The sequence below is a fragment of the Anopheles aquasalis genome, chromosome 3, assembly GCF_943734665.1.
Source record: "Anopheles aquasalis chromosome 3, idAnoAquaMG_Q_19, whole genome shotgun sequence".
Taxonomy (NCBI): domain Eukaryota; kingdom Metazoa; phylum Arthropoda; class Insecta; order Diptera; family Culicidae; genus Anopheles; species Anopheles aquasalis.
The window spans coordinates 34316191-34438086 of record NC_064878.1 but is presented as its reverse complement, the minus strand read 5'-3'; the positions used below and the strand labels follow the sequence as shown (position 1 = coordinate 34438086).

Sequence of the window (121896 nt, the reverse complement as noted above, 5' to 3'; positions counted from 1 at the left end):
TTTCTTTCAAAGGTTGGCTTTTCTCTTTCTGGCGCATTGGCTAGGTAGGAAATCGGCAACCCTGCTAAAATGGTTGCCAATTTATACTGGCGAAATCCCACAATGACAGTTAAGCGGAGAGTTCACGGGGGCAGTCGACCCGTTTTACCCGCCGGCTTTATAATGAATTGAATGTTCTACAATCGCTAATATACAGTAAAACATCTTTAAATATAAAAAAGATGTTCAGAAATCAACTTATCTCGTCGATTTATGTTTTTTGTGGCCAGAAACACATGTAATTGATGTAATAGCATAGTGTAATTGCAGGTGCCCGAATGTAATTGCATTGGACGTTTCGGTATAAACTTTTATGCGATTATGCCTGCCACACGAAGCGTAAACTTTTTGGCATTAAATTCTGAGTTTATACGAGAGTTTACGCTTCATGTATCGCCGGCTTAAGCATAATCTTTTTGGCATTAAGGCCGGAATACACGAAGCGTAAACTCTCGTATAAACTCAGAATGTAATGCCAAAAAGTTTACATTTGCCGTTTACACGGTGTAAAAAAGGTTATAGGTCCACGGAGCATAAATCCTAGCGTAAACGCTGTTTGCAAGCGATTTGCCCCACTACATTTCCTGTTCGTGGTTTGCATTAATAGTGAGTGATCATTACTAGCGTTTTTAATCTTTTTCTTCGGAAGAAAGATCCTATTTTTCTCACAAAAGTCGATTAAAGGTCAGTGTAATTCGGATTACACGTCTCAACCCGGTCATGTAAACATGTTCAAGTGTAAATTAATTTTATATTTACGCTTGAGTTTACGCTTCATGTATCGCCGGCTTTACACTCTGAGTTTATACTAGAGTTTACGCTTCATGTATCCCCGGCTTTATTACCGATATCATTTTCTTGGAAAAAGTCATTTAGTTTATGAGTGGGGATGATTTAAGTGAGGAGCGTCTCTTCGTTTTTTTTATACATTTCAGCTTTGGAAAAGGGGTATCACATTTTTATTGCTACTCTTCTTATTATACATAACTCATCATACAAACTCAAAATTATTCCGAGATATTTAGAATAACCCACGATTCTCACTGATGTACGAATATGAATTTGTGCGGGTTTTTGTTTACAGACGCCCCTTCACAAAAATCATCGCATCGCATAAATGATTGAACTTTTCCCAAGAAACAAATATCAGTCTTTACAAGTGATTATTTTTCTACCAAAATCAATTGTTATATTTCCATGTTCGTAATTAAGTGCTACACATGCATTAGTTTGCAACGCGTAAATGGCGCGGCAAGCCGTACAAATATGAATTTATATTCGCATCTTCATGATCCGTAATGGGACACATTTCTTGAGTAATTCTCACTAAATAGTCGTAACATAAATTTGTTTTCAATATATTTACTAAACCCTAGGCTAGATTTCATTTATTTATAATAATTGATGAAGATTATGCCCCCACTTCTATGGTTGAATAAATGTGCATTATTCATTACTTGAATTATTATTAATGTTAATTTTCCATTTAAATATATCAGTTAAATATGTTATCCTATTAAGCCTGCTCGGCTCGGATTATTTTGATAATAAACAAAAAAAACAAATATCAGAATTTACGAACAGCGGATAGCCCCAGTTGATTAGAAGAATAATCGCTAATTTATTTCCGAAAGGATGAATTAAATGATTTTGTTACATGAATGATTTGCAAACAGAAACTGCCAAATTATCTGTATGAAGTAAGGCAAATTCACTGATGGATTCCTACTCTTCGCCAATGTTGCGATATTTCATAGGATTCGGTTCAAAAGTTAGTTTCATAATTGAGGAAGGGCGGAGGGAATTTATGTACCTCAAAAACAAAATTTTGTTTGTTCCTACGCCTTCCTCCCTTTCCTCTTGCAATAATTTACGTTCTTGAGATTCATTTACTTTTTGGAGTAGTAGCTTGATTATAGGACCAATAATGTAGTTCTATCTGAAATAACAAGAATGAAAATCGTATTAGAACTATTGACTTCCATGAAAAATAAAATATGGTTGTAGTGCATTACTATGCGAAGCAGTCTTAAAAAAAACTGTGTCAATGATTGCCAATAACTTTTTTAATCTATAGAATTTGGACGTTATTTGCAATAAAACTTTAAAATTGATGTCATAATTATCTATGCTATAATTATGACTCGTACTTATATATTAATATAAACTGGCGAAATGAATGAGAAATTAGATTCATCACCAATTTTTATTATTTATTCCATTAAATGCATGTAACAGATATCCTTGAAACGTAGGCAATAATTTGTGAGCGTTGTCACTGATCATCGATATCATTGAATGTGCGTCTACCTGAAAGACTGTTTAACTGCGGTTACCGCTGTAGTAATGTTTACTTGTATTGCTAATTCCTTGTCCGACGGTAGGTACCATCGTTGATTGTGTACCACTTGGCTGCTGATGACCCGTTACTTGTCTATTCGACCGTTGTACATGGTGTTGTTGCACGCCTTGAACTGATCCTTGGGAGTAGTTGGAGGGACGTTGAATTGGTGATGGATAACGTTGCCCTTGTGCAGATGATGGACGTACGGAAGTAATGCAGTTTCCAACAGCTCCAATAATAGCAGATGCAGTATTTCCTGAGCCACATCCTCCCGAGCCAGGACCACCGCAAGTAACAATAACTTGATTTCCAACTTGGTTAGACAGCACATTACGGCTTGAATTAGGTAGTTGGGCGCTTTGCGTTTGCGGTAAAGTCTGTGGTGTAGATTGTTGCTGTGTAGGAGGACCTGGTTGCTGATGGGTTTGAGCATGTTGCTGCATTAGTTGATTCTGGAGATCCCACTACAGTTTTGGAGAATAATTTAAAATGCTATTACTCGAATTGTAAGTATAAAGCCATATGAGATGTAATTAAAGGAAGGAACAGTTTCCGCTTCAACATTTATGGTGTTGTGTTAACACGAGAAACCAAACAAAATTAATTAGAGAACATTTAAAATAATTATTTAAAAAAATATTCAATGCAATATCACAAACACAGTATAAATATATATGGGAATAAACGTAACGTAATATGTTTTTTTTTGTAGTTGCTATAGGATATGACCACGATATGCTATAGCATATTCAATTGCTATAGGATATGACCACAACGTATTTGTACGTATTACATTTGAACGAATATATTTAAGATTTTCGGATAGCACTTGCAAATAACAGAAGAACATGGATTGATAAATTAAATACTAATATGAGGAAGATATATTTAATAAAATAATTCTAAACATTTGATAGTGTATACATTACTTTTTTATATTCTACGTTTTGAAATTAAAAACATGTTTAAGAATTTTGTATTTTCTCTTAATTTTTAAATTGTTAACAAACAGCTAAGAAAGAAATTTCGAAAATATCGATATTATCTTATTTCAAATAAACTTCTGCTTCACATTATATTTTTTATCCAAATATAAGCATTTTGATTTAAAATAAACTTGTTCGTAACGAATTACCGTAAAAATCATCTTATAGAAAATAGTTGGTAGACCATGAATACTTTTATGACTAATAATATTAAAAAAAAGCAATTAATTAGAAAACACGATAATTTAGAATATCAATGTTATAAAATAGCTTTATTAAAATGAGCGTTGATTCATTTCTTTATTTTTTATCGACGACTGGATAAACAATAAACCACCAACACCGTAGCAATATTTCTTAAATGCCTATGATTTTTTGTGGAGAATTAAAATTTGTGGAAAATGAAAATTGATACAAAAACGCTTCTTTTGCATAAAAAACACACATGTAATCAATGGAATAGGAAAACACATAGACTGAAAAGAACTTGCACTGACACAATAAGAACAAAGTGCAGAATAATTTTGTTAATTTGGCGAGGCGAGAGAAATGAAGCTCAGTTCTTTTCTTAAGCATCCAAAACAATTTTCAGACAAGGGGGTATATTTTTCAGACCAGGGGGCAGTGAAGTCTACTTGGGATAAAAAGGATAGAAACTCACTGTATCCTGCTGTTGTTGCTGTTGTTGTTGAATATGCGATGGTTGCTGCGGTTGATTCGATTTCATGAAAACAGCGTTAGCATTTGATGCATTTTGTGAACTGTTTGACGGGCCACCACGGTATTGCTGCTGTCCAATTACAGGATTATTCCCAAGCAAAGGTGAGCTAAGAAACTGTGAGCCATAGTTGGGCATTTGCTGCTGCTGGGGGGGAGGAGGTCCATTCGAAGGATTTTGACCTCCATGCCCACTATACATATTGGCTGTAGCAACTGCAGTTGGTATGCCATAGGCTTGCGTTGAACCCGCGCTTGCACCGAAAAATGCATTCTGCCCACTCGCGGAGCTAGAATAAAAATTCGCAGCAGAATTTTGCAGGGGGGCCGGCGGAAACATTCCCATATACTGCCCTCCATAAGGAGGCTGCCCGACTGCTCCCCCACTTTTTGATCCAATGGTTCCTATTTGCTGAGAGGTTGATTTGACCGAAGAAGACATCAAAGAATTGTTATTCGATGATATAAGCATTGTACTGGGATTATTGAGCTGCGCGGGTTGATTTCCATATGGTGATTGAACGGATCCCAAACGAAACTGTGATGTAATGCTTTGGTATATCTCTGGAGTAGGATTTGCTGTTGGAATATTAGTTGGTGTAGCCATGTAAGCATTATATGGCCCTGATGCCCCTGATGTGCCATAGTGTCCCGGGAACTGTGAAAACTGTGATCTTCCGTTTGCTTCGAGCTGGAATGCATTGTATAATCCACCTTGTGATGTCATAGCTGCGGCTGAGTTGTAAAGCACTGCTGGCGGAGACGGTACAGCTGATACTCCATACTGTGCGGGATAGTAAGGTTGCGGTGCAGATGGAATAGTTCCACTTTGCATTGATGGTGGTGGTGATAGATCAAGATTCCCAGTTTGATGCATACCTTGTTGCGTAGGTTTTACCTTGCAAACATTTGCACTACTTGCTGCAGCTGCAGCAGCTAACACATCTACAGAGTGCTTGTTTAAAGAAGCCATTCCAGCGGAGACTGTCGGATGCTGCTGTGTACTAACAGAATGTTGATGCTGTGGTAAATGTTGATGCTGCTGCGGTGGCTGATGCTGATGTTGATGTGGTTGTGTCTGCTGCGGTTGCCTTTGCTGATTTTGTTTTTGCTGTTCTTGTTGCAACAACTGCTGATCTTGTTGTAGCTGCTGTTGCTGAAGATGCAATTGTTGGTGGTGCTGGTGCTGGTGCTGCTGCTGCTGCTGCTGATGCTGTTGTTGATGATGATGATGATGTGAATGATGTTGCTGCTGTGGCTGTTGCGGGTTTTGTTGATGCTGATGGACTTGCTGGAGTTGTAGTTGTGATTGCTGATGAAGTTGTTGTTGTGGTTGTTGCAGTTGATGTTGTGCCTGCTGTTGGTGGTGTAGCTGCTGGTTATGAAGCTGTTGGTGAGATTGCTGTTGTGGCTGCTGAGCTTGTTGAATCGTAAGATGTGTTTGCTGAATATTTTGCGAAGCAGCTTGCGTATCTAATGATTGCTGATGATTTGCAACGTAACTTTTGCTGCCCTCGTCTGTTTCAGCTGTTACGGCACCTGGAACTGTTGCAATGACTACAATCCCTCCCTCGGACACCGCATCTGTTGCTTTGTTTGCGTTTGAGTTAACGAAATGGCGACGGTCTAGCGCACCCTGATCTTGAGGAAATGTGGAGTATGGCGATTGACCTTGAGATGTACTGAGTTGGTCTGTATTGCCAATAACATTATGTTGATAATTTGTGGAATGGCCCGGATGCATTACTGTACAATAACTCGCCGTAGTATGTACTGCTGCTTCATTCCCGCCTGATCCAGAACTCGTTACTATAGAGTCATCCGCCACTACATCCCTTTGCTTTGAAATACTTGGCATTTCCCAAACCTTCTTAACGCTGGCGATTTTCATGTTCAAATCCGCTGTTGAAGGTGATACGATTTTCTGTACTGATGTAGTTGTTGCATTTGAACTTGAATTATTCGATGACAGGCAAGTAGAAGTCGACGGTGTTATCGCTGTACATTGTTTTACTACCTTATTTGAATCAATTAGCTGACTTATGTCAGATTCAAACGCAAATGACTTTATTTCTTGCTCAAAGTCCGTATCTTTTTGATATTTTGCTCCTTGGTACGAGTTCGTAGGTGTATTTAAAGATTGCAGTTGCTGGTGTGGAACTGATTGAGTCCGATTTCCTACACCTGTCGTCAACGAAACAGAGCGATGAGGCATAGTACCGACAACACTTTGCAAACTTTTTCCCGCTGTTACAACATTCTCGTTGGCTGTTCCAGATGCTGAACTTGTGACTTTAAAAGCAGCATTTTCCAGTGCAGCCTTCCCAACGACTGCAGCGCTATTAGTCATTTTGTTATTTTGCGGACGTTTCGTGGTAGTGTTATTATTGCCCACAACAGTTACAGAAGTAGCAGGGCATGCATTGTTCATAGAAGATCCAAGGGCTGCGTTGGTTGGCGAGGACACAACAGCTGATTTATAGTTCGTATTTTCAAAAATGATCGTTTTTACGGGAGGTGAACTTCCATCTAAATGATGCTTATTATTATTATCAGTCTTTACGTTCATTGATACGCTCTTATTGGAATCTTCCAATGACTGTTGTTTAGGTTGTGCCCCGCTTGCTGGGTTAGGCACCGTTTGTTTCGGCGCTTCTATATCTTCTAATTGTGCGAAGGAATTTCCTTCTTTACACAAATCTGAGTAACGACCATCTTCCGGAACAGCAATTCGATCTGTTTTTGTTGTTTTACAACCATTTTCATCATAATCACAACTGAATTCAGGAGTTGCTCTTCCTTCATCATTTTCGTTCCTTCGCATTCTACTACAGTCAGTTGTTCCTTCTTTACTAGTTTTTTCGATGCGAGATAAATGGCTGTTTAGCACATTACTAGTGGTAGAGGAAAGATTGCTTAGAGAAACTGCATGTTCAAAACAACTATTGTTTTCAACACTGTTTGCTGGATGTTTTACTTTTTGACTCAATGTTCCTTTAGAAGTAAAAACTGCCGACGACGTCAATTTGTTTTCTAATGAGTTGCGATGTTCAGACGATAAAGCATTTTTTTCAATGGGTTCTTTGGACAACACTATGTCCTGGGTATTTGTGCTGTGTTTGTCGATCATTGTTTGTTTAGGAATAGCCTCCGAAGCCATTGCAGTTTGTGGAACTGTCAGACGGGATAGCTTGTCACAATCTTCATCGGGAGTAGTTGTTATTTTATCATTCTTATCTTGCGCATCTTCTGTCGCGTCGTTACTAGATTTCGATACATTTCGTGTCCAAATTGCAGTTGTACTACTGGTTTCAGTAACTGAAACGCCTCCCTTAGGTTGATTTTCCGGATTACTTGTTAAACTGATAGTACTATCACTGCTTCGGAAAGGACTTTTAGAACTAGGTGGTCCATAGCAATCTACCTTTTTTCCAATAGGCGTTGCACCTCCTTGTCCTGTTTTTTTCCTGAATGAAACTGAAGATAACGCCGACCCAATATTAACATTTCCTCCACCTCTACCGCGTCGCGATGGTTCACCACGAGGAGTGAAACCTTCTTTGACACAAACATCCCCTTGTATAGGTTTAAAACCGGACCCAGAATTCGAACTACCATGACGATGTTGCGGCTGGTAATGGTGCTGATATTTAAGTCCAGCAGCACAATTTGCATTCTTTTTCATGTGCTGATCATCTTCAAATCCCTCCTCCGAAAAATCTGACTCACTCCAGTAATCCTGATTGTAATTACGACTGCCAATCTTTCCAGCACCTCGGGAACGATTCCAATTTGTTACTGTGTTTCCTCTATTTATTCCACCTTCCGAATGCTGGTGAAAGCTAGTAAGATTGTTTCGTGTTCCTCCGGCAATGCGAGAATCATGTCGTCGATCACGCGGTGGTTGCTGAACAGACGTTATTTTCTTTTTGATTCCAGAATGATGTTGCAAATTATTAAAATCTTCCCCTTCTTTGCCAAACGTTACGTTGTTTTTAGAAACTGATGTCTTCATTGAACAAATATCTGATCCATCGGATGTGCGATTATTATTTTGGTATTCAGAAATTTTTATGTCATTAGTAGAAGATGGAATGATCAGAGGTTCTACAAAGTTTTCCTTTGTCCTAGATTGGTCATGATTTTCATGCTTGGCTCTAGAAATATCCTCGTTATCATAACAGGGCATTTGTTTATAGTATAATCCTTTGTTAGACTCAAATACGTGCAATTCATCATCTAATAAATTTTTGTTTGACTCGCTCGAAATTTGCAGTTTTTCTTCGTCCTTCTCTAAGAACTGCATAGATGCTTTGTTTGTAACTGCATTATTTAGCACCCGATCAGTAAGAGAACTATCAATTCGGTCACATGTAGACATAGTAAGGGTTGCATCATGTTTTAACAATGATACTGCACATTCAGTCGATGGCGAAGATGCTTGAAATTGATCTTCTGCACAAATATCTTCATCCCAGGAAGGCTTTTGAACGAAACTGCCAGAATTCGCTAATGAGACTTTAGAACTAGCATATTCAAATTGTTTATGTGCGTGATGATTATCATCACTAGAGATCCTATGTTTATGCTCTCCACGTGATTTCTCCGATAACCTACGTGGTGCAAGCGGAGGCGTACTAGACCCAGTATTTAGTTGGCTAGAAGATTCTCTTTCATTGTTTACTGAAAATTCTATGTTCACAGTAGGCTTACTGTTCCGTTTCGCTGCATTAAGTGAATTGTCACGATCTTCTTTACGCTGGTCTCGATCACATGAACGATCCTCTATATCACGCTCTACCTCTTTATTCTCACGTTCGTTCTGTTGACAGCGCTTTAGTTTTCCCTGTTGATTTTCCACTTCTACACGATGAGCCGCTTTAGCAGATAAAAAGTGATTTTGTTGGTTGTGAATAAATCGAGGGTCGTATTGCTGCGAAAATGGTACTGGATCACTCTTTGCGTCATCTGCATCACGGCCAGCCACTCCTTTTCCTCCTATACGACAACTATTTTGACCATCAGGGATGTTAAGGGTATTAGATACGGATGTGTTCCTTTCAAGTTTGCGTCGTTGGAATCGTGGAGGTAAATTTGATTGAAACGACTTTGAAAATGCAGGTGCATCCCAATTCATTGCGTTTGTTCCATTTCCAACATCGCGATCTCTGTCATTTCTAGTACCCAGGTATTCATACCGATCTCTAGTTTCAACTCGTTCTCCACTTTTAGCAGTTAGTTTAGCCGGAATTGAACTCCATGGTTCAGTCGTATGGTCCGATGTACAATATGGTTTGTTTTCTTCAGCAGCATTGATAGACGTATGTGTGGCCTTGGAAGTTACTTTCGAGGGAAAAATGTCATTTCCGGATATAATACTTGCAGTAGCAACTTCCTCAGATTTTTTGCGACTTAATTTCCTTTCTAGTTCTAGCAATTTTTTCGTTGCAGCCTGTTTCCGTTCTTGCTCACGTTTTTGATCTTCTTCGCGTCGTTGTTTTAATCGTTCCTTGGCTTCTGCGACATCCAGCACTCCACCAACAATGCTAGAAGTTGTGGCGGGAGTCGTAATATGGCGAGAATGTTGTCCAATATTTCTTTGAAGCCCTTGCTCGCCTTTTTTCCCATTGATGTCATTTTCAATGTCTTTGTTGTGATTAGTGCCCTTTTCTTCTTTAATTTCAGGAATCAGTTGTGAATCATATTTGTTGTTGTCTGAATCTGTTAAAGATGTTATGTTAGGCTCCATTTCATCATCAGAAAACTCTAATTTCTGATTATAATCGAATTCATAATCTTTTGACCATCCTTCATCCTTCGAAATCGCTTCAAGCCGTTGCAGTTCTTCATCACGTATAATTGGGCGGACAACTATTGACTCTTGATCGCTTAAGCTTCCTGAAGATATTACGTTGCGTTGGTCATCTTTCATTGCAATAGTATCATTTACATCTGAAATCCCAATGCCAACACGAGGAGGAATCGCCGAGCTTAAACTCGCTATTACTCCTGTGAGATTTACACCACCTCCTCGGTGCCGCGATAATGACGGTGGTCCCGCACGTCGTCCTCCATAATGATGATCGTTTAACATCGCCTCTCCTGAATTTCCTTTTTCATGACTACCTGTCGAACCGCCTACGCCGTTTCCATGGCCAAGATTGCGAGTTCTTACTGAAGTGCTCGATGTTTTGGGAGAATAATTTGCTCCAACTGACCCTACACGTGAATTTGTATTGTTTCTTGGTTCCAAGGAAACATGATGAGGAAGTTTTCCATGTGATTGTGCAAAACTTGGCATTACACTGTTGCTGCTGCTCCGTTGAATCGAGGGTATTATCACATGAGATGGAAGTTGTGAGGATGAAGATGAAACCATTAAACCGTTGTTTGGAATACCAGTAGACGCAATATCGTTTCCCCTCATAAACGACGGAAGAAGAGCTCTGAATTGAGGTGGCATTGGGGATTCTGTTAGATTTTGCGATGGAACATTTTGGATATTGTGTCCTCTCGCATCTTTGGAGCCACTGTCCATTGAAGAAGCCATTGATGAGGAACAAGTAGCTGCACCAACTCGAGTACCGCTTGTGTGTTGATGAACCCATGTTTTTGTATCTCCTTGTGATCGCAAACTTAGTAGACCAGCACTTGAGAGTTGTTCTTGCTGCTGTTGTGTAACTTTTATCGCGTTTGCACCAGCTGATCCGGTGTCGTCTAACGACGGAAACTCGATCTTTTGGTAATTAAAAAAAAAGACATTGAAAAACGCGCGATACAATAAAATATTAAAATTATTTACCGTGTTCCATGTAGCCGCAGGAGGTATGATACTTGAATTTGATAGATATTGTGGATTATTCTGGGAGTCTGTATCGGAGATTGATTTGCAATCCGTTAAGGAGAAACTATTGTTGCTTCTGACATTAGCTTGACTAGTAATGCCGTTATTGTTATTGGTTTGCTCCAGACTCCAACTACCAGAATGGTCTGTAGGATTGCCTACTTCAGCTTTTAATGAAGGAAGATTTGCCGGTGCACGTCGGGCCGACGGAACTTTACCCAAACTTTGCATACCATGTTTACGAGGTATCGTGCTTTTCTGCGTTGATGGTTCCAAAGATTCGCCCTAAAGAATATTAACGTCATAGTTTATTCCAAAGATGTTTTTCATGCAGTACAAAGAATCATTAAACTTACCCGACTGGTAATGTAAAGCTTGTTGATATCTAATGCAGCAAATTTGGGTTTTGCAGTGCGCTCCCCTTTAGATCCTCCCAGAGAATTCATGCTGCAAAAGCTTATTCATCGACGTACTATCTTCTAGGGAGATAGCGTTACACTACTTTTTTACCAATGATGGTAATATAATACAATGTTCGATCAATTTTCCAACAATTTTCGTAATAATTCTGGAAACAAAATATTTTAAACAGGAATGAAATTTTGCCATATCGCATGTAATATATGTTGTAAATAACTTAAAACAAAAATTTTGCTTGTACAAGATAGATTGTCATACTTCTTTTTTCTTTGTTGAAATAATTGTACTGTAAACAAGCCCTGCAAGCATTGATTGTAATTTGTTTGTTATGTGAAATATTGCTTTTTCTTTAACGAAGTGTTTAGAGCAATCAAATATGGGCAAAGGCTATGTTTGTCCATCACGCAGTATACACAACAATACTGTATACTATACAGTACTATTCCAAGTTGTTGATCATTCTAAGTAAAGTTGAATAATCACCGTAAAGGGTCATGTAAACTAAAGCACCATAAAAGCATTTATGTTCAATGAAACTGAGTACATGTATGTAATATATTGATTCTGTTTGATAAGCTGTTGGTTTGAATAAGTAAACGATACGATAGGTTGTGAAACATACCTCAAAGTAGATTGGAATTGTTGGCGGCACGTTGCAAAAGTCTTTAATACCCGGTCTGTATCTCAGAATCAATTATGGACTTCAGATTAATAGCCGAAAGAACTAATTGCATTTGAACAATGAAACAAAAAATACCACATGTGCCCTGTAAATTGGAATCAAGGGCTTTAACAAAAAAGAAAGAAGAAAATTGTGCAAAACATAAAATTTCATATAAAAAAAATAAAATCAAATATAAAATTTATATTAATTAATTAATTAATTATATATATATATATATATATATATATATATATATATATATATATATATATATATATATATATATATATATATATATATATATATATATATAAATATATATAAATATATATATATATATATATATATATATATATAAATTAACATAAACTTTAAATATATATAATTCTTTCATACGTTGAACGTAGTGCATGTATGTGTGTGTGTTGTTAGTAACCGCGTTCGTGTGGCTATTACGCTTATTTATAGATATAGCTGCTATTTCCACCTCGATACATTTTATTTCCTGCACATCATCACTTTCATATGAAATCGTTAGAGCATATCTGTTTCTTTTCTGGCTAAATTTCACCATACTTTAAACCAACGCGCTTCATCCGTTTACCCCTAAATTTTACTTCCGACATATATACGGTTTAACTGAATAGAAAGATTAAATAATTCTATTCAAACACTTGCTTATCACGTAGAAAACCTCAAGGAAAATTATCAGCTCCACATTATCATTAAAAGCTTCAACTCACCTTGCTCTGTTACACGAATTTATTGCCGTAATTTTAATTTTAGTCTCCGTGTAGATTTTATTTCATTGCACTTTTCCGTACTTGAAGAGGATTTCAGCCGATGAAGGATTTCTAAAATGGCGTCACCTCGCCAGCTTTTCTTTTCGCTCGCAGTAAAACTGGTCATCTCTGTTTTGCACTATTTTGCCTTCTTTTCTGACAACTTCGCCGTGCAAAATTCACCAAAAAAGCATGAAACAGAATTCACCAAAAAAGTATGGAACACAGCAGCCAATAAGCCGGCGATAGACGAAGCGTAAACTCTAGCCAAAGTGTCTATAGGGCTAGAGTTCAAATTGTCTATAGGAAACAGGTGAAGTCATACCGAACAAAATCGCTCGCGACGATTAGAAAAATGAATGAAAAAACTGACAGTTCGTGTCTATGTTTTGATTGCGTTGGACACGCTGTATTGGCTTTGAGATGTAAGAAATCCGTAAAGAAAGTTAAAGTTTTTCCAGTTTTTCAGTGCTCTGATTGTTCTACTTTGGTGGTTTTAAGATGCCTTATAGGTTTTGCCTAGCTGTGTTTTGCAAACTCTTCCTTATCACTCTTCCTTTGGATGCGCCTTGCGATTGGCAGACGATCTGCCGAGCCAGCGTTCTTATATGATGAACAAAGCGCGCTGGAGCTGCCTTTATTCGGACAGAAGAACCCACTCCTTCTCCTTGCTGCTCCGTGTTCGGAACAAGCGAAGAGGTTTCACCTTCGCCGGATCTCTGTTCGGACACGCGACAACACCCTCCTTTGAATGCACTGAGCATATAGCGCTGATGTGATTGTCCATCACACTCCGATCGTCTCCGTCCTTTTGTCCTTTAACCAATAGTCTAAGCCGACAGTGACCGGCTATCGGTGGAAGCCGGATCCGGGCCTTTTCCACTCGTTTCAGAATCAGAGATAGCCGGCGTTTTCGGCCCCTGCTGACACGTTGTTAGCCACAGCGGGGCTGCTCGTTTGTTCTAAAATTAGAAAATGTATCATTTAAACGAGCAAAAGTAGATAATATACCTGATAAAACCATTGCACTTTTTCGGATTCAAACACACGCTGGTTTGGTGATGAACGTAAACAAGCCACGAAATGTCAAAAAAAACAAAAAAATGCAAAAAAGAAAAAAAGTGCTATGACTTCACCTGTTTCCTATAGACACTTTGGTGTAGGGAGCGAAAACACAGCGAACGAACGAACATTGCTGTCAAAGCAAAGTTGTTTCCACACAACAAGTTGCGTCTAAACGAGCGCGAATGTTCAGCGAATGGTTCGCGACGAAGTTTATTTTTACGTCATCCCCATACAAGTGCGCGAAAACTTGATCGCGAACACATGAATGCCCGTGTAGGGAGCGAATGCATCGCGAACGAACGAACACTGCTGTCAAAGCTGTCATTTCATATAAAAGTGTGACTGTTGTAGGGCTCTGAAGTGACTGTTGTAGAGCTCTGACGAAGAACACAAGTTTTCGCGAAGACTTTTGCTCAGAGTGGGCAAAAGTCGTCGCGATGCATTCGTTTGTCGTGTGGAAGCAACTACAAACGAATGCGTCGCGACAATTTTTGCTCAGTCTGAGCAAAAGTCTTCGCGAAGTCTTTTGTTCTTCGACAGACCTCCGCCAGAGGGCTTTTTTTATATGAAATGACAGCTTTGACAGCAGTGTTCGTTCGCGATGCACCCGTGTGACAGAAATCGCTCACCGCCACTCAAATTGTCCTGTTAAGAGACTAACAGGACGCTAACAGGACGCTAACAGGATAGAAATCTTGCTGCTGTTTACAGGGCTTTTGCGCATGTTTGGTGCCATTTTCCACGCATTTTTGCGATGGTGTGTGTGTCATCCTACCGTACCCCGGTGCCCAGTAGCCCCGCCCCCTAAGATATTTCGGATCAATATGAAGCACGCAAAAGCATAATTTCATTTTCACCAATTTTATTTTCACCTTTGAATCGGACACTCTGGTGCTTATTCTGTAACTTTCGATTACGATGGCCTCAGGCGTTCGATGATTCATGCGAATTTCGAAACGTTTCGAAAACAATAAACAATTCAAAATGACAGTTTGAAGTAAAAAAAACTGTTTTTTTTACTTGTTAATACTATGTTTACTAGTAAAAAAAACTGTTTTTGTTAATTAACTTGTTTTTTTCGGTATAAAAACGACTTAACCTTTGTAATAATAGTATACGATTAGCAGAAAGAAATTATTGATGCACAATCAGGACGCTATAACTGTTTTTCAGATGCTCGATGCTCGATGTAAACAGAACGCCAGCTGTCGACCACAAAAATGCACTCGACATGCAGGCGATCGTGACCACCAAATGAACACAAAATGAACCAAATGAATCGAACGCCTGAGGCCATCGTAATCGCAAGTTACAGAATAAGCACCTAAACAGAACGCCAGCTGTCGACCACAAAAATGCACTCGACATGCAGGCGATCGTGACCACCAAATGAACACAAAATGAACCAAATGAATCGAACGCCTGAGGCCATCGTAATCGCAAGTTACAGAATAAGCACCTAAACAGAACGCCAGCTGTCGACCACAAAAATGCACTCGACATGCAGGCGATCGTGAACACCAAATGAACACAAAATGAACCAAATGAATCATCGCCATCGTAATCGCAAGTTACAGAATAAGCACCTAAATTCTTGAACCTGAGAATCGTTTCACCGTCTCGAGGTGTTGTTAGCTGCCGTTGCAGCGTCGGTTTGCTTGATGGATGTGGGACGCTGCGACTGTAGTGCTCCACAATACCGTTGCGCACATGCAGTATAACAAGAATGTTAAACACATATATTTATTAGATAGGTCGTATTTAAATACAATTTTTTTCTTAAATCCAAACTTCCCAATCCGATAAAGTCGTTAGTATCGGCAGAAAGCAGTGCATCGCTGTTGCAATTGTAAATTGTATTACTAAATCTTTTCAAAATCATTATAAGCAATTGGTGAAAAATAAGAACTTATATAGAAATAATTTTAATTTTCAAAATCGATTCTTATCTCTGCGTGGAGGGAGGATTAATGTGAAAATTATTCGATTGTTCTCCAGTCGATCCAGCAGGAGATAATTGTTTTTGATGGTAGGATAGCAGTGGTGTCGTTGTCGACGATACATCTGTGTATAAGAAAAACATAAAATGAAAAAAAGTATAACGAGGAACGTTAATTGCTCCACAAATAAAATTTGTGTATGGTCGATTACCATTATTATTTCCATTATGAGCTGGGTTGGGAGTTGATGGTGGTGAAGGTGAATCTAATGAGATCACAGATGATGAAGGATCTTCTGAAATAAAAAAAAAACTTATTAACGAGGTTCCGCTCGGTAAAAGACTAAAATACCCCCCCCCCCCCCCCCCCCCCACTCACAGTGAGTTACTGAGTGACCGAAAAAATCGCTAATTTCAACATTTTTGGTAACCTAATCTTTATTGAAATATGCGGAAACGTAAATTAATGTATTGCGGAAGGGAGGAGGGGAGAAAAAGTTACACTTAGGTGCTTATTCTCCTAGTCGTTACGCCTGCATTCTCTAGACGCAATTCATTTGTTCATGTTTGTGTTCATTTTGGTGTTCATCTGCAACTACTTTCGTGTGCATTTTTGTGATCGACAGCAGGCGTTTTGTTTACATGCAGGCGATCGTGAACAGCAAAATGAACACAAAATGAACCAAATGAATCATCGCCTAGAGGCCATCGTAATCGCAAGTTACAGAATAAGCACCTAAGCACCAAAAACAAGTCTGTGGTGCTTATTCTGTAACTTGCGATTACGATGGCCTCAGGCGTTCGATGATTCATGCGAATTTCGAAACGTTTCGAAAACAATAAACAATTCAAAATGACAGTTTGAAGTAAAAAAACTGTGAATTAACTTGTTTTTTTCGGTATAAAAACAACTTAACCTTTGTAATAATAGTATACGATTAGCAGAAAGAAATTATTGATGCACAATCAGGACGCTATAACTGTTTTTCAGATGCTCGATGCTCGATGTAAACAGAACGCCAGCTGTCGACCACAAAAATGCACTCGACATGCAGGCGATCGTGAACACCAAATGAACACAAAATGAACCAAATGAATCGAACGCCTGAGGCCATCGTAATCGCAAGTTACAGAATAAGCACCTGTATGTTTGTATGTTCACGCATCAAACAAAATCTACCGGGGCGATCTCTACCAAACTTGGCACAAAGATAGCTTATCACCCCAGATGATAGGTTCGGGGGTCTTTTTTCCAGGATTCACCTCCCATCTCCCCCTTCCAAATACCAATGTATTAGAAAAATGCATAGCTCTGGTAGTTTTCAAGCAAATTTCTCCAAAACTCTCAAGCCGGGGATACATGAAGCGTAAACTCTCGTATAAACTCAGAGTGTAATGCCAAAAAGATTATACTTATGTCAAAAAGATTATAGACCGGCGGAGCGTAAATCCGAGCGTAAAAGCAAGCATAAACACAGCACCAACATGAAGCGTAGCGTTATAAAGAATTGAATGTTCTACAATCGCTAATATACAGTAAAAACATCTTAAAATATATAAAAAGATGTTCAGAAATCAACTTATCTCGTCGATTTATGTTTTTTGTGGCCAGAAACACATGTAATTGATGTAATAGCATAGTGTAATTGCAGGTGCCCGAATGTAATTGCATTTGACGTTTCGGTATAAACTTTTATGCGATTATGCCTGCCACACGAAGCGTAAACTTTTTGGCATTACATTCTGAGTTTATACGAGAGTTTACGCTTCATGTATCGCCGGCTTAAGATGTGGTCTTTGCGAAGCGAAATTGCACCTATTTGACAGATTTTGGCCATCGACACAAATCTAGAAAATTTGAGCTAAAGCGCATTAATAATATCTGTGCAATTTCCATACATTTGTGATTCCTGAATTCTTTTTCCGCACCTCTGTGCATTGTGTATAGGATCTGCGCTAGCTACACTATGTATTAAATTGTATGCTATATACACTAGTGTCTTACCAGTTTCTTTTGTTCGAACAGGTGTATTAGATCCAGCCGAATGGTGACCAATCATTGATGAGTTTGATGAGGAAGACGTAGGATTATTGGAACTAATGATCGATCGGCAGTTGGTTTTACGATTTGAACGTCCTTCATCTTCCGAATCACTAAGTGTTAAGTCAACCTGAGCATGAGAATTAATGAGTAAGTAAATAATTTGCTGTTCGGTAACAATTAACAAAATTGAATTACTGTTTCACTAGTAGTAGTTGAAGTTGGTTCATTGACTACGGATACAGAAGATTGTGTGATGATACTGGTTTTTGGTGGATCGTTTGTTATTAATTCTGTGAGAAGTACAGAAATGTAATCAAAATTAACTGTAGAACTAAGCACTTTAACAGCAAGTTACCTATATCATCAGATATAACTTCCACCTTCTGTACAGTTTTCCCCGCGGTATTGTCAAACGTATCACTTTGTTTTAGATGTGTGCTCCATGATCCATCCTTGTGTAGTTGTATTTCGTTATCGTCATATGATAACTTTGTGGATGCCAACACATCTTGAAAGTAACTGTAATAAAACACATGTTAAAAAGTTGTCTCTGTACATAGTATAGAGAAAATACCCATCAATAACTAAATTGTCATAAATTGCCGGTTTGTCACACACTGGACAATTCCAGGTTGGTTTCCGTTCATTCATTTGAAGATACAGTGATGCATCAAAGCATTGCAGGTGAGAACAGGTAGAAGCACTAGAAGCATAATTTAAAAAAAAGTGTTTCAAATTCAGTCTTAGGCGGATTCTGTAAATTGCATCCTACCGGCACGGTGTGCTCATACGCATTTTTCCAAGAGGGCATATCAATGATACTTTGAGCATAGTAGTAGCGATTTCAGAGTCAGCATCCTCATTGAGTTTTTCTTTGACTGTAAATTACGGTACAACACACATTACTCAAAGTTCAAAAGTACAGCGATCAGGAAATTGATGAGTTCTTTATACTTAATGCTCTGGTAAAATCTGCAGCTTTAATTCCTTTGGATTTCATTCGTTGAAGAAGTTGGGGCGAAGATAATTTCCGTACAAGATAGCAGCTCACAGTATAGCCTCGATTGTATTCCGTGCACCATGATACGGTTATATGATTCGAAACTATAGGAGATAACTTGATATTCGATGTAATATTGACAGGCCTGGGTGGTCTTTTTGGTTCGACGCCTGGTTTGTTGGTTGGAATGGGATTCTATTGAAAAAAAAATATTCTCATTAGTCAGATATTTTTTATGTCGAAGTCCGCAAAATGCGAAGGATCTTACAGGCAAAGGGCAAAGTTTATTATTGACTTTCACCACTATGTTAGGTGGAAAATAGTCTTCCTGTTCGCAAGATGTTTCCAGCAGGCAAAACCGCAATTGAACTTGAATAGTGTGCTCAATCCTGTTGGAGTTGCGTATGTCGCGATTAAGTGCTATGTCCGTAGATTGTTGAGGAGTAAGACTGAAATAATACGATGCCTCCTGGACACGTTGAGACGGGTTATTAATGCTAGAAGCTAAAGTAGTTGGTTTCAACAACGTTGCAAGGACATCGAAGAAGGCCAATTTTTTTAGGCGAACGTCCGGGTGTATTGGAAAGCCTGTTGTAGCTTCGGGATAGCCAGGTAAGCCGATTCCATTGGCGTGCACTGGGCGATTTTCGCTCTGCACAGCGTTTGCATATTGTTGCTGATACATCGCTTGTCCTGTTCGAGCAGAGTTGACGCTTTGGATATGATTATTGTTGTGATGCGGTTGTGAATTCGCAACTTTACTAGTGGCCCCGCTCATGTGCTGCCCTCCTGCCGATATGAACGATTGTACGGCTATGGCAAGTCTAGGCTCTGTGCTAATTGAATCCTGGAATGACTGCTCACCAACGCTAAAGGGAATCGCTGAAGGTATTCCTGAAGTTTCCTGCTGGCTGTACGAGAATTCAATTATCCTTCGTAATTTTAGTAAAATGCTCTTTGCTTATCTTACGCTTTGCGATGAAGGTCGCGAACTTTGTGTTTTAGAACAGATATGTTTTGACGAACAAGGGTAAGAACTCGTTCCACCAGATCACTTTTACGCCCACTACGACTTATGTTATGTTCACCAAGTATATGTTGTAAATCTGATACTCTTAGCTGATACACCAATTCCTAAATAGAATATGTTGAGGGAACGATTTACGAAATAAACATTTGTGAAAAATAGGAATCTGTGATGATCTTCCACCAGCTACGCGTACCTTCAATTCAGAAAATTCTGCGGCTTGCCGCGTTTTTCTCATCTTCCGCTTTCGGTCCAAAAGCACTCTGCTGCGGAGATGTAATGTTCATATGAATTATGGGATGTTGCAGGTTTTCGTAAGCCGTGTGATTGAACAAAATCCCCAAAAGTTTCTCAAATTGTCAGACAACTACGCAGCTTCACTTTGGAAAAACAGGAAATTGTTGCAAAAAATGTCATGTAAAAGCACCGATGAGACTCCGTCAAAACTGAACGTGCGAAAGAGTCGGAAGCAGCGAAAGAGATGGCCTATCCCGGTCAGCAAATATCGCTGCTCGGATGAAAAATCCATCGTGCTTCTTAACGCGTCCTCGAAAAAAAATTGACGTTTTTTAGTCTTGATAGAACTCCCCGTGCGTGAGCGCCGCTAGTGGCTCGCCTTCGGTTTTTGATCTCCGTTTTGCGGTTAGCAACGCGTTCCGTGTTACTAAATTGTTATAAAAAGTGGGAAATTCTTCACGTTTTCACCTTTTCCGTGCTCAAAAGCCATCTTGTGGCTGTCATTTATACTTTCGTTTTTTTAGTCGATGTTGACGAACCGGAGAGGGTTGCGAAGGTAGCAAAAATGAAGTTTCTCTTAGATAAGCTAAAATTTAGTTTCATAATAAATAATCGAATCACATTTAGCCTCCATAATATATCATCTAATTTGGCACTAAAGGTCAGATATTTCATATATTTCATAGATATACTTAGCTTAATCAACTTTAACCAGGAAGATACCAAAGCAATAAGTTTTTTTTAACACATTAAACGGAACGCAGGTAAATTTTGCAGTTGTTCTGGAAATTATATGGTGAGTGTACGAGGGCTAGTAAAACATAATCTATTTAGTCAAAGTGAAACTCTAATCCAGCGCTAATTTGATTAGCAAGAAGCCGCATTTTTTTGTGTTGTGTTGGATTGTGTGGAATGTATATCATCGCCACTCAGGCTACTTTTTAAGTGTACTTTACACAGATTCCATACCTTCGGTCAACATGAAAACCGGCAAGTCGCAATGGAAACTCCAATTTACCAGTTTCTTGCTACTTGGGGCCATGACGTGGTCCCTTCATCCTACCCTTGGAAATGAAGAATCTTCTTCCAGCTTAAACGACGCACTAGTAAGTTCACAATAGAAAGCGGCATGGAATGTTGGAAATTGTATATTTTAAACAAAACAAATATCATTCATACAGTCTGCTGATCTTGCTGAGCAATATATGACGCCTACAGTAGATCCATCAAGGATGCATTTTGCAGAACACTTCGATGACTTATTCGAACACGGCAACATCGAAAAGCGCTGGATCAAATCAAAAGCTAGCAAAGAGGATGTTGCTGAAGATGTTGCAAAGTATGACGGTGAATGGAAGATTGAACAACCAATTCGAGTCATTTTATCCGGTGACTATGGACTGGTACTTAAATCGAAAGCTAAGCATGCAGCTATTGCTTCCCACCTACTGTTAAATAGACCGTTTGTTTTCAAAGACAAGCCATTGGTTTTACAGTATGAAGTCACACTCCAAGAGGGACAAGAGTGTGGAGGGTCCTACATTAAGTTACTTTCTGATGGAGATAATTTAAAACAGGTGAGCAATAATCTTGGTATTACATCATTTCTGCTGAAGATTATCTACAATATATTCCATATACACATTACCGGTTTCAGTTTAACGATAAAACCCCCTACACAATTATGTTCGGGCCTGACAAGTGTGGTAATGATGTGAAGTTACACTTCATTTTTCGTCATGTAAATCCAATTAATGGAAGTATTGAGGAAAAACATTGCAACAAGCAAAAGTAAGTGTGCAGATAATTATTGTTTTATTTGTTTTTATCTTTTTCATCTTTCTATTGGTAGAGAGAGACTAGATGACCTATTCAAAGACCGACGACCGCATTTGTATCAACTAATTATCCGTCCGGATAACACATACACTATACGCATCGACCACAAAACAATTAACGAAGGTGATTTGTTGTCGAATGTGACGCCTCCGGTCAATCCACCAGCAGAAATTGATGATCCAAACGATCTCAAACCTGAAAACTGGGATGACCGTGAAATGATTCCTGACCCAGAATCAAAGAAACCCCAAGATTGGGATGAAAACGAACCAGCACAGATTCCGGATCCTAAAGCAACGAAGCCGCTTGATTGGTTAGATGATTTGGAAGAAATGGTACCAGACGATACTGCGATAAAACCAGACGATTGGGATAACGATATGGATGGGGAGTGGGAACCGCCACTCATTCCGAATCCGCTATGTGCAAAAGCAGTTGGCTGTGGTTTGTGGAAAGCGCCAATGATTTCCAACCCAAATTACAAGGGCAAATGGCGACCACCGCTAATTGCAAACATTAACTATCAAGGCAAATGGGCTCCTAGAAAAATATCCAACCCAGATTACTTTGAAGATTTGAACCCCTTCCGAATGACAGCAATAGTAAGTTCCAAAAACACGTGTCTGCCGCAAAACAACCTATGCATCATTTCAATGATTTGGAACAACCCGCGTACTTTTTCTTTCATTTCCATGCGTAAATTCGTTTTATAGGTTGCAGTAGGAATTGAAATATGGTCCATGTCTAACGAAATACTTTTCGACAATATTGTAATCACGGATGATGAATCAGTAGCCAACGAATGGGCATCGCAGACGTTTGATCTCAAATTAAAAACTCTAGATCGTCAAGCGGTAAGTTGTATTATTTATTATTTAGTTGTACTATTTATGGAAATTTAGTGCATTGGATATAGTTAAAAAAAAATTAACTACCACAGACCAAAATGTATTGTAAAAAATATATTATTGAACCACAGGACAAAAGCCCCTTTCTCAACTATAAAACGTAATCAAAATAATATCATTGGATTTTACACAGCAAACTCTTTGGAATCGGGCTTTAAGATATATGAACTATAAACCGGCATACTGGGGAGCCTACTTTATATACTGTTCGATACCGATGATAGCATACATATGGTTTCTCTGGACACGACGAGACAAAAAGGTTTTATTTCCATACAATTTTGTTATTTTTTCATTTGCTAGAAATGTCACCGGGAATCAGTGTGAACTAGAAAAAAGAAAAAGCTTATACTATTGTTTATTAAATTGAAAAAAAAACATTTGTAGCGATTGTCAATACCCAGTTTATTGCTAGTATGTGTCTGATGCACAGTATTGCTTCCATTAAAAAATTCTACAGGAGTCATTCTTGACACGTTTTCTGAAGTACTGCAGCGCTAATCCATGGATGTGGGCAGTATTGATCGTTTTCGTATGCTTGCCAATGGCAGTTGTAATGTATTTTATATGCTTTGCAAAGGTAACCCACTGAGATGCTAGTATTGCCGTGTTCCTCTTCAGAAATTTCTTTTATCGTCTTCTTTTATATATTTGGATATCAGAACGATGCGAAAACGGTGTCTGGCCTCACGAAAAAAACGGATGACTATACTGCGACGTATGACAAAAATGCGAGCACTGAGTTGGATGGAGAACGGTCAAACAAAAACGATCTGAATGTAACAAAAAATCAGCATCATGATAGTAATGCCCAAGAAGAAGATGACGGATTAGATGATGAGAAAATCAGCGGAGAAGATGAGCGCGAGCCTGAACAATGGAATGATGAAGTGAATGATGGAATGGTGAATTTTGATGATATCAAAAATGTTGAAGCTGAAGAGGGCCTGAAAAAACGTAAAGCCAGAAGAGATTAAAATCGATGTAATTATAATTATTTTAAAAGAAATAAGCTGCATCAATACATTTAAATAAAAAAGCGACAGAATACAGAAATTACAACACATAAATTTTACTTTTGATTTGCTTATTGATTTTATTGCAGTGTATCTTTATGTGTTTGAGCTCCGTTGGGTTATTTCTAATTCAAAACAACCAATACAAACAGTTCTTTTATTTCATATGTATAAGATCCGCGATTCGTCGTTTGGAATAACAAACACAGTGCAGGTCAAAACGTAGGAGAAATAGTGATTGTTACATACTTCGGGGTCTATACTGACAATGATGTGAAATTTCAAACAGGCAAGTAAATTCAACAGCTTACGTAATGCAATGCATCCAATGACTTGCCATGGCCGACTGTGAATTCACATTTGCGGTGACAATTTTGAACGAAATGCGTTATGCGTTTACGCTAAGCATGCATACGAAAAATAACAATTTTATTTGGTACAATATTAGCATTCTTTTCCAGCGCAAGGGAGAATAGAGCTATCGATGCATGAATAATCAATAAGTATTGAACAATAATAGAAAATAATCATACAACGAAATGTCATCCACCAAATGTGTATTCTTGTATCTCCAACTTAACAAGATGCTATTGTTTCACTATTTGAAACGCGAATTATTGTTATCCATATAAATATGGTTTTAGTAATAGCTATTTTTTGTGAAATGATCAAATGTGTTGATGTGAAATGATCAGAATGATCAGATGCAAAAAGATTCACGAATAATATTAACAACTTTTAAACAGTGTTTCCATATTACGCCGTCTTTTAGATCCGCCAGCTCTTTTAGCTGAATATGTTGACGGACGCTTTTTTCCTACACTACTGATACTTTGCGAATTATTGTCATTAACAGTGTCAGTGCTTGATTGATTTTGCAGTTTCCGTTTTTTTGCATCTTTATACCTCATATTTTTGCTTGCCTTGCGACGCGCAGCTCTGAGGGGTTGATTGATTTTTTCTCTGGCTATCTGAACTTTCCTCTTTATCCTTTTTGCTATAACAGATTGTTCAAGCGCTGAACGAATTTTATCATATGTTGATGATCCTAGACGGATTCTAATTTCCTTGCATAGTTTTAATGCCACCTTATTTACCGCTGATTTAGCAATGACGTCCTGTTGGTCGGTAGGTTCCGTTGATCTATTTTTCAGAATCGATAGTTCTCTCACAGCTGGCATGAGTAGTGACGGAGCTAGTCGTTCCAATGTGTTTTGCTCGATAATGGATACTACAGAAGTCATCCAGTGAAGTGCATGTTTCCGCTGGAAATACAGAAAAATGTCATTTCGTATACCGCACTCAGGTGTATTCGTAATTGTAGAAGTAGAATTAGAGATGCTATGATTTAGATTCTTACCAGTGTATAGCATTTGGGAGATTTTACGATTTCAGTCTGTATTACGTATCGCACACGTCGAATGAGCCAGTACAAATTTATTTTGTTAGCAGCATTTAACGGTACCAAACGCAGAATGTTTGCCACGAGAAACAGTATCTGAGTGATAAATCGAACTGTTTCATCTTCATGGCTGTCGTACAGGGCACTACTTGGTGTTAGCTGTGCGCATAGATCCAACGCAAGTGACTTACAGTCACGCAATGGTGCGTAATAGAAAAATTGTCTTCCGGGGGCTGTATGAGCAGTGGACGTACTCTTTAACGAAGTTACATGGTTAATTTCCAATCCCTCGAATTCTGCTTGAATTTTTTCATGAATCGCGTTGAAATCGAGGGAATTGATTATCCGATAAAGCAATCGTAATGCCCCAAGACGTACCCAATGATGACCACTTGCTAGCAAAGCCTGTGAAACATAAGCCAGCGAATCAATCATGTCCCAGTATAGTCTCTCTGTTAATAGTGCTGGATCCAATCGTAAAAGCTCATCGAACACATGCAGTGTCTGTATGATAAGATGATCGCCTCTAGTGTCTGCATTCAGTAATGTCGTAAAAGGTGTAACAATGGGTTTGACAAATTTCCCTGGCTCAACATTATCAGTTGTTCTATTGCTATCAAATTGCGGCATTAGGTTTGCCAGTAATAAAGGGTATGCAGTAGGGAGCCAACTATTGATAAAGGACTGTGTTGGTTCTGATCGAACTATTCGCAAAAGAAGTTGCCCCGCCAGTTCACGATGCTTATTCAAATGATCAGCAAGCATTTCGTGCAGTATCACAACGAGATTACTCTTACGTTTCACCGGCAATCGCTCAAGTAATTTTTCAATACATTCGGCTACAAGCGCTCGGTTATCTTTGTCACTTTCATTTGATAAACGAACACCTAAGGCGAAGAAAAGTACAATGTGTTGGTTTTCTATTGCTTCCTGCAAGAATAAAAACAAACACAACAAGAGTATAACAATGAATGAGTAATAACAAGTAACACTATAATGTAAGTAACATACCTTGGGAAGCCTCTGGAATAGTTCTTTCAACAACTGCCCCGCCGATTGACGACCAGTTGGCATGACATATTGTAGTTGGTCCGTCAGAAAAAGTAGATGTGTTTGAACTTTTTTACCAACAGGATAACACATGATATACTCTACTGCGATTTGACGGCACTCGGATCTAGAAGTAAGAGAAAGTATAACACAATAATAAAGAACATGTAAAGGGAACCCTTTGAAATATACCTTTCACTGGCGCTTTCGGAGCGAATGCAAATTTCAAATATTTTTTCCATTAAACAATGCAGTTCAGGAAAATTTTCTCTTCTCGCTATGAGTGACCGCACCAATACGAAAGCCATCATTTGGCGACCACCGCCTACAGAGATGTCTTGTTCAATGTATAGTATCAGCAGCCGTAGCTGTTCATCAGTAAATAGGTATGAACCTTTGAAGTATTTGAGTAGCGCAACTATCGCTTTAAAGCTGGCTCGTACTATAGAAAAGTTAGAAGCATTCACATCGATTGCGACAGTATTGTAACGATGAAGAAGGGCAAAAATGTATTGTACGATCGACTCCATTGTTGTTCGTTCCTCCATATACGGTATTAGCCATTGGGTACTCCAAAGTGCACTTAGACAGTTCAATGAGAGGCAGATGATTTTCGTGTCCTTACTATCCAATGACTGAACCAACATTGGAATAATCGGATTCATGCTTTGTTTAAACGTATGTCCTTGCTCATGATCATGGCGTGTTTCGACGTGCTTGCGTTCGATAAAATTTAAAAGTAATTGCATACCACATTCAAGAAACAAGTTATCATTTTTTTGGTCTCCGGAACAATCTTCTAGGTTGATTGATGTAGAACCGTATCGTTTCGGTTCGGACGGTATTAGGTAGGTGGTCCCCGTTTCGAGAATACCGGCTGGCAATTGTTCCGAATTTTCAGAAGTTTTGGTTGCTAAGATGTTATGATGATTGCTATCGTTCGAAGAAGAAGCAATGCATTGAGCAAAAATGTCTCCCGACAACATTCCATGAATGAAAACTAGAAGTGCTTCCGCTTGAATTGTTTCATTCGAAATTATACCAATCGAAATACGACGAAATGCATCTTGTATTTTTTTTACAGTTTGATACGTGCGGTAGTGTAGAAGCACGCCACAGAAAGGGGTAAACAAGTCTATGAGCATCTCTTCTCGTGCATACTGCCCTAAAATTAAAAGTGTTTGGTAGGGTTTGCGTGACGATTTCGACTCTGGTGCAGATACTCTTTTTAATGTACCACTTTCAATCGTTGTTCCACGCACTATTCCGATCAACTGCCCGAATATGTCTTCAATGCAAATATGTAGCACCGTTTGTAGTATATCATGCATGACATTTTCGTTGGCCAAATGCTTTTGGGCCCGTTCTATGAGCGTGTGGACGGTGAATGTAAGGACGTGCCGCTGGAAGCCACGTGTGAGCATTACCAACAGATTTTGGAGTATGAAACTGAAATACATCGGCCCAAGCTCAATGGTAATGTGCGCAAGAGTGTTGCGTGCCTGCGCTCGGACTGACTTTAAGCGTGATTTTAGAAAGGTAATTACTTTGATGATCAATTTTGGTAGATTTATCTCTATCTGCTCAGGAGGCAGTTTCATGAAAAGTTTTACTATTGCCATCGCAATCGGTAACTTCAGTATTTCTTCTTTTTGTTTAGCAAAACGCGCTTTTTTGTCTAATTGAAATTTACCGATTTTACCTCCATTGATTGATTGTAAATATTCTGTGGCAAAATTGAATGAAGACAAGAGGTTTGGCACAACGTTCTGCGTTATATCATCGACAATTTCAGTGGTTGTCTTGAACAAATCGTTTTGTTGCTGATGCAACACTACATCATTTTCCACATGTTCTTCTTCGTTGTTCAAATCTTTTTTTAACTCGCCTGTTTCATCTAAATGTACGGCATTTGAAACGATGGATATCAAATTATGACCAGTGATGTCGGCGTTCATTTCCAACTTTCTGTTCATTAGGGCATTCGTGATCGCCAAAGATGTTTCATGGCTATCCGTTGCTAATTCTGATAGATTAAAATGGAAAGCGTCCATGATGCCAATTACTATTTTCAATAACTGTTTCTGATAGTCCCAGCAATATTTCAATCGTCTCAGGTATTGCAGTAATACGGCTTTGTAGCTTCGCCAAGGTAGCATTCGGCACATTTGGACGATAGAGTGAGTAGCCTCATCGATTATACTTGTTTGCGTTCGATAATTTTCATTACATACGTAGTGAGAAACGATGGGGAGCAAAAACTGGATAACTGTGCGTGGAGATAACTTGCTGCTGGTATCATCATTTTCGTTCAAAATCAAAAGCTTATTAGCTAATCTCTTTAATGCTTTGCAATGCTGATGAGTCTGCAAATGGGTAATATTATCAAAGAAATCCATCTCTTTGCCCATTCCTGGCGCCTGACCGGTGAAATGCCACAATTCTCTAAAAACACGACACTCTTGATGTATCGATATTCTCCCCAATTTACGTGAAAGTTCACCTAGCAGTAGAATTGCATCATTGCGTATATCGTCGAATCGCCTAACCTTTAGTCCATCCAAAACCGATTTGAGAACTATTTTCTCTATACAATAGTGTCTATCAGTGGGACTAATCTCGTGGCCTGCATCCGCACACAGATATTTCAATATTTTGCAAACATTATCAAAAGCGATTTGTCGAGCTGAAAGCTCCTTTTCAAACCGCAAAACGTGACAACTTTGTGACAAATAAACGATGCATATTCGGCCTGTTATTTGTTGAAGGTCGTCAGAAGTTTCAATCAACAGCCCATCAATTGCGCGGAAGGCACCTGCTCGAGTCGAGTGGTCCGGCTGATCAATCCACCGGTTATCCATTGCATTCATTTGGCGCACTATAATTGCTATAAATTGCAACTCTCGTGAATTCAATGTTGCTAACGCGTCAAATATGTCGAACAGCATCTTCCGGGATCCTGCAGAAGATAAAACAATCCATAAACATTGAATTAGTCGAAAAAACACCTGTACATACCCAAATCCTTCACCATTTCCAACATGTATGCCAACTGCTTTACGTAGCGCTCAGGTTCAGTAATCTGGACTAGCAGACTCATGACGATGATATGTAAACGGCGTATGAATTCCCTTGTTTCGTGTTGAGTTATAGTAGCTTCATCGTGAATGCCGCTTACCGTTTTTATAAGTATTGGAAACAGCGAACTAAGCAACAAATTACGATCGTCTTCAACCGGTTCTCCGTTTTCATCACTACCAATCAAATTAGAATCGACCAGATTCTGCAATATAACAAGTAAGTGAAACGAAATAGTACCCTTTTGTCGCAACGACGAGCGAATGAATTCTAGCAAATCTTTCACATAGGGTTGAAGCAACCTGCTTCTGCCGGTTGATTTATCAGCTGCACTAACATATTCCTTACAAAAGTTGTCTTCAGCATCCAACATCATAGCTAGTGCAGTAAATATATCTTGGCAAACTTTGCTGCTGGTTTTTGATCCTTTCAGAAGCGCAATCATTGCGGATAGTGGCGTAATTGATTTCTCTGCTGCAGGCCGAAATTCACATAGAGGTTTCTCTAGAACGGTATATAACCTTTCGCTTCGACTACACGAGAAAAGTAGTTTTAAGAGTGGTGTTGCACTATGGATACTATCCTTAGGCAGATTTTCCAAGTTCGGCCACACATGTACATGCAGGATTGCTTCGATCTCCTCTTTCGTCCACTGATATTGTTGACCGTAGTGGTCAATCAAATCAACCAGGTCCAACAATGCGCGCGATTTGTATTTTTTGTAGATTATATGATCCATTTGGATCACCAAGGCATCAAATGCAATTTTCAAGTGCATTAACCTTACAGAGAATTGAGCTCCCGGCAACAGCCCCGCTTCCATTTGCAGCGTTGCCAGTAAGCTGAGAAGTGTGTTGACTTTGTAAGAGTTCGTAATCGGGATTGCATGGGAAGTATCGCATCTATTTTCACGCATTAAACATTGTACCGTTTCGAGAGGTGTCGATTTTAGTAGCTTTAAGTATGGTTCAAACCAACGTTGCAATAACCATTCAAGCTCAGTTTCACGCAAACGCCCGATAAATGTAAGAATTGCAGACTTATGTTGGCCACTATGGACATCATCTCTACAACTTAGATTATGTATCATTTTTCTATCTAAGACATTCAAGATTAACTGTACTACATCCGGTCGATGCTGTTCTGCAATGTTAACGGGTGTGCTACTCGCTGCCGTTTCTTTATCCGACGGCTCGAACGTCGATAGCAATGCATTACTGAGTGTTTTATCGTTTGTTAAACGGGTAATGAAGTCTTTATAAAGCATTAAATGCGATTTACCATGCGCAAAGATACCATTTAGCGCGGCTTGTTGAAGTTCTTCGTTCCTACTACTGATAAAGTTTTTATAAACAACGTACAGTTGTTCTATCTTATCTTGTATCAATTCTTTGTTTAGTTCGCTACACATATTGAGATAACATAGCAGGATCTGCTGTCTATGCGGGCTGCTTTTACGACGCTTGGCTTCCACTACAACATTTGTCGTGTCTTCGTTATCATCCATGCTGGTCGAATTGAGAAAAGAGAAGAAACTATCCACGATGCGATCTCCGTGCTTACGACAAAAGACTGTACAGCTTCGTAGCATGTTGAGAAGCTGAATGAGCACATTGTTGTAGTCAATGTTTTTCTTTTTTATCAAGAAGGGCATCACTCTGGCAAGAATGATATTGGATGTATCATCGGGATCCTCCCAATTTTGCCAAGGCCGTTCGTATGGAATTTTCCTCTCAGCCATTGTTAGCATAGCTTCAAAAACTCGCCAAAATAATTCATATTCATTGTTTGTCATATTGTCTACATAATTTCGAATGATGCTTGAGGCTGGTTCCCACAGTAATTTAAAGTTGACCGAATATATTGACATCATATAGCGTAGCGTAATTTCGGTCCATTCTTTACTTTGGCCTACAATTGACGATTTCTTGAAGAACTGACTGTTGTACGCCAAATCCTGGAACAGTAGTACTTGCTCACGGTAGGTATGTACTAGCGATTCGATGCTTTCAATCCTCGCAATTGTTTTGTACAATGGTCCCAAACCAGCACTCAGCTCAGGCAAATGATCAAATTTTGCTAATATATCTGCAGACAAATGTCTGATCGTTACGTCAAATGATGAGAGAAGGGGACTTAAACAGTTTTGCAATCTTCTAAACTCCTGATATGTTGCCATAGATTGCCAACGATCCATAGTGAAAACCACAAGTAGATGCACACTGTTAAGTAGCAGGCAGTCGTTTAAGGTTATGATGCCCAGTAGACTCTCTAAAACACAAAATATGCTTCTTTTATCGGTTTTGTTCAGGTGCACAATTGTTTCTAACATTACCGTAATTAGTTGAACAATTTTGGCCAATTTCTTTTTTTCTGGTATGTTGGATACTGCTGTTTCGGCAACATGCACTAGCGATAACACAAACTTGATTAAATTTTTCGCGATTTCTGCTTTCGCTTTGAAGCATGTCAGATGTGGCAGTACGATCAACGCACAAAGGTACAATTCAAACTGCTCTAGTACATTCTCTACTTCTAGCACATCAGCAGCGAGCATAGAGTCTATATAAAATTGAACTTTTCCGTTGGACATAACTTGTACTGGGTAGGGTTTCCATTTAGATAACTGCAGGCCGTTGACGCTTTGTGGAACTTTCTGTAGCAGCAGATCAGCCAGAAACAGAAGACGAGCATCGTCGAAATCATCGTCAAGCTTTTTCACAAAACATGGCCAAATAAGCGTTTCAAATACAGGACAATGTACAGTTGATGAGATGAATCTTTCATACAGGGAACGCTTGTCGAGCATCAACATGTTTCTCGTCAAGCGGCTAGCTTCCAAGTGCGACAGCTGAATGTTCTTCGATCGAAGCAAAATTATGATGTGGCTGACGATTGTTTCGGAAAACCCGTCGCAGTTACTAGGCGAGAAAGCAAGTAATCGTATCAGCTGCGACACAACTGTTGGGGCACTATTTCCGAGAAGCTTGCCATCTTTATACTCCAGTACTATTCCAGCCAACTGCAATATTCGTGTTAAATATGTTATGATATTAGGATCGGTGCTGGTGCTTGTGACTTCAATTTGCTGAATACTGAGCAGGTTTATGCAATGTTCGATAGTGTTTCGAACGGTGTCCCAAAATATGACTATATCTCCAGGATGAATGTACTCAACAATATCTGTAATAGTTTGAGTCAGAATTTCCTGCAAATGGTCACTATCGTCCTGATTTAGTTGCTGCAGTATATCGAAGTACTGCTGCATCGTTTGTTTAGCTGTTGTGTGGAATTGGTTCTGCACTCCGTTCAATATTTCAAACAGTACATGACCGCATACGGATGTTCTAGCGTCGTTCTGCATCTGGAATTTTAACAGCATATCAATCAACGTTCGCTTCTCCTTAAGATCTCGTGCAAGATATCCGAGGCATTCGGTTGCAAAGTTCACGGCATGATGAACGGAATCAGATTCGTTAAGTAGTGGCACTAGCAGATCAAAAATATTTGTAAAATGGTTTCGTAGAAAGCCCCTTAGTGCTTTAAATAGATGTGCCAGACAAATCAGTGTCCACTCTACGCGATCGGCGCTGGAAGAGTGAAGAAACGGGACCAGTACATTGAACACGGATGCAAAGTAATTATGAAATTCTTTCCGCAAATCTTTCGCCACTGCTACCACCAACTCCAGTAACGGCTGCACAGCCGCATCTGATGTTTTTCGCAAACAGTTCAGAAGATGGGCCATGATATCATTTTTGTTGAAGAGTAGCAAGGACAGCGTGTTCGAATCTTTAAATAGACGTTGATATTCGGCGTATTCGTTTGTTAAATTTAAGACCGACCATGTCTTAAGCGCCGCGTAGAAAAAAGTACCACTTTGCTCTGAGAGTCTATCTTCGGAAGTTTCTTCCAAGCGATACAATGCGCTGCGGCGAATGTCGACTTCTTTGATTCGATCACGGAAGGATTTAAAATGAAAATTATTGGATGATTTGTGCTTCACGGGTCTGTTCTTCATCGTGATCAGTTAAACTCAGTCAAAGTTCAATTTGTAAACTCCAACTTAGCTCTATTGAAGCACGTGCTGCTCTCGTTCTGGTCAGCGGCTTTTAGACCTTTTAGCGATTTTTTTAACTGTTTTCCAAGCTGCTCCAAGTCTTTCGTACAGTCTCAGCCTACTTTTCCAAGGAGCACACCGGTGGGTTTGTACTTATTGTACACGAAACAGTAAAATAATTTTCCGCAATTTTTGTAGTCAGTTTCGCACAAAATACAGAACACGCTTCGGATTCCAACCTCAAAACAGAAACCAAAACACGCGTTAATTCAGCTCCGGCAAACTGGATGCATATATTTCCATCAACAATTTTGTTGGTAACCCCGTTGACGCAGCGCATTTTCTCGCTCCTGCTCCCAAGACAGACTTTTTGGTGCTTATTCTGTAACTTTCGATTACGATGGCCTCAGGCGTTCGATTCATTTGGTTCATTTTGTGTTCATTTGGTGTTCACGATCGCCTGCATGTCGAGTGCATTTTTGTGGTCGACAGCTGGCGTTCTGTTTACATCGAGCATCGAGCATCTGAAAAACAGTTATAGCGTCCTGATTGTGCATCAATAATTTCTTTCTGCTAATCGTATACTATTATTACAAAGGTTAAGTCGTTTTTATACCGAAAAAAACAAGTTAATTAACAGTTTTTTTACTTCAAACTGTCATTTTGAATTGTTTATTGTTTTCGAAACGTTTCGAAATTCGCATGAATCATCGAACGCCTGAGGCCATCCCTGTTGACAGACTTTTTGTCAAGCAGTCGATTTTTTTCTTTCGAGTACACGCTATCTCTTTCACTCCTACGGTTTGTTTTGATGCTGTCTCACCATTCACTCGATCGCTCACGAGCGCTGCGTGTTCGGACACGGCCCCGTGCGCGTGTGTTTGTGTAAGGGCACGGCGATCGAAAGAGGAAGGTGAAAATTTCTGCTAAGGCCTGGATCCAACATGGCGTCAGTTGAAAACGATACGCAAGAGGCAAGATATGCAGCGATCGTGCATCCGAAAATTTTGAAGAAAAAAGCTAGTCTTGCTGTGAATTTGTATCATTCGTTTGTGCTACGGAGCATCTAAACCCGTGGACATTGTTTGTGGGCATGTGCGACAACGGAAAATGGTAAGAAATTGAAAAATATTTTGTTGATCAAGGTGCTTATTCTGTAACTTTCGATTACGATGGCCTCAGGCGTTCGATTCATTTGGTTCATTTTGTGTTCATTTGGTGTTCACGATCGCCTGCATGTCGAGTGCATTTTTGTGGTCGACAGCTGGCGTTCTGTTTACATCGAGCATCGAGCATCTGAAAAACAGTTTTAGCGTCCTGATTGTGCATCAATAATTTCTTTCTGCTAATCGTATACTATTATTACAAAGGTTAAGTCATTTTTATACCGAAAAAAACAAGTTAATTAACAGTTTTTTTACTTCAAACTGTCATTTTGAATTGTTTATTGTTTTCGAAACGTTTCGAAATTCGCATGAATCATTGAACGCCTGAGGCCATCGTAATCGAAAGTTACAGAATAAGCACCCAAATCTGATCATGATCAATCATGTTGTCTTTTTTCGGCAGCATCCTGGCATCAATCAGCGTGGGACAGGCAGCGAAGCAGAGGAGTGTTGTGCGAAGTGTTGTGTTTTGTGATGTGTTTTGCGAGGCAGAGTGTCCGATTCAAAGGTGGAAATAAAATTGGTGAAAATGAAATTATGCTTTTGCGTGCTTCATATTGATCCGAAATATCATAGGGGGCGGGGCTACTGGGCACAGGGGTACGGTAGGATGACACACACACCATCGCAAAAATGCGTGGAAAATGGCACCAATACATGCGCAAAAGCCCTGTAAACAGCAGCAAGATTTCTACCCTGTTAGCGCCCTGTTAGCGCCCTGTTAGACTCTTAACAGGGCAATTTGAGTGGCGGTGAGCGATTTCTGTCACACGGGCCTGTAAACAGCAGCAAGATTTCTACCCTGTTAGCGCCCTGTTAGCGCCCTGTTAGTCTCTTAACAGGGCAATTTGAGTGGCGGTGAGCGATTTCTGTCACACGGGTGTAGAAACGGTCTGAGACGTTGTACCATTATCGTACGACAATTAGATGCATTTATTTAATGCATGCAAAAAATGCAAAAAAATGCATAAAATCGCGGTGCCGAGTCCGGATTCGATCCAAGTCCGGCGCGCTTTTAAGCGGCGACGACGAAAGCGGCTAAAAGTATTTCCATCTCATCGACCATCTCTTTCGCGCTCATACGCAAAGGTTCTCGCTGAGGCTTTTGAATAGTGCTGTTTCATCGGAAGTCGCGCTCACTCCTACAGTGAGCATACGAAAAAGTGAGTGCCCTGGTTTGTTGGGTAATTTCTACATTTTTAGTAGCCAAATCTCCATTATAATATGCGCAAACGTAAATTAATGTATTAGTGAAGGGGGAGGGGTGAAAAAAATACATTTAATCAGTTAAAAAGCGGTTTTTTCGGTCACTCAGTAACTCACCGTGAGTGGGGGGGCCTATTTTAATCTTTTACCCCAGTATTTTCCAACGATTCCGCTCACTGGGTTACAAATCGAATGTAATCATAACGTGTATTTTTTATTCACAAATATGGGATTGTCAATTTAGTAATATTGTTCAAAGGTTGCCCATAATTAGACTATACAAATCATTCTGCTTAATATTGCAGGGTTTCTAGATAGATGCAAAAAGTGAAACCTATCAATTAGTGTATGGTTTTGTAGTAGGTCTTGCTTTTTTATTCGATACAAATGAATCCGACGATACACATTACTGCGATAGAAAACGACGATCGTCGGAAGTCAACTTTCTACATATCACTGAAAGCTGATAGCATCAGTTCTGCGAGAATAGATACAAAGCTTCCTTTCATAAAAAATATGCAACTATGCTCCTCTGTGGCTGAATTGAATGAACGTTCAATGGAGACTGTTTGCATAGATCAGCCAAGCCAAGATGACTCCATCCGCACCTCTAGAATGAAGCGATATGGCGTTGTACTCAATGCGAATTCTAATAACCTAACAGATCGTGAAAATACCACTGCATGGAGGAGCAATATTGAAACACCTATAGCAAAGGAAAAAGTAATGTCAGATCCAACAAGCTCTAAGGCTATTTTCGATTCGTCGAAGGTTCCAATCACTTTGTTGCCAACCGTTGGAACGGGAACTGTCCATAGTAACTCTTCTACTTTATCTTCGGAATGCACATTGCAGTCTTCTGGAACAACAAAAAAGTCAATTAACTTCATTCGACGATCTTCATCAATTAAACTATATAGACACAATTCTTTAATGAAAACAATTACCCCAAAATGTGCCATAAGTAGCTTTGATGTATGTCAAGCAAATGTGCCAGTGAAAGCACTAGATACCAAGCAACTTTCCAAATTCCTGTCGGATAGAACTGCGAATGATTCTATTCTGCGTGCCATACTCAGCCGAGACGAAAATGAAATCCAATTGAAAACCTCACCAAATGCAGGTAATAATTAAACATATCAACATATGAATTGTGAAGGTTTTTTTCATTTAAGAGTCACGTTCATGACAAGGTCGTCCAATAAAATCGTATACTGTGTTCATTGTATTCCTTATTACGTGTTTTCTAGATGGATCAGACGAAGTGCTTTGTCTTCAAAGTTCAGCTCTTACACTACCAGCAAGAGACAAAAAAAGAGTATGTTCATCATCATTATCAAACTTTTTTTTAAAGCGGTAAGTACCTCGGTTTTTTTCATATGTCTGGTGAAACCAACTATAATGGAATAGAGATTTGAGATTTATAATGGAATAGAGATTTGAAATCTTATTTGAGAGAAACAAAATTATGCTATAGTTTGGTATTCAGATATATAAAGGTATATTTAGTTGAAAGTATATGTACTTTTTTTTGGTAACTTCTATATAACTATTTATTATTTTGGTAAACGATTGTGATTCGTTTCAGCTCGTTTCGATCAACCCCTTTAAAGCGAACCAAATCTGTTACGAAAGTAAATGTATCTACGTGCGAAACAGACGACCTACGCCTTTCACGATCTCATGAAAATTTGCTTTCCAATCATGTATCTTTATCGTCAATTGACTATCCAAATAGGGGTACAATTAGTATTCTTCCTGTTCATGCATCGCTCCTTGGACACCGCCATGGCTTCCAAATTTATAGTGATTCATGCGGTGTTAAACATTACACGTGCAAGTCACGCCAAGAACGGGATCTGTGGTTACACGGTTTACGTAAAATGCTTATTCCTAACAATATCAATACACTGCGAAAGGATAATTCCCTTAAAATATGGATTTATGAAGCCAAGTCACTGCCGTCCAAAAAACGTTATTTTTGTGAGATATATCTGGACAATGTTTTGTATGGGCGCACTTCTTCCAAACTCAACAAAGATATATTATTTTGGGGTGAATGTTTGGAATTTCTTGATATACCTAAACCAAAAATTATCAAGATAAATGTGTATTGCGAAGCTGATAAAAAAAAGCGGCGCGACAATTTTTTACTGATTGGATCGGTTAGTATTCGTATTCAAGATGTAATGCCGCATGGTTTATGCGAAGATTGGTATCCCATTCTGGCGGAAAAGATGGAGGGTATACGCAAACGCTCTTCTAAACAATCTCAATCCACTATAAGAATAAAGTGCCGATTCCAATCGCTTACCATACTGCCAATAAATGAATATCAAGAATTTTTAACATATCTCAAAGAAAACTATGTAAAACTATGCGAATTAATTGAACCTGTTATAGGAGTTAAAGCTAAAGAAGAGATTGGGCAAGCTTTGGTGTTGGTGATGCACTCACAAAACATGGTACCTACTTTCCTTGCTGACGTAGTCGCTTTGGATTTGTTACGAGTCGATGATCAACGGCTTACGTTTCGTGGAAACTCTCTAGCAACTAAAAGCATGGAAGCATTCTTGAAACTGTGTGGAGAACAATATTTACAAGATACTTTATTTGCACCGATTGTAAAAATCATTGACTCTGGACGAGACTGTGAAGTAGATCCCATGAAGACCGATGGGATGCTATTAAAACAACAGCAGGAATTGCGTAGCACTGTTGAAATGATATGGAAAGCCATTTTAAGCAGTATTGATTTTTTTCCATTGGAATTGCGAGTTTGTTTTTCGACCTTTCGCGATCGTTTAAAAACATTAGGACGAGAAGATATTGCAGATAATTTAATTAGTGCTTCATTATTTCTGCGATTCCTTTGTCCAGCCATTCTTTCGCCAAGTCTGTTCAACATAACGAATGGTATGTATGGTCGATATTACTACACTCCTTCCAGTTAGTATAAGACCACCTGCGTTTTTAGTGGTTTCTCTCTACTGATAACTGTAATAATTTCAACCCGTATCATTATTGATTGGTATTGGTGAGATATGTTTACAGTGAAATTTTCGTATTTTTACGTGCATATACTACACAGATACACGCATTTTGTTGTTTTCGACCCGTCTAGTTAGTATAAGACCATTTCAATTTTTCTTCAAAACCAATTTTATATTTGATTGTAAAAAATAGCCGCAGTTTGCAAATAATACAACTAATAAAGAGTTACTTTCCCGCTACGATTTGCAACCAGCAGAATGCGATTTGGCCTACTTTTCACCCTTTTTTCAGCGCCTACTGCTTTAAGCCTTCCCTTGCCTTAATAATTGCACTTTTGAGCTCATCAATTGAGGAAAACTGCTTCCCTTAGCGTAAATCTTATCTACAAGGATTCCCCAGATGTTTTCACCATGATTTAAATATGGCGAACGAGTAGACCAATTTCAATTTTAAGGTCCTTCATCCTCAGTGTCGCGTGTGAATGGCGGCACTATTCGGTTGAAATATATTTCTTTCGACCGGTTGGTGATCAAAGATGGGACTGAACAGCCTTCCAGAACCTTAATACAATCTTTGCACTTCATTTTGAACGACGTGAGAGCCAGCTTGAGCTTTCCAGCAGAGTAAAGTCCTAACCAAACCATACAGGAGCCTCCACCAAAGTTGCGGGTGGAGAAAAATATGCTCGTCTTTCCTTAACCCTCGGTTGGACACTCGGGTACCCGGGTACCCATTTCAAGTTTCAACGAATAAATGAATGCCTTCCCGTCAATATTTTTTTACGAAACTCCGGATCCCCAAAGTACAACTCGTTTCAAGTCGAATTGGCGTTGAAATTGTTTTGATAACTCATATTTAAAGGTAATTATGGCCCGATGAAATTAACAGCCGCCCAGTGGCACCTGGGTACCCGGGTACCCCATACGTTGGCTATGCACATGGGCTATGTTTATAAACACAAAACAACTCTTTTTATCAACATTTATCCATGTTGACGTGTTTATCAATTGTTAATTAGGTAAACTACAATATTTTGATGAACATTTCATTACGTTTGAGCTTTTCAACGAGCAATAGGTAAGAAATAATCAACATATTTTGAAACTTTTTATGTGCAATTTAAATTATATATTATTTCTCAAACGGATTAAAAATGGTTCGTATAGTGTAATCTTCTTAACATATGAGTGAATTATACACTAATCTTCATCAAAAAGGGTTTAGGCGGCATTTTAGTAGACCACAGAGACAAATATACATGGTGCGTTCAGAAAATGATGAGACTGGATTTTTCCTGACGAAACGTTTTGAGATAAGGTATTGAACTTTTTACGCCAACGTAGATATAGGATTTAGCTATTCAACGCACTTTATTTCATTCGGCTATTACAAATTGAAAGAAAATGGGACGATTTTTCGTGAACCATGTTTTTATTTGATGTAACACCGTAGAATGTCTCCTTTCTATGGACCATTGGTCTGGCGCGGATCACCCGGACCTTCTTCCTGGCGCGGATCATCCGGACCTACAGAAAAACATTCCGTTGGTGCCAGTAATTCATCAAGTCCTCATACATTTCTGTTTGCGTGCTCTGTGCCAGGAAGAGGTTCGCGATGGGCTGTACCAGTGGTCCATAGAAAGGAGACATTCTACGGTGTTACATCAAATAAAAACATGGTTCATGAAAAATCGTCCCATTTTCTTTCAGTTTGTCATAGCCGAATGAAATAAAGTGCGTTGAATAGCTAAATCCTATATCTACGTTGGCGTAAAAAGTTCAATACCTTATCTCAAAACGTTTCGTCAGGAAAAATCCAGTCTCATCATTTTCTGAACGCACCATGTATATTTGTCTCTGTGGTCTACTAAAATGCCGCCTAAACCCTTTTTGATGAAGATTAGTGTATTATTCACTCATATGTTAAGAAAATTACAATATAAGAACCATTTTTAATCCGTTTGAGAAATAATATATAATTTAAATTGCACATAAAAGGTTTCAAAATATGTTGATTATTTTTCTCCTATTGCTCGTTGAAAAGCTCAAACGTAATGAAATGTTCATCAAAATATTGTAGTTTACCTAATTAACAATTGATAAACACGTCAACATGGATAAATGTTGATAAAAAGAGTTGTTTTGTGTTTATAAACATAGCCCATGTGCATAGCCAACGTATGGGGTACCCGGGTACCCGGGTGCCACGGGGCGGCTGTTAATTTCATCGGGCCATAATTACCTTTAAATATGAGTTATCAAAACAATTTCAACGCCAATTCGACTTGAAATGAGATGTACTTTGGGGATCCGGAGTTTCGTAAAAAAATATTGACGGGAAGGCATTCATTTATTCGTTGAAACTTGAAATGGGTACCCGGGTACCCGGGTGTCCAACCGAGGGTTAAGGAAAGACGAGCATATTTTTCTCCACCCGCAACTTTGGTGGAGGCTCCTGTATGGTTTGGTGAGGACTTTACGCTGCTGGAAAGCTCAAGCTGGCTCTCACGTCGTTCAAAATGAAGTGCAAAGATTGTATTAAGGTTCTGGAAGGCTGTTCAGTCCCATCTTTGATCACCAACCGGTCGAAAGAAATATATTTCAACCGAATAGTGCCGCCATTCACACGCGACACTGAGGATGAAGGACCTTAAAATTGAAATTGGTCTACTCGTTCGCCATATTTAAATCATGGTGAAAACATCTGGGGAATCCTTGTAGATAAGATTTACGCTAAGGGAAGCAGTTTTCCTCAATTGATGAGCTCAAAAGTGCAATTATTAAGGCAAGGGAAGGCTTAAAGCAGTAGGCGCTGAAAAAAGGGTGAAAAGTAGGCCAAATCGCATTCTGCTGGTTGCAAATCGTAGCGGGAAAGTAACTCTTTATTAGTTGTATTATTTGCAAACTGCGGCTATTTTTTACAATCAAATATAAAATTGGTTTTGAAGAAAAATTGAAATGGTCTTATACTAACTAGACAGGTCGAAAACAACAAAATGCGTGTATCTGTGTAGTACATGCACGTAAAAATACGAAAATTTCACTGTAAACATATCTCACCAATACCAATCAATAATGATACGGGTTGAAATTATTACTGGAAGGAGTGTATTACTTAATACATAGAATTAGAGATTTTGTAGATAAACAAGTTTTCTTATTTGTGTTTCTTTCTCAGAGATGCCTTCAGCCCTTTCCACAAGAAATTTGACGTTGGTTGCAAAAACTTTGCAAACGCTAGCCAATTTTACACGCTTTCAGGGAAAGGAATATTTCATGGAATTCTTAAACAGTTTTGTAGAGGAAGAAGCTCCACGAATGAAACAATTTTTATCTGACATTTCGAGTCTTCAAGTGAATCCTGAGAATAAGAGCACTCTCGATTGGTCACAGCACATCGATCAAGGCAAACATTTGGCTATTCTTCATAGTTTACTGCCAGAAACACTAGCAAAACTAACTAAAGATAAATGTGAAGAATTGTCTCCTCTTGCAACCATTCTGAAGGCATTATCAAGTGTCACGGAATCTGAAAAAATATTAAGTCATTCAGAGAGACTTAATAAACATGAACATTCTTTGATTAGCACAGCAAATGGGTTTGATCAACAAATGTTTGAAAAAAAAATACAAAAGCAGGAGAGTTCAATGTTGCATAACAGAATGAAATTAATGCTACATAATTCATATGACAGTCTTCATTGTGTAAATCCTCCTATCGGCAAAGACCGAGCCGAGAATTATCAAGTACAAAACCTAGATATCCTGGAAAAGAAACATCAAGAAGAGAGACAAGCAAATGTTAATATAAATCAGAACAAACGTGCTTCCACTCTGCCACGCAAAATAAATGGTCATTCTGCTAACTCATTTCTAAAACGAGAAGAACTAGAGCATTACAACTCATATCCAGAACATACAAATGAAATCATCACATTAGATAAACATTTTAAAAGTGGATTATCTTTAGATGATACATTGAGTCGCAAATTTTCAGCTACAACTTCACTGACGGGAGAACCCTTGAACATTATAGAAAATAAAGTTGGTTGTGCGTCCCTTTGGAACGCGGCTGCCAAGTCACAAGCAATGGAAGACAATGAATCGAATCCTTCTAACATGCCAATGTGCCTGGAGGATCTGCAAGATTTATTTAATTATGCTGATGAACAGCACGTTCTTGAAAATAATAGTGCCACTTGGAATGGCTCCAACAGCGACTATAAAGGGTCAACTGCAAATGACATTAATATCAAACATGGAGCATGCGATAAAGCGGGTTCAGAAAATATCCCTTTTAATAATGTATTTTCGGAATGTTACGCAGCGCAATTGAATTATAAGCAACTAACAAGAAATGCGAACAATGTTCGTAAAATTTCCACATTTTTTTCCTCAGACTGTACTATAAACGAACCCAAATTTAATGAAAAAAATAACAACTCTTTAAAAATTTACACGGATTCATACCGAACAGATCAATCGATTGAAGAGCCTGCTAACATGCTGCATTCGCATATCTTTAAAGAAAAACGAAAGAAATGGAATTTTTATCCAGGAGTGCGAGTAGACAAATCCGTTGATATTAACGAAATAAGTAGAAACCAAGAAAATGGAGGGCATAGAGATGTCATCCCAATAGCATGTCAATTTGCGGGGAGTGAGGGTATCAATAATTTCAGCATGAAAGTCGATAATGAGTTGAACTGTACGTATAATGCTGCAATAGGAACAATTTCTGTTAGAAATATCGAGCCTAGTGATTCTAGATCTATGCTTAAACAAGCGACGGTTTATTCAAATGGAATTAGAAGATGTGATATACCAACAACAAACCCGATGATGCAGGTAAGATGATCACTATTTGAACAAACAAAAAAGTAAAGAAACCACAAGCGCTTCTACAGTTCAAAGTTCAGCTTAGCCTGCCTATATGTAGGAAAGCTTTGCAATCAGATAATAACGGTAGTAGCTGTAGCTTGAGCGCTTTTTTTTCTTTTTAAAACATGCTTAATATGTTTTATTGTAATTATTGAACATGTTTATGTTTTATTTTTTTCAGTACAAACAAGATGAATGTTTAGAAATGCGAAACAATAACTATGATGAACAGGAGTATCTGCGACACACATCGCATAGTTCTGTACGATCATTGTCAGAATGCTTTAGCGATACTGAATATCGCTATAACTCCTCTCTGGGAGTTCATCAATATATTAAGTGTTCGAGACAAAGCAATAATAGGAATAATAATAGCAAACCTATAGAGGAACATACAATAAGTAATCATATGATATCAAATAACATCCAATCGGTTGAACAATGTGAGCGAGAGATTAAACGTTTACATGCGGCGTTAGATGCGACATTAGAAACGTCTGAATTCAAACATGAACTTCGGACCGATTTGACAAATATCACGAATGGCAATAACACCATTGTAGGTGGGATTATTAAAAGGCGAGTTATTATAATTATTAAGGCCTGGTGTTTCACTTGTGCCTAATGAGTAATCTTTATTTTTATTTTATAGGTTGCTGATCATGGAGGAGGAGCTACGTAGGGAACAACAAACAATGTATCTGGCTTTATCGCAAAAACAACGTGTGATAGAAGCTCAGTGCGAACAGATTGCAGCTTTAGATGCTGCTAATAATAGACTTCTAACAGCTCTCTCTAGTATACAAAAGAAATATCGAACCGATAGTACGCAGACCGGAAAGTATTTAATACCTCATAATAACTTCAGCGAAACAAATTAGCGAAACAAATTACATTTATTTTAACAATAAAATGTGTATCAATGAAACTATCATTCGTCGAAGAGTTTGTTCACATCATTTGCTGCAACGGTAATCGCGACAATCCATCTTACGGCTGAACTTCAGCATCTCATATGGTCAGTGTGGCATGCGTGATCAACAGCCATTATAAATCAATTTATAGTGTATGTGCAATGTTTCTTTTAATAATGTTTGAGTTTGAAGTTGTCGCAGCTCATTCGGAAAATGCGCACTGGAGCAGATAATGCTGAGCAAGTGCAACAAGCAAGAACGAATGATAAGAAAGGATGCGGATTTAATGCAAGAAAGTTTCAGCATTTAACTTTACCATAGAAAAACGGTTTTTTCTCTTAAAATTCGCCAACCATATCGACCCCATTCGGATTCACTAAGCCATAATTCCGAAGCACTCTCCAAACACGACATGATTGCCGCTCCTCTCCAGCTAGTTATTTCTGAATCTATGTCTTTAGGACTAATGACGATACATTGTTCCGAACGATATGCAGCTGGTATTTTTTCCGTTAGCTTCTTCTGGAGCCATCTACTTAGTCCAGGAAATTTCATTCCACCTCCAACTATAAGAATGCATCCATACATCTTTCGTTTTAGTTCTTCGTTGGCTGGAAAGATGAATTTAAATATAGTAAATTATTTCATGATTTCAACTTGTCAATAATATTTAATAATACAGCTCAGTTGCGTTAGGAGCTATTTTTCAATTGTATGAAATTGTTGAGAAAATAATTACTACAAGCAATAGTGCCAAAGCAAATATTTTACAATGGAATCTACACGAAAAAAAAATAGAAAAGATGCGAAGAAGTAACAAAAAACAACCCCAATTCTACATTTTTTCCAATAAATAAAACTGATATATGCTACAATGGTCAACGATGATGATGACGACTTTAGGTAGTTATGATGGTGAGGTAATCGCTGATGCCTTAGGAGAAATCTATTATTAAACGCATCACTCGTCAGCGATCGCCTCACCATCATAAGCACCTTAATACTAAAAGGAGATGAGAAACTTACGACAACGTTCTACACATTGCACGATTGCCTGTTCAAGGCCAACCAATTGACCATTGGGTTGAAGCCAATAGTCCCAGTCATTATTTCTATGGTCTTGCTCTAAACCATCAGTACCTATTTCATCTTCAGGATTTTCTGCAGCACCTTCGAGGGAGGCGTGTTCTAATGTTTCTTTATTGCGACGCTAAGAAAATAAAGAAAAATTATAAAACTTGCAACTGCCAATGTGTTTTAACATACCCCAGTTTCTCGAAGATATTCAGCATCAAAACAATCCTCCGGGTGTGATAACGAAGAGGACTTTTGCGTTTTTGGCATGGTCTTATTTGCGCCTGTTACAGTAAGCAATTCGATGCAAAACAAACTTAATGGTGCGATATTGAATTCATCATGAGAACGGAATGTATAAATTTGTTTCTCCGTGCTTGGCTGCTGAACTACGAAACGTTCTTCAATATTTGTGATTGTGTCTTCAAAAAAGTGACCGTGATTTTCCTTTAACTTCTGAAGCAGCCAAGTATCCAAGAGATTTTGCTCGTCGTACTCGTGATAAGGAAAGTTACATTTTTTCAATAACCAGTATAAAACATGTGATACATCACCCCCTCCATAATCGAATCGAACGCGTGTTTGGGGTTGCGATATTCCATCCTCTACGCAAGACACGGATGTTTTTTGATGCCCCACATCTACGACACAGGCATATCCCAGGCCGGCACCAAAAGTTGCAGAAACATGATCTTGAACAATGAAACATGATCCAAAACCAATCCGTTTCAACAATAATGTCATATACTCTCCAAGGTGAATGCGGTTATATATATCTGGAACGACGAGAACTGCTTTATAGTGCGAAATATCTTTCGATAAAATATTCATCATTCTGAAAAGCACAAATTCCCAGATAGTTTGCAAATCTGTTAGTACCGAAAAAAGCGAACCACCTATGTTACTGTGAATATTGAATTCTCCCCGTCGAATAGGAAAGTGCAAATTGTACTGAGCTTTTCTATGATTCAGTTTAAGCACATCCTCGCCAATAACCACATCCTCAATCATATCACTGTCCCAGTCGTTCAATGTATTTGCTATGATCTCCGGTTTGGAGAGTCTATTGAATTCGGCTGCACTTTGTTGAGGTATTTCGTAGCCTTGATTTCCGGAGCATGGGTGTAAACCAACGGACATGGCCCGTGAAAGCTGCATTCTACATATTTCTAATTCATGCATTGATTCTTCATTAAGTTCTTTTAACGAGGGTAGGAATAGGTCTTGATGTATAGCGCCGCCGGGTTTTCGACGTCTGGCAATAACGTGCAACATCCGACGCGGATTTGGATCCGATGAACGACCCATTCGCAAATACATTGATCCTGGTTGAATCACAATTATGTTTTGGGCTAAGTTGCTCTATGATAAAATGATTAATAATGATTAAAATGATAGCAATAATTGGTTACAAACGCGAATATTAATTAATAATACCTGTATAGAGTCTCCGGTTATAGGCATGCTTAGGCGTTCGATACGAATAAAGGCTATCGGCACCAAGATGTGTCAATTAACCAGGTGAAGTCATCCCGAACAAAACCGCTCGCGAAGATTAGAAAAATGAATGAAAAAAACTGACAGGCCGTGTAGGATTATGAAAGATTGTTTTGGTTGAAATCAGAGATGCTGTTTTCGATTTGAGGAGTAAGAAATCTGTTTCGAAGGTTCAAGTTTTCCAAGTTTTTAAGAATTCTGATTCTAAAAGTGTAAAAGGTCAAGTTTCCAATCCCTTCGCGAGACAGCACTGATGATTTGGGCGTTACCGGCGGATGATGCTCGCTGGAAGCGGTGCCCTACGGATCGGCGGCCAACAGCCCCACGGATCCCCGTAAGTGATCGATCAGTCGCTCGTTTGGTGAAAACAATGAGTATGAATTAGGTGCTTAGGTGCTTATTCTGTAACTTTCGATTACGATGGCCTCAGGCGTTCGATGATTCATGCGAATTTCGAAACGTTTCGAAAACAATAAACAATTCAAAATGACAGTTTGAAGTAAAAAAACTGTTAATTAACTTGTTTTTTTCGGTATAAAAACGACTTAACCTTTGTAATAATAGTATACGATTAGCAGAAAGAAATTATTGATGCACAATCAGGACGCTATAACTGTTTTTCAGATGCTCGATGCTCGATGTAAACAGAACGCCAGCTGTCGACCACAAAAATGCACTCGACATGCAGGCGATCGTGAACACCAAATGAACACAAAATGAACCAAATGAATCGAACGCCTGAGGCCATCGTAATCGAAAGTTACAGAATAAGCACCTTATTCTGTAACTTGCGATTACGATGGCGATGATTCATTTGGTTCATTTTGTATTCATTTTGGTGTTCACGATCGCCTGCATGTCGAGTGCATTTTTGTGGTCGACAGCTGGCGTTCTGTTTAGGTGCTTATTCTGTAACTTTCGATTACGATGGCCTCTAGGCGATGAGTCATTTGGTTCATTTTGTGTTCATTTTTGTGTTCACGATCGCCTGCATGTCGAGTGCATTTTTGTGGTCGACAGCTGGCGTTCTGTTTACATCGAGCATCGAGCATCTGAAAAACAGTTATAGCGTCCTGATTGTGCATCAATAATTTCTTTCTGCTAATCGTATACTATTATTACAAAGGTTAAGTCGTTTTTATACCGAAAAAAACAAGTTAATTAACAGTTTTTTTTACTCCAAACTGTCATTTTGAATTGTTTATTGTTTTCGAAACGTTTCGAAATTCGCATGAATCATCGAACGCCTGAGGCCATCGTAATCGCAAGTTACAGAATAAGCACCTAAGCACCTACATCTGACAAAATCATTGAACATTTCCGGATATCCTTCGTATCACCAAACGCTTTCTGTCGATTTGGTAAATATGTATTTGACAGCTACTGAAGTCCAATATGGCGGCGAGTGAAGTGCTATGACTTCCTGTTATAGGGCATGACTTCCTGTTATATGACCTGTTATAGGGCACGATTATAGAAAACGAGTCGGGTAGTTTTTGGGCGAGTCGACTCGTCGATGCAAAGTTCTGTATCGCCGAAAACGAGCGCGAGACGAGCCATCTCGTCGCTGTCGAGGACCCGAAGGCCCTCGTCCGAGCTGTCAAAGTGGACGAGTTTGTTTTGATTTGGAGCAGGCCAAAAGTTTGTAATATCATTGAAATAATCCACTATTTTCGCTTATGATAATCAGTAATTTGTCACATCTTCACTTTTAAGCACTTTAATGCAATTTTAACAAGGATTTTATTGAAACAAAAGCCGGATTGAACTCGGCTCAAAATCAGGAAATCTGTCAAAATCTAATGGTGGTTACCCGTGTGACAGAAATCGCTCACCGCCACTCAAATTGCCCTGTTAAGAGACTAACAGGGCGCTAACAGGGTAGAAATCTTGCTGCTGTTTACAGGGCTTTTGCGCATGTATTGGTGCCATTTTCCACGCATTTTTGCGATGGTGTGTGTGTCATCCTACCGTACCCCTGTGCCCAGTAGCCCCGCCCCCTATGATATTTCGGATCAATATGAAGCACGCAAAAGCATAATTTCATTTTCACCAATTTTATTTCCACCTTTGAATCGGACACTCTGCCTCGCAAAACACTTCGCACAACACTCCTCTGCTTCGCTGCCTGTCCGACGCTGATTGATGCCAGGACGCTGCCGAAAAAAGACAACATGATTGATCATGATCAGATTTGATCAACAAAATATTTTTCAATTTCCTACCATTTTCCGTTGTCGCGCATGCCCACAAACAATGTCCACGGGTTTAGAAGCTCCGTAGCACAAACGAATGATACAAATTCACAGCAAAACTAGCTTTTTTCTTCAAAATTTTCGGATGCACGAGCGCAGCACATCCTGCCTCTTGCGCCTCGTTTTCAACTGACGCCATGTTGGATCCAGGCCTTAGCAGAAATTTTCACCTTCCTCTTTCGTTCGCCGTGTCCTTTACGCAGCGCTCGTGAGTGATCGAGTGGTGAGACAGCATCAAAACAATCCGTGGGAGTGAAAGAGATAGCATGTACTCGAAAGAAAAAAATCGACTGCTTGACAAAAAGTCTGTCATGGGGGTATTGAATGCACCACTCGCATTGTATAATACGGTTTTAAGCGCACTCGTCTGCGCGAGACGAGCGACGAGTAGCGGACGAGTTGAGTCGGGTCGTAATCCATAATCGGGCCCATAGTTAAAACACTTTGGCCCACATCAAAGTGTTTTAACTATAACAGGTGAAGTCATAGCACTTCACTCGCCGCCATATTGGACTTCAGCAGCTGTCAAATACATGTTTACCAAATCGACAGAAAGCGTTTGGTGATACGAAGGATATCCGGAAATGTTCAATGATTTTGTCATATGTAGTATCGCTTTTGCTCGTTTAAATAATTCATACTCACTGTTTTCACCAAACGAGCGAGTGATCGATCACTTACGGGGATCCGTGGGGCTGTTGGCCGCGGATCCGTGGGGCTCCGCTTCCAGCGAGCATCATCCGCAGAGAGCCTTTAAAGCTCTGGCAGACTGGTTGCGGTACGTGCGGTACTTGCGGCAGTTGCACGTTCAGACTGGTCACCACCGCATCAAGCAAAGCAAACAAAGGTGTTATGTTACAGTGTCTTTCCTTCGCTTCTTTTGCTGATCTTACGGGGTTAAAATAATAAAAAATCGTTTTCTTCTGACAGAATATAGCCTCTAGGCAATGAAATGAGTAAATAGTTTAAGGAAAAACTGATATTACATTTGTTTTCTTGGAATTTGTAACACATTTTTCACTTTTCATGCTGCACAGTTTGTTCAATCATTGTTGAAATAACAAGTAATAACAAAAAAATATTCTCCAAGCCTGTGAAGCGAGAAACGCAACATTAATATATTAAGGTGCTTATTCTGTAACTTTCGATTACGATGGCCTCAGGCGTTCGATTCATTTGGTTCATTTTGTGTTCATTTGGTGTTCACGATCGCCTGCATGTCGAGTGCATTTTTGTGGTCGACAACTGGCGTTCTGTTTACATCGAGCATCGAGCATCTGAAAAACAGTTTTAGCGTCCTGATTGTGCATCAATAATTTCTTTCTGCTAATCGTATACTATTATTACAAAGGTTAAGTCGTTTTTATACCGAAAAAAACAAGTTAATTAACAGTTTTTTTACTTCAAACTGTCATTTTGAATTGTTTATTGTTTTCGAAACGTTTCGAAATTCGCATGAATCATTGAACGCCTGAGGCCATCGTAATCGAAAGTTACAGAATAAGCACCTAAATATGACCAACAAACCAATATATCGCTTTTGCATCGATCGAATGTCTTAAGCCTGAACCACACTGGTTGCGGTACGTGCGGTACGTGCGGTACGTGCGGCACTTGCGGCAGATGCACGTTCAGACTGGTCACCACCGCATCAAGCAAACCTAGCAAAGGTGTTATGGATACAGTGTATTTCCTTCGCTTCTTTTGCTGCTCTTACTCGGTTAAAATAACAAAAAACCTTTTCTTCTGAAGGCATATAGCCTCTAGGCAATGAAATGAGTAAATAGTTTAAGGAAAAACTGATATTAAATTTGTTTTGTAGGACATTTAACACATTTTTCACTTTTAATGCTGCTCAGTTTGTTCAATCATTGTTGAAATAACAAGTAATAATAAAAAAAATGATCTAAAAGCCTGTGAAGCGAGAAACGCAACTTATATAGGTATATCATGGGTGTAAATATGACCACCAAACCAATATATCGATCGATGTCTCATCTTAAAATAATTTCTTTCATTTTTCAGCCAAAAAACGCTTAATATTCCTTCAATTTATGTATAATTTAATTGAAAACCAGAAAAGTAACCGAAATAGTTACACCATTATTCAACTATTACACCACAACTTTGTTTTGAAAGTTACTCCACACACCTTTTGGATGCGGCACTTGCGGCAGTTGCGGCGGAGTTGTGATTTTGTACAGATTCGCCGCACGTACCGCAAGTGCCGCTCGTGCCGCTCGTGCCGCACGTGCCGCAACACAAGCACATCTGAACAACCGCGTTGGATACCGTGTTTGACAAGCCGAAAGGCGTCCGCAACTGCCGCAAGTGCCGCACGTACCGCACGTACCGCAACCAGTGTGGTTCAGGCTTTAACTTAAAATAATTACTTTCATTTTTCAGCCAAAAAATGCTTAATATTCCTTCAATTTATGTATAGTTTCATTGAAAACCACAAAAGTAACCGAAATAGTTACACCATTATTCAAATATTACACCATAACTTCGTTTTGATAGCTACTCCACACACCATTTGAATGCGGCACGAGCGGCAGTTGCGGCACTGTTGTGATTTTGTACAGATTCGCCGCAGTTACCGCAAGTGCCGCTCGTGCCGCAACACAAGCACATCTGAACAATCGCGTTGGATATCGTGTTTGACAAGCCGAAAGGCGTCCGCAACTGCCGCATGTACCGCACGTACCGCACGTACCGCAACCAGTCTGCCAGAGCCTTAAGGTATTTCCGTCATTATCATACAACTGAGCATATGTACAATAAATACTTTAATTTAATCAGTTTGCTTGCAACGGTTCAAAGTAAAAGTGCATCGAAACTATCGCATGATTGTGTAGTTAAAATTGATTGAACTATTCAAGTCATGTTTTGTCAGCTGTTGCGCAAAAATTGTAACCGGCTTCTGGTTCGAAAATTGCATTCCCGCAATGGAAGCAATTCGGGTCGTCCTACGTGGTCATGTTCGGTGATAAGGTATAGAGAGGTGTTCGTTGATAAGCTTTCGAATAAAACGTCTTGATCTGATGCCTCTTTTTACTTGTAGGTTGCTAGGTGGCAGTATCTGTGCTGGTGGTATTGGCCTCATAGCATATTATAAACTGGATAACAACAATGTTCATATGGCAGGTTCCTCTTTGAACAAATTCTCTTATGTGTCACAATACATGGCAGAGCCAATCACCGATCGGAGTATTTTGAATACGCATCGTAATGAAATGAAATATCGCATGGAAGAATTAGTCATGAAAATCCAGCATGATTTCTGTCGCGCACTGGAGGCTGAAGAATCATTTGGAAAACAGTTCGTTGTAGATCGATGGGAACGTAAGGAAGGAGGTGGCGGCATTACTTGCGTATTGCAAGACGGCGACATTTTCGAAAAAGCCGGGGTAAATATTTCCGTGGTACACGGTAACCTACCTAAAGGGGCCGTTCAGCAGATGCGATCTCGTGGCAAGCAATTGGCTGAAGGGGAGTTGCCTTTCTTTGCTATCGGAGTAAGCTCCGTAATCCATCCTCGTAATCCTATGGTTCCAACTATACACTTCAACTATCGCTATTTCGAAGTGACTGATTCTAAGGGGCAGAAACAATGGTGGTTTGGTGGTGGCACTGATCTTACACCCTACTATCTGAACGAGACCGATGCAAAACATTTTCATAAAACATTGAAAGAGGTATGTGATCTGTACGATCCATCGTACTATCCAAAATATAAAGAGTGGTGCGACAAATACTTCTTCATTCCCCATCGAAATGAAAGCCGAGGCGTGGGCGGTATCTTCTTTGATGATTTAGATGCTCCAAACGCTGACAAAGTTTTTGATTTTGTATCTTCTTGTGCTCATTCGGTCATACCCTCATATCTGCCGTTAGTTCGACGGCATAAGAATGACGCATATGGAGATCAACAAAGGCAGTGGCAGCTTTTGCGCCGTGGTCGATATGTAGAGTTTAATCTAATTTACGATCGCGGAACAAAATTCGGCCTTCATACTCCAGGGGCGCGGTTTGAAAGCATTCTCATGTCTTTACCACTAACTGCGGTAAGTAAACATAATGGAAACAGAGATTGTGGTTGTTTATCGAGACTTAATTTTTTTGTGCTTTCTATTGATTTAAGAGATGGGAATACATGAACATACCTGAGGAAGGAACAGAAGAGGCAGCTTTAACCAAAGTGCTTCAAAGCCCAAAAAATTGGGTCAGTATATAAATACATTTGTTCTTTTCAAGTCAATAACGTGTTGTAAATTCAATAAAGGTTTGAGTATCATTTATAACATGTATTTTTCTTTTTCTACGACACTGATACATTTGAAATAAGCTAAGGCCAGATACACACGCTCGATATGCAAAACGGAAGATTCGCGCACGGTAGATCCATCATATTTCTGTTTTCGTAGGTTCAAAATTTTAAGACGCAAATGAAAGCATGGTGAATCCTACCGTAGATTTTTAGTTATAATTGAAAAAGTTCACCTAAATTCCTCGCTTTAATTTACTTTTTTATCTACTTCACTGTTTAAAAAAAGGTTCCATTCGAGGTTTCGGTCTCCGAGGAATTTTCCAAATTATTTTACTTTTAATTTGATTTTATTAGTATCTTAAAAATCATTTCTTCACGGAGCGAGTGAAACCAAAGCATTCAAAATAACTCCGCAGATTTCGTATGCTTTTGAGATATAAGTACAGCAAGCATATGACTACTGAGTGCGTTTATTCCGTTAAATGGTGTATGAGAATATATGTATAAAAATGACTATATATGTAAGTTTTCTAGTTAACACAATTATCTAGGAGTTGCGCAAAAGAAGATGACGAGGAAGAATTCATATCATGGGCCATATTAACCAGATAGTTCAGCTTGAACATACAATAAAACGAGAAACTATAAGCAAACAAATGTTGACCTACATCAGTCCCTAATTTATCGTGCAATTCCTTGTCTTTGTAACTATGGAAACTAAATGGAAAACAATAGAACTGTTTATTGTTTCCTAGAAGAAAAAACAAAAACCAATCACATTTTGGATTTATGGAAATTAGAATTGATTAAGATATCTGAAAAAAAGTATAAGCAATCTCATCTTCATATCTATATCATTATATTTCGCTGGCTATATAAGATATCGCTTTCGATATGAGATAACATTTCATGCCTGTTGCTGCGATTTCTCCATCTGCACTCTAATCCTCCTCTTCATCATCTTCATCTTCAGCCTCAGCTAGCCATGTAAGCCACTGATTGACTTGAAATAATGCTTTTCCTTTCCCAGGATAGATGTCGTTTACATCTTCTTTGTACTGCAAAAAAGCATCTTCCTCGATTACACTCAACTCGTACATCTCTTGGAACCATCTTAGTAAAACACCTAAAAATGACGAGAAAAAATCAATAAGAACTTTTAGATTTCACGAGATTTAACGGTCGTTTGTTTGCTCAATCCAATGTCACTTGTCCACAAGATGTTACCTTTCGGATATCCAATATTGAACCAATAAACTTGGATTGCATAGATTGCAGTTAGTTGTCGATCATAGTACCCATTCAAGAAAGCATTTAACACAGGGCAGTACTTGGCTAATATTTCCTTCTCTTTCTCTACACGCTTCTTATCTTCCGTTAGTTTATCAGTTTCCTGTGATGAAACGAAAGTCAAAACCATTTAAGCTTGAAAAAATACCATTCCGACAGTAATAATTGACATACCTGGCCAATGTATTTCAAAAGCACTGTCATGACTGCTGTGATAAACCCTGAGTCTGCATAACAACCAGGCTCGACATTTTCTTTGATCCATTTATAGAACTGTTGAGGATTGGAGTCTGCTTGAATTTGCTTCCAAAGTTCAGATTGCACGCGAAGTAACGGATATAAGAAGCTTAGATTACGATCCTCTAATATTTCTGCCATGCGGTCCTTACTACGGTCGCTTTCCGGCAGGCTAGACATGAGGTCCACATCACTATTGCGGAATAACTCCAAAAGAGCAGTGCGACCAAGCTGTTTATGCAATTGTTGCAATACCAGCAAGAAAAGCGGATAATGTTGTCCATTATCCACATAGCTGGCAATGTTTCTCAACTGGCATAGATCAACAGCTACGCCTCGAGCCAACAGTGACGCTACGATGGTGGTAATTTTTGGGATTGTTTTCTCCTTTTCGCTCATTCCGTTGATGATAGCTCGGAACGATTCTAACGAGGCAGCGCTAGATAATTTCGCTTCATTTTTTAACGAATGGAGGAACTCGACCGTTTTCGCCTGATAAGCATCACTACGGTCTAGTACTTCGTTCAATATTTTAATAACGGCATCGCGCATACACTTTTCTGGTATCTTTAGATCGGAAAATTCACGTATCAACTTTTTCATTAATGTTAGATTCTGTTCTTTAGCGTAGTCTAGTGTGGAAGAAGCTATATGTTCCATTTCATATCTAATAATTGCCGATGCAGGAATTTCACCATTGGCGGAGCAGGTTTCTTCTTTTTTTATATCGGTGACAACCTTCCGGATTGGTTCGTTATCAATTTCTATATTTGATATTAAATCAAGGTCCGTCTTTTTTTCATTTTCAACATATTCTGTAGCGTCCATACTCATGGCCGTACTTGTTTCGTTATTTTCGATTTCCTTTTCTGAGTGTGCACAACATTCTGTAGTACTGTTGATGACGTCAGTGGTAGCATTCGATCCATTTCGAGCATTGTTGGTTCGTTCATTGATAAATCCAGATATGGCGTCGATGCAGGAAGACTCTAGATGTTTCGTCTTATCTACAACCTCCACCAAAACTTTTTTTACCAATGTTTTAGTTTCTTCTGCATCGGAACTACGAACTTCCTCCTGTGTTTTACCAAATTGATGTAGCAGTTTTTCTTCCTCAATCTGTTGCTCTATATTTGCAACCATAACATCATTGACAAACGTTACTACACGTTTCATGTACTCTTCTTTGCCTGGTCCTTTCTCTCGTTTGATTTTCTTCTCCGCCTTATTCTCAGATGAACTTGATTTACTAACGATTACTTGTTCTTTCATGGGTTTTGCCTGCGTTGCTAAAGGATTGGGAGATGTATGTAATGCGATGCTGTCTTGGCTCAGCGGTCGAGTCGTATCCTCTTCCAGAAGGACTGTTTGTTGATGGTTATAATTTTTAATTATGTAGGCATTCTTATTTCCATCCATACTGGAGTCTAGGGATTCTTTTATTTTTGTTGTCACACCCCTGTTGCCATGGCCATGATTTTGACAACATTGTTGCTGGTTATTGTAGTGATTTGGCAATTGATGTTGGAGAGAATTGCTTTGTTGTTTATGTTGAATTATTCCGCGAGGACCTCCTGGGTGAGTTACACTGTTGCAGTGATTAGGTATAGATGGATTGTTTTTGACTCCATCAATTGATTCTCCAGAAATAAAAATACTATCGTCAATCATTGTACTTGGCGCCCCTCCAGAAGCACCTAATGAGTTCCTTTGTGGACCAATAAAGTTCATTAGACCTGTGCCACTACCAATCAAATTACCGTTGGTTGCAGAAGGTCCACTGTTTTGACCTGCATTGCGCTGTTCGCTCAGTAAAGTGCGGCCCATATGTGGCGAAGGATACTCGCTTAGAGACTGAGTATTGAAGTTTAACTTGTTGACCGAACCACCGACAGTATTTCCTCCCACAGAAGAGGATATTGGCAGATGCGTCTTTACGTTCATATTCGCCTTGAAAAGGAGGCTATTAGGTGTTGGCCGCATCTGGAGCTCTTCGACTGAGTTCTGCGGGGGAGTCATCAGATTCCGTTTGAATCGCGGAGCCAGATCCTTATTGTTCATCATGTTCATGTTTCCATAGGGTGAATTTGCACTTGGCCCATTGTTTAAACTACCGTTACCACCGTTTCCACTCGCGCCTTGATGATGGTGGTGGTTATGTTTATTATAGCGATTATTGTTGTAGTTGTTCTGATTATTGCGATTATTGTGAATCCGATAGTTGCTTCCACCACCACCGTTATCTCGATGATCACGACTTGCGTAACCATTTGAAGAATGATTATAACTGTGAAAAAGTGATAGCAATCATTATATAATATATAAATACAAGCATAGATGTGTATACCCCGTTGAAATAGACATTAACAGGAGCGAATTCGAGTCGAGTTAGGAAAGCAGGAATTCGCTCCTGTTAATGTTTAACAGGAGAGAATTTGTATGACGCGCGCTCCTGTAAAGCATTAACAGGAGCGGGTAAATGTTCTGTGTCAACGGGGTAATCAATCTCCATATTCGTCATCTATTTATAAATGTAACCAACTATATGACACGCGAATTTACCTGGAAGGTAGCAACGTTGAAGGACTGGATACACTCATCAAATTGAATCCTTCGTTCATGTGCTGTAGATTCAGTGAAAATTTGCTGATCCAATCGCGCTGCTCGCTACGATCGTTATTGCGATAATCTCGGTCCCGGTTTCGCAGGTGATTTAACGACGGTGGAAGAACGTCATCATCATGGTTCAACTCCTGTATGGGTGCTGGCCCCTCTACTAGAGCCACTTTCCGAGGGGTCCAGTTGTTTTTGCGCAATTCAATAAGATCACGCAGCATAAACCTGATGCGTGGTGGAAACTTTGACGAATTTGAATACTGTTCCATCCGATCGAAGTATTGATCCATCAGCTGTTTTCCCAGCTCTGTATCCAAATTTTTTCCGCATGTACGAATAAGTTGGGCCAAACATTCCATGTCCTCACAATTTTTTTCCGTCGTCGAGCTGGACTTGTTTGTGAACAAGGAGCGGAGCATTTTGTGCAGATGTGGCTCGGCCAACATATCCAACTTGTACAACTCGCCGATAAACTTAACATTGCCCAATATTTTCTGTTTTGCAACATTTTTCTTTTCCTCCAAATCATCGGTAAGAGTGCTTTCCGAGTTAATGATCTTCTCACTATACTGTACGCGATTTTCAAACTTATCGCGACAGACGTTGAGCAAAATTTGTAAAAATGTCCCCGATTTGTTCTTATCGATATCGGTTTCTAGTTCTTTTTCGATGCGTTTGCACAGTTGTGCGTACATAGACGAGTATTTCGGTTCATCCAAGGCTTTATCGAAAATCAGTAGGATAACTCCATTGAGAATTTTTGACGAGTTAAGGTCTAATTTCAGCAGCTCGTCGCTAAGCTTCTGGAATTTTTCTGGTGTAAGTTTATTTAGAATACCGCGAACCTGCGAACAAGAGCATCGCATCATGAGTCAAGACAAAATTTTTAGCCAGCCATTTAACTACAATGCAATATGGTGTATACGGTGGTAGACATTCGTATAGCCGCACCTAGAGGCTCAGGAGTAAAACGGCAATCAATTACAAACGGATGCATTTTTTGACGGTATCAAACTTTTATTGTGTTACTACACATGTGACTAGTATACATGTAAAATTTGGTTTAGATACGTGGGTAATTGTGAGTGCTATGTGTCAAAATGTGAGTAATCGTTAGATTGCAGCTGTTTTAAAATGGACATTCGTATAGCCGCAGTGAAAGAAAAAACATACTCCGCAAAATTCGTTAACACGTATTTAATGGTTGTATTTTTCGTTCAATAGTAGAACTATTCTAGATTATTTTAAGCTTTAGAAATGCTCTTTTTGATAACACCCTGGCTTTTAATTTTTTTTTAAATAATGCGCCCAGGGTAACTGACAAATAAATAAAAAATGACAAAAAATCAAGCTATTTTTGATAAACTGCAAATCTAATCGCTCTGTTGTTTCAATTATCGGTAGGTATAAGAAATCCATCCATAATTTCCTACGGAAAATATCCAAAAGGATGGTTAAGGTGCTTATTCTGTAACTTTCGATTACGATGGCCTCAGGCGATCGATTCATTTGGTTCATTTTGTGTTCATTTGGTGTTCACGATCGCCTGCATGTCGAGTGCATTTTTGTGGTCGACAGCTGGCGTTCCGTTTACATCGAGCATCGAGCATCTGAAAAACAGTTATAGCGTCCTGATTGTGCATCAATAATTTCTTTCTGCTAATCGTATACTATTATTACAAAGGTTAAGTCATTTTAATACCGAAAAAAACAAGTTAATTAACAGTTTTTTTACTTCAAACTGTCATTTTGAATTGTTTATTGTTTTCGAAACGTTTCGAAATTCGCATGAATCATTGAACGCCTGAGGCCATCGTAATCGAAAGTTACAGAATAAGCACCTAAGCCTCTATCGAAAACGATGAAAATAGTTTCCTAAGGGACAAAAAGTCAGTTTTAGCATGAATCAGCCAGAAATTGGCAACCTTTTGGGCAATTTAAAGGAACTATGGATGGACCAGTAATAACCAGACGTATTTTATACATAACGGATCATAAACAAATCATAAAATTGGGAGAAAATTCAAAGCAAAGCTAAAGTTGATTAATGCCCAAAACGAGCACCGGCTCATTTACCCTAAATTTGGTAACGTAGGTAAAATAAAAGCAAAATGAAGTTCTTTTCAAAGCGAATAAGTAATTTCTTGATAATTTGGATAGATAGAGCCGATATTAGCAGGATTTGAACCATGAGTGACCCACCATACCACATCGAAAGTCAAAGCAAAAAAATCGTTGGTGACGGTTTGATGTTTGCTGTAACTTTCTTATCACGTACAGCTTTCCATTTTTTAAATTTCAACTCAAATGTATTCAGGGATGTAAACAGAGCCTTTGCAAGACATTTTTATTCATCTATCGGGGATTGAAGCCTTTTATTACAGGACAATAACATATCAATTAATTTTCACCAACAATTGAATGCATGGTTTGGAGACAAAAATATCACTTTATCCAAGTGTGTAGTATGCATTTCTTATTGCCATTACATAAAAAAGCGTTTTGGTTTTTATTTGGATTGATTTCTTAAAAAAATCGGTATAATAAAAATATTTCAAGTTTAAGTCAGGTCATTGACGACTGTTACACTTAAATTGAATAGCAAACCCATTAAATCTTATCGGAACCCATGGCAAATTATAGTTTTGGATTTGTTAGAAATGTAGGCAGTAATAAAAAATACCAACTTGCAGATTGCTCCGTAAAAACTATTTGAAAAATATGTTTTTCATAAGGTGCGGCTATACGAATGTCCATGTGAAATTTGAAAATTTTCTCACATTTTCTCGAAAACAAGTCCTACTCGTTTTTCGTCAATATGTGTTGTAAACAACGATAAAATAAACCTTTTGTATTATTCCAAATGAAAAAAGATCGGCTAGTTTGAGAGAAACGAGAAAAAAACTCGAAAAAACTACCTGCGGCTATACGAATGTCTATCACTGTAGCAGCGGAAACATGCATAAGCCCCGTGGACAATTCCCATACAAAATCGGGCATTTTTTTGGAATTTGCCCGCCGGGAGTGTTATGGTATGATACTTACTTTTCGGAAAATCGAATCAATTCTGGCTTCTTCTGTGAGTCCATGATGCGGTCTCAGAGATGGAGGGACCCAGCGTCGGCTAGCGGGGGGGATTAAATTTTCCCTCCCCGTGGCGCGAGACTCTGTCCCCGTTTGCCTGAGATCTTCCGTTTTGAAGGTTGGCGAAGCACCAGTAGTGGGATATACACTCCGCAACCCAACCACCGGTGGCGGAACCACACTTTTTTCTATTTTTCCCGGAATGGTGAACGAAGAAAATCTACTATCGCTGCAACCGCGGTTAGGCGGTGTAAATGTTTTAAGGTTGTATTCACCCGTGAGTGCGTTTGACACCGATAACTAACACGATTATCACAAGTCAAAAATTACACGCGCTTGCAATGCGTTTGCTGAACTGCTATCTGAAATTGATAAAATGATCAGGTAAATAAATAATCTTTAAAGCGCGGCACACAACTCTCTCTCTCTCTCTCTCTCTCTCTCTCTCTCTCTCTCTCTCTCTCTCTCTCTCTCTCTCTCCCCCTCCCTCTCACCCACACACACACGCACCACTAATGCGCTCTTTCCTAGCCCCTATGAGCCCAGTATAAGCGGCAACATTCCACACCTTCTGCCAGGCAGGTGCTCTACACTTCGCACCTACAGTACATTTAAATCCCACTTGGCAAGTGAATGTAGTATATACATTTACTTACCAACAAATCTATACGATATGGAGACATCCAAACCAAAAATCCTTGGAAAATCATATTGATTGGGGATTCATTGATATATATTAGATTGGGTAATAAGTCTTTTCGTATGTTGGCAATAGATGTGTTTCGAGCCGTCTATCTCGACCGTTATAAATCACATTATGTCATATCATACCACATTATTTTAAGGGACATTTGATGTATCTTTTAATCAAAACAAAACAGAATTTGGAGCCGTGGGCAAAAAGTTATAGCTGTTCAAAGATGTGTGAAAAAGTGAAGGAATTTGCAATATTGTGAAATTTTCTATAAAAAAGGGAAAAATGCCACGCAAGCCACAAATGAAATTTGTGAAGTTTACGGTGACGATGCTGAATCAGTTCGTGTAGCATAACGATGGTTCGCTCGATTCCGTTCTGAAAATTTTGATGTGAAAGATGCATCTCGTTCTGGTCGACCTGTCGTTGCTAAAGTCAATGAAATTATTGAAAGGATAGACCAGAATCGTCACATAAGCAGCCGTGACATCGCCGAGGAACTAAATATTCACCATAAAACGGTTTTGAGCCATTTAAAAACGGATGGCTACAAAAAAAAGCTCGATGTATGGATACCGCATGAATTGTCTGTGAAAAATTTATTGGACCGAATTACCATCTGCGATTCTTTGCTGAAACGGAATGAAATCGAACCGTTTCTGGAACGAATGGTAACAGGAGATGAAAAGTGGATCAAATACGACAATAACGTGCGAAAGGTGCGATCATGGTGCAAGAATGGAGAAGCTACACAAACAGCCCCAAAGCCAGGAATTACGCCGCGGAAGGTTATGCTGTGCGTTTGGTGGGATTGGAGTGGAATCATTCATTATGAGCTTCTCTAGCCTGGTCAAACTCTTGATTCTAGACTTTACTGTCACCAATTGATGAGATTGAAGCAAGCACTCGAGGAAAAACGGCCACAATTGGTCAACAGAAAGGGCATCGTCTTCCACCATGACAACGCTAGACAACACACATCTTTGATGACTCGGCAAAAACTGGGAGAGCTTGACTGGGAAGTTTTGATGCATCCTCCATATAGCCTAAGGGCGCGATTTAGGAAAACGAGTCGGGTAGTTTTTGGGCGAGTCGACTCGTCGATGCAAAGTTCTGTATCGCCGAAAACGAGCGCGAGACGAGCCAGCTCGTCGCTGTCGAGGACCCGAAGGCCCTCGTCCGAGCTGTCAAAGTGGACGAGTTTGTTTTGATTTGGAGCAGGCCAAAAGTTTGTAATATCATTGAAATAATCCACTATTTTCGCTTATGATAATCAGTAATTTGTCACATCTTCACTTTTAAGCACTTTAATGCAATTTTAACAAGGATTTTATTGAAACAAAAGCCGGATTGAACTCGGCTCAAAATCAGGAAATCTGTCAAAATCTAATGGTGGTTATTGAATGCACCACTCGCATTGTATAATACGGTTTCAAAGCGCACTCGTCTGCGCGAGACGAGCGACGAGTAGCGGACGAGTTGAGTCGGGTCGTAATCCATAATCGGGCCCATAGTTAAAACACTTTGGCCCACATCAAAGTGTTTTAACTATAACAGGTGAAGTCATAGCACTTCACTCGCCGCCATATTGGACTTCAGCAGCTGTCAAATACATGTTTACCAAATCGACAGAAAGCGTTTGGTGATACGAAGGATATCCGGAAATGTTCAATGATTTTGTCATATGTAGTATCGCTTTTGCTCGTTTAAATAATTCATACTCATTGTTTTCACCAAACGAGCGACTGATCGATCACTTACGGGGATCCGTGGGGCTGTTGGCCGCCGATCCGTAGGGCACCGCTTCCAGCGAGCATCATCCGCCGGTAGCGCCCAAATCATCAGTGCTGTCTCGCGAAGGGATTGGAAACTTGACCTTTTACACTTTTAGAATCAGAATTCTTAAAAACTTGGAAAACTTGAACCTTCGAAACAGATTTCTTACTCCTCAAATCGAAAACAGCATCTCTGATTTCAACCAAAACAATCTTTCATAATCCTACACGGCCTGTCAGTTTTTTTCATTCATTTTTCTAATCTTCGCGAGCGGTTTTGTTCGGGATGACTTCACCTGGTTAATTGACACATCTTGGCCTACATACAATATTTCTAGATTCTGGGCAATGTGAGCGCAGGGTCAAATATTTTTCTCCGAACAATGGATTGCTGATGATTATTAAACGAATCTTAATGAATATTTAAAGATATTCGAGGTTTGGTCCATGAGCTTGGTCCGCGAATTATCCTACATCAATTTTTTTAATGCAAAATTTGCCCATGTAGAATAACTAGTAACATTGGGTCGATGTGGAAGCGTGGTGTCTCGAGCTTTCGGGTGGCATCTTTTAAGCTTATTTCAGCCCGTCACTGCACAACACTACTACATAGGTATTTGTAGCTTACCACGAACTCTATTATATACTTGATCTACGTTTCAGTTTTCGTTTGCCACATTTTGTAATGGTTTTGTACTCTTTGAATACAATCGAATAAACAAATAAATCGAATCAATCAATAGATTACGGTGCAATAATGCAAAAATGGCATAACAGAGCCTTCTTGCTTGATGCAGCATATATACGCACACGCAAATACACACACACACACATGTATATATATATATATATATATATATATATATATATATATATATATATATATATATATATATATATATATATATATATATATATATATATATATATATATATATATATATATATATATATATATATATATATATATATATATATGTGTGTGTGTGTGTGTGTGTGTGCGAGCACAAGTTTTCATACAATTAATCTAATCGATATTTCTTCGTATAAAAATACTTTAGCTTTAAACGGTGTAACCAATACCACCATAACATCTGACATGATGTTGGACTTTCTTCTTTAATGATGTTACAAGGAATTCCAGGTAAAAAAAAACTTCACCTTCGTTAGCGACCCCATGAGTGGAACCTGGACCAGTGAATCAGCAGGGAAGCAATAATTCATGTGCTCCATTAAAAGGTTGTATGCGAATTATAGGTAAATGTAATCATCACAAAAAAATGATATTGTAATTAGATTATAACGTGTAAGATCTACATAACTTATCTACAACCAATTACCATCAAAATCCAAATGTGAAAATCTTGAGCACCTATCAAATACAACAATTCTGCAACTGATATAATATCAATATGATATTCTAACAAATATAATTATTCTCAAAGCTTCTTTTTACTTACAATAGCTGGGTGTCGTATGTCGCAAAAGCACTTTGCCTCACAAAATGACGATCTATAATTGAACAGACGCGACGTGAACAACGAAGTGCACGAATCAGTCGCACAAATGTGAATCGCAAATTATAAGATTTCGGAATTCAATACTTTCAAGTCCACAGAACTAAGATGTTTATTAGCTAAGATTTCAATTGAATTTCTCTTCCAATAAAGAACAACTGCCCTAGACCAGTCAAAATCCCAACTCACGGACTAAAACTGATGCGATTCAACAGTTCGACGCCAAATCAGAAGAAACTAGCGAACAGGCATTTGTTAAATTCTGGAGGAATTGATTGAACCGAGATTGAAACTGATTTCAATTTGAAACTTGCTTCAATTTGTTGTGTGTGTACTTTCCACCCAGTGTACAGAGGCATATGTTGTGAAATCTGGGAGTAAAAATGGTGGGTAAAAGACTTAAATTCCCCCCCCCCCACCCCCCTCTTCCATCACGGTGAGTTACTGAGTAACTGAAAAAAGGTACCCTGTTGACAGACTTTTTGTCAAGCAGCCGATTTTTTTCTTTCGAGTACATGCTATCTCATTCACTCCTACGGTTTGTTTTGATGTTGTCTCACCATTCACTCGATCGCTCACGAGTACTGCGTGTTCGGATACGGCCCCGTGCGCGTGTGTTTGTGTAAGGGCACGGCGAACGAAAGAGGAAAGTGAAAATTTCTGCTAAGGCCTGGATCCAACATGGCGTCAGTTGAAAACGACGCGCAAGAGGCAGGATGTGCTGCGCTCGTGCATCCGAAAATTTTGAAGAAAAAAGCTAGTTTTGCTGTGAATTTGTATCATTCGTTTGTGCTACGGAGCATCTAAACCCGTGGACATTGTTTGTGGGCATGCGCGACAACGGAAAATGGTAAGAAATTGAAAATATTTTGTTGATCAAATCTGATCATGATCAATCATGTTGTCTTTTTTCGGCAGCATCCTGGGATCAATCAGCGTCGGACAGGCAGCGAAGCAGAGGAATGTTGTGCGAAGTGTTGTGTTTTGTGATGTGTTTTGCGAGGCAGAGTGTCCGATTCAAAGGTGAAAATAAAATTGGTGAAAATGAAATTATGCTTTTGCGTGCTTCATATTGATCCGCAATATCTTAGGGGGCGGGGCTACTGGGCACAGGGGTACGGTAGGATGACTGTAAACAGCAGCAAGATTTCTACCCTGTTAGCGCCCTGTTAGCGCCCTGTTAGTCTCTTAACAGGGCAATTTGAGTGGCGGTGAGCGATTTCTGTCACACGGGTAAGAGACTAAAATAGGCCCCCCCACTCACGGTGAGCTACTGAGTGACCGAAAAAATAGCTAATTCCTAAGCCGGGGATACATGAAGCGTAAACTCTCGTATAAACTCAGAGTGTAATGCCAAAAAGTTTACATTTGCCGGTTACACGGTGTAAAAAAGATTATAGGTCAACGGAGCATAAATCCTAGCGTAAACGCTGTTTGCAAGCGATTTGCCTCACTATATTTCCTGTTTGTGGTATGCATTAATAGTGAGTGATCATTACTAGCGTTTTTAATCTTTTTCTTCGGAAAAAAGATCCTATTTTTCTCGCAAAGGTCGATTAAAGGTCAGTGTAATTCGGATTACGCATCTCAACCCGGTCATGTAAACATGTTCAAGTGTAAATTAATTTTATATTTACGCTTGAGTTTACGCTTCATGTATCGCCGGCTCTACATTTTTGGTAACCAAATCTTTATTAGGTAAAAGACTAAAATAGGCCCCCCACTCACGGTGAGCTACTGAGAGGCCGAAAAAAACGCTTTTTAACTGATTAAATGTAATTTTTTACCCCTCCCCCCTTCCCTAATAGATTAAGGTGCTTATTCTGTACCTTGCGATTACGATGGCCTCTAGGCGATGAGTCATTTGGTTCATTTTGTGTTCATTTTTGTGTTCACGATCGCCTGCATGTCGAGTGCATTTTTGTGGTCGACAGCTGGCGTTCTGTTTACATCGAGCATCGAGCATCTGAAAAACAGTTATAGCGTCCTGATTGTGCATCAATAATTTCTTTCTGCTAATTGTATACTATTATTACAAAGGTTAAGTCGTTTTTGATACAGAAAAATCTAGTTAATTTACAGTTTTTTTTACTTCAAACTGTCATTTTGAATTGCTTATTGTTTTCGAAACGTTTCGAAATTCCCATGAATCATCGAACGCCTGAGGCCATCGTAATCGCAAGTTACAGAATAAGCACCTAATTTACGTTTCCGCATATTTTAATGAAGGTTTTGTTGCTAAAAATGTTGAAATTAGCGGTTTTTTCGGTCACTCAGTAGCTCACCGTGAGTCGGGACCTATTTTAGTCTTTTACCCGGAAAATAGCTAATTTCAACATTTTTGGGGTAAAAGACTAAAATAGGTCCCCCCACTCACGGTGAGCTACTGAGTGACCAAAAAAATCGCTAATATCTACATTTTTGAAAGCCAAATCTCCATTATAATATACGGAAACGTAAATTAATGTATTAGGGAAGGGGGGAGGGGTGAAAAAAATGCATTTAATCAGTTAAAAGCGGTTTTTTCGATCATTCAGTAGCTCACCGTGAGCGAGGGAGGCCTATTTTAGTCTTTTACCATTTTTGGTAACCAAATCGGTAAAAGACTAAAATAGGCCCCCCTACTCACGGTGAGCTACTGAGTGACTGAAAAAATAGCTAATTTCAACATTTTTGATAACCAAATCTTTATAAAAATATGCGGAAACGTAAATGAATGTATTAGGGAAGGGGGGAGGGGTGAAAAAATACATTTAATCAGTTAAAAAGCGGTTTATTCGGTCACTCAGTAGCTCACCGTGAGTGGGGGGGGCTATTTTAGTCTTTGGTAAAAGACACCCCCCACTCACGGTGAGCTACTAAGTGATCGAAAAAATAGTTTATTTCTACATTTTTGGTAACTAAATCTTTATTGAAATATGCGGAAACGTAAATTAATGTATTAAAAAAGGGGGGAGGGTGAAAAAGTTACACTTGATCAGTTAAAAAGTGGTTTTTTCGGTCACTCAGTAACTCACCGTGAGTGGGGGGGCTATTTTAGTCTTTTACCACCAAATCTTTATTAAAATATGCGGAAACGTAAATTAATGTATTGAGGAAGGGGGGGAGGGGTGAAAAGGATACATTTAATCAGTTAAATGGTTTTTTCGGTCACTCAGTTGCTCACCGTTAGTGGGGGCCTATTTTAGTCTTTTACCAAAAGCGATTTGTTGAATCACTCAGTAACTGATCATGAGTGGGGACCTATTTCAGTCTTTTACCCTACGCCACTCAGATCGGATCGGCTGCCAACAGAATATGAGAATGCTAGAAGCTATATAATAACAGCTGTACTTGAAGAAATCGGTTTGTTTTTCGAGCGCCGAGCGTTTGAATTCGTATTACGTTTTACTACACAAGTGTAATAAAGCCAATTGAGAACGAAGATTGAGGTTGGTTTTCGGAGCGAAAGTTGCGCATTGAGATAACTTACCCTTGGGTCATCGGTAGCTGTTTAAAAAATACAAGAATATTTTCAAAATGGCTACCAAATTAAGAGAAAGTTGATGGCGTCGGCTAACGTGAGTGTCTCTTTGTAAGAATACGTGAAATGAAATTGGAAGTGGGACGCGAAGATGCAAGCAGACGCTTTCTTAGGACAAGTGTTGGTAGTTATATGTTTTGATTATATTATTATATAATTGTATTTTTCATTGTACGTAAAAGCGTTCGTGATCTTGGTTGTCTTCGATTAGAAAAAGTGAATTACCGTTGATGATTTGTACGAATCCTACAAGAATCAAACATGCCAACAAAATAAGGCTTAAAATAGCCGATTTTCTATACCAAACGAAACCCATGATTCTTATGTGTGTATGTGTGTGTTTTGTATGCCAGTGTGCGGAATATGTAAATATACTAAATTGTTTTTTCATATGTATTCGTGCAACTTTCCGGTCGCTTTGTTTCATACGAAATCATTGGCACCTATACACTGTTACATTTATTTGCCACTTGCCACTTGGTGGTACAGGATATGTGTATTTGTCCGATAGCAGTACTGCCAAAGATCTGCCGCGACTTGCTTTCCTACTTGTTACTATACAATTTGTGCGGAACCTGCGCGCGCTGCGAAATAAAAAGTGTTCTTAGATGTAGCGTGAAAAGTGTAATGTGTTGAAAAAGAGACTATATTTACGTGCTATTTCAGTAAGCCTCTGGGATAGAAGATTTTAAAACGCTATTGTTAAGCTATTGCTTCAGCTGCTACAAATCAATTGCTGTTGCAATTTTGGCATGTTAAGAGTAGCTTGCGCTTAGTGTTTATACTTACGCTCGTGAGTACAGTATTTTCTTATTTATCAGTACTCGTTGATGATGCCCTCTCAAGAAAAATGGAATAATTGACTTGTGCTCGCCGTTCCGTAACTGTGTTAGTGCTATGCTTTGGACTAGTGTAGGTGATATCAGACGACGCGGTTTCGTGAAGAATGAAATATCAAACCAAAATTATGGCCAAGCCGCTTGTGAGAAACTAAATCAAATTGATGCTCTAGTCCTGTTTCAGGTAAAAGAATTCCCTGAAGCAGCACCGGTGAAACTAATGGCATTTTTTTTTAAACTTCATTTAAATGTTACTGTAGCACATGTTTAAACATTTGAAAGGAAGACTTGGAATAGCTGTAAATAATTGTGTATATTGTTTATTGAATCATAAACGTTGTACAACTGTCAAGTTCTAATTTAAGGTGTATATATATATATATATATATATATATATATATATATATATATATATATATATATATATATATATATATATATATATATATATATATATATATATATATATATATATATATATATATATATATATATATATATATATATATATATATATATATATATATAGTGGTTGAGAGAGAGAGAGAGAGAGAGAGAGAGAGAGAGAGAGAGAGAGAGGGGGGGGGGGGGTTAGGGAAATAAATGAAAATAGCGGATGTGAATATTGATAACTTATTCATTACCAAATCCTTTTTCTAGGGTGGATATTCGGTTTGCAGTGAACATTCTTAGAAAGTGAGGTTGTAAAATACAATGATGGAACAATTATAATGGTGTACTATCAAAAATAACTTGTTCACAAAAGACTCCATTGAGTCTTTCAGAAACTGTTCCAGAACATTTAAATGAAATGAGTGTGTCCTAAAAATACTTTAAAAACGGCCAAGTGAGAACATATCCCTTAACCCTTTTAAACTTTTGTACATTGGAGTCGTTGGTATCTATCAAAGATCATTTTGACATCCAGCTTAAGGTAGTGTCTCCTTTCTGGACTTATCCGCACAAGTATGATAGGTAAGCCTACTTACTTTGCAATCCGTGTGTTACAACGGATAACATTTTCACTACATCTATAATGTGCAAATATTTTAAGGATCTAATTGAACCTCTTCTCTCTTTTTCTCTAATTAATATACATTCCGTACAGGATTAAGTCGACGTGGTGTTAATGCAGGACCTTCTTTGAGCTTGCCATCTACTCTGGAAGACTCGACAAGCAATTGGAAAGGGACTTCTGCTAGCACTGCTGATCCTTCCCAAGGAGGTCCTGGTGGGCCAGGTGCTCCGGGAGGCCCTGTTTCTGCGTCGGCTGGTCCTAACGGCCCTGGAGGGTCAGGAGCACAGGGTGGTGGTGTAAATAATTTTGGTGCACCTGGTGGTCCCAACAACTTCGTTGGTCCAGTCTTTCCTGCTTCTGGCCAAGGATCCCCTGCCGGAGGATCGACTGGCAACAGCTATCCAAATGTTCCACCTGGGACTGGTTCCAACACTCCTCAATATACAGCTTCACCAGCTCCATCTGGATCATCAACGCCTGGACCTGGCCCTCCTCAAAGTGTAGGTTCAAGTTTTCCTCCTCCTAATTCCAGTGGACCATACAATGGACCTGTTGGTGGTGGAGTACCTGTAGCTGTCGGACCGTTCAGTTCACCGTCCTCGAATGGTCCACAATTTGGAAGACCCAGTAGTTCGGGATCAGCATTTGGTACCGGTCCCCACTTTACATCCCCCAGTGGGCCTGGATCTTTCGGAACTCCGCAATTTAGTCTACCACCTGGATCACCATTTGGACATGGGCCAAATGGACCTAATATAGGAGGTCCAATGGGACAAGGACATTTAATAAGCGGACCTCAAGCCACCGATCGCATGGACCAAAGGTGCGCATTTATAGATATAATACATGTATTTGGACACTGGCTAAGTCTTGTAATTTTAATAATTTTTTTTTAGTCAATTGAATGTACCCAGGAGGCATGCCTATTTCGGACAACCAGACTATAGAATATATGAGTTAAACAAACGGTTGCAACAAAGAACTGAAGTAATTATTATTTATATTATTTATACGCTAGTATGTACTTTCAATCATTATTTGTTTTGTTTCGTTCCATCGTTTAAGGAAAGTGATAATTGTTGGTGGGACTCTTTTGCAAACGAGTTTTTCGAAGATGATGCAACGTTAACGTTAACCTTTTGTTTGGAAGACGGACCAAAAAGATATAGTGAGTAACAACTTACCAATAGTCAAGTTTCTAGTTATACCTTCAAATAATGTAATTGTTGTAACACACAGTTATGAATGATATTAACGTCTATAACGTTTTTTAGCAATAGGACGCACTCTGATTCCACGATATTTTCGAAGTATTTTTGAGGGTGGCGTAACAGAGTTGTACTTCAATTTACGACACTCAAAAGAGTCCTTCCACAACACTTCTATCACATTGGACTGCGATCAATGCACCATGGAAACAATTCATGGTAAACCAATGTACACTAAGGTAAAGTATGATTAATGATTTATTTTATCGATACGGTAGCAAATATAAATATTGATCAAGTTTGCTAGAACAATATAAAGAATGTATAATTCTGTTACAAGTACGAATAAATTAACACCAAAATGAGTAAATTTCTTTAAATACTATTGTTCAATTGAATTATTAACTTTTACATTAATTTAATCAGTCTAAGACTAAGGTCATTTCGAGCTCGAAAGACGTTTTTTAACCCAGTTTGCATACTGTCGACATGATTGCATGAATTGCTGCTGCCTTAAACTCGTAATATTTAAAGCATATAAGCGCGTGTTAATATACAAAACCAATACTAAACCTTTTGATTTTCATACCTATGGCGACCGTCATCATATAAGTTAAAACAAAGATAGTTTTTTTTCTCTCGAACGATATAAAACTTTTTTGGCAAATATTTTAAAATCTTTAAGACCATTTCTTCTAATATGTTTAAGTTTATATCAATTAATAGATTTTTAAAAATTATTTAAAAAATGTTATAATATTATCGTTAACATATTTATTTACATTTACATAATGAGTAATATTTGTATTATTCAAATCTTTTTTAAACAGGTGCTTACAGAAGGACGGCTTATATTGGAATTCACATTCGACGACTTAATGAGAATTAAATCATGGCACATGGCCGTCCGGACGCACCGCGAACTCATTCCACGTTCAGTCATCGCATTACACAGTCCCCAGCCAGATCCAGCAATGCTGGAGCAACTGTCAAAGAACATAACGAGACAAGGCATAACTAATTCAACCCTAAATTATCTGCGCGTGAGTGGTGATGCTTTTAATTAAAACTTCTTTGCAATAATGTTACGGTGATCTTAAAAACATCGAACATCTGCTCAATTGAAACAAAAATTAATAAGTTCAATTTATAAATTTTTGCAACGCATCTTAACTCATCCAATAAACATATTTATTTCGTTTCATGCTATACTTGTTGCTGAAATAAACAGTTGTGCGTCATATTGGAACCTATGCAGGAATTAATGTCAAGGCATAAAGCTTATGCTTTGAGCCCTAGAGATTGCCTGAAAACGACATTGTTCCAAAAGTGGCAGCGGATGGTCGCACCGCCTGGTAAGAAAGGAGGTACTTTTTGTCCATAGTTGAGCAAGGTCCAGCTCGGCCATTGTTCAATGGAATGTATATCGTTTGACTTATACAGTTTTCCAGTAAAGTTTAGCATAGCTTAATAAATATCATTTTGTTCGTGTTAGTAATGTTCTTGAAAAATGATTGAGTTTTGAATATACATACTTCCATACGTATAAAAGATTATCAGTAACTATGTTGCTTAGCCTATTTGGCACGAAATAAGATCCACAGTACGAATTGGTTGAAATTTATGATAGTATAGTTGAAAATTGTCTTTGCAGTTGATACAATCCTTTCAAATATTGTGGACAATGTATATTTCTCTGTTCTCACCTCAATTCATCAATCAATTTGTTTTAATGTTGAATTCATATAGATGCCCAAAGACCGACAAATAAACGACGGAAACGTAAAGGATCTAGTTCGGGTGCAGGAGCAGGTAATGCAGGACCACAAATGCCGAACAAAAAACGATCTCCTGGTCCAAACTTTTCGCTGGCGTCTCAGGTAGTGAGTTGATTTTCTTAAGCTAAATGGTTCCAATAGTAATTTTTAACATGCATTAATTATTCCATATTTCTGATCGATGAAAATCGATCGTTATTGTCATTAAATTTCATACCTGCTGCTAAAAGAAAAAGGTATTCTGAACGAAGTCTAATAATATTTTTTTCTTTTCCATTGATACTTATTCATATCGTCTCGGAAACAAGGATGTAATGGTTGTTGGTGAACCATCGCTGATGGGTGGAGAGTTTGGAGATGAAGACGAGCGACTTATTACACGTTTGGAAAATACGCAGTACGACGCAGCCAACTCACTGGACCACGATGGTCACAATACTTTTGGAGGTCATAACGAAAGCTCTATGACTGGTGGAGCGAACTCATGGCAAGTTGATCGCGGGGGTGGTCCTTCTAATAACTCTGGTTCAACTAGTCAGGATGCAGAAAAAAAAAGTCCTTCCGTTTCACAATGACAGACATAAATTCAACGCACTCAATAAGTTTTCATTGTACTACATTTGTTTGAATAAGCAATACCTGTGTAAGTGCGTTGATAAAGGCTATAGTCCTAAAATACTGTACGGAAACTGTATTTTGTGTATGTAATGAAGCATTACCTAACTTTTTTTTTGTTTTTTATTTTAATTTGTGACCCTTGTTACCAAGTGTCTACTGCAAGATCCAGCCCGAATAATCGTGATCAGATTGCATACCAACAGATCCGCAGTTGTATCATATTCTAATCTTACGTCGAATGGTGTCTATGTACTACAAAGCATAATATCTAGAAACGGATGGAATGAATTCATCAACACGGGGGCGCGCACATTCACACACACACGTGTGTGTGTGTGTGTGTTACAACATAACGTGTTTTTGTATTGCAAATGTTGTTGCGATGCATTACAATTCGCTTACTGATGATTGATGATAATCATTACTATTTAAATGAATAAAATAAAAATATTTTCTGGAAAATATTGTGTTAAAATCAAATTTATACAGAAACAATACAGTTTTTTTTACATTATTCGACGATCACTCTAGAGTGGGTACCACTTTATCCAGCTCCACCTCGCTGTCAAATATACAAAAAAGCACACCATTTTCAGTTTATTTCAGTTGAACTGATTGCATAAGACTATTAATTTTTTTAAACCAAAAAGACATCTCAAACTATCAAATCCATCGGGGAAGCATTGTTAATTGAAGTATTGTTAAAAAAATCCGATACATCATATATGGAAAAGGTGTAGTATTTGTTTACCGTAAAACAGAAGACGTTTGTCATATGTTTGCATTTTGTGAGTAATAAAATGATTAACTACTTCATAGCGAGTTAGGTTTAACAGAGCCGAGTAGATGCTCTGTGTCAATAAGGGGCATATTGTAAATTATTAAACATCTCCTCGTTTCGAAATAAAACCTAAATTCAAATATATTTACTGCACTATTCATGTTTATATAATATTTCACATTTGTTTGATCTTAGTTTTTATTCAAAAGGAATTAAAACAAATACCTTTTTTAAATTTCCCATATTTTAACATTTATTTTTCACATTTTTTATCATTTGCAACAGTTCTGCATCGATATTTATTACTTAAAGAGTGAGGTGTATTTGATTGACTTTGAATCGATAAAAAAATACTAAAGTTAAATATTGTAAAAATTTGATTAAAAAAACTTTCGCAGTTACGCAAGGTATTTTGTCCAAGAGTTTTCGAACAAGGACATGATTGAAGAATCTTCCTAGGAATTACCAAAAGAAATAATATTTCATGGATTGATTGTAAAATATTGTATTGTATGTAAAACATGAGGAAATATGTGAATTAAGGTATCTAGACGAGATTAAGTTTGTCGAATATATTTATTATTAACATCTGGGTCGACGAATGAATAAAGGTTAATGGATTCTTTAGGTAAATATCAACAATATTTGTTACTCGCAATGATTTGAAATCTAAATGATGGGTAAAACAAATTGATATTTGCGTGTGTACATTATTCCAATTTTAAATGGTTTTTTTATTAATCACATAAGAACATGCATAAATAATAATTTATTATTTATTAAGCCGGGGATACATGAAGCGTAAACTCAAGCGTAAATATAAAATTAACTTGAACATGTTTACATGACCGGGTTGAGACGTGTAATCCGAATTAAGCCGGCGATACATGAAGCGTAAACTCTCGTATAAACTCAGAATGTAATGCCAAAAAGTTTACGCTTCGTGTGGCAGGCATAATCGCATAAAAGTTTATACCGAAACGTCAAATGCAATTACATTCGGGCACCTGCAATTACACTATGCTATTACATCAATTACATGCGTTTCTGGGCACAAAAAACATAAATCGACGAGATAAGTTGATTTCTGAACATCTTTTTATATATTTTCAGATGTTTTTACTGTATATTAGCGATTGTAGAACATTCAATTCATCATAACGCTACGCTTCATGTTGGTGCTGTGTTTACGCTTGCTTTTACGCTCGGATTTACGCTCCGCGGGCCTATAATCTTTTTGACATAAGTATAATCTTTTTGGCATTACACTCTGAGTTTATACGAGAGTTTATGCTTCATATATCCCCGGCTTTAAGCACTTTAATGCAATTTTAACAAGGATTTTATTGAAACCAAAAGGGATTGAAATTTCAAGCCGGATTGAACTCGGCTCAAAATCAGGAAATCTGTCAAAATCTAATGGTGGTTATTGAATGCACCACTCGCATTGTATAATACGGTTTTTAAGCGCACTCGTCTGCGCGAGACGAGCGACGAGTAGCGGACGAGTTGAGTCGGGTCGTAATCCATAATCGGGCCCATAGTTAAAACACTTTGGCCCACATCAAAGTGATTTAACTATAACAGGTGAAGTCATAGCACTTCACTCGCCGCCATATTGGACTTCAGCAGCTGTCAAATACATGTTTACCAAATCGACAGAAAGCGTTTGGTGATACGAAGGATATCCGGAAATGTTCAATGATTTTGTCATATGTAGTATCGCTTTTGCTCGTTTAAATAATTCATACTCATTGTTTTCACCAAACGAGCGACTGATCGATCACTTACGGGGATCCGTGGGGCACCGCTTCCAGCGAGCATCATCCGCCGGTAGCGCCCAAATCATCAGTGCTGTCTCGCGAAGGGATTGGAAACTTGAACTTTTACACTTTTAGAATGAGAATTCTTAAAAACTTGAAAAACTTGAACCTTCGAAACGGATTTCTTACTCCTCAAAGCGAAAACAGCATCTTTGATTGCAACCAAAAGCCTTCACCATATGTCATAGTTTCTCATTCATTTTCTTTAATCTTTGCGAGGGATTTTGTTCGGGATGACTTCACCTGGTTCCTATATACACTTTGGCTATGTGTGCTTGATGAATGAGCTGTCAAATACTGTCGAATTCTCATCAAACGTGGCGTGAAATGAGTCGCACCAATCTCATGATGAATAATAAGTTCTATGTTCAAAGCATTTTGCTACTGTTTTTGCTTAGTATAGTGCAAATCAATGGCTATTTTATCACTGTCGATCCGCATACTGAGGAGTGTTTCTTCGACCGGGCTGAAGCTGGAACCAAGCTTGGTAAGTGTACGAAAATATGCATTCCTAATCCGTTTTGCGTGGGCATAACAAACGCTTCACTTGTAGGGCTTATGTTTGAAACGGTAGAAGGTGGATTTTTAGATATTGAAGTACGTATCAGTGGGCCCGATCAAAAAGTGATATACCAGGGAGAAAAGGAATCTTCTGGAAAATACACATTCTCCGCATATGAGACCGGTGTCTATCATTACTGTTTTAGCAACAAAATGTCCACGCTTACGCCAAAGGAAAGTTAAACAGTATGCAATGACTTTTTTTACAATTACAATGTTGATAATATGATCAGATATCTATCAGGTGGTAATGTTTTCCATGGAAATTGGCGAAGCCCCGAAGGGAACAGTAGGAGCAGTAAACGAAGGTGAGGCTGGCCATACAAAACTGGAGGACATGATTCGCGAATTATCTGGAACGCTGACCAGTATCAAACACGAACAGGATTACATGCATGTGAGTTATCCTGGGTTCTTCTGTGCTTATGATGTCAGCGATCGCCTGACCAGTATAAGCAACTTCGGTGCTTATTCCAAATTGTCTATAGGAAACAGGTGAAGTCATAGCAATTTGACATAAAGCATCAAACGTCAAATAACTGACAGCTGTTTACGTTCATCACCAAACCAGCGTGCGTTTGATTCGGGAAAAGTTCAATAGGCAGGAATACACGAAGCGTAAACTCTCGTATAAACTCAGAATGTAATGCAAAAAAGTTTACGCTTCGTGTGGCAGGCATAATCGCATAAAAGTTTATACCGAAATGTCAACTGCAATTACATTCGTGCACCTGCAATTACACTATGCTATTACATCAATTACATGTGTTTCTGGCCACAAAAAACATAAATCGACGAGATAAGTTGATTTCTGAACATCTTTTTATATATTTTCAGATGTTTTTACTGTATATTAGCGATTGTAGAACATTCAATTCATCATAACGCTACGCTTCATGTTGGTGCTGTGTTTACGCTTGCTTTTACGCTCGGATTTACGCTCCGCCGGCCTATAATCTTTTTGACATAAGTATAATCTTTTTGGCATTACACTCTCAGTTTATACGAGAGTTTACGCTTCGTGTATTCCTACCTTGAGAAGTAAGAAATCCGTAAAGGTAGGAATACACGAAGCGTAAACTCTCGTATAAACTAAGAGTGTAATGCCAAAAAGATTATACTTATGTCAAAAAGATTATAGGCCCGCGGAGCGTAAATCCGAGTGTAAAAGCAAGCGTAAACTCAACACCAACATGAAGCGTAGCGTTATGATGAATTGAATGTTCTACAATCGCTAATATACAGTAAAAACATCTTAAAATATATAAAAAGATGTTCAGAAATCAACTTATCTCGTCGATTCATATTTTTTGTGGCCAAAAACACATGTAGTGGATGTAATAGCATAGTGTAATTGCAGGTGCTCGAATGTAATTGCAGTTGACGTTTCGGTATAAACTTTTATGCGATTATGCCTGCCACACGAAGCGTAAACTTTTTGGCATTACATTCTGAGTTTATACGAGAGTTTACGCTTCATGTATCGCCGGCTTTACGCTCGGATTTACACTCCGCGGGCCTATAATCTTTTTGACATAAGTATAATCTTTTTGGCATTACACTCTGAGTTTATACGAGAGTTTACGCTTCGTGTATTCCTACCTAATGGTTTTATCAGGCATATTATGTACTTTTGCCTGTTTAAATGACACATTTCTTAATTTTAGATCAAACGAGCAGTTCCTTGAACTTTCTTTACGGATTTCTTACATCTCAAAGCCAATACAGCGTGTCCAACGCAATCAAAACATAGACACGAACTGTCAGTTTTTTCATTCATTTTTCTAATCGTCGCGAGCGATTTTGTTCGGTATGACTTTACCTGTTTCCTATAGACACTTTGGCTTAGGTGCTTATTCTGTAACTTTCGATTACGATGGCCTCAGGCGTTCGATGATTCATGCGAATTTCGAAACGTTTCGAAAACAATAAACAATTCAAAATGACAGTTTGAAGTAAAAAAACTGTTAATTAACTTGTTTTTTTCGGTATAAAAACGACTTAACCTTTGTAATAATAGTATACGATTAGCAGAAAGAAATTATTGATGCACAATCAGGACGCTATAACTGTTTTTCAGATGCTCGATGCTCGATGTAAACAGAACGCCAGCTGTCGACCACAAAAATGCACTCGACATGCAGGCGATCGTGAACACCAAATGAACACAAAATGAACCAAATGAATCGAACGCCTGAGGCCATCGTAATCGAAAGTTACAGAATAAGCACCTTATTCTCCAATTCTCTACGCCTCCTAGTCGTGACACCTCTAGGGTTCGTCGATTGTTTGCTCGATTTTCGAAACTTCTTAAACCGTTCAGATCGATGATCGATGTAAACAAAACGCCTGCTGTCGATCACAAAAATGCTCACGCAAGTAGTCGTAGATGAACACCAAAATGAACACAAACATGAACCAAATGAATTACGCCTAGAAAATGCAGGCGTAGACTGGGAGAATGGGCACCCTAGGTGCTTATTCTGTACCAGGCGATTTCGATGGCCTCTAGGCGATGATTCATTTGGTTCATTTTGTGTTCATTGTGGTGTTCACGATCTCCTACTGTCGAGTGCATTTTTGTGATCGACAGCTGGCGTTTTGTTTACATCGAGCATCGACTTCGAACGGTTTGATCTGAAACGGCCTGATTATGCATTAATAATTTCTTCCTGCTTATCGTATACTATTATTACAAAGGTTAACTCGTTTTTGATACAGAAAAATTCAAGTTAATTCACAGTTTTTTTACTTCAAACTGTCATTTTGAATTGTTTATTGTTTACGAAACGTTTCGAAACAACGAGTTGAAGTTTCGAAATTCGCATGAATCATCGAACGCCTAGAGGCCATCGAAATCGCCTGGTACAGAATAAGCACCTTAGTCTAACAAACAAGAAAATGACTATTTTACTCACAAAACAGGTACGAGATCGGATTCATCGATCGATCAACGAAAGCACCAATGCTCGTGTGGTGATGTGGTCTTTCTTCGAGGCAATCGTTCTTATAGTTATGACTGTTGGTCAGGTTTACTATCTTAAGCGGTTCTTTGAGGTAAAACGTGTGGTTTGAATTGGATATGAAATAAATTCGTAATGCGTTATAAGCATACTCTGGAAAAAATGTACATCTGCACTCGGAGGATTTATTGTGTTTCTCTTTTCCACAGGACCATGATTTAAAATCCTAAATTAAGGTATTAGGAAGGCGAAGGGGGGAGGGGGAAGCACTTCTAAAATTATGACGAAATCTTTAATGTTGAAATTCACCCCCTCCTTCCTTAATAGCTTAATTTATGCTTTAAAACTGTGTCCCTATGAAAAAGATAATTTTGACAAATCTTCCCGGGGGGAGGGGGGCGGATCTAACTCGAGTACTTTTCGAGAGACGCCGGATCACAGAACTTGCCTATCGAGCGCATGGCAAGCTGTCACATAAGTCGTGTGATGGACTGTTGGATTATAGTGCTACATCATCTGAAATTGGTGAAATAGAACTTTGCTGCTCTAGAAAAGTGGATTTCATTGGAAGGGCAACACTGAAGTAAGCCTTTACTTTAAGGAGCTCTGGTTTTTTAGGCTTGGAACATTCCTAATCCAAAATCATTCATGTTTTTGATTGGCATTTGTTTGCCTGGGATCGTGATCTTCGCTGTTAACGTTGTGTGGTGATATACGTCAGCTATCGTAAGTAAAGAAAACTGAAGAAATTAGCCGTTTTTGATAGGGTTTCAGTTTTGTTATCGTTAGTTGTAAAGGCAGGAATACACGAAGCGTAAACTCTCGTATAAACTCAGAATGTAATGCCAAAAGGTAGGAATACACGAAGCGTAAACTCTCGTATAAACTGAGAGTGTAATGCCAAAAAGATTATACTTATGTCAAAAAGATTATATGCCGGCGGAGCGTAAATCCGAGCGTAAAAGCAAGCGTAAACACAGCACCAACATGAAGCGTAGCGTTATGATGAATTGAATGTTCTACAATCGCTAATATACAGTAAAAACATCTGAAAATATATAAAAAGATGTTCAGAAATCAACTTATCTCGTCGATTTATGTTTTTTGTGCCCAGAAACGCATGTAATTGATGTAATAGCATAGTGTAATTGCAGGTGCCCGAATGTAATTGCATTTGACGTTTCGGTATAAACTTTTATGCGATTATGCCTGCCACACGAAGCGTAAACTATTTGGCATTACATTCTAAGTTTACGCTAGAGTTTACGCTTCATGTATCCCCGGCTTTACGCTTCGTCTGTCGCCCGCTTAAAGTTCTGTTAAACAATCATTCTAGGTGATTAGGTGTTTTTCTTAAAGAATTATGGTGAATAAGATAGACGGATTTGAACGAGAAACTGCGGCGGATAAGAAGCGTCGTAAGACAACATCTACTGATTTGTCTGAAGGATCTGCATCTTTAGTCACAGTGGGCAAAGATGATGTATACATGGTAAGCAAACAACCCTCGAACATCCTCAAATAATGAGATAAAAATATCTAATTTTTTTTTTGCTAACCGCGTAGAATACGATTGCTTTTGAAAAGCAGGAAGCAAATAATCGTTCGTCCGTGAACGACATGCATATTTTCAATGCTGTAAGTGCCGAACTGAAGGATCTTTTCTCGGAGGTTGCCGGACTGAAAATGGAAAAAACTGAAGAAACCACTTCTCAAATAAGAGAAAAACGTGTCAATGGGTCGCTTGCATTGGTGTTACTAAAAAAATTAAACCGACTGGATAAAGTTCGCATTCGAGATGGGCGGACTGCTTTGCACCAAGAGAAATTACGAGTGGATAGCAATCGTCTGCAGTTGCAAAATCTTCTATACGAAGAAGAACATTTAAAAAGAGAAATTCAGCAATGCTATCTCTTTAAAAGCCAGGATGAAGAGATAGATCTTGTTCCAGAGTATGAGTTTTATCAAAACGCACCAGAGGCGGTTTCTCGACCAACAAAGACTCAATATGATGATCACGCAAAGCGAATAGCTCGTCTGGAATGGGAGCTACAGCAACGCAAAGAGCTGGATTCTCATTTAAAAGAGTTGCAAACTTTGAAAGAAACCATAGAGAATGATATTGTTGCCAAATCCACACGCCTTCACTCCCTTGGTCCACGTTTGCGTGAATTAATTGTAGCCACAAGACCATTACAGGAAGCACTCCAGATGCCATTTGAAAAAGGTTGGGAAATACAGAAAACTGTCCGGCTATTGGCTCCGCCTCTATACCTATTGTATACAAATATGATCGCCTACAGTGAGACATGCGGTAATAGAATAAGTAACGGTCACATAGTGTATGTAGCACTGACTACTTGTTATCTTACTATGTATTTTAGACAATCTGCTATCAACAATGATTCATGGTGACGAAGAGGAAGCCAAGCAAATGGAGTCATTGCTTCAGTTTGAATTTAGCAGTCACCACCGAATCGACTCCTGCAACAATCGTGACCGAGCCGATTCCGATAATGATGAAAACGACCAGGATCCGGAGAGGGGAGTGAAAAAGCGCCATCGTGGCCAACCGAAAACCAACCTAGCAGAACAAAGACGAGAAAACCTATTAACTGTACACCCGTTATGTGTGACAGTAACAGTGCGTGCAAAAGCGGGGATCTTTTCTGTTTCTGAGAAACTCCCTGGACTTGCCATCACGTTTTATTATCTGCCCAATATTGATATTGTTACAATTAACTGTTCGCTCACTGATTTGACAATTGCTGGAACTGCCACAGGCGATATTCTATCGATGGATACAATACTAAGCGAGTTATTTTCCAACGATACCGGTTTAGAAAGCCCTAATCCCAAGACAAACTATCAGCTTAATGAAATAATAGAAGACGCGGATCTGTTTATTACTCTTTTGAAAGAAAGGGGATTGGGTAAACCGTATCGTTGGGCACAAGAACTCTGTGGCTTAGAATTTATATCCGCTCCAAACAACAGATCACTTACGCAATCTTCTGGAACACTCTTAAAAACAGATTATAGCAAAAAAACAATACCTTCAATTTTACGAAAAATTCGCACGCGATGGGAAGCGCGGATTCAACTTTACAAACAAATTTACGAGTTGGAAAGCAAATTGATTGATACTTCTATAAACAATGAGCATGACCATCCAATACGCATATCCAGCACCCTTCTCCAGTGGATTTCTATATCCTTCGAAGATTACCTTGCATCAGGCGTTTCTTTAAAGTTCTTGGAAGATGGAATAGCATTTGCTAGAGATTTATTCTTTAGAGCAATTGTAGTAAGAGGATCGGCGAAACTGGAAAGCTACATTTGCATTCCCTGCTGCTACCCTGAAACGTCACCAATTTGGTCTTTTTCGCTAAACTGGAACGGTAAGCACACTGCTGTTCGCGACAGTTCTGTACGGGTAAGTTTCTATACCATTTATAAATTATAGTTTGTTAATATATATTAACTTTAATTTTCAAGGAAATGGAATACTGGTGCAACAGTACATCTACTATCGACAATATGCCATTGATGTTACCGACGCAGCTAAAACGCGCCATGTCATGTTTGGATATTTATCTAGAAACCGAAGGGCCATATTACACACCTGGTGAATTTAAACATGATAAGAGCTTTCTTAAGCCCTTCCGAGGTCGACCTCGAGCGAGACCTTTCCGTATCGCACCGAATGGAAGCAATTCGTTATTTACGCAAATCTAACCATCACTTTTTTTAAATTTTTGTTTTAAGTAATAATATAGATATTGTAAAACATTGGATTACGTAATCGAATTAAGTGTTCTACGCTGTATCAGGTTTATTATTTTGCTTTGGTTGTAACGGTTAGGTTTTACATAGGGTTGCTTAGGCCAAAATGCTATCTTCAAGACTGTTTTCCACCTTCATAGACATGCCCATACCACCAAAAGCGGTTTCAATGTCGGCTGCCTTATCTGGATGGCAAACTATGGTCATATAAGTTTCTCTGTTGGAAAACAGCTTTTCAAGGTACCGCTTGCTAACACGAATTAAATCTTCTTTTGTCACTTCACGAACTTGCGAAGCCAATGTCTGATTATAATTTAAAGGTACGTTCTTGAAGCAGGAGAGGACCGATGCATCTACCACCTTTTCGATGCTGTTCTCTCGAGCAATAATTTCATAGATAAGTGAGCTTCTCGCGGATTCCAGCAAAGTATCGTCCCACTCAGGCTGGTCGCCAAATTGCTTTCGCTAAACGGATGACAAAGAAAAACCAGAATTAGTTACTTTCAGCAATGTGGACAATTAGATTCGCTTACAGTGATCACCATTGCTTCTTTGAAAGCTGCTGCAACATTCGAGGCGCGGTAGAGAGTGAAATACAACAGGCCTTCATTCGGTCTCGGTGCTATGTTGTACCCATAGGCGAATCCTTGTCCACGAATATGTCTCCATAGCGGACCTTCAAGCTGTGTAAGATACTGCAACGATAGCAACAGCGGAACCAAATCGGGATCCTTAAAATCGCTTATCGAACGGCAGGTGAGGAACAGAAACGCGCTCTCAACACTCCCGAGCGTAACAATAAGATTATTCGGTATGTTGGCAGATTGATTCTTTGAAATCAAATTCATCCAATCTGGGACAGCAAAAAATCTGCAATTAAATTTAAAATTATCACCTTCGTTGGATCATGCTCATTATAATAATGGTTTCATATATGCTACTTTAAGTTACCGTTTTGAGCACAAGGAGTTTTCAAAGGTTCCTGTATCTATCTGTAACTGTTTCCATGGTTGATTTAAATCAATCCCAAGATGTTCCATCGCCTGCCAATCAGCAGCCATGTGTAGTGAAGTATTTTGCGGAAGAGTAATTATTGCTCGCGTCTTGTTTAACTTTGCTATTACGTCCGCAGCAAATTCTGATCTTTCCATCTGGATCAGTATTCCCGTTAAGAACTTCGATTGTTTCAACAAAGAGCAAGTACGAACGTTGCTATCCTCATGATAGCGCATGGCTCTCATAATTTCTTTAGCTATCGAGTTACCCTCACGTTTCAATTGAGCAATTTCGTTGACGAGCTTTGTTGCGCACACTTTAATGCGTTCGGTAGTAAACGTGCTATGGTAAAGGAGTTCCCCTATAAGCTCAATACCTTTCACATATTTTTCGCGTACCACTTGCATGTGCAACGTTGCGTTGTTGCCGTATGAACCCACGCTGAAACGACTGGATGCCTTGAAGCCAAGCTCTATAGTAGTTTCTATGGTATTTGATTCTAGAGTGGCAACAACTTCTTCGTAGGGGATTAATTTATTGCCACGACGTACAGGCGATTCTTTCAAAAGCTCCATAAGCAGGACGAGGTACGGGCGCAGCTCAGCGGTCAATTCGCTAGTGTTTAACGACACTTTTAACTAGAATAAAGAGGTTTTCATATTAGTATCATTCATTGCTCATCCCGATAATACTCACATAACAAAAATTAGTATGCAAATCGTAAGCTTCAGCGTAAAAGGGAAGGCTGTGTAGATTGATTCCAGTGGGTGTGTTCTCGTCGCTTGTGCGAAAAACTTCAACCGGATAGAAATTGATTCTGTTCTCCGAAGGCACGGGGAAAGAAGTTATCACCTCAATTGGTGGAAGAATGTCATTGGTTGCCTTAGCATTAGCTAGAATTTTGGATTTCTCTTCAAGACCGACTTCGCCGAGTCGCTTACGCTGCTCCTCAATCCGCAACAGTTCTGCATTGGCTATACGAAGATTTTCTTTAACACTTGGTACGGCGCGTACTACTACATGGTTGGCCTGTGGTCAAAGATTAATTGATTAATTGATTAATTGATTAGCTCAATTTCGTGCTGTCAATTCATGAAGAACAATCAATCTTACGTTTACAAAATATTTATTTAACAATGACACCCAAAAGCTTTCCTCTTTTTCTTTTAATGACTTCAAATGTCGATTCACGTTTAGTCGCTCTTCAAACTGAAAGTAAACAAATAAAATATATAAAATCATTTGCACTTCTTCATCATGGCTTTTGCATCTTACATCGTCGTTATTGGTCCCGTATAACATATCTCCAATCAAATGAAAAGCAATATCGTCGTGTGGATTTGACTCAAGACTACTAAGTGCCTCCAGCCTGTAACGTTCAATTACGTTCGTCATGCGCGTCATGTCCACCTTTTCTTTACCGCTTCCGAAGGAAATGAGTAGGTCATTCAACTTCGGGAAGACCGCATATTCCTTGCCTAAAGGCACGTTTTCAAAACCAATATACAGTAAAGAGCGAGAATTTTCGACAATGCTGTAGCTGACTCGACTTGCATACGGATCTTCATTCTCAATAAAATCACGCTGTATGGGGCTTGCGGATGTATCGGTAAGATAACGTAGCAATACGGAGCAGTCAGTCAATTCATTATATTCTGTAGTAGATTTCGGCCCTAGCCAAGCAATATTTACGAGTCCACAGTCTTCTTCGTCCGCAGGGTACTCGACTGTCAAATCTTTTGATGCATTTAGAGGAGCGACCGGCGTTCGCCATGGCCTATTAAATGGAGTAAGGACTCCTTTTGAAATGATTTTTTGTTCTATTGGTTCGAGTGCAGCAAACACATTTTCGGCCCGGATTTGCCCCGTAATAATGATGTAGAGATTATCGGGTCTATAGTACGAGGTATGATATGCGCGCACCTTTTCGTTGCTAGTGCTGGTGCGTAAATTACTCATGATTCCACCAGTTTCGGCACTATATCCGCAGTTCGGATATGCCGCACGTAGCATCTCCAAGTTTGCGCGAGATTCGCCCGTGTTTTCCCTTCCTTGTATCTCACAATACACTACCCCACTATCAATACCGTCACCCGTAATGTGGTGGACTTCCGTGACGAAACCGGCATCGGTTAATGTTGGGTACAAGATGTGATCGAGGTACACTGGTAGCAACGTTAAGAAGCCTTCGTTCCCAGCAGTAGTCATCGTGTAACAAGTATGATCTCTATCTGTCCATGCATTTGTCCCAGAGGCTAAACATCGATTAGCTACCAGGTCTAAAATACCTTTGTACGGATATTTCTCCGAACCCAAGAATATAAGGTGCTCTAGTGTATGCGGCAGACCATCATCATCATAAGCTTCCGTCGCAAGCGAAAAATAACCATTCACTACAGGACCCTCGACTTCGGCGATGACCACGGTTAATCCTGTGAGATCCGAGCGGTACTTGTGGACTTGAATAACCTCGTTTGCTTTTGCTGCTACTAAACACTGGAAACCCATTATAACTTTTTACTAGATTTGCTCACAGTCTGCTCTTTTGTTTTAGAGAAAAAATAGCGATCTCAGAACAAATCAACGTACAACGTGGAATAAAAGTTGGAAACTGCAAGTATTGAGGTTGGGCCACCAATATGCTCTTGCTAACATCAAGGTATTTTAGCTAAAAATGCGGAGTCACTATTCTACGTGACGGTAAAGCGGTAAGGTGAAACGCAAGATCTGGCGGATCGACGGATGATCTCAAGAAGTCCTTTTTTTCATAGGGCCACTATTTAAATAAATTAAGCTATTAAGGAGCGGCAAGGCGAGTGAACTTCTACATTAAATTTTAGGTTATAATTTAAGAAGTGTTTCCCAATCCCCCCCCCCCCCCCTTCCACCTTTCAAAGTACCATAATGGTAGTTTTTTTTTTTAAATTGTGACCTTGTGAAAAAGAGAAACATGTGCTCTTCTACCGTTTTACCAAAGTGTATAGCCGGGGATACATGAAGCGTAAACTCTAGCGTAAACTCAGAATGTAATGCCAAAAAGTTTACGCTTCGTGTGGCAGGCATAATCGCATAAAAGTTTATACCGAAACGTCAAATGCAATTACATTCGGGCACCTGCAATTACACTATGCTATTACATCAATTACATGCGTTTCTGGGCACAAAAAACATAAATCGACGAGATAAGTTGATTTCTGAACATCTTTTTATATATTTTAAGATGTTTTTACTGTATATTAGCGATTGTAGAACATTCAATTCATCATAACGCTACGCTTCATGTTGGTGCTGTGTTTACGCTTGCTTTTACGCTCGGATTTACGCTCCGCCGGCCTATAATCTTTTTGACATAAGTATAATCTTTTTGGCATTACACTCTCAGTTTATACGAGAGTTTACGCTTCGTGTATTCCTACCTTGAGAAGTAAGAAATCCGTAATTCTCAAAGCGAATACCAACGGATTTCTTACTTGTCAGAGCGTATCCAACGCAACCAAAACATAGGCAACGACTGTCAATTTTTTTCATTAATTTTTCTAATTTTCGCGAGCGATTTTTGTTCGGTACCCGTGTGACAGAAATCGCTCACCGTCACTCAAATTGCCCTGTTAAGAGCCTAACAGGGCGCTAACAGGGTAGAAATCTTGCTGCTGTTTACAGGGCTTTTGCGCATGGATTGGTGCCATTTTCGACGCATTTTTGCGATGGTGTGTGTGCCATCCTACCGTACCCCGCTGGCAGGGACCAGCAACAAGTGCAGGGGTAAAAGGAAAACAAGCGGATGTTCCTCGGACACCCGCCTGGGCTAACCGGCGACCCGCGCCTACCTTGAGACCCACCGTGGCTGGGGAAAAGCCTGCGCCTTGGCGCAACGTTTTAGATGCTTAGGCATGGTCCGTCGTACGTTTGGGAGGAACGCTTTTAGGAGTAGCGAGAAAGTAAGGTGGTTTGAACAACGTTACTCCAAAATATAGTCGTTTCAGACCTTTGTTTTCGCGGTGCAAGTGCTTCGGCACTGCCACCCTCGCTGCGAGTCATCTCGAAAGAGGCATACAGCAGCAGGGTGGTAACGGAAAACCAAGCTAGTGGTTTAGTGGGTGAGAGTCCCACACTGTTCCCGAGGGGCTTCCTCAGGTTCGTACATTAGTATTCCACCTAGTTTGTTAAACTAAAAAAAAAAAAAAAAAAAAAAACATGCATGCAAAATTGGCGAATCGGCGAATTGATATCGAATATATGGTTTATTTCAAAATTTATGAAACATTGAAAATCGACTAATTTTAAGAAAACTTTATTGGAATTTTAGGCAAACTTGCATGCAAAATTGGCGAATCGACGAATTAATATCGAATATATGGTTTATTTCAAAGTTTATGAAAAATTGAAAATCGACGAATTTTAAGAAAACTTGTATGCAAAATTGGCGAATGGACGAATTGATATCGAATATATGGTTATTTCAAAATTTATGAAAAATTGAAAATCGACGAATTTTAAGCAAACTTGCATGCAAAATTGGCGAATGGACGAATTGATATCGAATATATATTATTTCAAAATTTATGAAAAATTGAAAATCGGATAATTTTAAGAAAACTTGCATGCAATATGCATGCAAAATTGGCGAATCGACGAATTGATATCGAATATATGGTTTATTTCAAAATTGATGAAAAATTGAAAATCGACGAATTTTAAGAAAACTTGCATGCAAAATTGGCGAATCGACGAATTGATATCGAATATATGGTTTATTTCAAAATTTATGAAAAATTGAAAATCGACGAATTTTAAGAAAACTTGCATGCAAAATTGGCGAATGGACGAATTGATATCGAATATATGGTTATTTCAAAATGTATGAAACATAGAAAATCGACTAATTTTAAGAAAACTTGCATGCAACTTGCATGCAAAATTGGCGAATCGACGAATTGATATCGAATATATGGTTTATTTCAAAATTTATGAAAAATTAAAAATCGACGAATTTTAAGAAAACTTGCATGCAAAATTGGCGAATCGACGAATTGATATCCAATATATGGTTTATTTCAAAATTTATGAAAAATTGAAAATCAACGAATTTTAGGCAAACTTGCATGCAAAATTGGTGAATCGACGAATTAATATCGAATATATGGTTTATTTCAAAATTTGTGAAAAATTTAAAATCGACCAATTTTAAGAAAACTTGCATGCAAAATTGGCGAATCGACGAATTAATATCGCATATATGGTTTATTTCAAAATTTATGAAAAATTTAAAATCGACCAATTTTAAGAAAACTTGCATGCAAAATTGGCGAATCGACGAATTGATATCGAATATATGGTTATTTCAAAATTTATGAAAAATTGAAAATCGACTAATTTTAAGAAAACTTGCATGCAACATGCATGCAAAATTGGCGAATCGACGAATTGATATCGAATATATGGTTTATTTCAAAATTTATGAAAAATTGAAAATCGACGAATTTTAAGAAAACTTGCATGCAAAATTGACGAATCGACGAATTGATATCGAATATATGGTTTATTTCAAAATTTATGAAAAATTGAAAATCGACGAATTTTAGGCAAATTTGCATGCAGAATTGGCAAATCGACGAATTGATATCGAATATATGGTTATTTCAAAATTTATGAAAAATTGAAAACGACGAATTTTAAGAAAACTTGCATGCAACATGCATGCAAAATTGGCGAATCGACGAATTGATATCGAATATATGGTTTATTTCAAAATTTATGAAAAATTTAAAATCGGCGAAGTTTAAGCAAACTTGCATGCAAAATTGGCGAATCGACGAATTAATATCGAATATATGGTTTATTTCAAAGTTCATGAAAAATTGAAAATCGACGAATTTTAAGAAAACTTGCATGCAAAATTGGCGAATGGACGAATTGATATCGAATATATGGTTATTTCAAAATTTATGAAAAATTGAAAATCGACTAATTTTTAGAAATTTTACATGCAACATGCATGCAAAATTGGCGAATCGACGAATTGATATCGAATATATGGTTTATTTCAAAATTGATGAAAAATTGAAAATCGGCGAATTTTAAGCAAACTTGCATGCAAAATTGGCGAATCGAAGAATTGATATCGAATATATGGTTTATTTCAAAATTTATGAAAAATTGAAAATCGGCGAATTTTAAGAAAACTTACATCTAACATGCATGCAAAATTGGCGAATCGGCGAATTGATATCGAATATATGGTTTATTTCAAAATTTATGAAAAATTGAAAATCGACTAATTTTTAGAAATTTTACATGCAACATGCATGCAAAATTGGCGAATCGACGAATTGATATCGAATATATGGTTTATTTCAAAATTGATGAAAAATTGAAAATCGGCGAATTTTAAGCAAACTTGCATGCAAAATTGGCGAATCGACGAATTGATATCGAATATATGGTTTATTTCAAAATTGATGAAAAATTGAAAATCGGCGAATTTTAAGCAAACTTGCATGCAAAATTGGCGAATCGACGAATTGATATCGAATATATGGTTTATTTCAAAATTTATGAAAAATTGAAAATCGGCGAATTTTAAGAAAACTTACATCTAACATGCATGCAAAATTGGCGAATCGGCGAATTGATATCGAATATATGGTTTATTTCAAAATTTATGAAAAATTGAAAATCGACTAATTTTTAGAAATTTTACATGCAACATGCATGCAAAATTGGCGAATCGACGAATTGATATCGAATATATGGTTTATTTCAAAATTGATGAAAAATTGAAAATCGGCGAATTTTAAGCAAACTTGCATGCAAAATTGGCGAATCGACGAATTGATATCGAATATATGGTTTATTTCAAAATTTATGAAAAATTGAAAATCGACGAATTTTAAGCAAACTTGCATGCAAAATTGGCGAATCGGCGAATTGATATCGAATATATGGTTTATTGCAAAATTTATGAAAAATTGAAAATCGACGAATTTTAGGAAAACTTGCATACAACTTGCATGCAAAATTGGCGAATCGACGAATTGATATCGAATGCAAGGTTCATTTCATAAAATTTGGAAAATTGAAAATCTACGAATTTTAAGAACACTTGCATGCAAAATTGGCGAATGGACGAATTGATATCGAATATATGGTTATTTCAAAATTTATGAAAAATTGAAAATCGAATAATTTTAAGATATTTTACATGCAACATGCATGCAAAATTGGCAAATCGACGAATTGATATCGAATATATGGTTTATTTCAAAATTTATGAAAAATTGAAAATCGGCGAATTTTAAGAAAACTTACATCTAACATGCATGCAAAATTGGCGAATCGGCGAATTGATATCGAATATATGGTTTATTTCAAAATTTATGAAAAATTGAAAATCGACTAATTTTTAGAAATTTTACATGCAACATGCATGCAAAATTGGCGAATCGACGAATTGATATCGAATATATGGTTTATTTCAAAATTGATGAAAAATTGAAAATCGGCGAATTTTAAGCAAACTTGCATGCAAAATTGGCGAATCGACGAATTGATATCGAATATATGGTTTATTTCAAAACTTATGAAAAATTGAAAATCGACGAATTTTAGGAAAACTTGCATACAACTTGCATGCAAAATTGGCGAATCGACGAATTGATATCGAATGCAAGGTTCATTTCATAAAATTTGGAAAATTGAAAATCTACGAATTTTAAGAACACTTGCATGCAAAATTGGCGAATGGACGAATTGATATCGAATATATGGTTATTTCAAAATTTATGAAAAATTGAAAATCGAATAATTTTAAGATATTTTACATGCAACATGCATGCAAAATTGGCAAATCGACGAATTGATATCGAATATATGGTTTATTTCAAAATTTATGAAAAATTGAAAATCGACGAATTTTAAGCAAACTTGTATGCAAAATTGGCGAATCGACGAATTGATATCGAATATATGGTTTATTTCAAAATTTATGAAAAATTGAAAATCGGCGAATTTAAGAAAACTTACATCTAACATGCATGCAAAATTGGCGAATCGGCGAATTGATATCGAATATATGGTTTATTTCAAAATTTATGAAAAATTGAAAATCGACGAATTTTAGGAAAACTTGCAAACAACTTGCATGCAAAATTGGCGAATCGACGAATTGATAACGAATATTTGGTTTATTTCAAAATTTATGAAAAATTGAAAATCGGCGAATTTAAGAAAACTTGCATGCAACATGCATGCAAAATTGGCGAATCGACGAATTGATATCGAATGCAAGGTTCATTTCATAAAATATGGAAAATTGAAAATCGACGAATTTTAAGAACACTTGCATGCAAAATTGGCGAATGGACGAATTGATATCGAATATATGGTTATTTCAAAATTTATGAAAAATTGAAAATCGACGCATTTTAAGAAAACTTACATCTAACATGCATGCAAAATTGGCGAATCGGCGAATTGATATCGAATATATGGTTTATTTCAAAATTTATTAAAAATTGAAAATCGACTAATTTTAAGAAATTTTACATGCAACATGCATGCAAAATTGGCAAATCGACGAATTGATATCGAATATATGGTTCATTTCCAAATTTATGAAAAATTGAAAATCGACTAATTTTAAGAAATTTTACATGCAACATGCATGCAAAATTGGCGAATCGACGAATTGATATCGAATATATGGTTTATTTCAAAATTTATGAAAAATTGAAAATCGACGAATTTTAGGAAAACTTGCATACAACTTGCATGCAAAATTGGCGAATCGACGAATTGATATCGAATGCAAGGTTCATTTAAAAAAATATGGAAAATTGAAAATCGACGAATTTTAAGAACACTTGCATGCAAAATTGGCGAAAGGACGAATTGATATCGAATATATGGTTATTTCAAAATTTATGAAAAATTGAAAATCGGCGAATTTTAAGAAAACTTGCATGCAACATGCATGCTAAATTGGCGAATCGACGAATTGATATCGAATATATGGTTTATTTCATAATTTATGAAAAATTGAAAATCGACGCATTTTAAGAAAACTTACATCTAACATGCATGCAAAATTGGCGAATCGGCGAATTGATATCGAATATATGGTTTATTTCAAAATTTATGAAAAATTGAAAATCGACTAATTTTAAGAAATTTTACATGCAACATGCATGCAAAATTGGCAAATCGACGAATTGATATCGAATATATGGTTTATTTCAAAATTTATGAAAAATTGAAAATCGGCGAATTTTAAGAAAACTTACATCTAACATGCATGCAAAATTGGCGAATCGGCGAATTGATATCGAATATATGGTTATTTCAAAATTTATGAAAAATTGAAAATCGACGAATTTTAGGAAAACTTGCATGCAACTTGCATGCAAAATTGGCGAATCGACGAATTGATATCGAATGCAAGGTTCATTTAAAAAAATATGGAAAATTGAAAATCGACGAATTTTAAGAACACTTGCATGCAAAATTGGCGAAAGGACGAATTGATATCGAATATATGGTTATTTCAAAATTTATGAAAAATTGAAAATCGACTAATTTTAAGAAAACTTGCATGCAACATGCATGCGAAATTGGCGAATCGACGAATTGATATCGAATATATGGTTTATTTCAAAATTTATGAAAAATTGAAAATCGACGAATTTTAAGAAAACGTACATCTAACATGCATGCAAAATTGGCGAATCGGCGAATTGATATCGAATATATGGTTATTTCAAAATTTATGAAAAATTGAAAATCGACTAATTTTAAGAAAACTTGCATGCAACATGCATGCGAAATTGGCGAATCGACGAATTGATATCGAATATATGGTTTATTTCAAAATTTATGAAAAATTGAAAATCGACGAATTTTAAGAAAACGTACATCTAACATGCATGCAAAATTGGCGAATCGGCGAATTGATATCGAATATATGGTTATTTCAAAATTTATGAAAAATTGAAAATCGACTAATTTTAAGAAAACTTGCATGCAACATGCATGCGAAATTGGCGAATCGACGAATTGATATCGAATATATGGTTTATTTCAAAATTTATGAAAAATTGAAAATCGACGAATTTTAAGAAAACGTACATCTAACATGCATGCAAAATTGGCGAATCGACGAATTGATATCGAATATATGGTTTATTTCAAAATTTATGAAAAATTGAAAATCGACGAATTTTAAGCAAACTTGCATGCAAAATTGGCGAATCGGCGAATTGATATCGAATATATGGTTTATTTCAAAATTTATGAAAAATTGAAAATCGACGAATTTTAGGAAAACTTGCATACAACTTGCATGCAAAATTGGCGAATCGACGAATTGATATCGAATGCAAGGTTCATTTCATAAAATTTGGAAAATTGAAAATCTACGAATTTTAAGAACACTTGCATGCAAAATTGGCGAATGGACGAATTGATATCGAATATATGGTTATTTCAAAATTTATGAAAAATTGAAAATCGAATAATTTTAAGATATTTTACATGCAACATGCATGCAAAATTGGCAAATCGACGAATTGATATCGAATATATGGTTTATTTCAAAATTTATGAAAAATTGAAAATCGACGAATTTTAAGCAAACTTGTATGCAAAATTGGCGAATCGACGAATTGATATCGAATATATGGTTTATTTCAAAATTTATGAAAAATTGAAAATCGGCGAATTTAAGAAAACTTACATCTAACATGCATGCAAAATTGGCGAATCGGCGAATTGATATCGAATATATGGTTTATTTCAAAATTTATGAAAAATTGAAAATCGAATAATTTTAAGATATTTTACATGCAACATGCATGCAAAATTGGCAAATCGACGAATTGATATCGAATATATGGTTTATTTCAAAATTCATGAAAAATTGAAAATCGACGAATTTTAGGAAAACTTGCAAACAACTTGCATGCAAAATTGGCGAATCGACGAATTGATAACGAATATTTGGTTTATTTCAAAATTTATGAAAAATTGAAAATCGGCGAATTTAAGAAAACTTGCATGCAACATGCATGCAAAATTGGCGAATCGACGAATTGATATCGAATGCAAGGTTCATTTCATAAAATATGGAAAATTGAAAATCGACGAATTTTAAGAACACTTGCATGCAAAATTGGCGAATGGACGAATTGATATCGAATATATGGTTATTTCAAAATTTATGAAAAATTGAAAATCGACGCATTTTAAGAAAACTTACATCTAACATGCATGCAAAATTGGCGAATCGGCGAATTGATATCGAATATATGGTTTATTTCAAAATTTATTAAAAATTGAAAATCGACTAATTTTAAGAAATTTTACATGCAACATGCATGCAAAATTGGCAAATCGACGAATTGATATCGAATATATGGTTCATTTCCAAATTTATGAAAAATTGAAAATCGACTAATTTTAAGAAATTTTACATGCAACATGCATGCAAAATTGGCAAATCGACGAATTGATATCGAATATATGGTTTATTTCAAAATTTATGAAAAATTGAAAATCGACTAATTTTTAGAAATTTTACATGCAACATGCATGCAAAATTGGCGAATCGACGAATTGATATCGAATATATGGTTTATTTCAAAATTGATGAAAAATTGAAAATCGGCGAATTTTAAGCAAACTTGCATGCAAAATTGGCGAATCGACGAATTGATATCGAATATATGGTTTATTTCAAAATTTATGAAAAATTGAAAATCGACGAATTTTAAGCAAACTTGCATGCAAAATTGGCGAATCGGCGAATTGATATCGAATATATGGTTTATTGCAAAATTTATGAAAAATTGAAAATCGACGAATTTTAAGCAAACTTGCATGCAAAATTGGCGAATGGACGAATTGATATCGAATATATATTATTTCAAAATTTATGAAAAATTGAAAATCGGATAATTTTAAGAAAACTTGCATGCAATATGCATGCAAAATTGGCGAATCGACGAATTGATATCGAATATATGGTTTATTTCAAAATTGATGAAAAATTGAAAATCGACGAATTTTAAGAAAACTTGCATGCAAAATTGGCGAATCGACGAATTGATATCGAATATATGGTTTATTTCAAAATTTATGAAAAATTGAAAATCGACGAATTTTCAGCAAACTTGCATGCAAAATTGGCGAATCGACGAATTGATATCGAATATGGTTATTTCAAAATTTATGAAAAATTGAAAATCGACTAATTTTAAGAAAACTTGCATGCAACTTGCATGCAAAATTGGCGAATCGACGAATTGATATCGAATATATGGTTTATTTCAAAATTTATGAAAAATTAAAAATCGACGAATTTTAAGAAAACTTGCATGCAAAATTGGCGAATCGACGAATTGATATCCAATATATGGTTTATTTCAAAATTTATGAAAAATTGAAAATCAACGAATTTTAGGCAAACTTGCATGCAAAATTGGTGAATCGACGAATTAATATCGAATATATGGTTTATTTCAAAATTTGTGAAAAATTTAAAATCGACCAATTTTAAGAAAACTTGCATGCAAAATTGGCGAATCGACGAATTAATATCGCATATATGGTTTATTTCAAAATTTATGAAAAATTTAAAATCGACCAATTTTAAGAAAACTTGCATGCAAAATTGGCGAATCGACGAATTGATATCGAATATATGGTTATTTCAAAATTTATGAAAAATTGAAAATCGACTAATTTTAAGAAAACTTGCATGCAACATGCATGCAAAATTGGCGAATCGACGAATTGATATCGAATATATGGTTTATTTCAAAATTTATGAAAAATTGAAAATCGACGAATTTTAAGAAAACTTGCATGCAAAATTGACGAATCGACGAATTGATATCGAATATATGGTTTATTTCAAAATTTATGAAAAATTGAAAATCGACGAATTTTAGGCAAATTTGCATGCAGAATTGGCAAATCGACGAATTGATATCGAATATATGGTTATTTCAAAATTTATGAAAAATTGAAAACGACGAATTTTAAGAAAACTTGCATGCAACATGCATGCAAAATTGGCGAATCGACGAATTGATATCGAATATATGGTTTATTTCAAAATTTATGAAAAATTTAAAATCGGCGAAGTTTAAGCAAACTTGCATGCAAAATTGGCGAATCGACGAATTAATATCGAATATATGGTTTATTTCAAAGTTCATGAAAAATTGAAAATCGACGAATTTTAAGAAAACTTGCATGCAAAATTGGCGAATGGACGAATTGATATCGAATATATGGTTATTTCAAAATTTATGAAAAATTGAAAATCGACTAATTTTTAGAAATTTTACATGCAACATGCATGCAAAATTGGCGAATCGACGAATTGATATCGAATATATGGTTTATTTCAAAATTGATGAAAAATTGAAAATCGGCGAATTTTAAGCAAACTTGCATGCAAAATTGGCGAATCGAAGAATTGATATCGAATATATGGTTTATTTCAAAATTTATGAAAAATTGAAAATCGGCGAATTTTAAGAAAACTTACATCTAACATGCATGCAAAATTGGCGAATCGGCGAATTGATATCGAATATATGGTTTATTTCAAAATTTATGAAAAATTGAAAATCGACTAATTTTTAGAAATTTTACATGCAACATGCATGCAAAATTGGCGAATCGACGAATTGATATCGAATATATGGTTTATTTCAAAATTGATGAAAAATTGAAAATCGGCGAATTTTAAGCAAACTTGCATGCAAAATTGGCGAATCGACGAATTGATATCGAATATATGGTTTATTTCAAAATTGATGAAAAATTGAAAATCGGCGAATTTTAAGCAAACTTGCATGCAAAATTGGCGAATCGACGAATTGATATCGAATATATGGTTTATTTCAAAATTTATGAAAAATTGAAAATCGGCGAATTTTAAGAAAACTTACATCTAACATGCATGCAAAATTGGCGAATCGGCGAATTGATATCGAATATATGGTTTATTTCAAAATTTATGAAAAATTGAAAATCGACTAATTTTTAGAAATTTTACATGCAACATGCATGCAAAATTGGCGAATCGACGAATTGATATCGAATATATGGTTTATTTCAAAATTGATGAAAAATTGAAAATCGGCGAATTTTAAGCAAACTTGCATGCAAAATTGGCGAATCGACGAATTGATATCGAATATATGGTTTATTTCAAAATTTATGAAAAATTGAAAATCGACGAATTTTAAGCAAACTTGCATGCAAAATTGGCGAATCGGCGAATTGATATCGAATATATGGTTTATTGCAAAATTTATGAAAAATTGAAAATCGACGAATTTTAGGAAAACTTGCATACAACTTGCATGCAAAATTGGCGAATCGACGAATTGATATCGAATGCAAGGTTCATTTCATAAAATTTGGAAAATTGAAAATCTACGAATTTTAAGAACACTTGCATGCAAAATTGGCGAATGGACGAATTGATATCGAATATATGGTTATTTCAAAATTTATGAAAAATTGAAAATCGAATAATTTTAAGATATTTTACATGCAACATGCATGCAAAATTGGCAAATCGACGAATTGATATCGAATATATGGTTTATTTCAAAATTTATGAAAAATTGAAAATCGGCGAATTTTAAGAAAACTTACATCTAACATGCATGCAAAATTGGCGAATCGGCGAATTGATATCGAATATATGGTTTATTTCAAAATTTATGAAAAATTGAAAATCGACTAATTTTTAGAAATTTTACATGCAACATGCATGCAAAATTGGCGAATCGACGAATTGATATCGAATATATGGTTTATTTCAAAATTGATGAAAAATTGAAAATCGGCGAATTTTAAGCAAACTTGCATGCAAAATTGGCGAATCGACGAATTGATTTCGAATATATGGTTTATTTCAAAACTTATGAAAAATTGAAAATCGACGAATTTTAGGAAAACTTGCATACAACTTGCATGCAAAATTGGCGAATCGACGAATTGATATCGAATGCAAGGTTCATTTCATAAAATTTGGAAAATTGAAAATCTACGAATTTTAAGAACACTTGCATGCAAAATTGGCGAATGGACGAATTGATATCGAATATATGGTTATTTCAAAATTTATGAAAAATTGAAAATCGAATAATTTTAAGAAATTTTACATGCAACATGCATGCAAAATTGGCAAATCGACGAATTGATATCGAATATATGGTTTATTTCAAAATTTATGAAAAATTGAAAATCGACGAATTTTAAGCAAACTTGTATGCAAAATTGGCGAATCGACGAATTGATATCGAATATATGGTTTATTTCAAAATTTATGAAAAATTGAAAATCGGCGAATTTAAGAAAACTTACATCTAACATGCATGCAAAATTGGCGAATCGGCGAATTGATATCGAATATATGGTTTATTTCAAAATTTATGAAAAATTGAAAATCGACGAATTTTAGGAAAACTTGCAAACAACTTGCATGCAAAATTGGCGAATCGACGAATTGATAACGAATATTTGGTTTATTTCAAAATTTATGAAAAATTGAAAATCGGCGAATTTAAGAAAACTTGCATGCAAAATTGGCGAATGGACGAATTGATATCGAATATATGGTTATTTCAAAATTTATGAAAAATTGAAAATCGACGCATTTTAAGAAAACTTACATCTAACATGCATGCAAAATTGGCGAATCGGCGAATTGATATCGAATATATGGTTTATTTCAAAATTTATTAAAAATTGAAAATCGACTAATTTTAAGAAATTTTACATGCAACATGCATGCAAAATTGGCAAATCGACGAATTGATATCGAATATATGGTTCATTTCCAAATTTATGAAAAATTGAAAATCGACTAATTTTAAGAAATTTTACATGCAACATGCATGCAAAATTGGCGAATCGACGAATTGATATCGAATATATGGTTTATTTCAAAATTTATGAAAAATTGAAAATCGACGAATTTTAGGAAAACTTGCATACAACTTGCATGCAAAATTGGCGAATCGACGAATTGATATCGAATGCAAGGTTCATTTAAAAAAATATGGAAAATTGAAAATCGACGAATTTTAAGAACACTTGCATGCAAAATTGGCGAAAGGACGAATTGATATCGAATATATGGTTATTTCAAAATTTATGAAAAATTGAAAATCGGCGAATTTTAAGAAAACTTGCATGCAACATGCATGCTAAATTGGCGAATCGACGAATTGATATCGAATATATGGTTTATTTCATAATTTATGAAAAATTGAAAATCGACGCATTTTAAGAAAACTTACATCTAACATGCATGCAAAATTGGCGAATCGGCGAATTGATATCGAATATATGGTTTATTTCAAAATTTATGAAAAATTGAAAATCGACTAATTTTAAGAAATTTTACATGCAACATGCATGCAAAATTGGCAAATCGACGAATTGATATCGAATATATGGTTTATTTCAAAATTTATGAAAAATTGAAAATCGGCGAATTTTAAGAAAACTTACATCTAACATGCATGCAAAATTGGCGAATCGGCGAATTGATATCGAATATATGGTTATTTCAAAATTTATGAAAAATTGAAAATCGACGAATTTTAGGAAAACTTGCATGCAACTTGCATGCAAAATTGGCGAATCGACGAATTGATATCGAATGCAAGGTTCATTTAAAAAAATATGGAAAATTGAAAATCGACGAATTTTAAGAACACTTGCATGCAAAATTGGCGAAAGGACGAATTGATATCGAATATATGGTTATTTCAAAATTTATGAAAAATTGAAAATCGACTAATTTTAAGAAAACTTGCATGCAACATGCATGCGAAATTGGCGAATCGACGAATTGATATCGAATATATGGTTTATTTCAAAATTTATGAAAAATTGAAAATCGACGAATTTTAAGAAAACGTACATCTAACATGCATGCAAAATTGGCGAATCGGCGAATTGATATCGAATATATGGTTATTTCAAAATTTATGAAAAATTGAAAATCGACTAATTTTAAGAAAACTTGCATGCAACATGCATGCGAAATTGGCGAATCGACGAATTGATATCGAATATATGGTTTATTTCAAAATTTATGAAAAATTGAAAATCGACGAATTTTAAGAAAACGTACATCTAACATGCATGCAAAATTGGCGAATCGGCGAATTGATATCGAATATATGGTTATTTCAAAATTTATGAAAAATTGAAAATCGACTAATTTTAAGAAAACTTGCATGCAACATGCATGCGAAATTGGCGAATCGACGAATTGATATCGAATATATGGTTTATTTCAAAATTTATGAAAAATTGAAAATCGACGAATTTTAAGAAAACGTACATCTAACATGCATGCAAAATTGGCGAATCGACGAATTGATATCGAATATATGGTTTATTTCAAAATTTATGAAAAATTGAAAATCGACGAATTTTAAGCAAACTTGCATGCAAAATTGGCGAATCGGCGAATTGATATCGAATATATGGTTTATTTCAAAATTTATGAAAAATTGAAAATCGACGAATTTTAGGAAAACTTGCATACAACTTGCATGCAAAATTGGCGAATCGACGAATTGATATCGAATGCAAGGTTCATTTCATAAAATTTGGAAAATTGAAAATCTACGAATTTTAAGAACACTTGCATGCAAAATTGGCGAATGGACGAATTGATATCGAATATATGGTTATTTCAAAATTTATGAAAAATTGAAAATCGAATAATTTTAAGATATTTTACATGCAACATGCATGCAAAATTGGCAAATCGACGAATTGATATCGAATATATGGTTTATTTCAAAATTTATGAAAAATTGAAAATCGACGAATTTTAAGCAAACTTGTATGCAAAATTGGCGAATCGACGAATTGATATCGAATATATGGTTTATTTCAAAATTTATGAAAAATTGAAAATCGGCGAATTTAAGAAAACTTACATCTAACATGCATGCAAAATTGGCGAATCGGCGAATTGATATCGAATATATGGTTTATTTCAAAATTTATGAAAAATTGAAAATCGAATAATTTTAAGATATTTTACATGCAACATGCATGCAAAATTGGCAAATCGACGAATTGATATCGAATATATGGTTTATTTCAAAATTCATGAAAAATTGAAAATCGACGAATTTTAGGAAAACTTGCAAACAACTTGCATGCAAAATTGGCGAATCGACGAATTGATAACGAATATTTGGTTTATTTCAAAATTTATGAAAAATTGAAAATCGGCGAATTTAAGAAAACTTGCATGCAACATGCATGCAAAATTGGCGAATCGACGAATTGATATCGAATGCAAGGTTCATTTCATAAAATATGGAAAATTGAAAATCGACGAATTTTAAGAACACTTGCATGCAAAATTGGCGAATGGACGAATTGATATCGAATATATGGTTATTTCAAAATTTATGAAAAATTGAAAATCGACGCATTTTAAGAAAACTTACATCTAACATGCATGCAAAATTGGCGAATCGGCGAATTGATATCGAATATATGGTTTATTTCAAAATTTATTAAAAATTGAAAATCGACTAATTTTAAGAAATTTTACATGCAACATGCATGCAAAATTGGCAAATCGACGAATTGATATCGAATATATGGTTCATTTCCAAATTTATGAAAAATTGAAAATCGACTAATTTTAAGAAATTTTACATGCAACATGCATGCAAAATTGGCGAATCGACGAATTGATATCGAATAAATGGTTTATTTCAAAATTTATGAAAAATTGAAAATCGACGAATTTTAGGAAAACTTGCATACAACTTGCATGCAAAATTGGCGAATCGACGAATTGATATCGAATGCAAGGTTCATTTAAAAAAATATGGAAAATTGAAAATCGACGAATTTTAAGAACACTTGCATGCAAAATTGGCGAATCGACGAATTGATATCGAATATATGGTTATTTCAAAATTTATGAAAAATTGAAAATCGGCGAATTTTAAGAAAACTTGCATGCAACATGCATGCTAAATTGGCGAATCGACGAATTGATATCGAATATATGGTTTATTTCATAATTTATGAAAAATTGAAAATCGACGCATTTTAAGAAAACTTACATCTAACATGCATGCAAAATTGGCGAATCGGCGAATTGATATCGAATATATGGTTTATTTCAAAATTTATGAAAAATTGAAAATCGACTAATTTTAAGAAATTTTACATGCAACATGCATGCAAAATTGGCAAATCGACGAATTGATATCGAATATATGGTTTATTTCAAAATTTATGAAAAATTGAAAATCGGCGAATTTTAAGAAAACTTACATCTAACATGCATGCAAAATTGGCGAATCGGCGAATTGATATCGAATATATGGTTATTTCAAAATTTATGAAAAATTGAAAATCGACGAATTTTAGGAAAACTTGCATGCAACTTGCATGCAAAATTGGCGAATCGACGAATTGATATCGAATGCAAGGTTCATTTAAAAAAATATGGAAAATTGAAAATCGACGAATTTTAAGAACACTTGCATGCAAAATTGGCGAAAGGACGAATTGATATCGAATATATGGTTATTTCAAAATTTATGAAAAATTGAAAATCAACTAATTTTAAGAAAACTTGCATGCAACATGCATGCGAAATTGGCGAATCGACGAATTGATATCGAATATATGGTTTATTTCAAAATTTATGAAAAATTGAAAATCGACGAATTTTAAGAAAACGTACATCTAACATGCATGCAAAATTGGCGAATCGGCGAATTGATATCGAATATATGGTTTATTTCAAAATTTATTAAAAATTGAAAATCGACTAATTTTAAGAAATTTTACATGCAACATGAATGCTAAATTGGCAAATCGACGAATTGATATCGAATATATGGTTTATTTCCAAATTTATGAAAAATTGAAAATCGACTAATTTTAAGAAATTTTACATGCAACATGCATGCAAAATTGGCGAATCGACGAATTGATATCGAATATATGGTTTATTTCAAAATTTATGAAAAATTGAAAATCGACGAATTTTAGGAAAACTTGCATACAACTTGCATGCAAAATTGGCGAATCGACGAATTGATATCGAATGCAAGGTTCATTTAAAAAAATATGGAAAATTGAAAATCGACGAATTTTAAGAACACTTGCATGCAAAATTGGCGAAAGGACGAATTGATATCGAATATATGGTTATTTCAAAATTTATGAAAAATTGAAAATCGGCGAATTTTAAGAAAACTTGCATGCAACATGCATGCTAAATTGGCGAATCGACGAATTGATATCGAATACATGGTTTATTTCATAATTTATGAAAAATTGAAAATCGACGCATTTTAAGAAAACTTACATCTAACATGCATGCAAAATTGGCGAATCGGCGAATTGATATCGAATATATGGTTTATTTCAAAATTTATAAAAAATTGAAAGTCGACTAATTTTAAGAAATTTTACATGCAACATGCATGCAAAATTGGCAAATCGACGAATTGATATCGAATATATGGTTTATTTCAAAATTTATGAAAAATTGAAAATCGGCGAATTTTAAGAAAACTTACATCTAACATGCATGCAAAATTGGCGAATCGGCGAATTGATATCGAATATATGGTTATTTCAAAATTTATGAAAAATTGAAAATCGACGAATTTTAGGAAAACTTGCATGCAACTTGCATGCAAAATTGGCGAATCGACGAATTGATATCGAATGCAAGGTTCATTTAAAAAAATATGGAAAATTGAAAATCGACGAATTTTAAGAACACTTGCATGCAAAATTGGCGAATGGACGAATTGATATCGAATATATGGTTATTTCAAAATTTATGAAACATTGAAAATTGTCTAATTTTAAGAAAACTTGCATGCAACATGCATGCGAAATTGGCGAATCGACGAATTGATATCGAATATATGGTTTATTTCAAAATTTATGAAAAATTGAAAATCGACGAATTTTAAGCAAACTTGCATGCAAAATTGGCGAATGGACGAATTGATATCGAATGCAAGGTTCATTTCATAAAATAGGAAAATTGAAAATCGACGAATTTTAAGAACACTTGCATGCAAAATTGGCGAATGGACGAATTGATATCGAATATATGGTTATTTCAAAATTTATGAAAAATTGAAAATCGGCGAATGTTAAGAAAACTTGCATGCAACATGCATGCAAAATTGGCGAATGGACGAATTGATATCGAATATATGGTTTATTTCAAAATTTATGAAAAATTGAAAATCGGCGAATTTTAAGAAAACTTACATGCAACATGCATGCAAAATTGGCGAATCGACGAATTGATATCGAATATATGGTTTATTTAAAAATTTATGAAAAATTGAAAATCGACTAATTTTAAGAAATTTTACATGCAACATGCATGCAAAATTGGCAAATCGACGAATTGATATCGAATATATGGTTTATTTCAAAATTTATGAAATATTGAAAATCGACGAATTTTAAGCAAACTTGTATGCAAAATTGGCGAATCGACGAATTGATATCGAATATATGGTTTATTTCAAAATTTATGAAAAATTGAAAATCGGCGAATTGTAAGAAAATTTGCATGCAACATGCATGCAAAATTGGCGAATCGACGAATTGATATCGAATATATGGTTATTTCAAAATGTATGAAAAATTGAAAATCGACGAATTTTAGGCAAACTTGCATGAAGAATTGGCGAATCGACGAATTGATATCGAATATATGGTTATTTCAAAATTTATGAAAAATTGAAAATCGACGAATTTTAGGAAAACTTGCATACAACTTGCATGCAAAATTGGCGAATCGACGAATTGATATCGAATGCAAGGTTCATTTCAAAAAATATGGAAAATTGAAAATCGACGAATTTTAAGAACACTTGCATGCAAAATTGGCGAATGGACGAATTGATATCGAATATATGGTTATTTCAAAATTTATGAAACATTGATAATCGACTAATTTTAAGAAAACTTGCATGCAACATGCATGCGAAATGGCGAATCGACGAATTGATATCGAATATATGGTTTATTTCAAAATTTATGAAAAATTGAAAATCGACGAATTTTAAGCAAACTTGCATGCAAAATTGGCGAATGGACGAATTGATATCGAATGCAAGGTTCATTTCATAAAATATGGAAAATTGAAAATCGACGAATTTTAAGAACACTTGCATGCAAAATTGGCGAATGGACGAATTGATATCGAATATATGGTTATTTCAAAATTTATGAAAAATTGAAAATCGACTAATTTTAAGAAAACTTGCATGCAACATGCATGCGAAATTGGCGAATCGACGAATTGATATCGAATATATGGTTTATTTCAAAATTTATGAAAAATTGAAAATCGGCGAATTTTAAGAAAACTTGCATGCAACATGCATGCAAAATTGGCGAATCGACGAATTGATATCGAATATATGGTTTATTTCAAAATTTATGAAAAATTGAAAATCGGCGAATTTTAAGAAAACTTACATCTAACATGCATGCAAAATTGGCGAATCGGCGAATTGATATCGAATATATGGTTTATTTCAAAATTTATGAAAAATTGAAAATCGACTAATTTTTAGAAATTTTACATGCAACATGCATGCAAAATTGGCGAATCGACGAATTGATATCGAATATATGGTTTATTTCAAAATTGATGAAAAATTGAAAATCGGCGAATTTTAAGCAAACTTGCATGCAAAATTGGCGAATCGACGAATTGATATCGAATATATGGTTTATTTCAAAATTTATGAAAAATTGAAAATCGACGAATTTTAAGCAAACTTGCATGCAAAATTGGCGAATCGGCGAATTGATATCGAATATATGGTTTATTTCAAAATTTATGAAAAATTGAAAATCGACGAATTTTAGGAAAACTTGCATACAACTTGCATGCAAAATTGGCGAATCGACGAATTGATATCGAATGCAAGGTTCATTTCATAAAATATGGAAAATTGAAAATCTACGAATTTTAAGAACACTTGCATGCAAAATTGGCGAATGGACGAATTGATATCGAATATATGGTTTATTTCAAAATTTATGAAAAATTGAAAATCGGCGAATTTTAAGAAAACTTGCATGCAACATGCATGCAAAATTGGCGAATCGACGAATTGATATCGAATATACTACCATGATCAAAAATAAACCGGAATTTTGTCATAAAAAGAAAAGTAATTGTTTTTTCTTCAAAATTCAAATGGTCCTCTTCAAAGTAGTCCCCATTGGATGCAATGCACTTGTGCCAGTGTTTGATCCACTCCTCAAAACTTTTCTGGAACTCGGTTTTTGTTATAGTCTTTAGTGCCTCCGGCGATTTTTGCTTTATCGTCTCCACACTCTCAAAACGAGTTCCTGGTAGTGGTTTTTAGAGTCAATTGAATAGGCTGAAGCCACATGATACGAGATCACGTTAATTGGCCGGTTGTTGAATGGTATTGGTGTTGTTTTTGACGAGAAACTCTCGAAAAATCATCGCATTATGAGATGGCGCATTATTGTCATGGAGAATCCACGAGTTGTGACCCCACCAAGGCAGGTTTTTTTTTGCGGATTGATTCAAGTGATATGTTGGTGGTCTCAGCTATCTCCCTTATCGTCAATTTGCGCTTTTCGATCAACAATTTTCGGATTTCATCGACGTTTTCGTCAGTTTTGGATGTCAATGGCCTTCCAGGACGACATCCGTCCTCAACAGCCTCACGACCACTTTTAAAGCGTTCATACCACTGGTACACCTTTGTTTTCGATAGAGTATTGTCACCATAACACTTTTGTATCATTTTTAATGTGTCGGAACACTCAATTTAATTTTTAACGTTGTTCATGTTTTGAATCCATTTTAAAAATCGCCATGACGTAAAAACTTAATGTAAACAGATCTCTACTGTAAACGTAAATGAAGAGCTGGCAAGCTGAAACTTGGCATGTACATCACTAATAGAGCCATCAACGTAATAAAAAAAACAGAATTCAAAAATGATAAGCCAGCGAGAAATAAATTCAAAATTCCGGTTTATTTTTGATCATGGTAGTATGGTTTATTTCAAAATTTATGAAAAATTGAAAATCGGCGAATTTTAAGAAAACTTACATCTAACATGCATGCAAAATTGGCGAATCGGCGAATTGATATCGAATATATGGTTTATTTCAAAATTTATGAAAAATTGAAAATCGGCGAATTTTAAGAAAACTTGCATGCAACATGCATGCAAAATTGGCGAATCGGCGAACTGATATCGAGTATATGGTTTATTTCAAAATTTATGAAAAATTGAAAATCGGCGAATTTTAAGAAAACTTGCATGCAACATGCATGCAAAATTGGCGAATCGGCGAATTGATATCGAGTATATGGTTTATTTCAAAATTTATGAAAAATTGAATATCGACGAATTTTAGGAAAACTTGCATACAACTTGCATACAAAATTGGCGAATCGACGAATTGATATCGAATGCAAGGTTCATTTCATAAAATATGAAAAATTGAAAATCGACGAATTTTAAGAACACTTGCATGCAAAATTGGCGAATGGACGAATTGATATCGAATATATGGTTATTTCAAAATTTATGAAAAATTGAAAATCGGCGAATTTTAGGAAAACTTGCATACAACTTGCATGCAAAATTGGCGAATCGACGAATTGATATCGAATGCAAGGTTCATTTCATAAATTATAAAAAATTGAAAAACGACGAATTTTAAGAAAACTTGCATACAACTTGCATGCAAAATTGGCGAATCGACGAATTGATATCGAATATATGGTTATTTCAAAATTTATGAAACATTGATAATCGGCGAATTTTAAGAAAACTTGCATGCAACATGCATGCAAAATTGGCGAATCGACGAATTGATATTGAATATATGGTTTATTTCAAAATTTATGAAAAATTGAAAATCGGCGAATTTCAAGAAAACTTGCATGCAACATGCATGCAAAATTGGCGAATTGACGAATTGATATCGAATATATGGTTTATTTCAAAATTTATGAAAAATTGAAAATCGACTAATTTTAAGAAATTTTACATGCAACGTGCATGCAAAATTGGCAAATCGGCGAATTGATATCGAATATATGGTTATTTCAAAATTTATGAAACATTGATAATCGGCGAATTTTAAGAAAACTTGCATGCAACATGCACGCAAAATTGGCGAATCGACGAATTGATATCGAATATATGGTTTATTTCAAAATTTATGAAAAATTGAAAATCGACGAATTTTAGGAAAACTTGCATACAACTTGCATGCAAAATTGGCGAATCGACGAATTGATATCGATTGCAAGGTTCATTTCATAAAATATGGAAAATTGAAAATCGACGAATTTTAAGAACACTTGCATGCAAAATTGGCGAATGGACGAATTGATATCGAATATATGGTTTATTTCAAAATTTATGAAAAATTGAAAATCGACGAATTTTAAGCAAACTTGTATGCAAAATTGGCGAATCGACGAATTGATATCGAATATATGGTTTATTTCAAAATTTATGAAAACTTGAAAATCGGCGTATTTAAGAAAACTTGCATGCAACATGCATGCAAAATTGGCGAATCGACGAATTGATATCGAATATATGGTTTATTTCAAAATTTATGAAAAATTGAAAATCGACTAATTTTAAGAAAACTTGCATGCACAATTGGCGAATGGACGAATTGATATCGAATATATGGTTTATTTCAAAATTTATGAAAACTTGAAAATCGGCGAATTTAAGAAAACTTGCATGCAACATGCATGCAAAATTGGCGAATTGACGAATTGATATCGAATATATGGTTTATTTCAAAATTTATGAAAAATTGAAAATCGACTAATTTTAAGAAATTTTACATGCAACGTGCATGCAAAATTGGCAAATCGGCGAATTGATATCGAATATATGGTTATTTCAAAATTTATGAAACATTGATAATCGGCGAATTTTAAGAAAACTTGCATGCAACATGCACGCAAAATTGGCGAATCGACGAATTGATATCGAATATATGGTTTATTTCAAAATTTATGAAAAATTGAAAATCGACGAATTTTAGGAAAACTTGCATACAACTTGCATGCAAAATTGGCGAATCGACGAATTGATATCGATTGCAAGGTTCATTTCATAAAATATGGAAAATTGAAAATCGACGAATTTTAAGAACACTTGCATGCAAAATTGGCGAATGGACGAATTGATATCGAATATATGGTTTATTTCAAAATTTATGAAAAATTGAAAATCGACGAATTTTAAGCAAACTTGTATGCAAAATTGGCGAATCGACGAATTGATATCGAATATATGGTTTATTTCAAAATTTATGAAAACTTGAAAATCGGCGAATTTTAAGCAAACTTGCATGCAAAATTGGCGAATGGACGAATTGATATCGAATGCAAGGTTCATTTCATAAAATATGGAAAATTGAAAATCGACGAATTTTAAGAACACTTGCATGCAAAATTGGCGAATGGACGAATTGATATCGAATATATGGTTATTTCAAAATTTATGAAAAATTGAAAATCGACTAATTTTAAGAAAACTTGCATGCAACATGCATGCGAAATTGGCGAATCGACGAATTGATATCGAATATATGGTTTATTTCAAAATTTATGAAAAATTGAAAATCGGCGAATTTTAAGAAAACTTGCATGCAACATGCATGCAAAATTGGCGAATCGACGAATTGATATCGAATATATGGTTTATTTCAAAATTTATGAAAAATTGAAAATCGGCGAATTTTAAGAAAACTTACATCTAACATGCATGCAAAATTGGCGAATCGGCGAATTGATATCGAATATATGGTTTATTTCAAAATTTATGAAAAATTGAAAATCGACTAATTTTTAGAAATTTTACATGCAACATGCATGCAAAATTGGCGAATCGACGAATTGATATCGAATATATGGTTTATTTCAAAATTGATGAAAAATTGAAAATCGGCGAATTTTAAGCAAACTTGCATGCAAAATTGGCGAATCGACGAATTGATATCGAATATATGGTTTATTTCAAAATTTATGAAAAATTGAAAATCGACGAATTTTAAGCAAACTTGCATGCAAAATTGGCGAATCGGCGAATTGATATCGAATATATGGTTTATTTCAAAATTTATGAAAAATTGAAAATCGACGAATTTTAGGAAAACTTGCATACAACTTGCATGCAAAATTGGCGAATCGACGAATTGATATCGAATGCAAGGTTCATTTCATAAAATATGGAAAATTGAAAATCTACGAATTTTAAGAACACTTGCATGCAAAATTGGCGAATGGACGAATTGATATCGAATATATGGTTTATTTCAAAATTTATGAAAAATTGAAAATCGGCGAATTTTAAGAAAACTTGCATGCAACATGCATGCAAAATTGGCGAATCGACGAATTGATATCGAATATATGGTTTATTTCAAAATTTATGAAAAATTGAAAATCGGCGAATTTTAAGAAAACTTGCATGCAACATGCATGCAAAATTGGCGAATCGGCGAACTGATATCGAGTATATGGTTTATTTCAAAATTTATGAAAAATTGAAAATCGGCGAATTTTAAGAAAACTTGCATGCAACATGCATGCAAAATTGGCGAATCGGCGAATTGATATCGAGTATATGGTTTATTTCAAAATTTATGAAAAATTGAATATCGACGAATTTTAGGAAAACTTGCATACAACTTGCATACAAAATTGGCGAATCGACGAATTGATATCGAATGCAAGGTTCATTTCATAAAATATGAAAAATTGAAAATCGACGAATTTTAAGAACACTTGCATGCAAAATTGGCGAATGGACGAATTGATATCGAATATATGGTTATTTCAAAATTTATGAAAAATTGAAAATCGGCGAATTTTAGGAAAACTTGCATACAACTTGCATGCAAAATTGGCGAATCGACGAATTGATATCGAATGCAAGGTTCATTTCATAAATTATGAAAAATTGAAAAACGACGAATTTTAAGAAAACTTGCATACAACTTGCATGCAAAATTGGCGAATCGACGAATTGATATCGAATATATGGTTATTTCAAAATTTATGAAACATTGATAATCGGCGAATTTTAAGAAAACTTGCATGCAACATGCATGCAAAATTGGCGAATCGACGAATTGATATTGAATATATGGTTTATTTCAAAATTTATGAAAAATTGAAAATCGGCGAATTTCAAGAAAACTTGCATGCAACATGCATGCAAAATTGGCGAATCGACGAATTGATATCGAATATATGGTTTATTTCAAAATTTATGAAAAATTGAAAATCGACTAATTTTAAGAAATTCTACATGCAACGTGCATGCAAAATTGGCAAATCGGCGAATTGATATCGAATATATGGTTATTTCAAAATTTATGAAACATTGATAATCGGCGAATTTTAAGAAAACTTGCATGCAACATGCACGCAAAATTGGCGAATCGACGAATTGATATCGAATATATGGTTTATTTCAAAATTTATGAAAAATTGAAAATCGACGAATTTTAGGAAAACTTGCATACAACATGCATGCAAAATTGGCGAATCGACGAATTGATATCGATTGCAAGGTTCATTTCATAAAATATTGAAAATTGAAAATCAACGAATTTTAAGAACACTTGCATGCAAAATTGGCGAATGGACGAATTGATATCGAATATATGGTTTATTTCAAAATTTATGAAAAATTGATAATCGGCGAATTTTAAGAAAACTTGCATGCAACATGCATGCAAAATTGGCGAATCGACGAATTGATATTGAATATATGGTTTATTTCAAAATTTATGAAAAATTGAAAATCGGCGAATTTCAAGAAAACTTGCATGCAACATGCATGCAAAATTGGCGAATCGACGAATTGATATCGAATATATGGTTTATTTCAAAATTTATGAAAAATTGAAAATCGACTAATTTTAAGAAATTCTACATGCAACGTGCATGCAAAATTGGCAAATCGGCGAATTGATATCGAATATATGGTTATTTCAAAATTTATGAAACATTGATAATCGGCGAATTTTAAGAAAACTTGCATGCAACATGCACGCAAAATTGGCGAATCGACGAATTGATATCGAATATATGGTTTATTTCAAAATTTATGAAAAATTGAAAATCGACGAATTTTAGGAAAACTTGCATACAACATGCATGCAAAATTGGCGAATCGACGAATTGATATCGATTGCAAGGTTCATTTCATAAAATATTGAAAATTGAAAATCAACGAATTTTAAGAACACTTGCATGCAAAATTGGCGAATGGACGAATTGATATCGAATATATGGTTTATTTCAAAATTTATGAAAAATTGAAAATCGACGAATTTTAAGCAAACTTGTATGCAAAATTGGCGAATCGACGAATTGATATCGAATATATGGTTTATTTCAAAATTTATGAAAACTTGAAAATCGGCGAATTTAAGAAAACTTGCATGCAACATGCATGCAAAATTGGCGAATGGACGAATTGATATCGAATATATGGTTATTTCAAAATTTATGAAAAATTGAAAATCGGCGAATTTTAGGAAAACTTGCATACAACTTGCATGCAAAATTGGCGAATCGACGAATTGATATCGAATGCAAGGTTCATTTCATAAATTATGAAAAATTGAAAAACGACGAATTTTAAGAAAACTTGCATACAACTTGCATGCAAAATTGGCGAATCGACGAATTGATATCGAATATATGGTTATTTCAAAATTTATGAAACATTGATAATCGGCGAATTTTAAGAAAACTTGCATGCAACATGCATGCAAAATTGGCGAATCGACGAATTGATATTGAATATATGGTTTATTTCAAAATTTATGAAAAATTGAAAATCGGCGAATTTCAAGAAAACTTGCATGCAACATGCATGCAAAATTGGCGAATCGACGAATTGATATCGAATATATGGTTTATTTCAAAATTTATGAAAAATTGAAAATCGACTAATTTTAAGAAATTCTACATGCAACGTGCATGCAAAATTGGCAAATCGGCGAATTGATATCGAATATATGGTTATTTCAAAATTTATGAAACATTGATAATCGGCGAATTTTAAGAAAACTTGCATGCAACATGCACGCAAAATTGGCGAATCGACGAATTGATATCGAATATATGGTTTATTTCAAAATTTATGAAAAATTGAAAATCGACGAATTTTAGGAAAACTTGCATACAACATGCATGCAAAATTGGCGAATCGACGAATTGATATCGATTGCAAGGTTCATTTCATAAAATATTGAAAATTGAAAATCAACGAATTTTAAGAACACTTGCATGCAAAATTGGCGAATGGACGAATTGATATCGAATATATGGTTTATTTCAAAATTTATGAAAAATTGAAAATCGACGAATTTTAAGCAAACTTGTATGCAAAATTGGCGAATCGACGAATTGATATCGAATATATGGTTTATTTCAAAATTTATGAAAACTTGAAAATCGGCGAATTTAAGAAAACTTGCATGCAACATGCATGCAAAATTGGCGAATCGACGAATTGATATCGAATATATGGTTTATTTCAAAATTTATGAAAAATTGAAAATCGACTAATTTTAAGAAAACTTGCATGCACAATTGGCGAATGGACGAATTGATATCGAATATATGGTTTATTTCAAAATTTATGAAAACTTGAAAATCGGCGAATTTAAGAAAACTTGCATGCAACATGCATGCAAAATTGGCGAATTGACGAATTGATATCGAATATATGGTTTATTTCAAAATTTATGAAAAATTGAAAATCGACTAATTTTAAGAAATTTTACATGCAACGTGCATGCAAAATTGGCAAATCGGCGAATTGATATCGAATATATGGTTATTTCAAAATTTATGAAACATTGATAATCGGCGAATTTTAAGAAAACTTGCATGCAACATGCACGCAAAATTGGCGAATCGACGAATTGATATCGAATATATGGTTTATTTCAAAATTTATGAAAAATTGAAAATCGACGAATTTTAGGAAAACTTGCATACAACTTGCATGCAAAATTGGCGAATCGACGAATTGATATCGATTGCAAGGTTCATTTCATAAAATATGGAAAATTGAAAATCGACGAATTTTAAGAACACTTGCATGCAAAATTGGCGAATGGACGAATTGATATCGAATATATGGTTTATTTCAAAATTTATGAAAAATTGAAAATCGACGAATTTTAAGCAAACTTGTATGCAAAATTGGCGAATCGACGAATTGATATCGAATATATGGTTTATTTCAAAATTTATGAAAACTTGAAAATCGGCGAATTTAAGAAAACTTGCATGCAACATGCATGCAAAATTGGCGAATCGACGAATTGATATCGAATATATGGTTTATTTCAAAATTTATGAAAACTTGAAAATCGGCGAATTTAAGAAAACTTGCATGCAACATGCATGCAAAATTGGCGAATCGACGAATTGATATCGAATATATGGTTTATTTCAAAATTTATGAAAAATTGAAAATCGACGAATTTTAGGAAAACTTGCATACAACTTGCATGCAAAATTGGCGAATCGACGAATTGATATCGATTGCAAGGTTCATTTCATAAAATATGGAAAATTGAAAATCGACGAATTTTAAGAACACTTGCATGCAAAATTGGCGAATGGACGAATTGATATCGAATATATGGTTTATTTCAAAATTTATGAAAACTTGAAAATCGGCGAATTTAAGAAAACTTGCATGCAACATGCATGCAAAATTGGCGAATCGACGAATTGATATCGAATATATGGTTTATTTCAAAATTTATGAAAAATTGAAAATCGACTAATTTTAAGAAAACTTGCATGCACAATTGGCGAATGGACGAATTGATATCGAATATATGGTTTATTTCAAAATTTATGAAAACTTGAAAATCGGCGAATTTAAGAAAACTTGCATGCAACATGCATGCAAAATTGGCGAATCGACGAATTGATATCGAATATATGGTTTATTTCAAAATTTATGAAAAATTGAAAATCGACTAATTTTAAGAAAACTTGCATGCACAATTGGCGAATGGACGAATTGATATCGAATATAAGGTTATTTCAAAATTTATGAAACATTGAAAATCGACTAATTTTAAGAAAACTTGCATGCAACTTGCATGCAAAATTGGCGAATCGGCGAATTGATATCGAGTATATGGTTTATTTCAAAATTCATGAAAAATTGAAAATCGACGAATTTTAGGAAAACTTGCATACAACTTGCATGCAAAATTGGCGAATCGACGAATTGATATCGAATATATGGTTTATTTCAAAATTTATGAAAAATTGAAAATCGGCGAATTTAAGAAAACTTGCATGCAACATGCATGCAAAATTGGTGAATCTACGAATTGATATCGAATGCAAGGTTCATTTCATAAAATATGGAAAATTGAAAATCGACGAATTTTAAGAACACTTGCATGCAAAATTGGCGAATGGACGAATTGATATCGAATATATGGTTATTTCAAAATTTATGAAAAATTGAAAATCGGCGAATTTTAAGAAAACTTGCATGCAACATGCATGCTAAATTGGCGAATCGACGAATTGATATCGAATATATGGTTTATTTCATAATTTATGAAAAATTGAAAATCGACGCATTATAAGAAAACTTACATCTAACATGCAAGCAAAATTGGCGAATCGGCGAATTGATATCGAATATATGGTTTATTTCAAAATTTATGAAAAATTGAAAATCGACGAATTTTAGGAAAACTTGCATACAACTTGCATGCAAAATTGGCGAATCGACGAATTGATATCGAATGCAAGGTTCATTTAAAAAAATATGGAAAATTGAAAATCGACGAATTTTAAGAACACTTGCATGCAAAATTGGCGAATCGACGAATTGATATCGAATATATGGTTATTTCAAAATTTATGAAACATTGAAAATCGACTAATTTTAAGAAAACTTGCATGCAACATGCATGCGAAATTGGCGAATCGACGAATTGATATCGAATATATGGTTTATTTCAAAATTTATGAAAAATTGAAAATCGACGAATTTTAAGCAAACTTGTATGCAAAATTGGCGAATCGACGAATTGATATCGAATATATGGTTTATTTCAAAATTTATGAAAAATTGAAAATCGGCGAATTTAAGAAAACTTGCATGCAACATGCATGCAAAATTGGCGAATCGACGAATTGATATCGACTATATGGTTTATTTAAAAATTTATGAAAAATTGAAAATCGACTAATTTTAAGAAAACTTGCATGCACAATTGGCGAATGGACGATTTGATATCGAATATAAGGTTACTTCAAAATTTATGAAACATTGAAAATCGAATCATTTTAAGAAAACTTGCATGCAACTTGCATGCAAAATTGGCGAATCGGCGAATTGATATCGAGTATATGGTTTATTTCAAAATTCATGAAAAATTGAAAATCGACGAATTTTAGGAAAACTTGCATACAACTTGCATGCAAAATTGGCGAATCGACGAATTGATATCGAATATATGGTTTATTTCAAAATTTATGAAAAATTGAAAATCGGCGAATTTAAGAAAACTTGCATGCAACATGCATGCAAAATTGGTGAATCGACGAATTGATATCGAATTCAAGGTTCATTTAATAAAATATGGAAAATTGAAAATCGAAGAATTTTAAGAACACTTGCATGCAAAATTGGCGAATGGACGAATTGATATCGAATATATGGTTTATTTCAAAATTTATGAAAAATTGAAAATCGACGAATTTTCAGCAAACTTGTATGCAAAATTGGCGAATCGACGAATTGATATCGAATATATGGTTTATTTCAAAATTTATGAAAACTTGAAAATCGGCGAATTTAAGAAAACTTGCATGCAACATGCATGCAAAATTGGCGAATCGACGAATTGATATCGAATATATGGTTTATTTCAAAATTTATGAAAAATTGAAAATCGATTAATTTTAAGAAAACTTGCATGCAAAATTGGCGAATGGACGAATTGATATCGAATATAAGGTTATTTCAAAATTTATGAAACATTGAAAATCGACTAATTTTAAGAAAACTTGCATGCAACTTGCATGCAAAATTGGCGAATCGGCGAATTGATATCGAGTATATGGTTTATTTCAAAATTCATGAAAAATTGAAAATCGACGAATTTTAGGAAAACTTGCATACAACTTGCATGCAAAATTGGCGAATCGACGAATTGATATCGAATATATGGTTTATTTCAAAATTTATGAAAACTTGAAAATCGGCGAATTTAAGAAAACTTGCATGCAACATGCATGCAAAATTGGCGAATCGACGAATTGATATCGAATATATGGTTTATTTCAAAATTTATGAAAAATTGAAAATCGACTAATTTTAAGAAAACTTGCATGCAAAATTGGCGAATGGACGAATTGATATCGAATATAAGGTTATTTCAAAATTTATGAAACATTGAAAATCGACTAATTTTAAGAAAACTTGCATGCAACTTGCATGCAAAATTGGCGAATCGGCGAATTGATATCGAGTATATGGTTTATTTCAAAATTCATGAAAAATTGAAAATCGACGAATTTTAGGAAAACTTGCATACAACTTGCATGCAAAATTGGCGAATCGACGAATTGATATCGAATATATGGTTTATTTCAAAATTTATGAAAAATTGAAAATCGGCGAATTTAAGAAAACTTGCATGCAACATGCATGCAAAATTGGTGAATCGACGAATTGATATCGAATGCAAGGTTCATTTCATAAAATATGGAAAATTGAAAATCGACGAATTTTAAGAACACTTGCATGCAAAATTGGCGAATGGACGAATTGATATCGAATATATGGTTATTTCAAAATTTATGAAAAATTGAAAATCGGCGAATTTTAAGAAAACTTGCATGCAACATGCATGCTAAATTGGCGAATCGACGAATTGATATCGAATATATGGTTTATTTCATAATTTATGAAAAATTGAAAATCGACGAATTTTAAGAAAACTTGCATACAACTTGCATGCAAAATTGGCGAATCGACGAATTGATATCGAATATATGGCTATTTCAAAATTTATGAAACATTGATAATCGGCGAATTTTAAGAAAACTTGCATGCAACATGCATGCAAAATTGGCGAATCGACGAATTGATATCGAATATATGGTTTATTTCAAAATTTATGAAAAATTGAAAATCGACTAATTTTAAGAAAACTTGCATGCACAATTGGCGAATGGACGAATTGATATCGAATATATGGTTTATTTCAAAATTTATGAAAACTTGAAAATCGACGAATTTTAAGCAATCTTGTATGCAAAATTGGCGAATCGACGAATTGATATCGAATATATGGTTTATTTCAAAATTTATGAAAACTTGAAAATCGGCGAATTTAAGAAAACTTGCATGCAACATGCATGCAAAATTGGCGAATCGACGAATTGATATCGAATATATGGTTTATTTCAAAATTTATGAAAAATTGAAAATCGACTAATTTTAAGAAAACTTGCATGCACAATTGGCGAATGGACGAATTGATATCGAATATATGGTTTATTTCAAAATTTATGAAAACTTGAAAATCGGCGAATTTAAGAAAACTTGCATGCAACATGCATGCAAAATTGGCGAATCGACGAATTGATATCGAATATATGGTTTATTTCAAAATTTATGAAAAATTGAAAATCGACTAATTTTAAGAAAACTTGCATGCAAAATTGGCGAATGGACGAATTGATATCGAATATATGGTTTATTTCAAAATTTATGAAAACTTGAAAATCGGCGAATTTAAAAAAACTTGCATGCAACATGCATGCAAAATTGGCGAATTGACGAATTGATATCGAATATATGGTTTATTTCAAAATTTATGAAAAATTGAAAATCGACTAATTTTAAGAAATTTTACATGCAACGTGCATGCAAAATTGGCAAATCGGCGAATTGATATCGAATATATGGTTATTTCAAAATTTATGAAACATTGATAATCGGCGAATTTTAAGAAAACTTGCATGCAACATGCACGCAAAATTGGCGAATCGACGAATTGATATCGAATATATGGTTTATTTCAAAATTTATGAAAAATTGAAAATCGACGAATTTTAGGAAAACTTGCATACAACTTGCATGCAAAATTGGCGAATCGACGAATTGATATCGATTGCAAGGTTCATTTCATAAAATATGGAAAATTGAAAATCGACGAATTTTAAGAACACTTGCATGCAAAATTGGCGAATGGACGAATTGATATCGAATATATGGTTATTTCAAAATTTATGAAAAATTGAAAATCGACGAATTTTAAGCAAACTTGTATGCAAAATTGGCGAATCGACGAATTGATATCGAATATATGGTTTATTTCAAAATTTATGAAAACTTGAAAATCGGCGAATTTAAGAAAACTTGCATGCAACATGCATGCAAAATTGGCGAATCGACGAATTGATATCGAATATATGGTTTATTTCAAAATTTATGAAAAATTGAAAATCGACTAATTTTAAGAAAACTTGCATGCACAATTGGCGAATGGACGAATTGATATCGAATATATGGTTTATTTCAAAATTTATGAAAACTTGAAAATCGGCGAATTTAAGAAAACTTGCATGCAACATGCATGCAAAATTGGCGAATCGACGAATTGATATCGAATATATGGTTTATTTCAAAATTTATGAAAAATTGAAAATCGACGAATTTTAGGAAAACTTGCATACAACTTGCATGCAAAATTGGCGAATCGACGAATTGATATCGATTGCAAGGTTCATTTCATAAAATATGGAAAATTGAAAATCGACGAATTTTAAGAACACTTGCATGCAAAATTGGCGAATGGACGAATTGATATCGAATATATGGTTTATTTCAAAATTTATGAAAACTTGAAAATCGGCGAATTTAAGAAAACTTGCATGCAACATGCA

General features: G+C 36.3%; 11 protein-coding genes and 2 long non-coding RNA genes across 50 annotated transcripts; 5 read left to right on the top strand and 8 right to left on the bottom strand.

Annotated features, from left to right (window-relative positions):
- Nucleotides 1-1381: 1381 nt before the first annotated feature.
- LOC126575804 (uncharacterized) lies at nt 1382-12897 on the bottom strand. 4 transcript variants are annotated; one of them, XM_050236678.1, is made up of 6 exons: nt 12758-12897; nt 11973-12137; nt 11287-11498; nt 10889-11215; nt 4031-10822; nt 1382-2847 (listed from the first exon to the last, which is right to left on the bottom strand). In XM_050236678.1, exons 3-6 carry the CDS (start codon nt 11374-11376, stop codon nt 2362-2364), a joined length of 7695 nt encoding a protein of 2564 aa, XP_050092635.1. In that variant the 5' UTR covers nt 11377-11498; nt 11973-12137; nt 12758-12897; the 3' UTR covers nt 1382-2361. The 4 variants fall into 4 exon arrangements, with proteins under 4 accessions (XP_050092635.1, XP_050092637.1, XP_050092638.1 ...); XM_050236680.1 differs by having other exon boundaries at nt 11973-12117; XM_050236681.1 differs by having other exon boundaries at nt 11973-12074.
- A 2693-nt stretch (nt 12898-15590) lies between these two features.
- LOC126575837 (E3 SUMO-protein ligase PIAS2) lies at nt 15591-20376 on the bottom strand. Of its 2 annotated transcripts, none has more exons than XM_050236776.1 (11): nt 20068-20376; nt 19815-19978; nt 19113-19755; nt 18799-19039; nt 18617-18722; nt 18419-18547; nt 18200-18363; nt 18040-18134; nt 17806-17971; nt 16013-16096; nt 15591-15925 (listed from the first exon to the last, which is right to left on the bottom strand). In XM_050236776.1, exons 1-11 carry the CDS (start codon nt 20107-20109, stop codon nt 15807-15809), a joined length of 1953 nt encoding a protein of 650 aa, XP_050092733.1. In that variant the 5' UTR covers nt 20110-20376; the 3' UTR covers nt 15591-15806. The 2 variants fall into 2 exon arrangements, with proteins under 2 accessions (XP_050092733.1, XP_050092734.1); XM_050236777.1 differs by having other exon boundaries at nt 16013-16093.
- Nucleotides 20377-20435: 59 nt separating this feature from the next.
- Nucleotides 20436-23853, top strand: LOC126575834 (calnexin-like). 11 transcript variants are annotated; one of them, XM_050236771.1, is made up of 9 exons: nt 20436-20664; nt 20873-20904; nt 21069-21214; nt 21290-21685; nt 21766-21899; nt 21961-22549; nt 22661-22801; nt 22989-23117; nt 23518-23853. In XM_050236771.1, the coding sequence occupies exons 3-9, from the start codon at nt 21089-21091 to the stop codon at nt 23830-23832; spliced, it is 1830 nt and encodes a 609-aa protein (XP_050092728.1). In that variant the 5' UTR covers nt 20436-20664; nt 20873-20904; nt 21069-21088; the 3' UTR covers nt 23833-23853. The 11 variants fall into 11 exon arrangements, with proteins under 11 accessions (XP_050092728.1, XP_050092729.1, XP_050092727.1 ...); XM_050236772.1 differs by having other exon boundaries at nt 21055-21214; XM_050236770.1 differs by having other exon boundaries at nt 21042-21214.
- A 558-nt stretch (nt 23854-24411) lies between these two features.
- Nucleotides 24412-34165, bottom strand: LOC126575803 (small subunit processome component 20 homolog). Of its 3 annotated transcripts, XM_050236675.1 has the most exons (6): nt 31737-31855; nt 29342-31672; nt 26516-29282; nt 26285-26450; nt 25232-26203; nt 24412-25136 (listed from the first exon to the last, which is right to left on the bottom strand). In XM_050236675.1, the coding sequence occupies exons 2-6, from the start codon at nt 31596-31598 to the stop codon at nt 24600-24602; spliced, it is 6699 nt and encodes a 2232-aa protein (XP_050092632.1). In that variant the 5' UTR covers nt 31599-31672; nt 31737-31855; the 3' UTR covers nt 24412-24599. The 3 variants fall into 3 exon arrangements, with proteins under 3 accessions (XP_050092632.1, XP_050092631.1, XP_050092633.1); XM_050236674.1 differs by having other exon boundaries at nt 29342-33718; XM_050236676.1 differs by lacking the exons at nt 24412-25136; nt 25232-26203; nt 26285-26450; nt 26516-29282 and having other exon boundaries at nt 31532-31672; nt 31737-34165.
- A 1921-nt stretch (nt 34166-36086) lies between these two features.
- LOC126575810 (ras GTPase-activating protein raskol) lies at nt 36087-44619 on the top strand. Of its 2 annotated transcripts, XM_050236701.1 has the most exons (6): nt 36087-36956; nt 37084-37189; nt 37422-38749; nt 42005-43674; nt 43889-44286; nt 44360-44619. In XM_050236701.1, the coding sequence occupies exons 1-6, from the start codon at nt 36221-36223 to the stop codon at nt 44586-44588; spliced, it is 4467 nt and encodes a 1488-aa protein (XP_050092658.1). In that variant the 5' UTR covers nt 36087-36220; the 3' UTR covers nt 44589-44619. The 2 variants fall into 2 exon arrangements, with proteins under 2 accessions (XP_050092658.1, XP_050092659.1); XM_050236702.1 differs by lacking the exons at nt 42005-43674; nt 43889-44286; nt 44360-44619 and having other exon boundaries at nt 37422-39218.
- On the bottom strand, nt 44585-47541 carry LOC126575850 (actin-related protein 8). Of its 2 annotated transcripts, none has more exons than XM_050236823.1 (4): nt 47133-47541; nt 45888-47057; nt 45648-45831; nt 44585-45232 (listed from the first exon to the last, which is right to left on the bottom strand). In XM_050236823.1, exons 1-4 carry the CDS (start codon nt 47157-47159, stop codon nt 44934-44936), a joined length of 1680 nt encoding a protein of 559 aa, XP_050092780.1. In that variant the 5' UTR covers nt 47160-47541; the 3' UTR covers nt 44585-44933. The 2 variants fall into 2 exon arrangements, with proteins under 2 accessions (XP_050092780.1, XP_050092781.1); XM_050236824.1 differs by having other exon boundaries at nt 45888-45979; nt 47133-47535.
- Nucleotides 47542-49291: 1750 nt separating this feature from the next.
- LOC126575936 (uncharacterized) lies at nt 49292-50367 on the bottom strand. Its single transcript, XR_007608286.1, has 3 exons — nt 50129-50367; nt 49418-49640; nt 49292-49348 (listed from the first exon to the last, which is right to left on the bottom strand). It is a non-coding gene; the product is annotated as an uncharacterized LOC126575936 (long non-coding RNA).
- Nucleotides 50368-52179: 1812 nt separating this feature from the next.
- LOC126575884 (oxygen-dependent coproporphyrinogen-III oxidase) lies at nt 52180-53751 on the top strand. Of its 3 annotated transcripts, none has more exons than XM_050236884.1 (3): nt 52180-52441; nt 52512-52857; nt 53345-53472. In XM_050236884.1, exons 1-3 carry the CDS (start codon nt 52332-52334, stop codon nt 53417-53419), a joined length of 531 nt encoding a protein of 176 aa, XP_050092841.1. In that variant the 5' UTR covers nt 52180-52331; the 3' UTR covers nt 53420-53472. The 3 variants fall into 3 exon arrangements, with proteins under 3 accessions (XP_050092841.1, XP_050092840.1, XP_050092839.1); XM_050236883.1 differs by having other exon boundaries at nt 52182-52441; nt 52512-53145; nt 53345-53465; XM_050236882.1 differs by adding an exon at nt 53592-53751 and having other exon boundaries at nt 52185-52441; nt 52512-53514.
- A 420-nt stretch (nt 53752-54171) lies between these two features.
- Nucleotides 54172-61238, bottom strand: LOC126575815 (transcription factor mef2A-like). The gene is made up of 5 exons (XM_050236727.1): nt 60906-61238; nt 57807-58705; nt 55182-57531; nt 54945-55110; nt 54172-54843 (listed from the first exon to the last, which is right to left on the bottom strand). Exons 2-5 carry the CDS (start codon nt 58553-58555, stop codon nt 54659-54661), a joined length of 3450 nt encoding a protein of 1149 aa, XP_050092684.1. The 5' UTR covers nt 58556-58705; nt 60906-61238; the 3' UTR covers nt 54172-54658.
- A 7018-nt stretch (nt 61239-68256) lies between these two features.
- LOC126575839 (LIM domain-binding protein 2) lies at nt 68257-74839 on the top strand. Of its 16 annotated transcripts, none has more exons than XR_007608278.1 (10): nt 68303-68577; nt 69953-70267; nt 70401-71133; nt 71207-71478; nt 71585-71757; nt 72349-72561; nt 72750-72885; nt 73268-73401; nt 73605-73939; nt 74065-74839. XR_007608278.1 is itself a non-coding variant. In XM_050236794.1 (10 exons), the coding sequence occupies exons 2-10, from the start codon at nt 70261-70263 to the stop codon at nt 73869-73871; spliced, it is 1842 nt and encodes a 613-aa protein (XP_050092751.1). In that variant the 5' UTR covers nt 68303-68577; nt 69953-70260; the 3' UTR covers nt 73872-74023. The 16 variants fall into 16 exon arrangements, 15 of the variants coding, with proteins under 15 accessions (XP_050092744.1, XP_050092741.1, XP_050092751.1 ...); XM_050236794.1 differs by lacking the exon at nt 74065-74839 and having other exon boundaries at nt 71207-71297; nt 71376-71478; nt 72750-72873; nt 73268-73398; nt 73605-74023; XM_050236793.1 differs by lacking the exon at nt 74065-74839 and having other exon boundaries at nt 71207-71297; nt 71376-71478; nt 73268-73398; nt 73605-74023.
- Nucleotides 74840-75572: 733 nt separating this feature from the next.
- On the bottom strand, nt 75573-79997 carry LOC126575928 (uncharacterized). Its single transcript, XR_007608282.1, has 3 exons — nt 79311-79997; nt 77811-78923; nt 75573-75702 (listed from the first exon to the last, which is right to left on the bottom strand). It is a non-coding gene; the product is annotated as an uncharacterized LOC126575928 (long non-coding RNA).
- LOC126575831 (transmembrane emp24 domain-containing protein 2) lies at nt 76794-83839 on the top strand. 2 transcript variants are annotated; one of them, XM_050236757.1, is made up of 6 exons: nt 77325-77476; nt 80005-80768; nt 81379-81534; nt 81609-82356; nt 82427-83478; nt 83541-83839. In XM_050236757.1, the coding sequence occupies exons 3-6, from the start codon at nt 81406-81408 to the stop codon at nt 83778-83780; spliced, it is 2169 nt and encodes a 722-aa protein (XP_050092714.1). In that variant the 5' UTR covers nt 77325-77476; nt 80005-80768; nt 81379-81405; the 3' UTR covers nt 83781-83839. The 2 variants fall into 2 exon arrangements, with proteins under 2 accessions (XP_050092715.1, XP_050092714.1); XM_050236758.1 differs by lacking the exons at nt 81379-81534; nt 81609-82356; nt 82427-83478; nt 83541-83839 and adding exons at nt 76794-77005; nt 77072-77254 and having other exon boundaries at nt 80005-80209.
- A 13-nt stretch (nt 83840-83852) lies between these two features.
- Nucleotides 83853-87507, bottom strand: LOC126575817 (uncharacterized protein C05D11.1-like). Of its 2 annotated transcripts, XM_050236731.1 has the most exons (7): nt 87113-87501; nt 86100-86302; nt 85938-86033; nt 85521-85853; nt 84780-85462; nt 84362-84698; nt 83853-84293 (listed from the first exon to the last, which is right to left on the bottom strand). In XM_050236731.1, the coding sequence occupies exons 1-7, from the start codon at nt 87330-87332 to the stop codon at nt 83925-83927; spliced, it is 2241 nt and encodes a 746-aa protein (XP_050092688.1). In that variant the 5' UTR covers nt 87333-87501; the 3' UTR covers nt 83853-83924. The 2 variants fall into 2 exon arrangements, with proteins under 2 accessions (XP_050092688.1, XP_050092687.1); XM_050236730.1 differs by having other exon boundaries at nt 86100-87507.
- Nucleotides 87508-121896: the final 34389 nt, after the last annotated feature.

Coding starts and splice junctions, on each gene's coding strand:
- LOC126575839 (XM_050236787.1), top strand. Junction 71,758..72,348: donor GTAAACCAATGTACACTAAG/GTAAAGTATGAT, acceptor TTTTTTAAACAG/GTGCTTACAGAAGGACGGCT. Junction 72,886..73,267: donor ACCGCCTGGTAAGAAAGGAG/GTACTTTTTGTC, acceptor GAATTCATATAG/ATGCCCAAAGACCGACAAAT.
- LOC126575804 (XM_050236678.1), bottom strand. CDS start 11,376: ATGAATTCTCTGGGAGGATCTAAAGGGGAGCGCACTGCAAAACCCAAA. Junction 11,216..11,286: donor AGCTTTACATTACCAGTCGG/GTAAGTTTAATG, acceptor AATATTCTTTAG/GGCGAATCTTTGGAACCATC. Junction 2,848..4,030: donor AGCAACAACAGCAGGATACA/GTGAGTTTCTAT, acceptor CCAAAACTGTAG/TGGGATCTCCAGAATCAACT.
- LOC126575850 (XM_050236823.1), bottom strand. CDS start 47,159: ATGCCTATAACCGGAGACTCTATACAG. Junction 47,058..47,132: donor TAACCGGAGACTCTATACAG/GTATTATTAATT, acceptor ATTTTATCATAG/AGCAACTTAGCCCAAAACAT. Junction 45,233..45,647: donor GCAATGTGTAGAACGTTGTC/GTAAGTTTCTCA, acceptor TCATCTTTCCAG/CCAACGAAGAACTAAAACGA.
- LOC126575884 (XM_050236882.1), top strand. CDS start 52,332: ATGTTTTGTCAGCTGTTGCGCAAAAATTGTAACCGGCTTCTGGTTCGA. Junction 52,442..52,511: donor TGGTCATGTTCGGTGATAAG/GTATAGAGAGGT, acceptor TTTTACTTGTAG/GTTGCTAGGTGGCAGTATCT. Junction 53,515..53,591: donor TGTCTTTACCACTAACTGCG/GTAAGTAAACAT, acceptor TATTGATTTAAG/AGATGGGAATACATGAACAT.
- LOC126575803 (XM_050236674.1), bottom strand. CDS start 33,422: ATGAAGAACAGACCCGTGAAGCACAAATCATCCAATAATTTTCATTTT. Junction 26,451..26,515: donor TCCGAAAGCGCCAGTGAAAG/GTATATTTCAAA, acceptor TCTTACTTCTAG/ATCCGAGTGCCGTCAAATCG. Junction 25,137..25,231: donor CTCCCAAATGCTATACACTG/GTAAGAATCTAA, acceptor CTGTATTTCCAG/CGGAAACATGCACTTCACTG.
- LOC126575834 (XM_050236773.1), top strand. CDS start 21,089: ATGAAAACCGGCAAGTCGCAATGGAAACTCCAATTTACCAGTTTCTTG. Junction 21,900..21,960: donor AAACATTGCAACAAGCAAAA/GTAAGTGTGCAG, acceptor TTCTATTGGTAG/AGAGAGACTAGATGACCTAT. Junction 23,118..23,517: donor GGACACGACGAGACAAAAAG/GTTTTATTTCCA, acceptor TTTGGATATCAG/AACGATGCGAAAACGGTGTC.
- LOC126575817 (XM_050236730.1), bottom strand. CDS start 87,332: ATGGGTTTCCAGTGTTTAGTAGCAGCAAAAGCAAACGAGGTTATTCAA. Junction 85,854..85,937: donor TAAATAAATATTTTGTAAAC/GTAAGATTGATT, acceptor CTTTGACCACAG/GCCAACCATGTAGTAGTACG. Junction 85,463..85,520: donor TGCATACTAATTTTTGTTAT/GTGAGTATTATC, acceptor TCTTTATTCTAG/TTAAAAGTGTCGTTAAACAC.
- LOC126575837 (XM_050236776.1), bottom strand. CDS start 20,109: ATGAGAAAAACGCGGCAAGCCGCAGAATTTTCTGAATTGAAG. Junction 19,040..19,112: donor ATAAACTTTGCCCTTTGCCT/GTAAGATCCTTC, acceptor TTTTTTCAATAG/AATCCCATTCCAACCAACAA. Junction 16,097..17,805: donor TGTTCGAACAAAAGAAACTG/GTAAGACACTAG, acceptor TTTTTATTTCAG/AAGATCCTTCATCATCTGTG.
- LOC126575815 (XM_050236727.1), bottom strand. CDS start 58,555: ATGTACGCACAACTGTGCAAACGCATCGAAAAAGAACTAGAAACCGAT. Junction 57,532..57,806: donor TCAACGTTGCTACCTTCCAG/GTAAATTCGCGT, acceptor ACTTTTTCACAG/TTATAATCATTCTTCAAATG. Junction 54,844..54,944: donor CAATATTGGATATCCGAAAG/GTAACATCTTGT, acceptor CGTCATTTTTAG/GTGTTTTACTAAGATGGTTC.
- LOC126575810 (XM_050236701.1), top strand. CDS start 36,221: ATGAATCCGACGATACACATTACTGCGATAGAAAACGACGATCGTCGG. Junction 37,190..37,421: donor TCAAACTTTTTTTTAAAGCG/GTAAGTACCTCG, acceptor GATTCGTTTCAG/CTCGTTTCGATCAACCCCTT. Junction 44,287..44,359: donor GTAGGTGGGATTATTAAAAG/GCGAGTTATTAT, acceptor TTTATTTTATAG/GTTGCTGATCATGGAGGAGG.
- LOC126575831 (XM_050236757.1), top strand. CDS start 81,406: ATGGTGAATAAGATAGACGGATTTGAACGAGAAACTGCGGCGGATAAG. Junction 82,357..82,426: donor CGCCTACAGTGAGACATGCG/GTAATAGAATAA, acceptor TATGTATTTTAG/ACAATCTGCTATCAACAATG. Junction 83,479..83,540: donor TTCGCGACAGTTCTGTACGG/GTAAGTTTCTAT, acceptor TTAATTTTCAAG/GAAATGGAATACTGGTGCAA.